A 139114-nucleotide genomic window follows, 5' to 3' on the forward strand; every position below is an offset into this window, starting at 1 on the left:
GTCTCGTGCAAGAAACCCAGCTTCCCAACTTCTAATATTGTCCAGTCTATCACAGTGTCTCTCACCTGCTCCTGCAAATTCGCGTTTTAGCTATGAGGATGTTGACCTTTAACAAATGGACAGTCAGATATTTCTCCAGCAAAATGGGTTCATTCAGGAACAATAAAGAATTGCAACTCGCCGAACCGGTTTGGCTCAGTGGATGGAGCGTCGGCCTGCGGACTGAAGGGTCCCGGGTTCGATTCTGGTCAAGGGCATGTACCTGGGTTGCGGGCACATCCCTGGTGGGGGATGTGCAGGAGGCGGCTGGTCGGTGTTTCTCTCTCATCAATGTTTCTGACTCTCTATCTCTCTCCCTTCCTCTCTGTAAAAAATCAATAAAATATATTAAAAAAAAAAAAAAGAATTGCAACTCAGGACCTGCAGTCTAATGGTAAGCCATGCTCAAATCCAGAGAAACAAAGGAGAGGGCTGCTCTTTGATGGACTTCCGAGGGGCTGTTGTAAATGAAGAGCCCATTGGAGGAAACTAAAAGTTTGAAGTATGGAGATTTTTCATTGGCGGAGTTATGGCAAGCTCCCATTGGCTGAGCTGAGGAATCTTTTCTTTCTTGTGCTCAGGTAGCTATCACTTCCTGTTGTAGATGCAAGGTATGTCTGTCCTATTGGGGTTAGTATGCATTGAGTGGCATGTGAGCAAGAGTTCTCTCTCTAGCCTCCTGACTCAATTTTAAAAGAGGTTTCTGCTTATTAATTTTCACAAGGTTAAGGAGAAATGAAGGTCACAATGTCCCATTTCATCTTCCCCAAGATGAGTTCTAAAACATCAAAGACCATTACTCTGATCATTAGAAAGTGTGTGAAGATGGGCTTGGTTTTGTTTTTTTAAGGAGTCTGTGCTTACTGTTTTGGACAATATTTTAGCCTTACCTTGCAGATTGGAATAGCTGTTTATTCAGCAATTGCCTTTGTATTTCCTTACAACTCCTAGGATGAGGAAGTGCTTGGTTCTGCCACACAGGCGCTGTCCCCTTCCGGGGTGCCAGAGAGAAGCAGCATGTGGAGAGGCACAAATTCCACCTCTGGAGACCTGGGTTCTGGTCCCACCTCTGAGCTCAACCAGCTGCATCATCTTGATCAACTTCCATCCACTCTCTGGGTCTGTTTTCTCCTCCCTCAAATGGAGAGAGTAGGAAAGGCGATTGTGTAGAGGATCCCAAATTCCCTGCTGCACTTCTCTCACTGATACATAGGGACTGGCGGTGCCACTTAGGGTCATTGTACTTTCCACACCTGATGGGTGGCCTCACCTCCTGTCTCAGCATGCACAGCAGATGCAGGTTGTAGAGGACTTGGTGACCTCCCTGCCAGACAACGTTCACACGGGTACTCCTAGGGCCTGGGACTCTTTTTATTTTATTTTATTTTTAAATTACAGTTGGCATTCAATATAATTTTATATTAGTTTCAGGAGTATGTATAGTGGTTAGACAGTTATATCATGTATGAAGTGATTCCACCCGATAATTCTAGTACCCACCTGGGACCGTACATAGTTATTACAATATTTATTACTATATTCCCTATGCTGTAGGACTCGGGGCTCTTAATGTTCTTACCCTACTACTCAAAAAACGTTCCTTTGTTGTGCTTGTATGCCCATGGGTCTCATTTTTTCAATTAGATGTTAAGCTCTTTGAATGGCTTCGGAATTCCCAAAGCAAGTATTAGATAGGCCAAATGCTCACCCCTGCTCTTCCCCTTTCAGCACCCACTGTTCTCCCTCCTCACAATGCTTCTACCAGCATTATTTTACTTCGTTATTGCTACCAGGACTGTAACAATGACCTTGCATCTGGTATTCCCGCCTCCAGGCTTGCTCTTCTGTACTACAGCTCAGAAAGTCCCTTCTGACTCCCCACGGCCAAATGCACTACACCCAGTTCTCTGTACACACCCGGCCTTCTACCACCCCACGGTTGAATCACTCCCACGACTGAACCCCGCCATGAAGTCTTCAGAAGTGTTCATTAGACCTCCCGCCGAGCGCTGTCACCGCCTCCTTGCGTCTTTCTCCCTTTAAGCGCTAGAGGGCGCAACAGGGCTGGCGGACTAAGAGGGGAAGAGACTCGGTAGTCAAGCCGCCAGGGCTGACCCGCCCCTTTTTCCTACCGAGCCAATCATTAGAGTAGGCGGGGCCTCGCGCCGCAGCTGCGCGGTGAGAGGGGATGGTGGCGGCGGAGGCGGAGAGTCGGAGTGTGGTCGTCCGAGATGAAGTCGTGGGCGGTGGGAGCCCGGCTGCCGCTGCTGCCGCGGCTGCTGCTGGTTCTCGGAGCGGCCGAGGGGGCGCTCGGGGCTCAGCGCCGCTACACCCCGGACTGGCCGAGTCTGGACTCCCGGCCCCTGCCGGACTGGTTCGACCAGGCCAAGTTCGGGGTGTTCGTGCACTGGGGCGTGTTCTCGGTGCCGGCCTGGGGCAGCGAGTGGTTCTGGTGGCACTGGAAGGGCGAGGGGTCGCCGCAGTACCAGCGCTTCATGAGCGACAACTACCCGCCCGGCTTCAGCTACGCCGACTTCGGGCCGCTGTTCACGGCGCGCTTCTTCGACCCGGAGGGCTGGGCCGACCTCTTCCAGGCCGCCGGGGCCAAGTGAGTGTGGCGGCGGGTGCGGGCGGCGCACCTCCTCCGGGGTCGGGGCAGTGGGCGGGGGCTAGGCTGGTGGGAACCGAGCGGGGAGGGAGGTTAGGCGACTCGCCCAGGGTCACACAGCCATCTGCCTGACTTAAGATACCCCGGGTCATGAGCTTTGTCCCCAGAAGGATGCAGAATTGAACGTGACATGCCTGATCATAGGGGAAGGTGCGTCCGGTTGGGAATTAGGAGGAAATACAAGTTTCAAGGAGGTGGTGGGTGGGAAAGCCCTCAGTGGATGGAGCTGCGTGATATCTCATCGTCCATTCCAGGTTGACAAGAAAATCGGGACCCCAGGATTGTAAGCCCGTGGCATGGAGTCTGGTCCTAGTTCAACAGTGAACTTGACCAAGGCATTTCACCTCCCTGCAGCCTCCAAAGTCCATACCTAGGGAAAGGGGTTGTGTTGGTTCCTTTCAGCTTTACTATCTCCGGGAGGGGGAGGGAGGGGCGTTCTGGTGTGCACTGTGTTTGGGCAACAGTACAGATTCTCATTCATCTGCCCTCCTCAGTGCTTTGCACATTAAAGTGCTCGAGAAGCGCGTGCATTGTCGTGAGAGCTGTTGGAGTTTGCGTGTGGATGGCGCGGAGAACCGAGAGTGTAGCGTGCTGGAATGGGGAAGAGAGAGGCAAGGACCCGGGCGCTGTGGAAGGCCGGGGCCAGTCCTGAAGCAGTGGTCCTCTAGGGCAGTACCTGGCCAGGTGTCCAGTCAGGGAGTGGTTGCCCTGAGGATTAGTAGGGTAGTGACTGCTGGGAGTGACGGCGGTTGGAGGAAACTAAGAATGGAGACAGGGCGGTTTCCTGGCTCCTGGCTTACAGCAGTCCTCTACCGTTGTCTCTTCGGTCATCTTCCAGGTTTTAGTTTCTCTGAGACTTTAAGATCCCTTGTCCTGCCCTGGCCAGGTGGCTCCTTTGGTGAGAGTGTCGTCTTGCTATGCCAAGGTGGGGGGTTGGATTCCCCATCAGGGCACATTCAAGAACCAACCAATGAATGCATGAATGGGTGGAACAACATCCATGTTTCTCTCTCTCTTTCAAATCAATAAAAAATAGTACCTTATACTAATAAATTACAGCTGACGTTTAGTGTTTGTCATTAAATGTATGGGAATATAAGGCTGGAATAAACAGAGGAGGTGTTCTCTGTCTTCTAGGAGCCATAGAGATCCATAAGTTAAAAATGAAAAAAAAATTTAAATCTGGGAAACATCCTTTGTCCAGACCCCTTATTTCATGGACCAGGTGACTAGCCCAGGTAGAGGAAGGGAACTGATGTCCTAGGCCAGTGGTCGGCAAACTCATTCGTCAGCAGAGCCAAATAGCAACAGTACGACGATTGAAATTTCTTTTGAGAGCCAGATTTTTTAAACTTAAACTATATAGGTAGGTACATTGTTATTAACTTAATTAGGGTACTCCTAAGGCTTAGGAAGAGCCACACTCAAGGGGCCAAAGAGCCGCATGTGGCTCGTGAGCCGCAGTTTGCCCATCACTGTCTAGACTCCAAATCTCACAACTCCAAGGTCTGCTTACCTTGGACAGAGGGATTGGTCCTCTGCCTGTTTTTGTAAGTACCATGAGATGAGAATGATTTTTACATTTTAGAAGGGTTATTGCCCTCCCAGCCTGAAATACTATCTGGCCCTTTAAATCTTGGAGCTCCCCACACCAGCCAGTGGTTAAATTATCTCGTTTTTTCCGCCATGAAAGCAAATGAAATGTTGAATGGTTTGGTGGTTATTTCAACACTTGTCTTTTCTCCCCTGCTCTTTTGGACTTTTGTCACCTCTATAAATGAGAGGCAATTCATGTGGGCTTGGTAAAACAAATAGCTTGCTTTTCTGTCATCTGTTATTTCTAGTAGAGATTTCTTTCTTCTTTAGAGCAACGGTTAAGAAAAGCTAACCATGACTTCTAATGTCTTCAAAGCCGGCGTGATGCACCAAGCAGGAGGGAGTGCTGTCCAGTAGGGAGTGGACGCTGGGCGCGGCGGTGAGAGGAGGCCTGGGCCCCGGGGGTCATGGTGATTTGGGGGGGGGGGGCACAAAGTCTTCTTTGAAGAACTTTGTACAGCTACTGCAGGATGTCAGAAGCAGTGTTGATTGATCTATTTGGCTTGACATTGAACTCTCAGAAAAACTATCAGATGTTACCGAAGACATTGGATGCTGTTAGATCCCACCATGCTGCCAAGGCCAAATTCCTCTGCATAATGTGTTGCAGTAACATCAGCGGTGAAAGGAACGGTGACCTTGATACTTATGAATTAGAAACAACCAATGGAGTATCAGCTCTCTTGAGAGAATTTGAGATTGTTAGCAACCCCAGTATGGCTGCCTCTTTGTATACCGTTAAACAAAAAATTGATGAAAAAAACCTGAGCCGCATTAAGGTAATGGTACCCATCAACCAGAAGACATTAATGAAGGTTTTTATTGATCAACTCTTCATTGATGTTTACAATTTTGAGTTTGAAGGTTTACAGGTAACGTGGAAGGGAGGTCTTTTGAAACAGTCCACTGAGATAAGCATGATCACAACTCAAGAACTAGAAGCTGTACATAATGAAATAGAAACATATTTGAGAAGTCTGCCGGCACCGAAAGGAGAATTAACTATTCTCACATCTCCTTTGATCTCAGATATTTTCATACATGGATTTACTACAAGAACAGGTGGGATATCTTACATACCAACTCTCAGCTCATTCAATCCCTTCAGTAGCTCCAAACGAAGAGATCCCCAGGTAGTTGTTCAAGAAAATCTGCGTAGGTTGGGGAGTGCTGCAGGATTGAATGTGAAGAAATTTTACAGAATAAAGACAGATCATGCCAATGACGTCTGGGTTATGGGAAGGAAGGAGCCAGAATCTTATGATGGAATCACCACAAATCAGAGAGGAGTCACCATAGCAGCTCTTGGTGTTGACTGTATACCAATAAATTTTGCAGAGCCTGTCAAAAAAGCATGTGGGGTTGCTCACACTGGTTGGAAAGGTACTTTGCTAGGTGTTGCTATGGCTACCGTGAATGCTATGATAGCAGAATACAGTTGCAGTTTGGAAGATATAGTCATACTGGGACCTTCAGTAGGACCTTGCTGTTTTACTCTTCCAAGGGAATCTGCAAATGCATTTCATAATATTGATCCTGAATGTGTGCGGCTATTTGACTCACCAAATCCCTATGTTGACATTCGTAAAGCCACCAGGATTCAAGGAGGAATTCTACCACAGAATATCCAGGACCAGATGCAAGATCTCAACCTCTGTACATCCTGCCATCCTGAGAAGTTCTTCTCCCATATCCGTGATGGCCTTATTTTGGTACACAGATTGGCTTCATATCAATTAGAGAATGAGATACTTGACTGGATTTTTAGATAACTATTTCCTGCCTCCTTCCAAACCGACGACTGCAAGAGAGAAATTTAGTTGTTTGATTTACTTAACACCAAAAGGATTACAATGGAAAATTCATGTTTAGGGTAAATGTTCACTATTATCCAAAGTCCAATGATTTTCATTTGATTGTAACAATAACTGACAAAATAATCAGTGGGATGTGCTTTATACATTTTAAATAGGTAAGGATTATTCTTAAAGTTTGTTTCTCTGTTTGTTACATAAATCAAGACTAGGTCTGTTCAGTTCAGTATTTATTGGGTACCTCTGTCAGTCATTGTGTGAAGCTTGGGTGAAATCAAAATAAGACTTTTTCCTTTTGAGTGTAATGCTGTGGAGGAGATAAAAAAACTTCTAACACTTTAATTTTAATAGTAGTAAGAAAAGTACAGAAGAAGGAAGGATTAATACTACCTTGAAGTCAGGATAGAGAAGATATTACAGAAAAAATGGATTACATGGGCCGGAAAAATGTACAGGCTTTTGACAAATGAAAACAACCATAACAGCGAAACCGGTTTGGCTCAGTGGACAGAGCGTCAGCCTGAGGACTGAAAGGTCCCAGGTTCGATTCCGGTGAAGGGCATGTACGTTGGTTGCGGGCACATCCCCAGTAGGAGATGTGCAGGAGGCAGCTGATCCATGTTTCTCTCTCATCAATGTTTCTAACTCTTTATCCCTCTCCCTTCCTCTCTGTAAAAAATCAATAAAATATATTTAAAAGAAAACAACCATAACAGATTAAGGGAACACCATGAACTAGGACATGAAACTGAAAGTTTATAACATGTTCTAGAAAGAGAAGGGTGTCGACAGAAATTACTGGCAAAACAGGATAGAAAGATTATTTAGGATCTCAAATGCCATGTCAAAGAGTTTAGAGTTTATTTCCAGGCAAAGAATAGGCATAAAATGTAAGGGAGTGTTTAAATGTCCTTAGCATTACATTGAGAAAGGTTGATAACTTTCTAATTTTTCACTAGGCATTATTTTGTTTAAAGTTTACAAATTTACAGAATATTTTACTTTATGTATGAAAATATTCAAAATCCAAATGAAAATTGTTTTGATTAAAAAAAAAAAAAGAAAAGCTAATCATTAATTCCTAGAAGGGTTGAAAAATGAGAGCTAAGGTGCACATCTTTTCCCTTTGGGCCCCTGCTTGGCAGGAGACTAAGGACTGTGGTTTCCTCAAGTTTGCTTCCATTCCTGGAGCAATACCCCTGGGGAGCTGTGGCTGCAGCAACTCACAAGTATGTTTCCTGTAGGCGAGTGGCTAATGATGTGAACAAACCGACTCCATCTTTGTAAGCCCTCCACTCTCTCTGTGCAAGCTTTAACTTTGACCAAGCTAACTGTTCCTGGCCAGCATTCACTGTCTTATAGCTAACTAGAGGCCCGGCCGATCAGGGCTGTCTTGCCCAGTCCTGATTAGGGCCAATCAGGGCTGATCGGGCCAGCCGGCTGGGTGAGGGACCAAGGGGGGTTGGCTGGCAGGGGGAGGTTGGCTGTGGGAGTGCACTGACCACCAGGGGGCAGCTCCTGTGTTGAGCATCTGCCCCCTGGTGGTCAGTGCGCATCATAGCTACTGGTCAGTTGTCCGGTTATTGCTTAGGCTCTTATATATATAGATGACTACTGTTCTGTAAGCCTATACAATGTAATCATAAAGATTCTTGTCAGTAAGTGGCCAGAATGGTACAGCAGTAGAGACCTATGTCAAACTAGGTCTTGGTGTCAATTCTAAGCAATTTTCCATCATAAGACCACTAGGAGGGAGGGTTCCTGGTTCATAAGGCACTCTTAGGCCCTGTGCCTTGTCAGTCATTAGTAGATCAGCTGTATTAAAAACAGTCACTGTAATAACTGTAAAGCAGTGGAGAATGAGCTGCACAGAACTACCAGGGTTGTCTATCCACTCCGACCCTCCATCCCTGTAACTAACTTACCCTGTCATAATAATCTGTTATATTCTGTGGAGTTGCCTGCTTTGTTTTTTGGTCTTGAGACACATTTACAGTTGGTGGTCGCTGTATCTCTGCTCCACATTCAAACAGCCAGTTCTCCCTACCATTTCCTAAGCCGTAGCCCTGCTGGGTAAGTTCATGCTCGTGGCCCACTGCCCACTTTCTTTGCTCATGTGGTTTCGATGTCCACAGGTATGTAGTCCTGACGACAAAGCATCACGAAGGCTTCACAAACTGGCCGAGTTCGGTGTCTTGGAACTGGAATGCTAAGGATGTGGGGCCGCATCGTGATTTGGTTGGTGAGTTGGGAACCGCCGTCCGGAAGAGGTGTGTGTGCACTGCAGTTAGTCCATCATTGCTTCTGACCTAACAGCCGTCCAGAGTACCAGACCTTCTGTACTCGCGTGTTTTCTAAGTTTGCATTCAGCGAGTACCTGAATTGCCAGTGTTTGATGCTTGGCTGTTTTTGTTTTTGTTTTGTTTTTTTTAAAATATATTTTATTGATTTTTTACAGAGAGGAAGGGAGAGAGATAGAGAGTTAGAAACATCGATGAGAGAGAAACATCGATCAGCTGCCTCCTGCACATCTCCTCCTGGGGATATGCCCGCAACCCAGGTACATGCCCTTGACCGGAATCGAACCTGGGACCTTTCAGTCCGCAGGCCAGTGCTCTATCCACTGAGCCAAACCGGTTACGGCGCTTGGCTGTTTTTATGTGACCAAAGGTGACACCATCAGAGACATTCATGGCTCTGTCTGGTTGGGTGAAGGATACCTAGCAAAGACCACAGCGGCCCATTTGTCCTCTGAGAAGGATTCTTTCTGGAAAGCCTTCCAACCCAGGTCCCTTTCCAGTGTCTGATGGACGCCAGGGACCAGGTCTCGCATCTTTGTGTCCCCCTTCCTTGTCAACACAGACCTTTGCCAGCATTCAGGGAAGGTTTGGGTAAATGACAGCTCAAGAGGGAACTGAAAAGGGCAGTTAAAGCAGCAAAAAGTGAAGGAGTCACTGGGTTGATTCTAACTAATGGGGGGGGCGGGTAGGGGGGGGAGAGACTGACCAAAGAACGTACATACATATATGCATAATCCATGGACACAGACAATAGTGTGGTGAAGGCCTGGTGGGGTGGAGGTGTGATACTTTGCACAATAAAGATATATTAAAACAAAAAGTAGCTTCCCAAGATCAATGAGCTAGGAAGTGGCAGAGGTAGGATTTGAACTCAGGGGTTCTGGTTTTGGACCCCACAGTTCTGGGTATATTTGCCTGTAGGGAGGAAAGTGGTATTTGTGCCAGGCCCACTCTCACCTCTGTTGTGATTTGGCAAACTTGCTACGCTATTTAAGGGGTGGGCCAGCTGCCTGTTTGTGTCAATGAAGTTTGATTGGAACATAGCTATGCCCATTCATTTACGTGTTGTGAGTTAGGAAAGAGACCCCAAGGCCTGCACAGCCTAAACTACTACCGGCCCCTTAAGAAAGAGTGTGCTGACTCTTGTCACCTATACAAGATTCAGTTTCCCTATGATGTGCTTAGATAACAGTCATGCTGTAAAACTCTGAGTGTTGATTAGATCCAGATTGTAGGATGCTTGATTTTTATCTTCTTTGAATCTGTTTAGTTCCTGAGTCATATGAAACAACTTCAGTTCTTTCTGTCTTATCTGTGCCATTACAGTGTACCTTACTTCTTACTTGCATCATAGTGTTTCTGTAACACTCGCCAGTCTTAACTCAAAACAAGCTTTCTTGTGTTTGAAAATAGGTCACTTTAACTGTATTTCCCTTTGGGTATGTTAAAAACTATCAGCCAAGCCCAGCCCGTGTGGCTCAGTGGTTGAGCATCAATCTATGAGCCAGGCGGTCACAGTTCCATTCGAAGTCAGGGCACATGCCCGGGTTGGGGGCTCAATCCCCAATAAGAGGCATGCAGGAAGCAGCCAATCGCTAATTCTCTCTCATTGATGTTTGTATCTCTCCCTCTCCCTTCCTCTCTCTGAAATCAATAAAAACTATTAGTCAGTCTTAGAAAAATAAAACAAGAAACCATTGACCCACCTCCACCCCACCCCCCAGGCCTTCATCACACTATTGCCTGTCCACGGATTACGCATATACGCATGTGCGTTCTTCGGTCAGTCTCTCCCCACCCCCACCCCCCCATTAGTTAGAATCAGCCCAGTGGCTCCTTCACGTTTTGCTGCTTTAACTGCCCTTTTCAGTTCCCTCTTGAGCTGTCATTTACCCAAACCTTCCCTGAATGCCGGCAAAGGTCTGTGTTGACAAGGAAGGGGGACACAAAGATGCGAGACCTGGTCCCTGCTGTCCATCAGACACTGGAAAGGGACCTGGGTTGGCAGGCTTTCCAAGATTTCTTCAATACGTAGTCTTATGCTTGACAGATAAAACATTTTTAAATGGACTATATGTTATTGAGATAATTGACTTAAAAGTTAGAAGATGCTCTAGCTGATTTGGCTCAGTGGATAGAGCGTCGGCCTGCGGACTGAAGGGTCCTGGGTTTGATTCTAGTCAAGGGCACATGCCCAGGTTGCGGGCTTGATCCCCAGTGTGGGGAGTGCGGGAGGCAGCCGATCAATGATTCTCATCATTGATGTTTCTGTCTCTCCCTCTCCCTCTCTAAAATCAATAAAAAAATATATTTTTTAAAAAGTTAAAAGATGGTTTAAATTTGATGTCAAGATATGTATGTGTAAAAAGTAGTTATGTGTACTATAAAAACATAGTGCACCCAATCATTATAATTGGTTGTGAATGAAGAGATCATTTTTAAGTTAATGGTTTTGGACACTCCCCCCCCAATGCCCTTAGGGGTGCATTTCACTGAGATATAAAAATGCTGCCACTGATTGTTTTTATTTTTTTTTTTAAATATATTTTTTATTGATTTTTTACAGAGAAGAAGGGAGAGAGATAGAGAGCTAGAAACATCGATGAGAGAGAAACATCGATCAGCTGCCTCCTGCACATCTCCCACCGGGGATATGCCCGCAACCCAGGTACATGCCCCTGACCGGAACCGAACCTGGGACCCCCCAGTCCGCAGGCCGACGCTCTATCCACTGAGCCAAACCGGTTTCGGCTGCCACTGATTGTTTTTAAATAAACTATTTTTTCTTTGCTTAATGACAGTTGCTGACCTGTTTTTCTGTTTAAGGAACATACGCTACGGACTGTATCACTCACTCTTCGAATGGTTCCATCCACTCTACCTACTTGATAAGAAAAATGGCTTCAAAACACAGTATTTTGTCTTTGGGAAAACAATGCCAGAGCTATACGAACTTGTGAACAGGTAAAACACAGAGTAATATGTGAACAGTATCTGTCACCCTGCCATATTACGCTTTTATTATTATAGAGTCTTAAAATGACCACTTTCATTTTGGGATTTGTCTTCATCTTGTTTCATTCCTATTTGCCCTTCTCGCACTGTATTGCTTAAGAGACAGCTATCTCTGCCTGGACACTCATTTTAGGGGGTGGGAACTCGGACCCTCCTTGCATCCAGATGATTTCTATTTTTTTCTTTTTAAAAAACTACATTTGTATTGATTTCAGAGAGGATGGGAGAGGGCGAGACATAGAAACATCAGTGATGAGAGAGAATCATTGATCGGCTGCCTCCTGCACGCCCCCTATTAGGGATCAAGCCTGCAACCCAGGCATGTGCCCTTGACCGGAATCAAACCCGGGACCCTTCAGTCTGCAGACACTCTATCCAATGAACCAAATTCGCTAGGGCAAGATGACTTCTTTAAGGAAATAGTACAGTCATAAGAGACCAGCAGAGGCTTAGAGTCAGACCTGGATCTGAAATCCAGCTCTTTTTTCTTACTGGGTGTGTGGCCTTGAGCAACTATGTAATTTTCTAGATCTGTTTATTTATCTGAGAAATGGGGATAATATACACCTTAGGATCATTGTAAGAACTAATGAGGTAATGAATATAAAATGCCTTGTACAGTTTCTCGTACACGGTAGAACACAGATTCTGCTATGTTTTGCCTCTTACACAGCAATCTTTTTCCTGGAGTCTATTTGCTGTCCTAGTTACGGAGTACAGGATAGGAGTTGGCAGCAGGCAGATTTACATTTGAGTTCCAGTTCTTGTTTGCTTACAAGCGTTTTCACCTAAAACAAATTGCCCTGCCGAGCGTCAGATTCCTGCTCTCTAAGATGGGACTAACAATGCTTATTTTATAGGTATATACTCACTCTCACACCTCAGAAGGCTCAGAGTAATGACATGCGAAAGGGGCAGCTGTGGCCAGGGGGTTCTATAAATCCTTTATGGTTGAAGCTTTGGGTAGTTGTCCAAAAAAATGGATTGGGCAGAATAGTTTAGGCTCTTAATACATCTTGTTGTTGTTGTTGTTATTCCTCACCCGAGGATATTTTTCCTGTTGATTTTTAGAGTGAATGGAAGGAAGGAAAGGAAGGGAGGGAGCGAGGGGGGAGAGAAACATTGATGTGAGACCGGCTGACTCCTGCATGCGCCCCAACTGGACTGGGGGATTGAACCTGCAAACCTAGGTACACGCCCTTGACTGGGAATCAAACCTGTGACCCTGTGGTGCACGGGCCAACACTCTAACCACTGAACACACCAGCCAGGGCTCTTAATGCATCTTAAAAGCAGAAACCTTAATCCTGTAGTTCTGAAGCACCATTCCTTTAGTTGGAATTAGTTGCTGGAAGGAGACCAAACTGTATAATACTGATTACAACTCTACTTTTTAAAAAGACATTAAAAAAAAGATTAGGGGAAAATATACCAAAATGCTGTGTATTAAACAATGGTTATGACAGCAGAGGCATTTTGTGTGATTATTTTTGTCTCTTTAGTTTCCCACATTCTCTGCACTATGGTAATTTTATGGTAATTTCAAAATTGATAAGCCCAGGCTGGTGTGGCTCAGTTCTTCGGAGCATCGTTCCGTACACCAAAAAGTTACAGGTTCGATTCCTAGTCAGGGCACATACCCAGATTGTGGATTTGATCCCCAATTGGCGTGCATCTGAAAGACAACCAAGCAATGTTTCTCTCTCTCTCTCTCTCCTCCCTTCCTCTCTCTGAAATCAATAAAAATATATCCCTGGGTGAGGATTTAAAGAAAAAAAGGTAAAAGAAGATTTATAAGTATGTGTTGCAAAAAATGATTGGTAAGACTTTTGTGAATGGATTCAGGTAATAAACTTTGTTCTAATTGCATGTCTTTCAGGTATAAACCTGACTTGATTTGGTCTGATGGAGACTGGGAAAGTCCTGACTCTTACTGGAACTCTACAGATTTTCTTTCTTGGCTCTACAGTGACAGCCCAGTTAAGGTATGTGATTATATGACTTATGTCTTATTTATCTGTTGTGAGACAAGATCTGCAGTAATAACAACATCACCATGGGGGAGCTAGGGGCCCAGAGACGTAATGGATGTTAAAGGTTTCTCCTTTAAGGTAGCCGATCGATGATTCTCTCTCATTGATGTTTCTCTCTCTCTTTCCCTCTTCCTTCCTCTCTGAAATCAATAAAAATATATTTTAAGAAAAGGAATTCTCCTTTAATTCTTTTTTCCCCTTTCTTGAAGCATAAATTTATTTTTCTTCTTTAATTCATTTTTTTTTCTAATCCTCACCCGAGGATATTTTTCCATTGATTTTTAGAGGGAGTGGGAGAGAGAGGGAAAGACAGAGAGAGATACTGATGTGAGAGAAACACATAAATGGTTTCCAAAATGATCTTTAAAACCAGCTCTTCCAGCTCTAACGTTGCAGATCGCTTGACCAGGGTTTCTCAGCCTCTGCACTGATGACTTTTAGGGCTGATATTTCTTTGTTGTGATGAGGCTGTCCTTTATATTGTAAAAAGTTTAACACCATCCCTGGCCGCCAACATCATCCTGGCCTCTAGATGGCAGTAGTACCACCCCATTTGTGACAACCCAGAATGTCTCTAGGCTTTGCCAAAATCCTCTCCGGGCAATATGGCCCCAGTTGAGAACTACTGCTCTAGGCTAAGTCTGTTCTTTGCTTCCAAATAGGTTCTTAATTTATCGCACTGTGTTATGTAAGGAAGATGAGGGGTTCACCCTTGATGACCCAGTACTGTTTCCTCCTTTAGGATGAAGTAGTGGTGAACGACCGATGGGGTTTTAACTGTTCCTGTCACCATGGAGGATACTACAACTGTGAAGATAAATTCCAGCCGTCAAGTTTGCCAAATCACAAGTGGGAGATGTGCACCTCCATAGACAAGCGGTCCTGGGGCTACCGTCGCACCATGTCAATCTCTGACGTTGCAAGTGAATCGGAAATCATTTCGGTAAGGCACCTGTGAGTTAGCTCTTTCTTTCTTTCTTTCTTTCTTTCTTTCTTTCTTTCTTTCTTTCTTTCTTTCTTTCTTTCTTCATTTCTTTCTCTCAGAGAAGAAGGGAGAGAGGGATAGATACATCAATGATGAGAGAGAATCACTTATCAGCTGCCTGCTGCACACCCCCTACTAGAGATCGAGCCCACAACCCAGGCATGTGCCCTGACCAGAAATCAAACCATGACCTGGTTCATAGGTTGACACTCAACCACTGAGCCATGCCAGCTGGGCATGAGTTAGCTATTTCTTAACTGCCATCCAAACCAGCCTTGTAACTGAGCGTGGTGGCTGCACGGTGGGTGAACGTGCAAGTGGATAGAGCCATTTGGGTTATTGGACATACTCAGAGCAGTCTCTCCTGAGGGAATCATTGTAATTACAGAAGAGAGTTTTATGTACAGACATGTTCTTCCCAGGGTTCTCTTCAGTTGGACATAAGGGTGTTTCAATTTCTTACAACCATAACAGGATAGGTAAGTAGATTTGGGAGTTGTCTTTAACCATTAAAATGTTTATCAATTTTATATGGGTTAATGCTTTATTCTCATGGATATGTTCTAAGACCCCCAGTGGATGCCTGAAACCCAGGATAGTACCGAACCCTGTTTTTCCTATACTATACATACCTATGGTAAAGTTTAATTTATAAATTAGGCACAGTAAGAGATTAACAACAACTAATGATAAAATAGAACAGTATCCTGTAATGAAAGTTATGTCCAAAGAATTTGGCTTCCCCAAATATCTGACTATATTGTAATCACTTTTCTTCTTGTGATGATGTGAAAGGACTTGATGCTTACTTGATGAGATGAAGTGAGGTATTCAGAACGGAGTGCAACTTAAACCTTATGAATTGTTTATTTCTGGAGTCTTCCCATTTAATATTTTCAGACTGCGGTTAACCATGGGTAACTGAAACCATGGAACACGAAACGGTGGATAAGGGGGGACTACTGTATCTCTAGCATGTTTTCCCGACAGGGCAGCATATACATTTATAGCCCATCACATACAGAGAGTCCTGAAATTCTTCAGATTTCTTCAATCTCCCCAAAGTCTCCACAGCATCCCCTCAAAACCTCTTCCCTCTGACTGTCATATTCTCTCTGTGTGGCTCCATGTGATCCCTTCACGGCCAAGTGCTTTGTTCTCAGCTCCTGCTCGTCCTCTGTGCTTCTGACACAGGACCCTTCCCACTGCCTGTGGCACCATGGAAGGGCAATCTCCCAGGGAAGTGCCCGTGTTCACTCCCTGGAGTTCAAGTTAATATATTTCTCCATCTTGTAGTAGAATTTTTCAGTTTTCTTATATAATCCTGTCTTGCTTTTATAGTGACAAAAATATATAGTATTTTCAAAAGGGTAAAGGACATTCACAAAGCAGGGAGAGAAGGTGCCCTAGATTCTCTTTCTTCTCTTAATATTAGTGTGTTCTAGGCATTATTCCAGGCTTGGAATTCATAAGTATGATTTCATTGTTTCCACTCTTTCCAGGAACTGGTCCAGACAGTAAGTTTGGGAGGAAACTATCTTCTCAACATTGGGCCAACTAAAGACGGACTGATTGTTCCCATCTTCCAAGAAAGGCTGCTTGCTGTTGGGAAGTGGCTGAGCATCAGTGGGGAGGCTATATATGCCTCTAAACCATGGAGGGTACAATTGGAAAAGAACGAATCTGTATGGTGAGTCCTGTCTTCTGTTGTGTGTGGGAGCGGGACTGTGCCCATCCTGACCTGGCATCTCCTTGGTCCACAAGGTTAGAAGCCCCACTGGAAGTCATCTTGAAACCTACAAGCTGTTCTTTTGCTGTTCGTTTGTAGCCCAGTTTATGGCTTAAGCCACCGGGATATCTTTGACTAGTTAGGGTGGGGATAGGCTTGGTGCAGAAAGCATCAAAAAACATCAGTCAGTTTACTTGATACATTACACGGTCTAATTAAAAGTAGTACTAGCTAATAGTTGTGTAGCAACTACAATGTGTAAGGCTCCATTCTAAATTCTTTCCACCCATTTCAAGCCCTCAACAAGCTCACCAGATGGATACTGTTATTATCTCCATATTACAAGAGAGAAAGAGGGCCCAGAGCAATACTATAACTTGCCTAGGATCACAGAGCTAGTAAATGTGGAAGTCATGATTCATACTTGGAATTGTGGATCTAGTTATTTGATCAACTGCAAAATGGGGTGATGATTCTTCCTAGAGCTACTGTGAGGATTAAATGAGATAATGTATGTAAAGCTTCCAGCAGAGTGCCAGGCATATACGATGAGTTAATAAATCTGCTAGTGTTATATCAGAGCGTAAGTCCTTGGATCAGGGTAAACGTGGCCATTCCTGTTTCAGATGAGCTTTCGGTCAGTGATTTTCATCCTCTTCTCTAAGCATGAAACCTCAGAATTACAAATTTGTCTTCATTGCACATCTTGCCCTTGTTATATCCTCTGGTGTTTTCACATGGATTTGGAGTTGAAAAACTATTTGAATGATAAGGCAGAAGGCCTCAGTGTGAAATAACTGGTATAAGAGTTTAAAAATTTTCAAGAAAACTTGTAACCCAGTAGAGCAGTGGTTCTCAACCTTCCTAATGCCGCGACCCTTTAATACAGTTCCTCATGTTGTGGTGACCTCCAACCATAAAATTATTTTTGTTGCTACTTCATAACTGTAATTTTGCTACTGTTATGAATTGTTATGTAAATATCTGATATGCAGGATGTATTTTCATTGTTAGAAATTGAACATAATTAAAGCATAGTGATTAATCACAAAAACAATATGTAATTATATATATGTGTTTTCCGATGGTCTTAGGCGACCCCGGTGAAAGGGTCATTAGACCCCCAAAGGGGTCGTGACCCACAGGTTGAGAACCGCTGCAATAGAGAGTGAAAATAGAAGATATCACCAGAAAGAGGCAGCTTTCTTCCCACAGACCTTAATTGGTATTGAGTTATTAGTGCTTCCTCGTGTCAGTGACAAGCACAGGGCTTAGGGTTCGGAGATCATAGGAAGGGGAGTGTATAAGGTTATGTATAATAACCTCAGGTGTCAGGGTAACAAGCCAGGTGTCTTTGATACTGATGCTTCTTTTTCCCAGGTATACCTCAAAAGAATCAGCTGTTTATGCCATTTTCCTGAACTGGCCAGAAAATGGAGTCTTAAGCCTTAAATCCCCCAAAACTACCTCTGCTACAAAGGTAAGGGGCCTCAGTCCTTTCAAAGATGTAACTTTTTATTTTATTATTAATTAAATCTTTATTGTTCAGATTATTACATTTGTTCCTCTTTTTTCCCCCAAAAACTCCCCTCCACCCAGTTCCCACCCCACCCTCCTCCCTCACTCCCCACCCACTGTCCTCATCCATAGGTGCACGATTTTTGTCCAGTCTCTTCCCGCATCCCCCTCACCCCTTTTCCCCCCAAGAATAGTCAGTCCACTCCCTTTCTATGCCCCTGATTCTATTATAATCACCAGTTCATTCTGTTCATCAGATTATTCATTTGATTTTCAGATTCACTTGTTGATAGATGTGTATTTGTTGTTCAAAATTTGTATCTTTACCTTTTTCTTCTTCTTCCTCTTCTTAAAGGATACCTTTCAACATTCATATAATACTGGTTTGGTGGTGATGAACTCCTTTAGCTTTTTCTTATCTGTGAAGCTCTTTATCTGGCCTTCACTTCTGAATGATAGTTTTGCTGGATAAAGTAGTCTTGGTTGTAGGTTCTTGGTATTCATCACTTTGAATATTTCTTGCCACTCCCTTCTGGCCTGCAAAGTTTCTGTTGAGAAATCAGCTGACAGTCGTATGGGTACTCCCTTGTAGGTAACTGATTTTCTTTCTCTTGCTGCTTTTAGGATTCTCTCTTTGTCTTTTGCTCTTGGCATTTTAATTATGATGTGTCTTGGTGTGGTCCTCTTTGGATTCCTTTTGTTTGGGGTTCTCTGCGCTTCCTGGACTTGTAAGTCTATTTCTTTCACCAGGTAGGGGAAGTTTTCTGTCATTATTTCTTCAAATAGGTTTTCAATATCTTGCTCTCTCTCTTCTTCTGGCACCCCTATAATTCGGATGTTGGTGCGCTTGAAGCTGTCCCAGAGGCTCCTTACACTATTTTCATATTTTTGGATTCCTTTTTCATTTTGCTTTTCGGGTTGGGTGTTTTTTGCTTCTTCGTATTTCAAATCGTTGACTTGATTCTTGCGATCCTCTAGTCTGCTGTTGGGAGTCTGTATAATATTCTTTATTTCAGTCAGTGTATGCTTAATTTCTAGTTGGTCCTTTATCACAACCTTGAGGGTCTCATTAGATTTCTTGTAGGTCTCATTAAGTTTATCGGCAGTTTCTAGAAAATTCTTGAAAAACCTTAAAAGTGTGGTCTTGAACTCTATATCCAGTAGTTTGCTTTCCTCCATTTCTGTCATTTGTGTCCTTTCTCTTTGTCTCCGCATGTTTTATGCTTCCCTGTGTTGATACAGTGGTTTTCTGTGCTAAGTGTCCTCTAGGGCCCAGTGGTTCAGCCTCCCCAATTACCTGAGGAGGACACTCTTGTGGTCTTTGTGCACAGTCTTGTTGTAGTTAAGCCTTGATTGTTGTAGGTATCACTGGGAGGAATTGACCTCCAGGCCAACTGGCTGTGAGAATCAGCTGTTTCTGCAGTGGGAGAACTTCTGTGCTGGAGACACCCATTCGGGGCAAGACTTGCTTCAATGGGGCTTTGGTGCTCACTGAGTCTGCCCCCTGAGTGTGTCCTTTATGGTTCCCCGGAGTGCAAACTGGATGGTCCCACTCTGACCTCTGGGTACACTGGCTCCTGGATCTCTAGGGAGGTGCTAATGTAGCCTCTGCCTGAGGCTATCCAGCAAAAGCCTCCCTGCAGGGCTTGGGCAGGGCGGGTCCCACGGGATCAACAGGGCGGGGCTAGCAGTTATGGCTGCTCTCTGAGGCCCAGCTTCTCAGTGTCTCAGCAATGGCTGCAAGCCCCTCCGAGAGAATGCTGCCCTCGAGTTCCGACCGATGCCAGACAGTCCTGCTTCTCCTGTATGAGTCTGGGTTCCCAGAGACTCGCCCGGAACTGGAACTCAGAGCCTGAGACTCCCTCCTGATTGAAAAAGACAACCGCGCCCTCTGCTGCCAGCCCGCTCCGCGTGTGCCTCTGTACCTTAGTGTTTTACTTCCTCACTGCGCCTCCTCTGAGTCTCGGTATGCTTTTCTCTTTCCTTCTAGTTGTAGAATTTCCACTCAGCCAGCCTTCCTGTGGTTCTGGATGCTGTCCGTTTCATCTTTTACTTGTATTTTTGAAGTGGTTGTTCAAGGCAGCAAACTCCGGTGTTTACCTATGCTGCCGCCATCTTGGTTTTTAATCCAAAGATGTAACTTTTTAAAAAGGAATTGGCAGGTCTTCTTTACTTCCTTCTTCCCCAGGTTTCTCCCATATTTATTCCCCTTTTAGACCCAACTGGTGGACCACTGGTGGTCCGTGGGGTCCGAAAGGTTGGCGACCACTGTTTTGGACAGCCTTCCCTTCCTGGGCCCAGCTTGGTTGTTTTCCACCATGTTCAGACCATATTCTGTCCTCATTAATGCATTAATGTTTTTCCCATTGCCTTTTGCTTTCTTCAGGTAATGATGCTGGGAATCCAAAAAGATCTGAAGTGGTCCACAAATCCACCCGGAGGTCTCCTCATTTATCTGCCCCAGTTACCACTCTCTGCTCTTCCAGTTGACTTTGCCTGGACCATAAAGATGATGGGCGTGGAGTGATCATTGGAGTTCAAGAGGAAAGCAACACTGCCTGCTGCTCAGTTTTGATTTTCTTCTTGCAGTTCCATCATTGAAATAACCTACTCTTCTCTACCCAGAGATGGCTTTTCCTGCATACCTTAATCAAAGGAACTGAGTCACTGCTCTATCAGTGGATCAGAGATCTGAGCCACCTTGCTGGCATACCTCTCTCATCAGCAGAAGAAGGAACTAAACAGTTAAAGCTCTCTGAGTCCATTCTTCCTGAACTTTGGACATTATCTACAGTGGAATCTCTCCTCCATTCTCTGTTTGATAACCGGCTTGCTTAATGACTTCGGGTAAAGAATAAGCCAGTTCACCTTATTGCCTATGGGAGAAGGTTTAAAGGGTTTGGCAAGCTCAACCACATGGTATTTATTTAGCATCGACTGTCACCATCTCCCCCTGAAAGAGCAGGAGAGCCTGGAGGGAAAGAAGTGCATGCTAGACTAATAGCTCTTCAGAAGTTTCCAAAGCCAACTAAGGGCTCTGATATTCAGTCTGTACAGTGATACTATGAAGAAAATGGATGTGATTCTGCACTGCTTTTTAAAATATAATCAAATAAATAAATTTTAATGTCAAATGATTTCTACCGAAAAACATGTTATAGTTTTCTTTCCTCAGTTTCTATGTGGACTGCTTATAGCTTTATGTTTCTGTGTTTTAAAAGGGCTAGTCATGCCTCTTTAATGCAGAACAAAAAATGTAATTTCTTTGGTTTTCTCTTCCTCACTTCCAGTACCATTCTTTTGAAATTGATTTTTAGGAAGAGGAAGGGAGAGAGAAACATGGATGTGAGAGCGGTTTGTAGTTTTCAGTGTACAAGTCTTGAAAGTCATTTAATTTAATACCATGCTAGTATTTTTGGGTTTCAAGCTACAGGTTAGCAAATTCTGTGGGTAGTGCTTTAACTGTTATGATGGAGGAAATTGTCAGTGCTGCGGAATCATACAGAACACTTATCATCTCTGTTCTCTCCCTCGCTAAAATCTGAGCCCCTTGAAGGCAGGGACAGTGCCTTCTCTGCCTCCCCTGAGAATGCCATTTAGTGCACTCACCCATTGCAGATCTACTCACTCAGTAGCCATAGTGACTATTTACAAAATGCAAGTTTGATTATATCTCCTGCTTAAAACCCTTCAAATGCATCGCTATTAGGATAGCTGTTATTATTCTTTTAATCCTCACCTGAGGATTTTTAAAAAATTTATTTTAGAGAGAAAGGGGGGGAGAGAAACATCCATCTGAGAGAGAAACATTGACTTGTTGCCTCCTATATGTGGAATCGAACCTGAAACCTAGGCATATGGCCTGACCAGGAATCAAACCTGCAACCTTTTGGTGTACAGGAAGATGCTCCAACCACTGAGTCACCCGGCGAGGGCAGGATAGCTGTTATTGATATAAATCTCCAAAGCCTTATGGTATGGTGCCTGCTAATCCCTCTCATTTTAGTAGGAAGTCCCCTTCCTACTCCCTCTCTGCTCTCCAATCATTCTGGCCTTATTTTCATGTTTCCAAAACAATGTTTTCAAACACTTCTAATTACTGTCTGCAGTAAGAAATTTATTTACATTGCAGCCTATTTGATATATGTAATAACAAAAGTTTTGCAAAGCAGTACTTAGTACTTAAACAATGCACAACTTTTTTTTTAAGTTGGTATCCACTACATTGATATTATGACCACAACATGTATTTTGAAAAACACTGTTCTAAGAACTCTTTACCTCAGAGTCTTTGCATATGCTCTGCTCTCTGTCTGGAAAGCTTTTCTTGTATCCTCTTTACCTGGATGTCTAACTTATTCTTCAAGGTATGAAAGGAAAGGATGTTTCTCTCTAGAGTCAACTACCAGCATTTGAATTCTGAAGATAGTGATGAATAAGTTAATACATGCAAAAACTCAAACAGTGTGTGTGTGGCAAATCGCAATGCTTCATCTTATTGTGAAAGGTAGTAATTACGCAAATATTATATATTTTTAAAAAAGGGCCACATACTAAACCTGACACCTCGGGGAGGGAGGAGGCGCATGGCAGGCCTTACAAACTGGTGACCGAAAATAACCATACAGGATGGTCTGAACATAAACATTCCTAACTAAAGTGGGTCATGGTGGTTAGTCACTTCATAGGCCTGTAGCTTACTTGGCAAAGGTCAGTTTGTACGTTGAGCCTCTATATTGATCGTCTTTGTGTGTCTAGTATAACGTAACTTTGAAATGTCAGAGGCACAACTTCTGGCACCAAAGCACAAGACCAACAGAGCAGGAGACCACAGAGCGAGCGCCTCATTGTTACTGTCCACATACCACCCCTATGTACTGTGCATGTTAATTAACTATCCTGTACCCACCAAAGTAAAGGAAGTGTCTGTTTTGTTTTTAATCCAGTCCTAGAAATTTCCTACTGTTCTGCTTTCTTGTTAGTGTTTTTGTTTTGTTTCTTGTGCCTTTTTAAAAAATATATATTCTATTGATTTTTTACAGAGAGGAAGGGAGAGGGATAGAGAGTTAGAAACATGAGAGAGAAACATCGATCAGCTGCCTCCTGCACACCCCCTACTGGAGATGTGCCCGCAACCCAGGTACATGCCCTTGACCGGAATCCGCAGGCTGACGCTCTATCCACTGAGCAAAACCGGCTAGGGCTCTAGTGCCTTCATCTACCACCAATCGATTTCATATAACTCTCCTTACGGCTCCTTCTTTGATTCTAATGTATGAAGTTCCAAAACCGCAATTCTTCAGAGCATTTACTTAATCCATTGAGATTTTGCTTCCTGGCATGTCCTCAAAATTTGGCTCAAACGATGAGTTTTCTATAGACTGACCATTCTTTCATCGACATTATTAATATGTCTTCCCACACCTTCCAGACTCTAAGCCTATGAAGACAAAAGCTTTGGCTAATTTTTGTTCATCTTTACAGTCCTAGGTGGCACTTCACCGGGCAATGACACGGAGCAGCTTAGAAACACCCGGGAACCGGTCCGGAAGAGCGGCCGGGAGGAATCGAGGCGGCGGGGCTGGGGGCGGGGCCAGCGTAGGGCGCCACGCGTCACCGCGTCGCTCGGAGGCCCGCCCCTCAGGCGGGACCACGCCCACCTGGAGGTGTGTAGTCACGTGGGCCCCCGGGCCTTCCCAGGCCTCCGCCGGGTCAGCTGAGCCAAGATGGCGACAATGAGGGGGTCGCTGCGGCAGAGGCTGGTGGGCTTGGCGTCCGTCAGGGCTGTAAGTGCCGCGCCGGGGACGGCGGCCATTCTGCACCGTGACGCTCGGGTCGGGGGCGTGGCTCGTGTCGGCTGTTCTGAGAAGTGAAGCCAGAGAGCTCGTCAGGCCAGAGTCAGGTGGACCTTGAAGTCTGAGACCCTCTGTGTACCCCAAATCCCTGAGGGTCATGAGGGAAACTGAGGCCCAGAGGGGGGCGACCTGCCGGTGCCCTAATTCCCTGCTCAAGGCGCTTTCGCGCGACCCTGGCACCTTCCGCCCTCTGATTGCGCCGCGGCCTCTCCAGCTCTGGCTGTGAAGTGTCGCCGGTCGCCCCGCTTCCGAGGGAGCAGCAGGGTCGCCCCGGCTTCGCCTCCTGCGCGCCTGCTGGGCGGTGGGGGTGCCCGGGCGCGGGAAGCTGGAGATGGGCCTGCGCGGGGAGCCTGCCTCTTGTTATTCCCGCTTCTAAGTGGAATACATAGTCCTTCTGCTCTTAATTCTAGAGCAGACCAGAGGTGAGTCAAACGGCGAGAAACGTTGGTTCCGGGGCCAGCATTCTGAAAATGGACCCATTCCTTCAGATCTGCCCCTCTGGGGGGTTCCCCTCCGTCCCCCCACTTCATGGGCTTATTTGGTGTCATTATGCAACATCCACAGTTAGTCACACAGGCAGAAAGGAGCAAGAGCAGTGTAAGTTAGGTGTTTACATCTGTTCAAGTATTACAATACTAGAGGCCCGATGCTCGAAATTCCTGCAAGAGTAGCCCTTCCCCCGGCTGCGGGCACGGCTTCCAGACCCGGCTTCCCTCGCAGCCCCAGCTTCCTCCAGAAGGTCGTCGGGAAGGACGTCTGGTCTAATTAGCATATTAAGCTTTTATTATTGTAGATGAGTTCCAAGCCCTGGCGGGGTGGCTCGGTTGGGGTTGGTTAGAGGCCTCCGATAAGCCAAGGTTGCAGGTTCTGGGCAGGTCTGGGCACGTACAGGAATCAACCAATGCGCAAATGAGTTGGAGCAACAAGTGAATGTCTTTGTCTCTTTCTAAAAGCCAGTTAAAATCTTTTTTAATAAATAAATAATGAGTTCCACAAATTTATCCAAAAAAGTATGGTAAAACACCACTCTAACATATAACATATTGCACAGCAAGCCCTGTTAGTCACCGTGGGGAAAATCATAAAGTGCTTTCATTCCTTCCCAAGGTGGGGGGGGGGGGGTGGTCACATCGCCTCTTCCTCTTGTGTGTGTGTGTGTGTGTGTGTGTGTGTGTGTGTGTGTGTGTATGTGCGCGCGCGCACGCATCCCCTGGGGAACTGCGACAATCTGCTCCTGTTTTACTTTTTGTTTATTCTTTTAAACCAAAGGCCAGCACCTCATCTGTGAGTACGTTCCCAAAGCGGGTGAAAATTGTGGAAGTTGGTCCCCGAGATGGACTACAAAATGAAAAGGTAAAGTTGGAAATCAACCACAGAAGCTGTTTCTGAGCGTTGAGAGTTCGTGTGGTAGGGTAGGTGCAGCAGGGACGGACTGACAGAGCTATCGATGCCAGACACCATCACTCTGCCCAAGCTAGGGCTTGGTGGGGAGAACGCAGGCTCCTGTGACGGCTAAACGATGGTGATGCAACCGGTGTGGTAGCCCCAGGTCCATTTCAAGGCCCAGTGGGGTGGGGTGGATGATGCGTGCTGGGGGAGTGTAGTGTGAGGGTGAGGGCATGCCTTAGATCCAGCAATTCCTTGGAGGAGGATTTATCCAAAGGAAGTCATGAAGGCCACATGCAAAGATTTAACCTGGGGGATGTTCCTTACAACCTGAAGAAAATTGGAGTAGTGCTGTCCAGTAGAACTTCCTGTAAGATAGAAATGCTCCAGACCTGAGCTGCCCCATGTGGTAGCCACTAGACAAACACATGTGGCTATTGAGCACTTGAAATGTGACTAGCATGAATTTTTATTTTCATGTCACTTAAACTTAAATTTATATAACCGTGTATGGCTAGTATCTAATATACTGCACTGCACAGATCTAGAAGGTTACATATCTGGGAGGTGTTAAGGGTGGTTTTCTTTCTTTCTTTTTTTGGCATGTGTTTTCAAAACAATCATGTATTAACTATTTTTTCATTAAGAAAGCTTTTTTTTAAAAAGTAGACCAGCCTAATTTTAATGTTGAGCATATGCTAGAAACAAAAACTGTAAGTCCCATGAGGGCAGAATCATGTCTGTCTGCTCATTGCAGTACCACCTACCACCTAGCACAATCCCTGGAATATAAAGCGCTCTCAGGATTATCTATGGAATAGATTACATTAAAGCAGTGCAAGAGAAATTGTGGGGGAGGGTATGGAGGGACCTGAACTCCTTAGGATTTTTTACCTGGTCCTGTAGTCAGTAGGGAGCCACGGAAGGCTTTTGAGTGGTAGAGTGAGACAGTAGAAAGTGTTCTAGGATGATTCCTGTGGGATGAACTGGCGGAGTGAGACCAGGCCATAATATACATGGGATGATGGACTAATGGTATTAGATTTGGAAAGAGGGACCTATAGAAGCTGCTTAGCAACTAGACATGGTGTGGGGGGAGAGAAACATAGGCTGACCGTGTGAGGATGAGATCCGGTGCCACTTGGGAGATGGAAAAGGAGCATGTAATACTTTGGGGGCCCCGTCTCGTAAGAACCAGAAGGTTAGTCATCTCTGCCCTTTCAGGCCAGGGTACCTTGCTCTCAGTTTGTTTATGATGGGGTAATTAATTAACAAACTTTCAGTTAAGAAAAAGCCTGTATGGCAGAAAAATATGGTTTCCATGTAAGTATTAACACCCTTTCAGATGATAAGCTGCCTCCACTGCAAAATGCTATCTGTAGAATTTGAAGACGCTTTGGACCTTATCTATTGGTGAGGATTATATGTGAATTCATATTAGTGTTTAAAAGTTGAGATAGTGAAGTGTTTGCTGTAGCAAAAACTTGGAACTAACAGGCACTGCTTTCTGAGGCCATTTTCTTCCCAACTTTGCTGAGCTGTCTTTTCTAGTGTTTGTCTTTCCATTACAGAATATCGTCCCTACTTCAGTGAAAATCAGGATGATAGACATGCTTTCTGAAGCAGGACTCCCCGTTATAGAAGCCACCAGCTTTGTGTCTCCCAAGTGGGTTCCTCAGGTGAGCCCCCGCCCTCAGTGAGAGATTTTCAGATGAGAGGGATGGAAAGGTTTGCAGTTGCCCTGGAAGAGGAAGTAGAAGTCAGGAACATAGATTTCCTGGCCTCTGGCTTTCAGTGGCTGTAACCTGGGAGTCAGGAGGCTTGGATTCAGTCTGGACTCTGCCCCCGAATTGCTTGGTGACCTTGCTAAGGCCATCCCCTCTACAGGTTGAAGGTGACCTCTTCTGGCCCTGGAAAGCTAGAATTTCTAGGCCAGGCCCGTGGATTCTGCCTGCTTCACAGAGACAGTCGTGGGGAGAAAGGTCCTGTCCCAGCTGAGTGGGATAACACAGAGGAGCTGAGCCCAGGGCCCGGCTTGGAGTGTGTTCTCAGTAATGGCTGCTGGTGTTGTTACTGCGGTCACTGCTCTGTAAAGCTGACAGTGTTAGCCATGTGGAGGAATTGGGGCCATTGCCCACACCCAGGGGCCTCCTGGCCCATCAGCCGTCACACAAATAATCAAGGCCTTGGGGAGACTCAGCTCTGCGGAAGGACTCATTCTCCAAGGGCCCGGAGAACAGAGATCTTGTGATAAACAGTTTTGTGTACCTGAGCTCTCGGCCTGACCCTGGTGATGACTCTGCCATGTCGCCTTTGGTTCCAGATGGCTGACCACATCGAAGTCTTGAAGGGCATCCAGAAGTTTCCTGGCATCAACTACCCAGTCCTGACCCCAAATTTCAAAGGCTTTCAGGCAGCGGTAAGCTTGTTGGTGGAGCCCCTGAAATGAGATGGATGGCACTGGTCCCTGCCTTGTCCCTGGGCCTCAGTCCCTGTCCTGGGACATCTGTCTGAGAGCCGTCTCCAGGGGTGGTGAGCACAGTCAGACAGACAAGGCAGTCCTGGCCTTGCCACTCCCAGTTCTGTGGTCTTGACAGGCCTCAGGTTCCGCCTATAAAATAGGCTTCATGATAGGGTAACATTGTGAAGATTTCAGAAGATAAAATGCACATGAATTTCCTAGCAAGAGCCTGGTGGAAGATAAGTGCTTAATCAGTGGTAGTTTTGTTGCTCTTACCCATTTCCTCTTTAGAGAAAAGTAAGCAAGCACTCCATAGAGCTTCATCAGTAGTTGCTAGAATCTGCCAACTTTCTTAAAACTTTAGATGAGAACATCATTGAGATATTGATTCCAAATTGAGGCAAAAGCTTCTTTTAGAAGTGACTGACTTCCAGAGTGGTCATGGCAGGGGCAGTGTTGGTCCCTGAGGGAAGGCCAAGGTTTCTTTCTTATTGAGGTACTAGAGGCCCGGTGCATGAAATTCATGCACTCGGGCGGGAGAGAGGACCCCATGGGTGCACTGATCGGGTGCACTGATCGGGGCCGGGGAGCGACACGGGAGGCTGACCAGCTGAGGAGGGGCTGCAGGAGGGCTCCAGGGCGAGTCTGGCCTGTCTCAGTTCTGATGGGCCGGATCCCAGCAGCAAGCTAATCTACCGGTTGGAGTGTCTGCCGCCTGTTGGTCAGTGCACATCATAGCGAGCAGTTGAGCGGCCTTAGCATATCATTAGCATATTAGGCTTTGATTGGTTGAATGGACGACCGGACATTTAGCATATTAGGCTTTTATTATATAGGATAATTCACTGTATTAATTCTCCTGGCTTGCCATAACAAAATACCAAAAACTAGGTGGCTGAAAATCACAAAAATGTATCCTCTCACAGCTCTGGAGGCTAGAAGTCTGAAGTCAAGGTGTTGGCAGGGTTGGTTTCTTCTGAGGGCTCTGGGGTGGATTGTTCCATGCTCTCTTCTAGTTTCTGGTGACTGCCAGCAGTCGTTGACATCCTTGCCTTGTAGATGCATCGCTCCAATGTCTGCCTCCATTTTCACTGGCCTTCCCCTCATGTCTCTCTGTCTTCACATGGCCACTGTCTTATAAGGACACCAGTCATATTAGAGAGGAACCAATATGGCCTCATCTTAATAAATTATTTCTACAATGACCCTGTTTCCAAATAAGAACACATGTTGAGGTACTGGGGTTTAAGACTTCAACATACCTTTTTTGGGGAGACACAATTCAATCCATAACATTCATATATCATAAAATTCACGTTAAGACAAGGGTTTTGCCATTCTAGGGTTCCTTAAAGAAGAAAATGCTAAAAGGAATTTCCCTGGCTGTTGGCAGGTGGCTGCTGGAGCGAAGGAAGTGAGCATCTTCGGAGCTGCCTCCGAGCTCTTCACCAGGAAGAACATCAACTGCTCCATAGATGAAAGTTTGCAGCGGTTTGACCAAGTCTTGAAGGCAGCTCAGGCAGCCGGTATCCCTGTGCGGGGGTGAGTCAGGCCACATCGGTGCTGCCTGTCTTTTCCTCAGTACCATTCTGGCCAGTACCAGACTCTGACCCAAGTGACCCTCCCCCACAACAACTCATCCTGTGGGCAGACAGCCTAAGCTCCACACCGTGACATCCTTTCCCAAGTAGATGTGGTCAGAAGAAATCCTAGCAAGCGCTTTCTCCAATCCTGGTCTTTGGGTCAGTTCACCAGAGGAAATCTAGTAGGACAGGACTAGACCCGTTTTGTGGAGGTCAGTTTACTCTTGGCTACACCACCGACACTTCACACGTTCCCAAAGAATCCCCTAGGCCTCTTAAGCCTCCAGACCACATCTTTAAGAGCAGCAGTGCCAGGAATCGTCATATGTAACTTCACAACTGGCCAGCAAGGAGGGGACTGGCCCCACTTACAGGTGACAGGACAGGCTCAGGAAGGACGAAGAGTCTGCTGGAGGGTCACACAGCTGTCCAAATCGCAGCCAGAGTGCTTTCAGAAGTGCACATCTGGCCGTGGTCGGGTGGCTCAGTTGGCTGGAGCTTTGTCCCATGCACCAATAAAGGTTGTGGGTTCAATTGCTAGTTGGGGGAATATGGGAGGTAACTGATCAGTGTTTCTCACATCTCTCTTTCCCCCCTTCTCCCTCTCTCTAAAAATCAATAAAAACACCCTTGATTTAAAAAAAAAAATGCACATCTGACCACATCACTTCCTGGTTAGACACCTTACAGTGACTCCCAACTCCGCTTGGCTCACAAGACCCTGTGTGAGCCAGCCTCTGCTCTCCGAGCAGCCTCCATGGTCACTGCTCCTTTCCAGCCCAACTGAAACGTCTTTTCATTGTCACCTGGACCTTTTCCTTGCCTCTGGACCTTTACACACGCTTCCCATAGTCTCAGCACTCTCTTCCTCCTGTATCCTAATTGTCAGGACTAACTCCTGTTCACCCTTCAGGGCCCCTCACAGATGCCAGTTTCTCCAAGAAGCTTTCTCTGCCCTTCAGCTGGAGTTAGTGCTCCTCCTCTGGGCGCCCAAGTCCCTTAGACATCCTCTAACATAACACGTGGCTACTTGTTAAATCATCTCCTGCCTCCCGCCCCGCTAGACTGAACCCACATTTCTCTCTGTCCAGGTGTGCCCCTCTCCCAACTCAAGGCCCAGCACACAGTAGGTGCTCAGGAACCAATGGGCAGATGGATGGATGGATGGGGAAGCAGGGGCTTGTCAGGTCTGCCTGCATCCAAGCCTGTGCTCTTTTCTCAGTATCTCTCTTTTCCCTGCTCAGCAACGATTGGAAAATAAGGGGGAGAATTTAAATGGAAAACTACACTGAGCCCTGGCCAAGTGGCCCAGTTGTTTGAAGTGTCATCCCCTACATCAAAAGATTGCGGGTTCGATTTCCACATACCCAGGTTGTGGGTTCGATCCCAGATCAGGGTGTGTAGGGGAGGCAACTGATCAATGTTTCTCTGTCACATAAATGTTTTCTTCTGTCTCCCCCCAATCAGTAAAAAAACGTATCCTCTGATGAGAATTTTAAAAAACAGAAAAGAAAAATATACTGAGATCTTTGAGGCTGAAGTTATTTAACCAGGAAATATTTGTTATGCCTCTCCGTGCCTCGGCTGTTCCTTTGTTCGGTGTCTTGAACACACCTGCTCTGCCAACTCAGGGCGTCTGCATTGGGCCCTCTCTGCCGGGAATGCTCTTCCTGTGGCCGTCCTCGTCTCCCAGCTGCAGCGTCCTGTCTTCCCAGAGGTCTTCCTGAGGCACCCAGCCACTGTTGGCCTCTTCTGTTTGCTCCTGGCGCATTCCCGGTCCTTTCCTTCGTAGCACATCACTTTCTGAGATTATCTCATTGATTGTCCTTTAATCAGCTCTCTCCCGGATTTGAAATAAGCACTGTGAGGGTGGGGTCCTTGTCAGTCTTGCTCACTGAGCTTCCCTAGCGCCTGGCCCATAGTGGGCAACTCGGTAAATATCAGTTGAATAACTGAGTGAATGAATTGTCTGGCAGCTCACCAGAGCAGGCCAGCCAGCTCCATCCCTGCCTTTGGTTTCATGGGCCCCTGGTCCCCTCCGGTGCGTATGGGCCCCAGCTCCTCTGGCCCATGCTCTGCTTTACCTCACCTCTGTACGGCTCAGGTGCCTGCTCATAATGCCCTCTCCAGCTCCTCCTTCCTGCTGGTCTCTGGCTGCCTCTCCAGAACCTCTGCCACCCCTGCTTCCTGAACTGCAGGCCTGTTAGTCCCTCCCTTCCCTGCAGTGGCTCTCCACTGCCCCCTCCGGCACTAAGCGGCACAACCTTTATTCTGGCGCCACATCCTTGAATTAGCCTTTCCAGGCACTTGGCCTCCTGCCCAGGTTCAGGTTTTGATTTCCGGCTAACCAGGAATGTGTGTCAGACAGCCCCCCTGCCTCAGCCCTGCTGACCAAAGAAGCCAGGGGCATTGACACCATTCCCCTGTCTTCCCACAGGTACGTCTCCTGTGTGCTTGGATGCCCCTATGAAGGGAAGATCTCCCCAGCCAAAGTAGCTGAGGTGTGTGAGTGTCAGGGTGGGGGGGTGTGAGGTTGGCTTCCTTGCCTGCCCCTGAGTGCATAGGCTCCCCTCACCACCCTTTCCTGATGGGTTACCGATTCCTTAACACCCCTGCCCTCCCCGCAGAGTAAAATGCCTCCAATTGAGTTTCCAGTCTGGTTAGTGGACAGGCAATAATTGAGGTGATAATCCTTTCTGGAGAGGACCCCCCGCCCCCCCGCAACCCCCGCCCCAGGGTTTTTGCTGTGCCTTGTCTTGGTCAGAGCGGCCACTTCACATCCTCTGAGCAGCAACCAAGTCAGCCCTGAGGACACAGTGTGGAAACTGAGTTTGAGCGTGAGGGACACAAGAGCTCATGGTATTTAGTCCTCAAAACCACCCTGCAAATTCGGTATTATTGTTGAGACTAACTAACTTGCCATGCAGGTTGCCAATGGTGCCACCGGGTCTCCACCCCCATCTCATTTACCTCCAAAGCCCACCTGCTCTTCCCCAAAACCAGGTAGCATCCAAAAATGAGGAATGGTAGGTGTGGCATCTGGGATTGAGAGTGACTGCTGTGCTCCACGGCTCAGCCTCCTGTGGCCACCATAGCCCTTCAGAGGCCTGCCACTGTTTTCAGAAGCAGAAACTGAAGCTCAGGAAAGTTAGTCCCTGGCCAGGATCCCACGGCTAGTGAGCAGCAGAGCTGCGGTTTTAATCCAGCGTCGTCTCTGCGGAGCCGCTCCTTCCTTCCACTGCCCGCCTGCCCCCTTCCCCCGCCCCCCCTTCCTTCCCCTTCCCCCCACCCCTTCACACACACACACACACACACACACACACACACACACACACACACCCCCGCCCTGCAGGCTGCGGGCTGCTGTCACTCCTCACCATTTCCTTTATGCCGCAGACCATTGCTGAGTGTTGGCCCCGCCACACCCTTCCTCCACCTTCTCAGCAGCACCCTGTAGGGAAGCATCTCCTTGGGCGGGGCTTACACTGCTCTGGTGTTGCAGTGATTTTAGGGCTTTGTAAACGGGCTTCTAAACATTTAAATAGTGACGTACTTCTGTCAAAAATATAAAGCGGGCACCTCTGACGCCTGATTTCACAGACCTTCCCACCAAGGATAAGACTATAAGAAAGGGGTCCGTTTTACTGCTTCCAGTGGCTGAGTCTGCCACAGTGTTTGAAGGCGGTAAGGGAAGGACTGGAGTTTGAGACCCGGGTGGGAGGAAAGCATAGGGGTTGGAGCCCAGCGCCTGCTCCTGACGTGCGGTGTGCTGACGAGAAGAATGAGGAATATCACTCCACTCAAAGTTGGAAGGAGCCTGTGACCCGGTTGGTTTAGTGCTCAGACCTGGAGGTGTTCTGGACAGGCCAAGGACCCCTGTTTCGGAGCTTTGGATCCTTGGCTGGGGAATCTGATGTCCTCCAAGTGCCTGTTTGTTTTCCCAGGTCAGCAAGAAGATGTACTCCATGGGCTGCTATGAGATCTCCTTGGGGGACACCATCGGCGTGGGCACCCCTGGGATCATGAAGGATATGCTTTCTGCTGTCATGCACGAGGTGCCCGTGGCTGCCCTGGCTGTCCATTGTCATGACACCTATGGCCAGGCCCTGGCCAACACCTTGATGGCCCTGCAGGTAATACAGGCATGTCCCAGGAGAAAGGCATGAGTCCATTCTCCCAAAAGATGTGGCGGCAGGACAGCTGTGTTTCATCTGTGCTTTCAGCAAGCCTTCACTGTGCTGAATGCTGGTACCTGTGTGACAGGCCCTGGGCTCACTCTGATGGACGTAGACATGTGATCCTGCCCCAAAAGTTCTTACGTCTGTGTGTTAGGGGCGACAGTGCAGGAGTTAGGGAATAATCCTCATGCATTATGGCAAGTGCTCGAAGGAAGCACAGGCTGAGGAAGGTCCCCACCCCAGCGGGGAGGTCAGAGAGGATTTGCCAGAAGAGGCCTAAGTGAGGCTTGAAGGACCTGACAAAGTTCAGCAGTTGAACAGGGAGCAGAGGTGGCTGGGCAGCACTGCACTGAGAGACTGAGGGAGGGTTCGGGGAGGACTACTGGGCCCTGGTCCTGGATGACATGCGGGTTTGAGTGTGCGAGCACCTCTGTGGGAGCAGCAGGCAAGGAGCCAGGCAGTAGGGAGGTAGGCAGAGGTCAGAGGGAGAGCCTTAATGCTGCTTTCCAGAGATTGGACTGGAACTTCAGGTTGGGTTTCCCTTGAGGCTTCTTGTGGGCTGGTCCTGTATGAGGAGTCCCTGGCCTGGCTGCCCATTAGAAGGAACGTTCTCAGTGTCTGACCACAGGCTGCCTTGCTGGAGCATTAGTCTCATTCCACCCTGCTGTCTTTAGGAGAGGCTCATGTCTCAGGTGATTCTATTACTTTTTGGGTCTGTTTTCTCAGAGTTGTGGTTGGCAAGGTTGTTAAGGTCTGTTAGAAGTTTAAGGAGGAGAAAGGGAACAGTCATCTAAGGGAGTAGGAGATGACTGACTGGGGAAATGGCCTGGTCCCTGGGGTTAGAGAGCAGCCTTGTGAGGGAGGGCGCATAAATGAATCACAGCAAACAGCAGGGATCTGGAATCCCTTCAGTGGGAGGCGGTGACTTGAGGTCCGTGATCAGGAAGGGCCTCTCTGAGGAAGTGACTTGTAGGCTGAGACCTTAAGGGTAAGAGGGAACCTTGAAACCATTGAAGGAACTGAGTGGGGATGTTCCTGGCAGAGGAAACAGGGTACACCAAAAAGCCTCACACTGGCCCGGGGCTAAAAAAGAGGAACACCCTCTCTTTCAGTGGGATTTCCACTTTAACAGAATCATAAACCAAAGGAAAGAATAACCTGCAGTGGAAAATCAGGCAGCAGACAGTTGGGAGGTTTAGAAGGACCCGCTTTGTCGGCTTTGGCCCCCACAGTGACAGCCTTGTCACCATCCTTTCGTCTCCAGATGGGAGTGAGTGTCGTGGACTCTTCTGTGGCAGGACTTGGAGGCTGTCCCTATGCACAGGGGGCATCGGGAAACTTGGCCACCGAGGACCTGGTCTACATGCTGGAGGGCTTGGGCATTCACACGGTAAGCTTGTCTGCCCCTGTGGCCATAGCCCTGAACTAACCAGGGGACAGGAGCTGGTGGGCTTGTTTAGTAGTTTTTTGGGGGTCAGTGGAAGAGGGAAGGAGGAGCAGTTAAGAGGGGAAAGGTGCCAGAGGATTATTGTGTACTTTTGAGATAGCAGAGTGTGGGTGATCCAGGCCTGGAGAAGGCCAGGCTCTCAGTGTGAGTTTGACAGTTTGGTTTAAGGAGGCACCAGGTACAAGGAAAGAGCCCCCAGAAGGCTCAGGTGTGGGACCTGAAATGAGTCCGTTGTCTCTAGACGTTTGTTTTGTTCTCTGTGGAATGAGGCAGTGGAACTAGCCCCCAGGGCTCTGTCAGAGTCAGTAAGGGCAGCCAGTGTGGACGGAAGCACGGCAGCTGTTCTTTGGGATCAGATGGACCTGGGTTTAAAACCTTGTCCTGCCACTCACAAGCTGTGTGACCTGACAAATGACTTCACCTCTCTGGGCCTACGAAATGGGAATAATAATAGCACCTATCTTGTAGGGCCGTTATGAAGATGAACTAAGAAAACGTAGAATGCTTAGCCCAGAACTGAGCACATAGTACACATCAGTAAATAGGAGCTATTGCTATGAACAGGTTTTCTGGAGTGGCCCTTTCAGTAGGTGTTTTTACTCTCTCTGCCTCACAGTTCATTGCTTGAATATGTACTTTTTGACCACTGTGGGCCAGGCCCTGTGCTAGGCCCTGGAGATGGAGTACTGAACAAGACCAACAGATTCCTATTCTGGTGGTGGCATGACACAGATTGAGGCATCCTATACAAGGGGAGTCAGAGGGGGGGCCGATGCCAGAAGGACATGACCTCACAGGCAGCTAGCTGGTGTCTATCATCAGAGGAACAAGAGCCTGTCTGTCTTCACCTTTACTTTTTCGTTTCATTTAAAAAAATTTTTTTTAGAGAGGAAGAGAGAGAGAGCGAGAGAGAGAGAGAGAAACATTGATCGGTTGCCTCCCACACGCGCCCCAATGGGGGATTGAACCTGTGACCCGGGCATGCACCCTGACTGGGAATGAAACCCACCACCTCTTGGTGTACGGAAGGATGCTCCAGCCAACGGAGCCACACCCGCCAGGGCCACCTTTAGTGTTTCAGTATCACAGTTGTATGTCCAATGTGATGTTTCCCTGGGTATTGAGGGCATGTCATGACTTACTGCATCTTCCAACTTGTTTCTCAAAGGGCGTGAACTTCCAGAAGCTCCTGGAAGCTGGGACCTTTATCTGTCAAGCCCTTAACAGAAAAACCAGCTCCAAAGTGGCTCAGGCTACTTGTAAACTGTGAGCCCCTTGCCCACCTGAAGCTCTGGGGACTGTGGGAATAGGGGCACGTCTGATGACTCACTGATGGACACACGGAAATGGGAGTGACAGGAACAGGAACAGGCACCTCACCACCAGGACACCTAAGTATGACTGAGAGGCCTCCCTTCACCATGGACCCGGGAGTTGAGGACACTTGGGAACCCAGGTCCCTGGCTTGGGTTGATCCCCAAGCCTTACCTCTGGGTGACATCTGCCAGGTGGCTACACAGCGCAGCCCTGCCATGGCCTTGGTGCCGTTGCTCTCTGACTTTGTAGGGCAAAAGGCATGGACGGTTTTCCCTGAGCTGGCAGAGGGCATTTGCTGAAGGGATGAGGGCTGAGCTTCTGCATTGGCCACCTGCCAACTTAGCACCTGAAAAAATCTCCACTCTGAACATGGTTTTTGAAAACAGCTATGTAATTAAAGGTTTAATGACATGGAACCATTCCAGTGCTCTGCGGATGTGTGTATATGAGAGCAGAGGAATCAAACATCTTTATTCACACTGAGGGGGAAATGCAGACTAATCTTTGGATTTTTCTCCGTTTCTCCACCTGAGCCCCAAAAGCAGCGACTGGGAATTGGTGGCTTGGGGCTTACTCTTGGCTCTGACCGGGGCTGTTGCACAAGCTCCCCCAGGCAGCAGTGGCGTGTGCTCCTCGGGGTCTGGGCTAGAGCAGGCCTGGGTCCCTTAGTTCCTTGTGCCTCACGCTCTGCCGGCCGCCGTCCTTGGCAGGCCAGAGCTTTCCAGGTTTGGGGAAACACTTGTGCATTTATTTCTTTGCTCGGGTTCCATCACTCAGTATGCCATGCCTTTATACACATCATCCCTAGCCCTACCTTTATCTGAAACAGAAACAACCATTCTTTAACGCACTGGGAGGCAGGTGCCGACGAACCATTCCCAGCAGCTGGGGGCCTACAGTTCGTGTGAAGGCGGAGCGCAGTGGGCGCGTAGCCCTCCTTCGGTTTCAGGGTCCCTCCAGGTTAGTGGGTTTTCCAACTAGACTTCCCTTCGACCAGCGCCGCCCCTTCTTGCCTTTGTTCTAGCGGCTGTGTCTCCACACAACCGAAGAAAGGGCTCGGCAGATACAAAAGGGCTGGGGCACCTGCGGAGGAGCCAGGAGACGGGTTCCCGCCGCGGTTCATCGGCCAGGCGCCCCGACAAGCCCATCTCCCGGCGCGCTGCCCTCGCCTGCTCCCAGGTCGGGACGAGCGCTCGCGCCTGGCGCGGGACCCGGGCACCCACCACGGGGCGGACCTCCGCCGCTCGGCTCCCGGGCCCCGGGTCCGATCGCACCTCCCCTCCGCCGGCCGCCCGGCACCAGCTGCGCCGCCCACCGCTGGTCTCCGTAGGAGCGCGCCGCGCAGGCGCCTTCAACCGCTGCTCCTTGGTCCTCCCCGCGCCCCGTAGTTTGGTTTTCCGATTGACACGTTCGCGGAGGGCGGGGAGGAGGCGGGGCTAGGTGGGCTGTGGGCCCTTAAAGGGACCGAGGTGTGGGAGGTGGCACCGCTGGAGGCAGCGCGGGACGCGCGGTCCTAGGCAGGTTCGCGAAGGGAGTGCGGGGCCGGACGGGCGGGCTGGCGAGGGGCCGGTGGTCCGCGGGGAGCGGGGGAGTTTCGGGGGCCGGGCTGTGCCACCAGGGCTCGCCCCCGTGGCGCCCAGCTCCCGCTGCCGTGGCTGGGGTGGCCCGGGGTCATTCATTCCCAGCCTGGGGGCTCCTGGCGCGGCCGGCTCCTACCCGGGACCCAATTCCTGCCGGGGGCCCAGCGCCCCTCCCACCCGGATGCGGGCTGGGGAGACAAGGACGCGACCGCTGAGCTGGGTCGCCCCGCCGGCCGGCTCGGGCTGACGGCTTCACCAACCTTTCTGCCTCCCAGGGCACCCTCCGCTGCCACTTTCTGGGGCTCCGCACAGTGCGCGGACCTCGGCGGAGTGAGGGCGGGGAGGGGGGGGTTCGGCATCCGGGGCAGAGTCCAGCGGGAAGCAGTGGGTAAAAGACTAAATGCTTGGGCGAGGGGCTGGTGTGAGAGCCCGGAGGTCCGGATTCTAGCTCAGCTACCACAAGCTGTGACCGCAGGCAAATTACTTCATCTCCCTGACTTCACTATCCCTGTCTGTGAAGCGCCAGTGATAATATCTGCCTCCTCAGGATGCTGGGGGAGTTCAGAAAAATAATGCAAAAATGCGCCCGGAACAGCGAGGCCGCTCAGCCAAGTTGGTTGGAGCTGGATGAGCCCAGGAGGCATTGGGGCAGCCTGGCAGGAGGCGGCTGCGGGCCAGGCCTCCCCCATGAAAGGCCTCAGTGTCTGGAGCTTCCTTCTCCCTCCATCCCCCCTGCGCTGAGTTTGCTCAGGGCGGGGTGCACACCTTGCAGTGGAATGGATGCCAAGGCCACGTCTTCACCAGCCAGCTCAGTGAGGACTACAGTTGGGCGGGATCCTTAGCTCCAAACCCGGGTGATCTGTCCGGCCTGCGGTGGGGCGGGGCCCCCCGCCAGGACAGCGGGTGCTGCAGCCCCAGAGCTGGGCTCAGCCTGCCTGGCAGAGGACCCCACCCTGAAACCACCTGGTAATTTCCTGCCTCCTCCCAGCCGACCCCTGAGGGAGTAAGTCAGGGGGGCTGAGTACAGCGAGGGCCCAGAGCCAGATCGCACATAAGTGATCTCCAAGGCCTAAGGCCAGAACATGATGGTATCCAGACTTGGACCAGGGCTGACTCCAGAGCCAGCCTATTAACTAGGACACACTACCGCTCCCCTCCGAGGCCAGGCTCCAGTCGGAAGGAGCTGAGTGCCCACCTCAGCCACCTCCGAGGCTCTGTGTTCTGGTCCAGGTGCAATGGCAGAAAAGGTGCTGGTAACCGGTGGGGCTGGCTACATCGGCAGCCACACGGTGCTGGAGCTGCTGGAGGCGGGCTACTCACCCGTGGTCATCGACAACTTCCATAATGCCATCCGCGGTGAGTGTGGGGCGGGGCGGGGCTTCTGGAGGGGACGGAAGGAGAACCCTGGGGTTCTCCAAGGGGTGTGTGTCTGGCTAGTCTCCAGGACCCCGTCTCTGATTCTGATGGCCTCTGTGTGCCCGACCAGGAGCGGGGTCCATGCCCGAGAGCCTGCGGCGGGTTCAGGAGCTGACAGGCCGCTCTTTGGAGTTTGAGGAGATGGACATCTTGGACCAGGCAGCCCTGGAGCGTCTCTTCAAGAAGGTGGGGGGCTTGGAAGGTAGGCAGGGGGCACTGCCGAGGGCCGGGCCCTTTAAAGCAAGCGCTGACCCTGCTTGTCCCCGCAGCACAGCTTTACGGCGGTCATCCACTTTGCGGGGCTCAAGGCCGTGGGCGAGTCAGTGCAGAAGCCTCTGGACTATTACAGAGTTAACTTGACAGGAACCATCCAACTTTTGGAGGTGAGACGTGGGGCAAGAACCGACACTGGGAGGGCCCCTAGCCTGGTGGGCAGTGCCAAACAGTGGATAAGGGGGGTAGAGTCAGGCAGGGCCCAAAGCTGTACCATCTTGGACACATGTCTTTACCTCTCCGCCTCCGTCTCCCCATCTGTACGTGGGAGCGCCCACACCTCAGCCCACCCACCTGTGGAGGAGTAAGGGGGCTGGGAGTAACTGATACCGCCCCCCACGGCCAGATTATGAGCGCGCACGGGGTGAAGAACCTGGTATTCAGCAGCTCGGCTACCGTGTATGGGAACCCCCAGTACCTGCCCCTGGACGAGGCCCACCCCACCGGTGGCTGTACTAACCCCTACGGCAAGTCCAAGTTCTTCATCGAGGAAATGATCCGGGACCTGTGCCAGGCAGACAAGGTGAGGGATCCCCTGGACCCCCCCTGGCTCTGCCCCCATGAGCCTACTGTGAGCCTACAGATGGGATTCTAAGCAACCCCCACGAAGGAGGGCGCTAGAGCTCAGGAAGCAGCAGTGACTGCGCAAGGTCACAGCACCTGGGAAGGGTCGATCCCCCTGCTCCTTGCCAGGGACAGGGAATAGGCACAGGGGGACATCAGAGGTAAAGGTCTCTGCGCTGAGCTGGGACACAGCCTATACCAGCCGTGGGCAAACTACGGCCCGCGGGCCGGATCTGGCCCGTTTGAAATGAATAAAACTAAAAAAAAAAAACAGACTGTACCCTTTTATGTAATGATGTTTACTTTGAATTTATATTAGTTCACACAAACACTCCATCCATGCTTTTGTTCCGGCCCTCCGGTCCAGTTTAAGAACCCATTGTGGCCCTCGAGTCAAAAAGTTTGCCCACCCCTGGCCTATACCCTCACCGCCCCCCATCTGACCTGTGTCCCGCAGACCTGGAATGCAGTGCTGCTGCGATATTTCAACCCCACAGGCGCCCACGCCTCGGGCTGCATTGGTGAAGATCCCCAGGGCATCCCCAACAACCTCATGCCCTATGTCTCCCAGGTAAGGGAGAAGGGGAGGGAGCATTTCCTCAACCCCTAGAGGTGAGGGGTACAGCTGGTGTTGCGGGAAGAGCTGACCTGATCTCCACCCCAGGTGGCCATTGGGCGACGGGAGGCACTGAATGTCTTTGGCAACGACTATGACACAGAGGATGGCACAGGTGAGCCCAGGATCAGGAGGATTCAGGAGTGGGAGCCAAGAGGGAGACTGAATGGGAAAGACTGTACTGAACCCTCCCCCCAACCACCTCCTCTGCAGGCGTCCGGGACTATATCCACGTAGTGGACCTGGCCAAGGGCCACATCGCAGCCCTGAGGAAACTGAAGGATCAGTGTGGCTGCCGGGTAGGGAGAGGACGTGGGGAGGGGAGAGGTGGCGTCCTGGGCAAATGGGGACAGGAGCGGTCGTAGTCCCGCCCCCTCCACATACCTATTCTCTCCTGGGCAGATCTACAACCTGGGAACGGGCACAGGCTACTCAGTGCTACAGATGGTCCAGGCCATGGAGAAGGCCTCCGGGAGGAAGGTAGACCTACCCTGCCCCCTCCCACCGACTCTCAGCTGCAGACCTGGCCCCTCCCACTAGCCTACCTGAGGGGCACTGCACCTACTCACCTGCTTTAGCGCTATGTGCCTCCGAGAGACCCTGCCCTGCAGCCCCGCACCTCCATTTCTTGAGGTCAGCAGCTGGCTGGGTGAGGCCAGGGCTACAACTGTCCCCTCTCTTGCAGATCCCGTACAAGGTGGTGGCACGGCGGGAAGGTGACGTGGCTGCCTGTTACGCCAACCCAAGCCTGGCGCTCCAGGAGCTGGGCTGGACAGCAGCCTTAGGGCTAGACAGGATGTGTGAGTGCTAGCCCAACCTGCGGGAGAGAGCTAGGGGCTAGGAGGGGCTGACTGGGTCTGCGTGTGCCTACACTGGGCTACCCGAGGTGGTGGGGGCCCTGCACTCCAATGTGGACCCTGACCACACACCTCGCCCTATCGCAGGTGAAGATCTATGGCGCTGGCAGAAGCAGAATCCTTCCGGCTTTGGCGCACAGGCCTGAGACCCTCCTACCGCAGACAGAAAACAGACAACTGCTCCTCTCCAGCATCTGGCAGGACACAGGGGCCTCGAGCCCGCCCTACCTCAGACCCCAGCCAGGCCCGCCCAGCCCAGCCCACAGGCCTGAGGCCAAGGGCTCCAACGATGAGGAGTCAGTGGTCTCTAACTCTTCTCTTCCCCAGGGGCTGGGAACCCATCAGGATCACCAAGAGCGAGGGGGGAGGGGGGGGCAGCGTCCTGAGCCTAGCACCCTACTCCCAGGCACTAATTTATACTGCTGTGAAGGCACTCTCCAAAGTATTTAAAATAAAAGGTTTTCTTACACTGGAGCATTTTCTCACACATGGTCTCTCCCTCCCACTTGAATACAATCAGACAGGCCTGAGAGTTGAAGCAATTTCTTTAATTTTATCGGAATCCAGGAGACAACAAGAAAAACACCTGAAACCACATGGAGACAGAAGACGAGACACAACTTCTCCCTACCTCCCCTGGCCCTAGAGTGGGGACAACATGGGGTGACACAGCTGGGGAGACCTTGAGCCTCAGTCCAGCCCTGCAGGCTCCAGGCCTGCGGGGAGGAAGGTAATGGGGAGGCAGGGCCCAGCCCCCAAACCAGAAAGGGCTGAGAAAGGCCCCTCCAAGGACCCTGCCCCTCACCATCATTGCTGCCCGGGCCAGTAGCCCACAGCAGCAGGGGCCTGGGGCCTGGACACATTCATGACTGAGAAGCAGCTGGAGTGGAGGCAGGAGAGACGCACGATTATCTGGGCAGACTCAGTTGGGAGGGGTAGATGGGGTCTGGGAGGGCCCCTTGGGCCAAACCCTGAGGTCACAGGAGGGGGCCCAAAGCGGGGCTAGTGAGTGAGGTCCTGAGTGAGTGGGTCAGCGGCTGGGCCCCTCTCCCGCCGCCTGCAGCCCCTCCAGTACTGCTGCCAGGGCCCACCTTCAGGAAACGGGAGAAAGCAGCCCAACCCCTGCTGCCGACAGCCAGGTGGCTAAAGCCAGGAAGGAAGGCCTGGCGAGACCTGGGCCTGCCTGCCTCAGAGGCCCGTGGGAAGGGGATGGGTCAGGGAGGGTGGGGACCGGGGCCGACCGGCTCAGATCCAAGATGGTGCCACACGTGCTGGGTCCCCTGTGAGCTGGGGGCCAGCCACTCTGGTTAGACAGGAGGCAGCAGCTTCTCCAGAAACTCCTTCACGGCCGCCATCTCCTGGGGGGAGGGGCTGTCAGAGGCTCCGGTTGGAGGGAGGGAGGGAGGAGGGGAGGACAGGAAGCGGCCCTTCACCACTGACCTGAGGACAGGAGCCGTGCATGACACCCGGGTAAGTCTTGAACTGGACCCTGGCAGGTGTGACAACGGACCGGAGCTTCTCAGCTGTCAGGGCCCCAAACCGTACGGGAACCATGGGGTCCAGCTCCCCATGGCACTGAAGGATGGCCAGGTCCTTGGCACTGCCATTGGCTGCCTGTGGGCCAGACAGGGCTTCAGCACAATCCCCATGCCAGCAGGAGATGCCAAGGGCAGGAGAGGGGTCATGGAGACACTCACCTGGGGGAAGGCCCGGTGCAGAGGCAGCCAACAGCTCAGCGCCACAATGCCAGCCAGAGGATGCGGGCAGGTGAGGGCCGTGTAGAGGGACAGGGCCCCACCCTGAAGGAAGGAGACAGTAAGTCATGAGGGCACAACTCACCTACCCAGTACCCACCACCCTCCCTCTCCCCTCACCTGTGAAAAGCCTCCCAGGACGATCCGATTGGCAGGGATCCCATTCTTCATCTCGTGCTCAATCAAGGCCTTTACTGGGGGGAGGGGCATGACTGGGTGAGGAAAGCGCTGGAGGGGCCCCCAGGAAAAGAACCAGACAGAGGTACTGCCCAGCGCTTTCCTGGAGGGGTGGGGGTGGGGCAGAGCCAGCATGCTGAGGGGCTGGGGCCTTACTGTTCTCTGCTGCCTTCTTGATACCAGCCTCATCCTCAGGGGCATCTGGACTCAGCCCCATCAGGTCAAACCTGGGAAAGTAGAGGCACTGCAGCTGCAGGAAGACCCCAGCCAGCCCCCTACAACCCCCTCAGCTCCCACTGCCCGTCTCCAAACTCACCAGGAGGGCATCACCATCTTCATGTTGAGTGTCACGGGGATCCGAGGCCTGGGGAGACCACAAGAAGGGCCGTCATGCTCCAGAGGGATGAGAAAGCCATAGCAGTGATCCCAGGAGGGGGCAGAGCAGCCCCTGGGGGCCCCTCCCAGCAGGCAGAGCCTGTGTTTAAGGTGTTGCCAGGCAACCTGCCACCACGTGGGGCTGGAAGCTGTGGTTAAAGCATCAGCAGTAGAGATGGAGAAGCAGAGCCCAGCACTCAGCTTGCCGGGGTTCCAGCTCGGCTGGTGAGTACTTGGGGAAGGGGAACAGGGGGTCCTGGTTCTAGGAGATCTCAGGTCTAGGAGGCCTTGGGCTGAGGGCTGGGGCTGGGCCCCATTCCTGGAGGCTCCACAGGGGTAAAGGCTGAAAATGGCATTTCCTGCCCAGGCCCCAGGATGCGGCGGGCAGGAGAGAACAGACCTAGGACCACAGGATTAACCCCCCTAGCTGATTCCCACCCTCAGCCCCTCCCTTGCAAGGGTGACACTCACGCATGGGGACAGATGTACTTGACGTGAGGGAGCCGGATGGTGGAGAGGGCGTCAGCCCAACTGTGCCTGGAGGAGGGAGGGGAGAAAAGGCACCGATGTGGAGACGGAGAAACGGAGGCCACAGGCCTCTCTGCCCTGCCAACTGGACCGGCCCCACCGCCCCGGGAACACCCACACCCCGCTCACTCACCCTGTGTCTCCAAGTCCATGTAAAAAAATAACCTGGAAAAGGATCAGAGGTGGGCAGATGGGGAGGAGGGCAGTCAGCATCTTGCTATCATTCCCTACCGTCCAACTTCTGGCCACCCCTCCCCCTCCCCCTTGGGGGAACTGAGGTAGCAGCCAAACAGGTTATCATCCAGCCCCCCACCTCCTAGCTTCTCCCTTCTCGTCACTGCCACCTCCATTTTTCCCACGCCCCTCCAACCAGTTCCCCAGCTGGCCTGGGGATGCTGTGGGTGCGCGAGGACCTTACCGCAGCCGTTTCCCGCTCAGCTCCAGACACGGTGGCAGCATCGGTGAGCAGGGGCACAGACATGGTGTTACCACACATACACCGCAGGGCTCCAGGCTGGGGCCTGTGCGAATTCAGGGGAGCGGTCAAGGGCACGCTCAGGCAGCCGACGGACTCCTGACACAGGGCAGAGCCTCACACCCAGGGCCCACTCGGGCCATTGGCCCCACACAGCACCCAAGGTCTGTCCTGGGCACAGAGAAAAGGCGGGCAAGTCCTGGGCTGGGGCAGGTAGGAAGGGTGCCTCCATTCTAGGGATGAGAAGCAGAGGTGCCCCCTCTAGTGCCCCTGGTTTTGGCCACCACACAGCCCGTGCTTGCTAGAGATGGGCAAAGGCTGAGCGTGGGGGCTGTGGGGGGAGGGGGTTCCCCTGCAGCCTCCCCCCACTCTCCGCCCTCAGCCCCTAGCTGCCTTCTCAGGGCTCTCCAATCATCCCCGCCTCTAGAGCCCGAGGCCCTTCCTCCCCAACTCCTAGCCCTACTGGGAAATGAAGGGAGGAAATGCCAGGGAAATAAGCTCCCAGCCCCTACTCCCCGGGACCCCCCATATTTTCTCCAACCTCCCTCCCATCCCGCCCCCACCCAGCCTTCACAGCATCTCCAGCGCCCCTGGGGGCTGCCCATGTCCCCCAAGGCACTCAGCCTCCAGCCCACCGCCCATCTCTCACTGGTGCCCCACACTCCGGCATGGGGCCACCTGCCGCTGCTGCCCACCGCCTCCAAAAGGGCCCCCAGCCTGACCACGCTCTGAGACTCCCGGACACACAAAAGGATGTCAGGCTGGCTGCTCAGCACCCCTAGCATCCTCCCAACTCCCCAGAAGCTTCCGCTACTGGCCCCCAAGTGCCTGCCCTTCCCCGCGGTGCCCGCCTCCCTCCTAGGTGCCCTCTGCACAGTGGGGCCCTCACCTCGTTCACCCTAAGCCGGGGGTCCCTTCCACCTCTCACCCCAGAGTCCTCCCGTCTCAGAATGGTGCCCCACCCCCGGTCTGGGGTCTCCCTCCCGCCCCTAAAAACCTCCACCCCACGCAGGGTTCCCACTCCCCACAATGAGAACCTCCGTTCTGGTCGAGGGGCGCCCCCTCCCCACAGGGGCATTTTCCACCCTGACCCCGGACCCGCTCCTGCCCACAAAGGGTGACCGTGGGGCGCCCCGCCTCACAGTGGGATCTTCCATTTCCGACCTTACGTCCTTCTCACCACGCGCGGATCCCACTTCTTACCCCTCTTTATCCCCCAAGTCCCCACGCCTGGCCGGCGCCCCTCCGCACCTCACTCCCCACCCCCACCTCCCACCGCGGCGCCTCCTCCCCACTCGCCGGGACCCCGCGTGGTCCGACTCCCCCCACAGCGCCCTTCCTGCGCCTGCGGTCCGGGCCTGGGTACCTTCACTCCCTGGGGGTTCGGAGACCTCTCGGGCGGTTCTCCTCTTTCTCCGGCACAGACACACTCTTCCCCCTCTACCGCCCCCGCCGGAACTTCCGTTGGCGTCCCGGGAACCCGGCCATCGCGGTACCGGAAGTAGCCTGGCCAGGGGTACGGAACCCGGAAGTGGGCGGCGGGCCCTCACCAGAGAGGGGCGGCCCTGCTGGGTCCCTGGGGCCACGCCCCGTCACTCAGCCCGCCGTCACCCGAAGAATGCAGACCGAGGCACGAAGCACCCGGGCGCCCCCGGAGGAGGGGAGGCGTTCGCGCCGGAGCAGGAAGTCTCCCCGCCCCGCGCCGGCCCACCGTCAGGAGGGTCTTGCGTATCCGCCACAAGCTTTCATGCCCCAGCCCAGGATCATGGGCGGCATCCTTAAAGACCCTCAGAGGCCTTCTAGTCCTCCAGTCTTGTTTGTAAAATGAGGAAACTGAGGCCCAGGGAGGGGAAGTAAACAGCAATCTCAGGATGACACTCTGCACTTGCTTTCTGGGCTATAAAATGGTGATAATAACCACCCTGCTACTTCACAGCTTCGCTGGTAGGCTCAAATGAGAAATGCTTAATACATTATAGTCAGTGGGAGGCCTTAATGACTCTACAAACGACCCTGGGAAAATAACACAGGTCACAGCAGGACAGCTGGGCAGGCCTCGGCAGCAGCGTTGCCTTAGCTCTGCCCGGGGCAAGCAATGCCCGGCAGAGTGCACAAAATACCACCATCACCGAGCTCGTTATTAAGAACAGAAAGGGCTTCATGTGGGTACCAGCGAGTCACCCTTTGCTCCTTGCCGTGCTGGTAAAGTGGAAATGGGGATCAGGGTCCACAGAAAAGCCGGAAGGGGACGCGGACTGAGTTGAAGGACCGTGTCCCTGAGAGAACATGTGGCCACCTGTAACAAGAAATGAGTGGTGCTCATCCTTCAGCAGCTTAGGACTCATTCCTTCAGCAAAACCTACACTGTTTTTTCTTTGAACTGAAAAAAACGAAAGTCAACATGGAAGCTCAACCAAGCATTTTCTCCCAGGGTAAGAGGCAGTTTGGTCTTAAGTGCTCAACAGGTCGCAGAGACAACCTAAAATACCAGGATTCCCCGAGCAGGGAAGCTTCAGGTCCAGAGGACCACAGCAAGCCATGGACCCAGGACCAGAAAGGGGATGAGTGGATGAAGACTACACAGCTACTCCCACCCTCAACAGAACCCCTACTGGATGTTATGAAAGAATGAACAATTCCTTCCGCACTCCCAATCAGACACTGTGGCACTTTGAGCAAATTCTTCAGAGTGAAGTCTCAAATTCAGAGGCCAAGTCCCAGAGGCTACCTGTGATTAGTGCTTTAATGAATGGAATTAATGAAGGGCTATTCTAAGACTTCGCATGTTTCTCCCAACTCCAAATTAAAACGGTCCTTTATCTCCAAAATGATACAACTGAGGAGTAGGACCCTTGGTGCATCAATAATTGCATTTGCTTCTGGTTGGTTTCAGGCAGTATTTTAGAAATGAGGCTCGACAAAGCTTAATGGTGGCAGGCTTTACATAGGATAGCCTGGGTCAACAGTGGGTATATCTTCCTAATCATGTGGGCCAAAGTCCTAGAGCAGGGGTGGGGAATGTCTGGCCTGTGGGCCATATAAGGCCTGAGAAATCATTTTTTCTGGCCCTTCCAAGATATTAGGGGTGAGTTGTTTGACCCAATATAGCAGAATAATTTTTAAGTTGGTAACTTTGGCCCACAATGATGTTTTCAATATCCAAATAGCCCTTGGCAGAAAAAAGGTTCTCTAACCCTGCCATAGAGGAATTCTCTCAGGAGGTTCAGATTCAATACTAATTCCCATGGTCAATTGTTTCTGTTTTCTGCAAGGGAGAGAATACCGACCATTTGAAATCCTCTTTGTAGGTAACTTCAATTCTCTCCAATTGCAAGTCTCTCCTGAGTCAAAATTTAAGTCCGAAGTCTTGGGTCCACCTTGGGACTGCAGGTGCTGCTCGCTCACTTTCCTTGCCCTCATTCTGAACTCCAGAAGCTGCTCTCACTCATTTATGCTATTTTCTTTCTTCCACGAGAAATGGAATATAGGTTTTTAACCTCACCTACCTCTTTACAAAATGTTGAGTGGGTCGGTGGGTACAGGAGTGTTTTTAGTTTACTGTACAAAATTAAGCTCGACCTTTCCTGGAAAAACTGATCTAGTCTTGATATAACTAGCATTTATATCTACCTGGTCCAAAACAATAAACTTCAAAGTTATATACAGTTCCCAATAAAGTAAAAGTTTCATCAGTACTACCAAGAACTCAGAAGAATACACAAACAAGTTTGGCAAGGATTTATTAGGAAGCTTATTTGTCACAGTGAATAAAAAGCCATGACAAGAACTGAGATCTCCAAATTCTGGCACTTGCCTTACAACACTAGCTAGAAGCTAATAAACAATGAGGATGTCCCAAGGGGAATCTTACCTAAGGCCCAATCTTACCTGGACCAGATACCCACAAACATAGAAATGCGATGCCCATGCTCTCCCCAGACTGCTTACCTAGGCAGTAGGAAAGAAGACCTTCTCCTCAAGCTATTAATTAAGCATCCTCAGGAGAGGCCTGCTCTTCCAGCTATAACCATGGCACACTAGTGCATGACAGACAACTCCAAGCTGAGCAACTTGACAAGAATGCTAAATGATGACAGGGAGAAGGAGCAAGCAGGGACAGGTATTTCTAGTTGGAGACCTTCCTGATGGCTAATACGAACACAATGCTGAGGCTTCAGAAAGTTTACTGCAACCCAGGAATAGTTGCCATTAAAAAAAAAAAAAAAGTCACACAAAAAATCCTGCCACAAAGTAAGACACTTGAAATCCCATGGCCACACTGACTGGAAAGGCAGGCATTATCCATGACTGCCAGATACTGACCAAACCAAGACCCCATTTCTATGGGACCCTAGAGAACCATGATTGTCCCCTGACGCCCACACAACCCTCCCGGTGGTGTGGTGTCTTCCACAGGCCAGGTTTCTGCAGTAAGCCCCAAGGACAAAGTTTGGCAGAGGCTGTGGCAGTCAACTCTCTCTGGAGCCCCATCTTTGTCCTTCCCAATAGGCTGTCACACATCTTCACTGACACAGGGCCTCCGTGGGAGCCTTGGCCAGCCCCTAGGAAATGAAGTGTGTCTGTGGGGTAACCTGATGGACCTTGTGGTCTGCTGGGTTGGCCGATGCTTCGTAATTGCAGATGGTTACCTCATGCCGGCGAAACTGCAAGAAAATTAAGATGCTAGGTCAGCTGGCTACTTTCCAGATGACGCACTGCAGTAGTCCTTATTCAGGTCCATTTCTAGAAGTCATCATCTAATCTCTTCCCCGTTCTGATACTTTTTATCTTGAGAAGATTGCAAAGATCATTATCAATAATTCACCCCATAACTAAGAAGCATCATTCCCCCACTATATTGGAGGCACCATGAGAAAAGGACCTTCTCTATCTTGTTTATCATCTTATCTCTGATGCCTGGAACAAGAAAGACGCTCAGAAATGTTGAATGAGTGCTTGCTTCAGCAGCACATAATATACTAAAAATGTTGAACAAAAAAAACATTGAAGGAAACAATTTTAAACTGAAAAACTGAATTGATATCAACTGTATTATTTCAACCCTCTTAAAAATACCTATCTATATAGCCTCTCAAATGACAAGGGCAGTTCAAAGCGATGAACCAAGAAAAATTATAAACAGACCGAGAGCAATCAATGTCTCAATTTGCTCTTTTTCCTTTTCTTAAAGCTCTCACTACCACATCATGAAGATATATATACATACATATACTGGAGAGGGCAACGTTTCCAATCCCATCTTACCTCAGTCCATTCTCCTCTCAGGCCAATATACAAGACCTTTGTGGTATCTGCTCCAAAGTTTTTTGAAATATGAATTGAGAGATGATAGACACTTGAAAAACGAGATATTCTAGAGGATGAAGGAGTGGGGAAAGAAGACAGGTTAGAGTTCAATTAGCATCTCACTACAATGTTAAAACAACAATTCCAGCTCCAACTTGTGGTAAAACCTAGGCAAATGTCACAGAACATTATTGGGGTCTTATGTCTCATTCTTCTCCTTTGGACAAGCAATTAATTCCGTGAACATTTACTTAGCGTTTGCCAGATCCTGTCCAAGGCGATAGGGGTAGAAAAGTGAATCAACACTGCCCCTGTCCTCAAAGGGCAGGATTAAGAAATGCTGTATGACCAAGCAGAGATTATAACTCGAGCAGCGTTGACCTCACCTTGGGAAATGAGAAATAAGGTGGTCACATGTAACTTGACCTGTTATAAGCCAACCATGCACAGAGGAATTCTGAAAACATCTTTCCTAAGGCTGTCCTAGGAGTGCATTCAGATCTGCCAATTGCTTACAAGTTAACAAATCTGTGGCTTGCATCGAATCTCTGCCAAAAATTGGCCAAGCCAAGGATCACATTTCCTCCACTGTTTTAACCTGTTTCTGATGCTAAGCGGGCAGGAGATGGGCCAAGAATAAATTGCAAGCCCAGCAAGCACTAATGCACATATGCTCATTGTAGATGAGGAAGTGCCTGCTGATCCTCAGAAGCCACAGAACACCTGAAACCTATATAATTTTATTAACCAATGTCACTCTAGTAAGTTCAATTTTAAAAATAAATAATCTTAAAATTCAAAAAGTAAAGAAGCCACAGAGAATGGAAGATAGACCCAGTGCTTACTTTGTAGCATATTCTAACTCTCCTGTAGGATCCCGGTTCAAACTAAAGGTCTGATCTGGCTCCCTGTCCGTGTCATCGAAGGACATCTGTGGAATGTTCTTATACCTGAGAAAGGAAAGGAAGGAAAATAAAGAAATGTGTATCACCATATTTTTAAGTTTTTCAAAACTTACTACTGACAACTGCCTTCAGTTCTACTACCAAAAAGAGATCAAATTTTGGAAATGGCATTTTTTCAAAAATATCTTTAATCCAACAAGAGCTGAAAATTGCAACATAAGCCAATGGCATCTTTGAGTGGGTTAGGATCACATGAGAAGCAATGCACAAAGAGATAGCTCAAACTAGGTCACATGCCTCAAAAGCATGGAGAAAATAAGCGACTCAGCACATTCAGACCATGCCCAGGATGTTTAATAAAACAGCTCACTCATGGAGGGGGAAAATACTTTGGCAGAAACATATTAAACGGTTAAAAGATAAGATCAGGCAACCCACTGCTCAAGCATTTTTTGTGTCCAAATTCCACTATAGGGCTCATTGATTGGAGCATTGTCCCACACACCAACCTGGCACACACCTAGGTTGCAGGTTCAATTCCTGGTCAGGGTGCATGAGGCACACAACTCATTCTAAGCTCTACATGTTTTATACCATTTAATTCTCTCCACAATCTTATGAGATTTATACTATTACTACTATGTTTTATATTGATCAATTTTATTTTAAAAAAATATATTTAAAAAATGTTTTTATTGAATTTCAGAGGAAGGGAGATGGATAGAGAGATATAAATATCAATGAGAGAGAAACATCAATAGGCTGCCTCCTGTCGCCCCCTACGGGGGATTGAGCCTACAACCCAGGCAAGTGCCCTGACCCGTGGTTCATGGGTCAATGCTCAACCACAAGAAGAAATTTTTTGTAAAATTCTTCTGATATTTGTTTCTTCAATATTCTAAAAGCAATTTTCTCTTCTTTTAGGCAAGTTGTTAAAAAGAGAGTACTAGTCCTGGCCGGTGTAGCTCAGTTGGTTGAGTGTTGTCCTGTGAACCAAAAAGGTCGCCGGTTGGATTCCCAGTCAGGGTTGGATTCCCTGTCAGGGTCCAATCCCTTGTTGGGATGTGTGTGGCTTATCTTGATGTTACGCTCTCACACTGACGTTTTTGTTTTTCTTTCTCTTTCTCTCTCTCTCTCTCTCTCTCTCTCTCTCTCTCTCTCTTTCTAAAAATCAAAACATATTAAGAAAAAGGGGGGGGGGGGACACACACACACAAAAACACAAAACAAAAACGAAGCAGGGGGTATTACCAGCTCTGGTGGCAGCAGATATAGTGTTCCAAGAGGTATATATAATTTTACTAACGAAAGGCCACACAAACTCAAATGGACTAACTCCATGTCAGCGAAACACACGAAAAGATTATATCAGGGGTCCTCAAACTTTTTAAACGGGGCCAGTTCACTGTCCCTCAGACAGTTGGAGGGCCGGACTATAGTTTTAAAAAAAACCTATGAACAAATTCCTATGCACACTGCACATATCTTATTTTGAAGTAAAAACACAAAACGGGAACAAATACAATATTTGTATTTGCATGTGGCCCGCAGGCCGTAGTTTGAGGACCCCTGGATTATATATAACTGTATGAAATAGCAAGGGGAAATTTTGAAGCTAAATGCCAAGAGTAGAATCATTTGAGATCTGCAGCTGGGTCATTAAGAAAACTGCAAAGTCATCAACAACTGGCGTTTAATAGGATCTCTCTGAATGAGTGGTGCCAAGGAAGCACTTTGAAAAAGAGACAAGCTGTCAGTCTTAAAGATGCTTAACTAAAACAGTCGTTAATTCAGGAAGAGATAAGTATATTCTGATGCAGAACAAGACTAACATTATTTCAAGGGTGGGGGGAGGGGATATTTTAGCCAGTAAAAAGAAAGAATTATATTATTCTGGAATAAAGTAATACCAGAGGAAAGAGAGAGAGCTAGCAGCTTCTTGGGGGCATAAGCCCTTAACACTTACAGTCTCATCTCGGAGGGGTGTGAGTCATCATCCTCTCCCATTATAATGATGCCTTTGAGCTTGACGTTGCCTGTAAATCTGCCAGAACGCAAAAGAGATGGCTGTCATCCTGGGTTTGAATCTGGGCTGACGCCAGGCCAGACCCTTCCCCTTTCTGGGCTTCCATTCAAGGGTCAACTTGTGCTAGGTCCTTTCCAGGGTCCTGTCTGCCTCTGGCATTGTGCAGCGCTAAGAAATGTGCCTTGACTTTTCAGTTATCTTTCCACAAATACATCTTTTTCGCCGGCACCAAGAAATCTGTGATGCTTTTCCTCCTCAGACCCACCACGGCCATTTACCCCATTTCTAGACACGGCTGGTTCTCGACCCGAGAAGGCAACCGGGTATTCCGCCCGCCGGAGCCAGCACCGCGGAGATACTTACGGAATATTAAACAGAAGCTCTTCATCTGCATCACTTTCAACAAACTGGAGGGGGCGGGGAGGAGGGAGGAGAGAGCAACAAACATTTGCTGAGAGCCTACAATTTCAGGTGTCTAACCCTGTTCTACAACCAGAGTGCAATGCAAAATAGCTAACCTCCTTCGGTTTTTCCGCACTTAATGATATTAATAACTTGATAGCCACAGACCATCCAACCACCGGGTTCTTAATGGGGAGCCCAGGAATGAACTTCCCGGGCCGACCAGCCCCCGAAATTGTGTGCAAAGATCTGAGCCGATGCGGCCCTCGCCTTCCCAATGGCTCCGTGGCCCACACTGGGAAACGCTCCGGAACGGGTAGCAAGCTTCCTCTCCCCCAGGCTGGCCTCCAGGTGATAGCATCCGGCGGCCCCTGGGACCAGCGGCCAAATGGTAGGGAAAGAAGCCCTCCTGGTCACCCTCCCTCACGACCCACCGAAGCCCCGGGACAGAACGTCGGCTGCGCCCCTCTCCCTCTCTGGGCCTCAGTTTCTCTAGCTGCAAAATGGGGAGACTCGACCCCGTTGGGCTCCCGCGGGGCTAAGCAGAGATGGGCACGGGAACGCGCTTCGCAATCGGGCTGTCGCTATTTCTAACTCCGGGAAGGCGGCTGGCGGCGCAGACGGGCGGCCCGCGGCCCCGGGAGGCCCACCTTGGAGCGGTCGGTCCGCTCCTCCCACGGCTTGAAGACGCCGCGGCCGCTGCCCTCGCGGCTCTCGTTGAGGCACTGCAGCCGCTCCAGGTCGATGCGCAGGTACAGGCCGTAGGCCAGGCCGCGCTGCTCCGGCGGCTCCTCGCGCTCCGCGGCGCAGCGGCAGCCGCCCCCGCCGTGGCTGTGGCCGTGCGACATGGCGACGCCGCCGCCCGCGCGTCCCCTCAGCCCCGCCGCCGCCTCCGCCGGTCGCACCGCGCTCCCTCCGCACTGGCCGCCAAGCGCACCGCGGCCGCCGCGTCGTAAAAGGCGCCCCTGTGCGGCGCATGCGTCCTGGCAGCAGGGGGCGGGCTCGGGGAGGACTGACGTTTGAGCAGCGCTTCCAGGTGCCCGGGAATCCCTGTTGCTTTTTTTTTTTTTTTTTTTTTTTTTAAATCCCGGAGACGAATGCTGTTGCGAGCCCGCTTCCCCAGACGTGAACGGAAGGGCAGAGGCGCGAGGCCGGCGTTCCGAGTGCGGGGCGGCGCTGGGTGCCGAGTCCTCCCCCCGCTTAGGCTAAGTCTGCGCCCGGCTTTTACCGCCCGCGTCCGGGAGCGCCGGCGGGCGCGTGCGCGGAGATAAGGCCCCGAGCGGGAGACGCCGCTATCGCCGCCTCGCAGGTAGGTGCACGTTGGGCGCGTGGACGTGACAGACCCTCTCGCCGCCGCTTTCTTCGCGGCGGGCTGGGCGGGCGCGAGCCTGCGCCGGACGGGCGGCCGGACCTGAAGACTCGGCCGGAGCCGGCTCCTGGCGGCGTGACACCCGGAGCAGGTCGTTTCCCCGCCCTGAGACTCGGTCCTCGGCTGTCAGGGGGAGTGAGGATATCCGTCCCGAGGATCGCAGTGAGTGAAACAGCGCACCTAGAAGAACCCGGCCGGGGGCGGGCGCGCGGGAGGCATTCGGGAGCGGAGTCGGGTCTTCCTTCACATCCCCGCGCGGCCGCTCACCCGCCGGGAGGCCCCGGGTTCAGGGTCCCACCTCACCCGGTGCAGCGCCCCGACTGGACTAGAGGACCCGGCAGTCCCCTCCCCGGGTGACAGTAAAGAGCAGTTCCTCACAGGGCTGGCTGCCACCCATGTAAAGGTTTCAAGTCCGTTGCAGTGGTTCTCAACCTTCCTAATGCCGCGACCCTTTCATACAGCTCCTCATGTTGTGGTGACCCCCAATTTCATTGTTACAAGTTGAACATAATTAAAGCATAGTGATTAATCACAAAAACAATATGTCATTCTATATGTGTTTTCCGATGGTCTTAGGCGACCCTTGTGAAAGGGTCGTCCGACCCCCAAAGGGGTCGCGACCCACAGGTTGAGAACCGCTGGTTTAGAGGCATCTGACCAGAATATCATAAGAAAGTCAGAACATATCACACGTTTTTAAGTCCCAGTTTATGGAACTTTGTTTCAGTTCTGGGTTTGTGCACCAGGTGCAGCCTAAACATGTGTTTCATATTGTGGACTGAAGTCAAAATAATTGAAAGCCACCGTTTAGAGTTGAAATGATTTGGGTTTCAGGATAGAATGTGTTCTTACCCCTTGGCGGGGGTGAAAGGACAGGGTGGAGAGAGTGATGGGCTGGGCTGGGTTTCCCCTGCGCTTCCCGTCGGCATCTGGAGCATACAGACAAGATGAGGCTGGAGCTACAGACAAAATATCCAGATGGTCGCGTTCCATTCAGAAATACTTTGATGCCCCAGTTCAGCTCCTTGTGAAATAGGCAAACGTGGCTCTGGTTCAGCGTAGCTCAGTGTCATGAATTAACCCTGCTTTCACATCACAGTTTCAGGCAACGGGGTTGGCATGTGGTGGCAGCTTAGTAAATGTCTAATTGAAGGACACACTCAGTGGCCTTTCTCTGCAAATATTGTGGCCCACTGCAGGGCTAACACAGGCCTTACTGAGGACTTCTCCCTTTGGCTTCTTTGCCATTTGCATCATTGTCATCCTTTACCCATTTATTGAGCATGATGGGCCAGGCCCTGTGCTAAGCACATTATGTAGTTCATCTCAGTTACCTGTCACGTAAATCCTAGAGATGAGTGCTAACTCTGAGAGATAGGTAGTGTTACCCACTGTTATCTCCCACTTGAAGATGAGGAAAACTGAGGCTGAAACAGGTGAATTAACTTGCTCCAAACCAGGTAAGTTGAGGAACTAACCAGGCTTTGAGCACATCCTGTGGTTCCCCGAAACGAAAGATTTCGCAGGAAGTAAATATGTTGTATCAGTTAGTTTATGCTGTGTAACAAATCACCCCAAAACTTAAAAGCTTTGAACAACAAGCATTTCTTATTTCTCGTGATTCTGTAGATTGCCTGGGAAGTTCTTTTCTGAGCCAGTTGGCTTGGGCTAGGTAGTTTGGAATGGCCTCACTCGCATAGCCAGTTGATATTGGCTGTCACCTGAGGTGATGGGCCACATGTCTCCAGCAGGCTACCTGAGCTTAGTCATATGGCAGCAGTTGTAGAGTTCCAGGAGCAAGAGAGGGAAGATCCAATTGCACAAGCACTTTTTAACTCTCGGCTACTGTAATTTTTGCTAATGTTCCTCCAGACAAAACCAGTTTCATTGGCGAAATCACCTTTTGAGTGGAAGAACTGAAAAACACTCTGGCTTCCCCACCCAGTATACCCGAGTTCTCTTAAAAAAAAAATTTATATATATATTTTTTATTTTTTTTCCCCAGACAGGAAGGGAGAGGGAGAGAGAGATAGAAACATCAATGATGAGAAAGAATCATTGATCGGCTACCTCTTGCACGTCCACGCTGGGGATCGAGCCCACAAACCGGGCATGTACCCTGGTTCATAGATTGACACTCAACCACTGAACCATGCTGGCTGTGCCCGAGTTATCTTTTGTTGTGTAACAAATTACTTCCAGATTTATTGGCTGAAAACATCTCTCTCACAATTTCTGGCTTAGTTGGGTGGTTCTGGCTCTGCTCTCTCATGAGCCTGAAGTCTTCTGAGACCTTGACCGGGGCTGGAGGATCCACTTCCAGGATGTGCACCCACATGGCTGGCGTTGGAGCAGGCTCTTGGCAAGAGGCCTCAGTTCCTTGCTAAATGAACCTCTCCTTGGGACTGCTTGCGTGTCCTCGGGACATGGCGGCTGGCTTTCAGCAGAGCAAGGGACACAAGAGAGAGCAAGGTAGAAGCCACAATGTCTTTTATGGCCTAGCCTTAGAAGTCACGTACTGGCGATTCTGCAGTATCCCATGGACCCACAGGTCAGCCATACTCAAGGTGTGAGGGAACCACCGAAGGGTGTGGACACTGGGAGGTCGAACTCACTAGAGGCCACCCTAGAGGTGGCTACCACTCTGCCATACATGTTAAGTGACTACTAAAAATGCCTTCCTTCTCATGTTTATTTGGTAATTTGACTGAGGATTCAATTCCCTACGAATTTTGAAGGGATTTCTCTGTTTTCTTCTAGCTTTGAGAAGTACGATGTTATTTTGATTCCCGGTTCTTTGTCTGGGTTTCCCCTCAGTTCCTTTCTAGAAGCTTTTAAGACCTTCTCTTGGTAACCTAGTATTCTGACATGTGAGGATGTTTGTGGCTCTTCTGTCATTTTGTGCCAGATACCTAATGGACCCTTCCAGTTTAGAAACTTTAGTTACAGAACGTGGGCATATAGGTTAGGACATCTGCTTGCATGTGCACGAGGCCCCTTGCAGGGAAATATTTAGGGATATGACGAGAAGGGGGCGGGGCAAGGGTCCTGCTCTCCCCCGTTCTCCACTGTCTTCTAGTACAGAGTTCCATGAGACTCAGAAATTTGAATGTGGCCTTCCAGCTCATTGTGAAGGTTCATTTGTCAAGGTAGCAGAATAGGCAGTATTTTATTTCACATTTTATTAGCTCCATTTATAATTGCTAAGTATGCTTCCTTTTGTACTCACTACCCAGTCCCACAAATATTAGGAATGGCCTGCTGGGCAAGTTGCTTAGCTTCTCTAAGCTTCACATTTGTTGTACATAAATGGGAATAAAATTACCTACTTTGAAGGGTTTTATTATGAGGGTAATATGAGATAATGCATGAAAAATGTTTGGGTTGATGGGAAAAGGTTCAGTAGTTGTCTATCGCTATTGCCAAGCAAGCCTTCCAATTCAGCGCCCCCGTCTGGTTGGGTGGGAAACAGCAACTACTTAGAAGGCTGAATTTGGAAAAAACTGCACTTAGCTGATTTGGGAACAGCCTTAGCCTCTGTTGTTCGGCCTGCTGCTTCGTTTGCACTCCTGTATTTGTCTGAAAACAAATGGGAGTCTCACTGACTTCTGGGACTAGTCTGGGGCAGGTGGGAAGAGCTTCCATTTTTTTTTCCCTCCTACTTCCAGGCACCATCTGCAAACATTTCCTTACTCAAGTACTGAATTTGGCCCTGGCTGGTGGCTCCACTTGTTGCCGGGGGCGGGGGGGCGGGGGGATGTGCAGGAGGCAGCTGATCAATGTTTCTCTCTCTTCCTCTCTCTCTCTCTCTCAAATCAATAAAAACTTTTTTATTTTTAAAGAACTTAATATGGCCCTAGACAGTTTGGCTCAGTGGATAGAGCGTTGGCCTGTGGACCAAAGGGTCCCAGGTTTAATTTTGGTCAAGGGCACATACCTTGGTTGCAGGCTCCTCCCAGGCTCGGGAACTGGTCGGGGCTCATGCAGGAGGCAACCAATTGATGTGTTTCTCTCACATTGATGTTTCTCTTTCCCTCTCTTCTATACTCCCTAAAAATCAATGGGAAAAATATCCTCAGATGAGGATTAACAAAAAATAAATGATTTATTTAATAAAAACACCAAAAAACTGAATTTGTATCCATTTTGCCATATTGCTTATCTCAATGAGGCTAAAACACTTTTGAGGCAAACTGAAGAATATAGTAATGATAATAGCTAGTATGCAAATGGTACTGATAATGTGTCAAGCACTGTCCAAAGGGCTTTATGTATACGTGTATTTTTTAATCTTTACAACTACAAGTGTCCTATTATCATCTCCATTTTATAGATGAGAAAACCAGGGCCCAGGAAGGCTAAGTAACTTGCCAGAGGTCACACAGCTGGTTAATAGTGGAACTAGGATTTGAACACAGGCAGTAGGCCTCCAGAGTCTGTGTTCTTACCACATTGAGCCTTCTCTAAATATTAATTAATATTGAGGCCCAGCCCAGTGTGGCTCAGTGGTTGAGCATCAGCCCATGAATCAGGTCACTGTTGAATTCCCAATCAGGGCACGTGCCTGGGTTTCAGGCTTGGCCCCCAGTAAGTGGTGTGCAGGAGGCAACTGATCAGTGATTCTCATCATTGACATTTCTTTCTCTCCCTCTCCCTGAAATCAATAAAAACAAATTTAAAAAATATATTAATTGAGTACTTACTGTGTGCCAAGTTGAGACTCTGGAGCTCAGGCTCTTAACCACCATGTTGTATTTGGGTTACCTTGGACAAGTCTTTTTCCTCAGAACTTCAGTTATAACAATCCTATATAATAAAAGGCTAATATGCAAATCGACCGAACAGTGGAACGACGGGTGGCTATGATGCGCATTGGCCACCAAGGGGCAGACACTCAATACAGTCCACAGGGGGAGCACCACTCAGCCAGAAGCCGGACTCACAGCTGGTGAGCGCAGCTGTGGTGGCGGCAGCCTCTCCTGTCTCTGGGGCAGCACTAAGGATGTCCCACTGACAGCTTAGGCCCGCTCCCCGCAGGGAATCCCCCAAGGGCTCCCAGACTGTGAGAGGGTGCAGGCTGGGCTGAGGGACTCCACCTCCCAGTGCACGAATTTCATACACCGGGCTTCTAACCCTTTAATAAATGCCCATTCCATGTTGGCTATTTCACCTAATTAATCACCAACATCCTGGCTAGCATGTCCTGAGCTCTTTTTATGTGCCAGGCACTTTTCTAAGCACTTTACGTGCTTTACTCATTAGATCATTGTATGATAGCTCTGCAAGGTTGACCCACAGAGAAGTTAAGTGACTTGCTCAAGGGCTCACATCTAGGAATTGTGGGATTCAAGATTGGGTAGCCTTGTGATTATCCAGGGCACTGTGGTTGCCTTTGGAGTCTTTGGTGGGCTCTTAGCAAATCAGTTGTGTCCAGGCACATGGATGAACTGTACTTTCCTGTCCCCTTGAATTTAGCTGCAGCCAATGATATAGGATGGAAATGATGGGTCACTTCTGGACATAGCTTAGGGGCCAACCTGAAACTCTGTTTGAGAAACACAGGTATAGCTAGCTATGTACAATTTTGATGACCTGAACTTTCCTCATACTCCTCAAAGTTTTTAAAAATAATACAGTAGGCATCACAGAAAGAGAAGTCTGTGGACCTATGAAGACAAACTGTCTATGTCACCATTTAGCCAATAACCAGGGAGAGACTCAAGTGGATGTGGAACGCTAGTGGAGAAGCCCTGTGAAGGGGGCATCTGTCAAGGTGATTAGCCAGATGCTAACAAGGATTCTTCTGGGCATCAGTTACGTGCAGCAGACAAAAAAAAACCCATTCTTAGAAATGATCAGGGCCTGGCCTGGGCATCTTCTGCATTGGAGTCAGCCTTGCCGCAGAAGCCTTTGGGTATGTATGTCTGATTATGAGATAGTTAAATGTGACTGAGAATGTGTGCTTGGGGTCAGGTCAGCACACAGCATCACTGCTCACTGATTGTGTGACCCTGGGCATGTTCCTAATTTCTCTGTGCTTCAGTTTTCTCATTTTCAAAATGGGGCCAGACCACCTACCTTGTGGGATCATTGTGATAACGGAGACAATGTATACAAGACAGAGAGCTGCTTGGCACATAGTAGGTGCATAACCAGCAGGGCCAGTTACTCTTACCTGAGTGCCAGACTTGATTGTGTCAGTCTAGTCCAGGGTCTAATACAGGTCCAACGGCTCAGCAAATGATGAATTAATAAGGGACTAAGGGCTAACTTACAAACTCTGGATAAAGTCATCAGATACCATGTTCCACAATTAACTTCAATGCATATTAATTTCTAATAGTGAGAATTAGATCCAACAAAGAATTGGAGAAAGTAAGTCTAGACTATATATATATCCAAAATGCCTTCTTTAGGAAAGAAGGGGTAGTAAAACTGTGTTGTTGTGAGATGTAGGTTTAAGGTAAGATCCAACCCACTGGATGTATGCAGGGGCTGAAACCAAGCCCTTGACTCCATTAGCAACTGCTGAAACTCCAGCAGCTCGGCCCATTCTCATGCGAACGGCAGGTTCTCATTAATTCCTTGTTGGCGTGATCTGTCCACTTTAGTGTTATGTTCTCATTAGGAAGCCAGTGTAGGACTGAGACCTACCTGTGTCTTTCACACCCACAAGAAATGACTGAAAGGTGGAGGGGCATTCTTTGCAGTCAGAGAATCTGAATTTAAAATCCTTTCCTTTGCTACTTCCTAGCTGTATGGCTTTAACTGTGCTGTTTCATGGTCTGAACCTCAGCTTCAGCTATAATGGGATTAATGGCTTAGTCTAGGGCTCCAGGTGTAACAAAGGACAGTGCCTGGTCCCCACCAGGTGTTCCCTTTTATCTGAGTCCCTCCCTTTGCCTACAGGGCTCCCCCCTTTCCCAGTCTGCTATGCTACAGACAGAAATCCAGCCACCCTTTATCCAGCCCAGGGACTAAGATCTCTGCCTCACAGCCCAGGAACCAGACCTTTTGTGACCAACTTCCATTCTTTGACACAATAAGGGAGAAAGACCAACAGTATATGGGATTTTTTGTTCGTTTTTTTATTTAGACATGGAATTTTTCTTTCATTTCATATAACTTATCTAATTAAAATATTCATCTTGGTAGTTACCACAAAAAAGTAACATAGAAAATTATATTTACATTTTGGGACCAAAATACAAATGAAGAGCAAGATGACACCTTGCTCCTTCCCCGCCCGCCTCCCAGAAAGAAAGAGAAAGCCCTAAAGAAACTGCTCATTAGATCAACGATCACAAAGGGTTAATTTGTAATTTGCTGATTTGTATGTAGTGTAGCACAGAGAAAAAAAATTGCACACGTTTTCACAAATGAGACCAAAAGTTCGATGTCATCCTATGTCTGTTTAGCAGCCATTTCAAGCACCCAGGTGAGGAGGTCGTTTAGAAATTGGGTTTCTCCTCTTCCTTCCTTCCTGGTTTCACCAAGTCACATTCCTGATGCAAACATGCTTGGAAGGGGAGGAGGAAAGTCCTGGCTCTATTCAAACAGGGGTGATCAAAAATCTTTATGGTAGTGATGTTGGGATGAAAATGTGTATGTTTTTTCCCCCTCCCTGTCTAAAGACTCCTAATAAAGGAAATTAAATCATACACAACTGAATCTGAAATGTGAAAAACTGGTCTCAATGACAAAGACTTGAACACACAGCTAAGAGACAGATTTAAGGTGGACACCTCAAGGAAGCTATTCTAGGCACCTGACCCAGATGTTCATTTGGTTTTAGGTAAGAGGCTTCCTAATATTCCTAAGATTTGGGGATAGGGATGGAATGGTAATACAATCAATCAAGAGAAATAAAATCCATTCAGAGAAATAATGTTTTACCCAGTTAAAAAACACAGCAAATTAAAACAGAGCAATACTTATGTCACATCACAACAGGCACCTGCACAGCAATGCACTGATCTTGCTCCTAAGTAAACTCAAAAGGGAGGCCCTCCCTTCCCAAACCAGCTGGATGCCCCTGTGGTTCTCTCCCATCCTGATGCTATAGCTTGGACACTTTTGCTAAGTTGACCCTTCGCTCCAAATTCTGGCTTACACACTCGGAAAGTAGAGAGAGCTTCAGCTGCAAAGTTCTCTACAAAACAGCAAATTGTTGTGCTCTTTCAGTCACATGATCTTACCTTTTAAAGAAAGCGAAAACAAAATCAATTTCCAACATAGCATTACAACTTTTAAAACCATTCACTTCTAATAGTAATTCATAGAGATTGAGATTAAAGTGCTGGCTCTTAAAATTCTGACGCTGTATCTGCGGGTGGGGGGGTCCTACCAAAAGCCCTGCCATGTATTTGTGTTTTTCTCCCATGCTAGTGGGAGAAGGAAAAACAGGGAAGGAAAAAAAAAACCTAAAGTTTTGAATCAGACACTGGAAATTGTAAAAATGCTGGGATTCTGTGCAAATCGCTCTCCCAAGGGTCTGTGTCATCTAGTGAGCCTCAAAAATGAAAAATAAAAATAATTTGGAACTGCAAAATAGGACGGGGGGAAAAGACTGTAGACCTTTACAAATAGCCTCCCTTAATAAATACTATTTAATGAATAATAAAGAGTTGTACCTGCAGAGGAACTCAAAGCAACACTGAGCAGGGTCTGAGGTGAGGGGTCTAACCTGGATGCTCCTGTCTGCTTGCTGAGGCCCCTCTAGGACAGGCAGCCCAGGACCCACTCCTCACCCTACGTGGAGCGGGCACCACAGGCTCTGGTGATGCCCAGTCCGCCCTCTGTACCAGAGTCCATTGAGGAGAGCTGAACTGGGACAGGGGAATGGCTTTCATTAGGCCTTTAACTTTAATAAAGGACCTGAACATAAAGGCTAACTATGTGGTAGAGGACAAAAACCAAAGAAAACCTGGGGGTAATATAAATACAATCTGGGGCAATATTTATTAATTAAAACTATCTTATAGTTTACAAAGAAGCTAAATAACAACAGAAGTATAATTGACCTTAAAATGCTCAGTGAGACTGAGGCTTCACATCTTCTTCAGAGCTCTGAAGTGTTCTCAGGCAGGAGGCAGTGGCGTGGCACAGGCTCACAGATGCGACTCCGGCGGACTGTGCAGGACTCGGAGACCAACGCTGCCACAAAGCAGAAGACTCAGGTCTCCTTTGGAAGTTCCATTCCCCAACCCCCACTGTCCTTGTCTTCCTCACCCCCAAATTCCATCTCCAAGGCAAGTCCTCAGTTTATCGTCGGGAGAATCTGTTCTTGAAAGCTTTAATTGTCTTAGCCATCATGGGGGCAATTTCTGTGGAAAGAGAAATAAGGCCATTGTTTCAGATCTGTGGCAGTTTAGACATACAACACCAGCGGTTTACAATCAGCCAAAGTCTTGCCACTCTTGGTTCTGCACTGCCGGGAGCTGGTCCATCCTTGCTGTTTCAAGGGACCTGGCATATATGGCATACTGTTCTTAATATGTTTGCTCACCTTCTTGGCACTATGTGTTTTAACCAAGGTCACCTCTCTGAGAAAGGTTGTTTCCCCAGGTAGGATGAACTATTATGTAGCTGTCAATAATGGTTATGAACCTGTTATTGCCTGGAGAACGTTTTACATTTAGATTTTTTAAAAAAGGGCAGAGTGTGAAAACGAACATGCATTATGATCATTATTTGAAAGATACACGTGCATTATGAACAAAGCGGGGGAAAAGAGGCCCTGACATGTAGACCAGCTATGTGCAAGGCATCATACATATGCTACATCCAGCACACAAAATGATGCAGAGTAATGACATTAAAGGGGTTCAAACACTAGTTTTGAAATATCTGAGCAGAAACCCCAAGTCACTCACTCTTCACAGTCGGTTTCCTAGGATCATAGGAAACAGTGCTGCTGACCACAGGCGCCAAGTGGGCACTGCTGGTACTGGGGCCGTCGTAGGCGGGCTCTTCCGGGCTGGCGGTAAAGCTATTGCTGCTGCCACTGTTGGAGGGAGCTTGGCTGCTTCCTATGGGATAGGGGGCTGGCTTAATCCTGCAACACAGAAAAAGCTGGTTAGTCATGAGCATGAGAAATCCACCCTCAGCACCAACACCCTGAAGCTGGCCGGCCTTTCTGAGGAAGACTCAGTTTCGGGGCGTTGACCACTGCCTCCTGCTTGAGAACACTTCAGAACTCTGAAGATGTGAAGCCTCAGTCTCACTGAGCATTTTAAGGTCAATTATACTTTTGTTGTTATTTAGCTTCTTTGTAAACTGTAAGATAGTTTTAATTAATAAATATGGCCCCAAATTGTACTTATATTACCCCCAGGTTTTCTGGAAGTGGCTCTTAGATGACAGCGTCAGCCCTTCAGAAGGAATGATAGCCTCAACTAACTTTTCACTGTTTAGGTGTAAATCTGCAGGGCAAGGGCAGAAGCAGGGTGCTCTGTGGGGAGGCTGTTACACAAATCCAGGCAAGAACTGATGGTCCCAGACACACCTAACAGCCATGGAGGTGGTGAGGGTCAGATTATGGGCATCTTTAGAAGGCAGGGCTGGTGGTATCTGTGCTGGATCAGATATGGGCTTAAGAGAAGTCAAGGACAATCTGAGTAGTGGTGTGAGCAACAGGAAGGATGGAGTTGCCATTTGCCCAGATGGGAAAACCAAGAGAGGATCAGGTTTAGAGGTAAAAATTAAAAGTTCAGCCGAAACCGGTTTGGCTCAGTGGATAGAGCGTCGGCCTGCGGACTGAAAGGTCCCAGGTTCGATTCCGGTCAAGGGCATGTACCTGGATTGCGGGCACATCCCCAGTGGGAGATGTGCAGGAGGCAGCTGATCGATGTTTCTCTCTCATCGATGTTTCTAACTTTCTATCTCTCTCCCTTCCTCTCTGTGAAAACTCAATAAAATATATTTAAAAAAAAAAAAAAAAAAAAAAAGTTCAGCCAGGCCAGTGTGGCTCAGTGGTTGAGCATCGACCTATGAACCAGGTCATGATTCATTTCCCAGTCAGGGCACATGCCCGGGTTGTGGGCTCGATCCCCAGTGGAGGGCATGCAGGAGGTAGCCAATAATTCTCTTTCATCATTGATGTTTCTATCTCTCCCTCTCCTTTCCTCTCTAAAATCTATATATATAAAAGCCTAAGCAACCGGCCGACTGTTCAACCATGTGACCAGTAGCTACGATGCGCACTGACCACCAGGGGGGCAGACGCTCAATGCAGGAGCTGCTGAGCTGTGGTGACTTGGCAGTAGCGGTTCTTGGGTGACACACCCTGGAACCAGAGAGGGCGGAGCCCGATTCCTCATGGGGCCGTGCAATTCCACCTTTGGCTATGGGTTATGTTGTTGCTGGGGCACTGTTGGCCCCAAATCTGGTTTACTGCCAAGCTGACCAGTGACCACAGACACCCTTCGAGCCACTGCAGCTTGGGCAGCCAGGGAGGGACCGCAGAAGACTGGCTCCAGGGCATATCTGGCTGTCTAGCCCAGTCCCACCCAGCCGGCCACCAGCTAATTAATTTCCTTTTAATGTGCACGAATCTGTGCACCAGGCCACTAGTATTTAATAAGTTAGTCATACAGTAAACACCATTTTTGCTTAAATGGGGGAAGGGAAAGCGTAAGTGTTTCCAGAAGCCAGATATCAGACGTTCCCTACTTAACCTCGACCTCTCTGAGAGTCAGCAATAATTATTCAGCCTGCATTGCAGTCAAGGAAGCTGGGGCTCCAGAACCCACTCTGCACTGCCATGCTTTCCCTCCAAAATGAATTGCCTGGGCTGCCTTCTCAGGGTGAGTGAAAGCTCACGGACCCTCTTCCCTGAGCTTGCAGAAAGCAGAGCAGTAGAGATGGTACCTGATTTTCTCGGGCACAGCTGCTCCTCCTGTTCCAAACTTCTCCTGCCTCCTTCGAACATCACGAGGTGGTTTGGCTACAGAGTGGACAAAGGCCATCTTTGCCTGTCGGCCTGTGGAAAAATACGAAGATTAATACCTGCCTTCTGGAACAGAGATGCTACTGTTATTTCAAGAATCTACACTATTGCCAGATAAAAGCTTATCAAGTGCCCCCTAAGCTGAGGGTTCACCAAGCCTGAAAACTGCTTTGTAGGGTAGCATAAGCAGTGGTAGAAAAACCCCCTCTGCCCCACTTGTGCAAATACAAGAGATTTAGGGGTCAGAGGCCCTACATCAGCAGGGCCTACCAAGACCCTGCTGTGGACCAGAGCACAGGGCTCACTATTTTGCCAGGCCCTGTCCTGCCGGTCCTTCCCCGCCTACCTTTGGGCTTATTGGCATGTGCAGATCGGATATTCTTTGTCAATAATTGTAGCCGCTGCTCTCGGGCATCCTGAAGCCTCAAGTACATCTCCCGCCATGACTCATACTCTTCTGGCCTTTCTTCCTTAAAGTCTCGGTGACAATGAACTTTCCATAATTGATCTGTTTCTTCAATTAATACCTAAAACCAGAACCAGGACGTCATTTATATGCAAGCACTCTTATGTATCTCTTTTCCACCTTTAATCACCTAGGTTTCCTAATGATTTTTTGGTCCACATAGAAATATATTAAAATACCCATGGTTCTAGAAAAAAATCAAATCACAAAATTAAAGTTAAATGTGATGCACCATACTAGCTGCTTTTGGGGGGTTGTGTGGCTAGGAGATAAGACAACACAACATTAGTTTAAGGTCATTCTTTTCCTTTATAAACATCAATGAAGGGTCAACCAGAATGAAGTCAAATCCAGGCATTTTCCAAGTGCTACACTGAACTGTATTGGCGAGGGGCCATCTAAGGAGGGTATGTCAGGGTTCAATCAGGTAAGTGTGTCCCAGCATTAGGAAAAGGATATCTGGATCGATCTCGATGTGCCTAGGACACACCCAGCCCCTCGTGCTCTTTAAAAAATTCACCAGACACCTGAGTGTCAACACAAAGCTCTATCCCCGGCCTGGAGCCCAGGGGTGGTGCTGCCAGAATTCTCCCTTTGCCTCTGTGACCAGGTAAGCTCAAAGGAGGTATGGGAAGTGCTTTCCTGCTTCCTTTGAATCCCACCTAAGATTCTAGCCCAAGAGGCCCACTTAAGATGCCAGAGACAGATGCTAAAAATATTTGTTTAAAGGCCCACTGGCAAAACAAACACGCCCAGAACAGTGATCCAACCTGTGGCCTACCCTTCAGCTGCAGCCAATTCAAAGACAATGCTATTTGCCGAGGCCGGTTTGGCTCAGTGGATAGAGCGTCGGCCTGCGGACTGAAGGGTCCCAGGTTCGATTCCGGTCAAGGGCATGTACCTGGGTTGCGGGCACATCCCCAGTAGGAGATGTGCAGGAGGCAGCTGATCGATGTTTCTCTCTCATCGATGTTTCTAACTCTCTATCTCTCTCCCTTCCTCTCTGTAAAAAATCAATAAAATATATTAAAAAAAAAAAAAAAAAAAGACAATGCTATTTGTGGACACACAAGCCAGAAAACTGCCCTCTTCTCACCCAAACAGGATACTCACATGATTGTATTCCTCTATGCGATACAGCTGATCAGGCGTACACCTCTCCAAAACGGGTTCAAGAACAGAATACGGGACGCCTCCCACTTCAAAGATTGCTGCAGAGAATCAAAGGTGAAAGCGCTGAGTAGTAGCCAAGCCACCCAGTGATGCTGCCCTAGCGAGCGCCACAACGTGCTTGAGAGCTAGAGAAGCATGTGACTTACAATCAATGTTGTTTTTCAGTACCCGGATGCACTGCTGGTGCAAGGTCATCATTTTGGGGAGATAAGCACACTTGGAACCAGAGTACACCTGCATCTTAGAATTCATTCTCCGTCCAGTGAATCCAACTTCCTCCTCCTCCTGGGAAGAGTGTGCTGTAACGCAAGAAACACAGAACGTAAGTTACAAAGGCTCTAAGCTACCGAGTGAAAACCCTCCTTCCCACCCCATTCCTCAGCCTCCTTTCCCTTTCTCAGAGGCAACCAATGTCACCAAATTCTTGTGTCCTTCCAGAGTCTACACAAAAGCAAGCAAATGTGAATTGTGTTCCTTTTTAACCAATTAGTAACATGCTCACTATTATCATCGTTTTTTTCATTTACCACATTTTAGAAATCATTCCATGTCAGTACATAGACTTTCCACATTTTTAAAAAGATTTTTAAATTGGCAGTTTGACTCAGTGGACACAGCGTCGGCCTGTGGACTGAAGGGTCCCAGGTTCGATTCCGGTCAAGGACACATGCCCGGATTGTGGGCTCAATCCCCAGAAAGGGTGGGGGGGGGAGTGCAGGAGACAGCTGATCAATGATTCTCTCTCATCATTGATGTTTCTATCTCCCTATCCCTTCCTCTCTGAAATCAATAAAAAAAAAAGAAAAAAACATGGTAGCTAAGAGCTTTATCAGCTTTTAATCCACTACACAGCCCTAAGAAACAGAAACCATTATTATTCTCATCTATAGAATATAAAACTGAAGTCCAAGGAAATTAAGTTACTACACAAGTTCATGTAATTTGTAGAAGGCAGAGATGGATTCAAACTCAAGACATCAAACTCCAGAGCCTGTCCAATTAAGAAACTCACCAAAATCTGATGACAGATCATGATTTTTAAAATCTTTCTTCCATTTAAAAAAAGATACAGAAAATTACCTTTCCGCTTTGGTTGGAAGGAGGATATCAATTCGAGGGAAGGAAGTGGCCGGTAATTGGCCTGTATCACAGGTAATGGGATGTCTGGCAACACTGGCAGGACATCGATGGGGACCTGCAGAGGAGAGACCAGTGATTGGAGTGCCGTTTTCTACAGGCACAGCTTCCCTTCCTCCTGTCCATACCCAACAGAGTGGGCCAGGCAGTACCAGGCAGATCCAGGCTGGAGGAGGGCAACAGGCATGTCTCACACCTATGTCAGGAAATACAGACAGATGGGCCCAGCACCCAGGACACCTCAGCAAACACTTCTTGGGTATTCTCCACCCTGGCAGGTAGAGGCCTGGAGGAAACTGAAATTCAACCAGCCATACAAAAGCCAGCCATGCAAAGAGCAGCAGGGTGGGTCCTAGGAGCTCTGCAGAGCCAGATGCTCTGAATGGGAAGCACCAAGGGGCTGAAGGGGTTACCTTTCTCGGCTTGGCTGCATCGGCTCCAGCTGCCTGATGCTTCTCTGACTTGTTTTCGTTCACCTTAGGCAATTTCTGAACTGTGTCCGAGCTTTTACTAGTGCTTTTCGAATCATTTTTTTTAAGTGCTTTTTCTCCAGTGGTCGCAGTTGAGGTTTTCACAATCTTTTTCTTTTTCTTCCGCGGCTGGTCATAGCTGAGATATGACTCAAAAGACATGGTGGGCTGCTCAAATTCATCATCCATATCCGTCTCCTCAACTCTAGGGAGGGAGCCCGCTGACTTTCTATCTGAATGAGTTTTCACTTTCCCTTCTTGAGTCTTTAGGTTGTTAGAAACCTTCTCTTTTGCTTTGGGCAGCAGGTCTCCGGCCCCCTTTCCTCTGTCTAAGCTGTCTAGATTTTGCTTGTTTTTATCTGATTTAGTTTTCTCTGAGTCTTTGTGCTTTTGCTTTTTACGGTGGTTGTCTGAAGCAGTCTCCAAGGGGGATGAAAACTTCTTGGAGTTGCCCTCTCTGTCCTTCTCTTTCTTGATACCACTAGAGGGCGCTTTCTCCTTTGTGCCATCCCCTGAGAGGGGCCTCCGGTTTTCCTCTTTGGCAATGGCCTTGTGGGATTTCTCTCTGCTCAAAGGCGACTTCTCATCTCCCCTGGCATCCACTGGACGTTTTTCTTTATGGGATGATTTGTGCTCCTTGTTCTGACTCACAACCCCTTTCCCCCGGGGCTCACCCAGGTGTCTTTCCTGGCTGGCCCCGAGTCTCTCCTGAAAGGCATTACTGTGGGCCTTTCCAGGCTTCTGGTGTGGAACAAAGGGCTCATGGTCCTCATCTGGGGACCTGTAATGGTCCACGGACATCTGATGAGGACTGCTGGATGCTGGAGGGGACTGCACATGGCCGTAATCGGAAGATTCATGATCTGAAGAGTAAACTGGTGAAACCCTGTGGCCCCTCTTTCGCTCATCTCGTCTCTCCTGACTGTGAGACCCTTTGTGAGGTCTTTCGAACTCTGAGAGTTTTCTGTGTTTTTTCTGTCTGTGATCAGGACTATATGGTTGGCTACTGGAGGCTTTCCAGTTTTCTTGATAGTCCCCCTCTATCTCCTCCTCCTCCTTCTGAAGAACGTCCCTGGGGCGCTTTCGGGAATCATTCTTCTCAAAGTCCTGTTCATCAGCGTCAGTGTTTCTAAACAGAATATACAGATAAAGCAGTTATAAATCTCAGTGTTATCCTTGTTCAGAGGACACAGTCACGGACCCTGAACTCACAAAAGAGCCAGAGAAGGCAAGCGTTAGAAAGAAGGTCTTGGGAAAAAAGTAAATGTGTTCTGCTCAGAGACACTTAACAAAGTTTTAAAACTGGGAACTTATGCCCTGGGCGGCATGCTCAGTGGTTAGAACAATGGCCCATGCACTGAAGAGTCTTGGGTTCGATTCTTGGTCAAGGGCATGTACCTGGGTTGCAGGTTCGATCCCCGACCGTAGTCGGGGCTCATGTGGGAGGCAACCAGTCGATCTCTCCCACACTGATGTCTCTGTCTCTCCCCTGCCCCACCCTCTAAAAAAAAAAAAGCAATGGGAAAAATATCCTTCTGTGAGGATTAACAAACAAACTAAAAACACAAAACCTGGGAACTCAAATATTCAATAAATGGAAAATGATGAGTTTAACTATAGGACACAAAGACCAAATATCTTATAGGCATGAAAATGCTTAATACAGGGACATATTTGTTACATAAAAACAAAGGGGCTGTTATAGTTTGTTCACAACTACATAAAAAGCCTTCTAAGAAAACATTAGAAACATCAAAATTGTTAATAATATTTATCTTTGGATGGTAGACTTAAGAAATTTTGATTTTTATTTCTATTTTTAAATACTTTTTAATACTATAATCATGGATTATTTTAATATCTGAGGCAAAATATTTTAAATAAGAAGGCAGAGAGGAATAATAGACAAACATTTCTGTCTGTAAACACGCCAAATGCCAGCTTTTTTTTAAAATATATTTTATTGATTTTTCACAGAGAGGAAGGAAGAAAGACAGAGAGTCAGAAACATCTATGAGAGAGAAACATCAATCAGCTGCCTCCTGCACATCTCCCACTGGGGATGTGCCCGCAACCCAGGCACATGCCCTTGACCGGAATCGAACCCGGGACCCTTCAGTCCGCAGGCCGACGCTCTAACCACTGAGCCAAACCGGTTTCGGCCAAATGCCAGCTTTAACCATGAAACTGAACCGACCTAGAGCTCTGTTCTTACCGCTCCACAGGAACCAGCTTCTTCCACTGGGCCACGAGGTCCCTGGCAAAGCTTCCCACGTGCTCGTGTTTTCGTAAGCTATTTACCGTCTTCCCAACGCCTGTCTCCTGCAAATTGAACACATGAATTTTTAGAGTTGTGGAAATAGGCTCACAATTTTCAAAGAAATCAGACCTCTTGCTTCTTAACAAACCAGTAACTTCCTTCTTAAAATGTATCTTGCAAGCCTCAGTACAAAATTAGTTTGTTTCTATACCCCAAACCTCTGACACACAGTAGCAAATAAAGCATACCAGATCAGAAGAGGAGATACTGAATTAAAACACTTCTACAATAACCAGTGGTTCTGGCAGGTGCCAGACACTGAGCTAACAGCTTTGCATAGAGTATCCCAGTCAGTCCTCACAGTAACAACTCTGTGAGACAGGAATCTACCCATTTTACATAGAACAGGCTAAAGTCACAGAACTTGGATTTGAACCCAGGACTAGTTGATGACAAAGCCAGCATTCTTTCAATTTTTAGAAAAATATTTTTGAGATAAAATTCATGTAACATAAAATCCACCATTTTAAAGTGTATAGTTCAGTGGTTTACAGAATATTTACAAGACTTTGCAGCCACCACCACTGTCTAATTCCAGAACATTTATCACCCTAGAAAGGAACCCTGCTGCTCCCAATCGCCCCCACCCCCTGGCAACCACTAACCTACTTTCTGCCTGTGACAGTGAGGGTGAACCTTTTGAGCTCGGTGTGTCAGCATTTTGAAAAACCCTAACTGAACTCTGGTGCCATGTCACATATAGAAATTTTTTGATATTTGCAAGCATAGTAAAACAAAGACTTATATTTTTGATATTTATTTTATATATTTAAATGCCATTTAACAAAGAAAATTCAACCAAAAAAATGAGTTCGCGTGTCACCTCTGACATGCGTGTCATAGGTTCGCCATCACTGGCCTATGACCTGCCTATTCTGGACATTTCATATACATGGAATCATACAATACATGACCTTGTGTTTCCATTCCTTCACTTCCAAAGCCCATGCTCTCTGTCTTACGGTACAATCTCTCCCATTAGGAAGGGGATAGGATATAGTTAGTTTGTGTTTTTTATTAGGGTGGATAGAGTTTTATATAATATCTAAAGTTATACAGTTCTTACCACAAGAATGTCTACTGTTATAGGCAAGGCGGAGAGCTTCTTCAAATATTTTAATAGCTATAGAGAGAATAAAATAAACATTAATTCCTATAAACATAAACATTCACTGGAACAAATAATAATATCTGACAGTTAAATACTTACTCAGTCTAAGTATTATACAGTAACAAGTATGGTTATTATCCCAATTTTACAAGTGTGAAAACAGGCTCAGAAAAGGTAAGTTACTTGCCCTAGGATGCAAGTAGGGCGAGATTCATTCAGGTCTGTGGCTTAGATTCCCGGCTTTTTTTTTTTTTTTTTAAATACATTTTATTGATTTTTTTACAGAGAGGAAGGGAGAGCAAGAGAGTTAGAAACATCGATGAGAGAAACATCGATCAACTGCCTCCTGCACACCCCCTACCGGGGATGTGCCCACAACCAACGTACATGCCCTTGGCCGGAATTGAACCCAGAACCCTTCAGTCCGCAGGCTGATGCTCTGTCCACTGAGCCAAACCGGTTAGAGCTAGATTCCCGGCTTTTAACCACTGTGCTACACCAACAGGAAATGAGACTTAAAGAGAATCAAACCTACCAACTCTAAGAAAAGTTATCAACTACCATTTTGAGAGCATTTCTAAGAAAGGTACTGATCTTAGGGAAATTACCCATGGACTTGGCACAGAGGAAAGGAAAAAGGAGCAGAAGTCTCCATAAGAAAAGGGTATCATGTTTCCAGGCAGAGTCAGCAGTGTTTAACAGAACTGTTTTTTGGAAACAATGGGAAGGCAAGACCAATTTCAAGTTGCCAGAATTAGAGCATTGCCATTAATGTTAAACACACAATGTCTGGGTATATTAGAAAAGTGATCTGGGTTTGGTCACATTTCCTGTCCCTAAAACTAGGTCAAAATCAGGACAGCACTGCTGTTAAGACAGTTCCAGAGTCAGAGACAGGCTTCAGTTTTGCCCTGTCACCTCCTTGCCAGGCGATCTTGTACAAGTCAGTAACCTCTCTGCACCTCATTTACTCCATCTGCAAAGTAGGAACTGGATCCTGTTTCTACCTCACAAGTGTGAGGATTCGCAAAAAAACAACCATGAGTAGTCCTTAGCCATCGAGTCCTATAAAGCTCAATAAATGTTTATAATTAACCATTTCATTCATCAAGGAACAGATCTTTATTTTTTTTGTTACTCCTTACCCAAGGATATTTTTTTCCATTCATTTCTAGAGAGGGGTAGAGACAGAGAAACACCAATGTGAGAGACATCAACTGGGGGCTGCAACCGAGGTACATATCCTTGACTAGAATCAAACCCATAACCCTACAGTCCGAGGGCCAACACTCTAACCACTGAGCAAACCGGCTAGGGCTCAAACAGACCTTTACATGCCTACCCTTGATCCTCAACCAGATAGTCCCCAGCCAGTTCAAAGTTCTACTTGCTCCATTTCCACCAGAAGTCATGTATGTACATGTAAACATACTACCATTCAAGAAGCTGCAAATTACAAGTAGTTCAAAATAGAGAACTGTGACTAACCTTTACATTTACATATTAGAGAACACAATCTGTTCTTTTTCCATGTATAGCCCAGGACATATAAGTACGTCACAAGCTACAGGTGGAGTAGCAAGTATGTTTTTCTGATCACTCTACTTCAGTAATTACTGAATATGGTCACTAGGCAGAGCAACTGAATCACACATAACATTGTGTGACCAGGAACAAATGAGAAGCAAGTGGTGGATCTAGGGAGTTTCACCTTCATAGTTGAGTGAAAATTATACTCCACTTCAAATCTGGCTTTGTGTTCTGAAGTGAACATTAATAAGATGAGAAGCTTCCAATATCCAACTTAGGAAAAACAATTCCTCTCCTTAAAGGAACACTGAGAATCACTGAAAAGGTTAGAAATAGGTTGTCTCCCCTAATACCATTCCCGGGAAGGCATTTATATGCCAACTACTGTGTGTCGATGACTATGTTAAGTTCTTACATGTGTCACCTCATTTCATCTTCATTAACCACCTCTATAAAGTGGATATTCTCCCCATTTTATAGATATGGAGACCGAGCTCAGTGAGGCTAGGTAACTTACCTAATGAGCTAGTAACCAAGTATACCTACCGCAGTATGTGCTACAAAGCCAGAAGCAACATCCAAAACAATATTGTCCTTAGGAAACAGCTGTAGTTTACCCCAAAGCAAAAAGCTCCTCCTTATAGCATCATATTGTCAGACAGTTTAGAGTCCACAGCGTAAAGGCCGCCCTGGGGACAAAGGATCTCAGGAGCTCTGGAAGCCAATGTTAAGGATGGGTCAGAAGTCACTGAGAGGTGTTCCATCCCAAAGCCTAGCGCTAACTGGAGGAGCAGATGCTACCTTCCTGGTTTGCTTTGGGTTCGTAAGGGCGACTGAAGAGGAGACAAAGCTAAAGCCCTGGAGATTTTCAAAACGATTTGGCCCCATAAGTGAGAGGAAAGGGACTCCAGAGCCCTCTATTTTCAATGAGGTTCAAGAAAAAACACACACAAAGCAATAACAAGGTAAAAGCACTTTGGGCCTCCTCAGGTAGGTGGAAACTTGTTATTAAGCCAAAAGACCATTGTAGAGTTTGCAAGAACTGATAACAGGTCACTGAGAAATGTCAAACATTTGCACAGTACAGTGGGGCCTTGACTTACGAGTTTAATTCCTTCGGAGACCGAGCTCGGTAAGGAGCTCGTTAACTCAAATTACTCTAACTCAATGCAAAAAATCAGCCGAGAGACAGCTGGTATCTCAAAAACTCTTAGTCGGGACACTTGTAAGTCAAGGCCCCACTGTACATGCTTAGGAATTCAGCTGTCCTCTGCACACGCCTTCGAATCCAAAGAGCAGAAGATGTTCGTAAGGTTGACTCCTTAGTCTCCACTTGCCATCAAACTGTGTTCTGGGTAGTTTCACATTCAAAATGTAACAATGGGCAGGTAACTTTACCAGCCATAAAAATTATTTCCCATAACATAGTAGCAATCAAGTGATCCTGGTCTCTGCCTGACACCTTTGCACCAAGTAAACCTTGACCATAGATGGACTTAAAAGTGAAAATATTTAAACACCAATATTAATACCAGAAAATCCACAAACATATGCATGGAATCCACCCTTTGGCTAATAATGGTTTGAAGTCAGGATTTAGTTGCAATTCGGTACTGCTATATAATCATCTTGCAATCTCAAGAACAACCTGTGGGAGCTTGTTGGGTTAACAGAAGGTTGAGGAAAAGGCCATTGTGCCAGCTTGCAGTTTCCCCCCTGCAGTTAGCTCATTTCTGCACGCTAGCTAATGCTAGCGAAAATGATCTCCCAACATTTTTCTCATCTTCTTTTAATTTTTAAAAATTGATCTTAGAGAGATGGAGGGGAAGAGGGGGAGAGGGGAAGAGAGGGAGAAGGAGACACACAGAGAGATACATCCATGTGAGAGAAACAACCTCATATCCACAGGTTGCCTCCCACATGCACCCCAACTAGGTATCAAACAGCAACCTAAGTATGTGCCCTGATCAGGAATTGAACCTGCCACCTTCTGGTGTATAGGACAACCAACTGAGCCAAACTGGCCAGGGCTTTTCTCATCTTCTTAATGTTCACTTCAGAACACAAAGCCAGAAGTTCAGGGTGATTTCCTATCTGGGAAGAGAAAGCCCAAATACTGGCAATAATCTCTAATAGTTCAAATAGGACAAGAAGTCAAACCTTTCCCTAATTTGGAATTTCGTTCACATCTACTACTAGAAAAGCTACTTCAAAATTTAAATTCTAGTGGAAGAATGACTATAGATACTACCTGGTGCATATTTTTAACCTGATAGATCAAAATTAGGGTTGGGAGATGGATTTACATAATATTGCTTTAGGTTTTAAAGATCAGTCACAAACCTACAGAGTTTAGGAAAACCAACTGGTACTAAAAAATAGTGAACATTTATTAGAAGTCCAAAAAGGGTTATTATAAAAAGAAACTTGTAAAGATGCCTGGCCACTAAGTACTGAAGCCACAATAGAAAATAACACAATAATAAGCATTTACATTTTCACAGATTTAAAACTAAAATGGCTTCCTAAATAAGTGGATCTTTGAGCTAGGTATGAATTCGAAGAGTTAAAAAGTGGCCTGATGGTGAGATGCTGTATGCAGCCTTTACAAATGGAGAAAAAAACCCTCGTCTATGACAAGCTGGGAACAAGGTGAAGAGAAAGGGCCCCTTCAAAAAAATGGTGAAGGGTGGTGATTAGTATCTACTGGCACTTCCCATGAACCTGGCACTTCTGCCTTTTAGTTTATCTTAGGAAGCAGCAGGTGAGGAAGCAGGCTGAGCAAGGATGTCCCCACCGTCCGTGGCTGGTAAACGGGCCCCTCCATCTCCCCCGCCTCCTCAACAGGCACTCTGGGGCTGAGACCCAACTCTCAGAAACTGCACACCTCGCTAGAAAGCCGACAGAGAATGTCAAACCAAGGTGTTTTCATCCGTGTGTTTAAATTTCAAAAATTCTAACACCCACCTCTCCCAGACACGGATAAGATGGATAACATAAAGTCGGAGAGGGAGAAGAATGCATTTAACTTAAGAAAAGCTTAAAAAATAAAACAGAACTAGCTGAATACAATTAAAAATGGTTGCCCATCACTCGCTGCAAAACGAGAAACGTTAGCTCTTACCTTCTATGAAGTGAGGCCAGCAGGAAATCTACCCGCAACTTCTAACCTTTTTCCTTTTCCAATCACAACCTAAGTTTTTAGGCTCTGTACAGACAGGAGACGTGAGGTTTATTTTGCTTCGTTTTTTAAGGGATTTACTCGGAAAGTGAAAAGGTCCAAGTTCTAGTATCAAAACGTCTCTTGGAGACGCAGGACCACACACCAAGCCTAGACTCCTGGTTCGCAGGCAGACTCACCTCCTCCTCCCAACAAACATCAGAGACAAGAAACCTCCGCAGGGAGGGACGGGACGGGACGGGGAGGGCAGGAGTGAACTCCGGGCGAGCGCTCCCGACAGGAAACAGCTGGCCCGGGACGCCCGGAGGCTCGGGAGCCCGCGGACACGCGGTGCCCGCACGGTGCGCGCCTCCGCCGCCGCCGGTGCCCGGACCGGCCCGGAGGTAGGGAGGTTCGGCCGCCGAGGCCCGCCGCCTGACGTGCGGGTATCTCCGCGTGGGCCGCGGCCAAGGGCCGGAACTTCCCGACTCCGGGCTGCGAGCGCGGCGGGGCCTGGCTCCGGGTCCGAGCCCCACGGCCCCGGCTGACCTGGAGGGGCCGCGCTCGGGCCCACGACCGTTACGGGGCCGCGCCCGCCCAACGCCCGCCCGCTCCGCGCCGCCCACTCGCTCACCTTCTTCGGGTCCGGGTTCGCGGCCAGCCGCGCCTGCAGCTTCTCCACAACTTGGAGCGCCGACTCCGCCGCCATCGCTGTCACTGGCGCGGCCTCCTCGCCGGAACTGGGCTCGCGTCGCGTCCTCGGGCCGCAGCTCCGCCCTCCGTGCATCCCCGGCGGAGACGGAAGCGCTACTGCCCCTTCCGGGCCTCGGCGAGCGAGGGGAGGCGCGGGGCGCTGGGCGGCCGCAGGCCCCGCCCCAGGCCCCGCGGGCCGGTCCCCAGGGCGCGCTCCGCGGCCGCGCGCACCGAGAGCTGGGCCGCCGGGGTCCGGCGCGCCGTCTCCATGTCGGCGGTTCGCGCAGCCCGCTCCAGCTCGCGGTGCAGAGCCACGGCCTGGCAGGCGTGCCCGGTGCCTAGTTACGACGGAATGAGGCCACAGCCCCGGACTCGGGCTTTATAAATCCTAATCCGGGGCGGGGGGCTGTGAGCCACGCCCCGCCGCGCGGGGATTAACGATTGCGACCACCCTAGGCTGAGTGCTACCTTAACTTCACCTTCAGTACAGCCCGATGAAACCTGTTATATCATCCCCACTTTTCCAATGAGGACACGGAGCCCTAACAGCAAAGAGGTGAAGCTGGAATTTGAATCTAAATAATCTAGGTCCACTGTGAACACATCTCTGTATAGGTCGAGGAATGGAGGTCCAGAGAGAAAGGGATTTGTGAAAAGTCAAACAGCTTAGTTAACTGAGGTAATAGCCCGTGTCTCCATTTCCTCCCAAACCCTGTCTGGTACATAGGCACCAAATAATGAATGAATGAATGAATGAATGAATGAATGAATGAATGAATGGGTTGTGAATCAGACCGACCCAAGACACTATCCTTGAGGGCACTTACTCTTATCCTAACACTAAATTTTATTGTTACTGTTATTAATACTAAAAAGAACTCAACAGCCGAAACCGGTTTGGCTCAGTGGATAGAGCGAAGGCCCGCGGACTGAAGGGTCCCAGGTTCGATTCCCGGTCAAGGGCATGTGCCTTGGTTGCAGGAACTTCCCCAGTGGGGGATGTGCAGGAGGCAGCTGATAGATGTTTCTAACTCTCTATCTCTCTCCCTTCCTCCCTGTAAAAAATCGATAAAATATATTTTAAAAATAAAATAAAAAGAACAGTTGAAAACAGACTTAAAATGCCAGCTTTGAGGGGAGGGGGAATGTGGGAGAGGGCCAAGGGGGACACATGGGGGCAGAAAGAGACTACTCTGCGCACACAGTGCAGTGTGCAGGTGTTTTACTGAGTTGCACACTTGAAACCTGTAGGGTTTTGTTAACCAATGTCATCCCAATAAATTCAACTAAAAATACCAGCAATGATCACATCTTATTTGATTAGATAAGGTTAGATCCTAGTCAGATCTCCAGCAGTAACTTGGCAATGTACCTGGCCTCACTCAATGCGGGAAAGCAGTCCTCTAGTTCCTTAATCTGGAAAAGGAAACTTAGAATGTTTCATCAAATGCACTTTCATACACTCACTATGCTGAGAAGCCCTCCCATCTGTGCTCTCACCCTCTGCTTAGTGCTTCTCCCTCTGAAATTGACCCTTTGCAAGGTGTAGATAAATTATCAACCTATTTTTCTGTCTTGTCACTGGGCTATTTGCTTATCAAATGCAGTGACTGACGTAACATTAAATCTCTGCTGCTGGCACAATCCAGTTGAGATCATCAGTCTTGGATACGTCCATACAAGATTAATGACCACTCACTGGTGCTGTAAGACTCAATCATGGGGTGTAATGGAAAAGGCATCAAATTGGGTGTGAGGGGAGCAGATTGTAGTCCCTAGAGTCTCCCTCCTCACACAAAAAATACTGTTACATTTTAAATTCCTCCCATGTTGAGAATGTAGCATTTATGCAATGGAAAATGAGCAGATTCTTGAAGCAGAATTGCTAATTGACCGGGCATATACTTGGGAAGCTGTGGAACATTTTGCGCACGGTACCCAGGGAGATCTAACAACCAAAATGGAAAGAAACAATTCATGCTGCTAGGGGCTTCTGGAGAGGGTTCACCCTACCCCTCCACTGTATCTGTCAGCCTGAGTTAGGCTTAACTGCAAAGAACTCCGACTTCTCTGATCAGTTAATATGTCTTTCTGATTAAAAAGACAATTTTAACCACTTCTTAAAATGGTACTTTTTATGTGTGCATTAGGGGATTACCCGTATAATCCTTAGTTTACACAAGGGTGTTCAATGCCTAGGTCAGAGGCTGTTTTGTCCATCTTGGATCAACACCACCTAGCACACAGATGACATTCTGTGATGGTTTGTTGAAAACTGAACTAATTATTACATTTAAGGCTAGCCCAGAGTATTATCTGAAAACCTGAGGACTCCCTAGCTCTTTTGCCGGCACTATATAGGGCCCCCTGTGAGAGGAATTAAAAGACCCATCTCATTCAGCTGGGAAGGCATGTTTGAGGCTACACTAGAGGGGAAAGATGGGCAGGAGGCTCTTACCTTCCGCTATACACACTTCTGAGTGTTTGCAACAAACATGGGCTAATTTTAATGTTGGAGAAGAGCAATCCCAGGTTGGCTGGTGCTAGTGTCATTTAAAAAACTGAGATAAATGAGAAAAACAAAGCCACCAACCATCTTGTCCTCAACAGAAAACAGAGCCCTCACCTTTCACAACACTATCAAGTGAGATTCTGTGGACTGGACAGCATGTTGAGTGAGGAATACTGGTGGGGTGGAGGGCTTCCCCGTGGGCCTCGCCTGGTCTGTCTCTGCCACTCCTCTATCTTACCAAGTAGGCTGCATCGGAGATTGGTTGGATGGTGGGTATAAAGGACACAGGGTTGGGGAATCAGTAACAACCTGAGCTCCAACACCCACTCCTATCAGTGCTAACCATGGCTCCAGGTCGTTAAATTCACTGACATTGTTTGCTCCTACTTTACAGATTTCTTGCAAGGCTTATTCATGTCATATTAATTTACTAGCATTCAGGAGGTGCTTGTGTGTGTGTGTTTAAGTAGCAGTTATTAGGGAATATTCACTGCCTTGGTAAAGGGAATCTTGTGTTCTGCTGTGAAGACCATGGAATCTCCATCTGAGCAGTTTGTTCTGCACAGCTGTAGCCACTGTTCTCTCAATGGGCTCATTTTTCTGAATCGACTGTACTCATCTTTGTTTCACATCCTTCAAACATGTTCAGTGGTTATTTACTCAGGGATGGCATCTTTCTGGGTCTGCCTTCCTTAAATATAGTTATACAATTGGAGACTGCCAGCTCCAGGGAAATGGTCTGAGGTTCAAAATCCACATCTTTCACAGACTGCCTCAAAGTTGGATGAAATCCCCACTAACAATTTAAGGATATCTATCAGGCCTAGAAATCCTCTGAGGTCCTTTATCTAAAGAGGGCAGATAGCAGCATTCTACAATGCCCATGGAGAAGCAGCCCCTGAAGAATCTCTTACCAGGAAAAATGCTATCATAAAAATCAGAGAGTAGTAACACTTTGATACTTTTGTATCATGAATTTATATAAACTGTATCCAGGTAATAACCTAAATCAGCAGTGGCATGCTGGTATGCTGCAAGCAAGACTTTTTAAGCATGCAATTTAGTCAGGGGAGCTACCTCTTTTCCCTTAGATCAGCGGTTCTCAACCTGTGGGTCACTCGACCCCCAATCGAACAACCCTTTCACAGGGGTCACCTAAGACCATCGGAAAACACATATATAATGACATATTGTTTTTGTGATTAATCACTATGCTTTAATTATGTTCAATTTGTTACAATGCAATTGGGGGTCACCACAACATGAAGAACTGTATTAAAGGGTCGCGGCATTAGGAAGTTTGAAAACCACTGCCTTAGACTGTCAAATAAAATCATGACAATAGCCATACAGTGTGAATGAATCAAAATTATACCTATTTTTTTTGTCAGATTAGCAAAAAATGTATTTTTTGGTGTGCCACATAATTTAATTTTTTTTAAATATGTTTTTATTAAATGTTAGAGACAGAGGAAGAGAGAGGGAGAAACATGGATGAAAAACATCACTATCCATTGGCTGCCTCCTGCACACCCCCTGCTGGGAAGTGAGCCTTCAACCCAGGCATATGCCCTGACCTGGAATTGAACCTGCAACCTCCTGGTGCATGGGTCAATGCTCAATCACAGTCACACTGGCCGGACACTGCAGAACTTTTAGCAATGAATTTATGTGAAACAGGAGATGCAAAAGTTTGAAAATCGCTGACCTAACTGATTTTCCTTAGCTCTGTATTTTTGTTTTTTTGAGAGAGGGAGAAACATCAATTTGTTATTCCACGTATTTATGCATTCACTGGTTGATTTTTTTAAAAAATATATCTTTATTGATTTCAGAGAGAAGGAAAAGGAAGAACGAGATAGAAACATCAATGACGAGAATCATAGATTGGCTGCCTCCTGCATCCCCCTTAGTGTGGATTGAGCCCTCAACCCAGGCATGTGCCCTTGACCAGAATCGAACCCAGGACTCTTCAGTCAGCAGGCGGACGCTCTATCCACTGAACCATACCGGTTAGAGCTGGTTGATTCTTTTTTTTTTTATATATATTTTATTGATTTTTTACAGAGAGGAAGGGAGAGAGATAGAGAGTTAGAAACATCGATGAGAGAGAAACATCGATCAGATGCCTCCTGCACATCTCCCACTGGGGATATGCCCGCAACCCAGGTACATGCCCTTGACCGGAATCGAACCTGGGACCCTTCAGTCCCGCAGGCCGATGCTCTACTATCCACTGAGCCAAACCGGTTTTGGCGAGCTGGTTGATTCTTGTATGTGCCCTCACCAGGGATTGAATCCACAACCTTGGTGTATGGGATGACACTCCAACCAACTGAACTACCCAGCCAAGGCTATTTTATTTTTATTATACCATTTATCACAATTTGAAATGACCTTATTTAGTGCTCATGTTTTTAAACTTCTCTTCATTATGTAAGCTCCATGAGGCATCACTGTGGCTAAACTGCCTACAACACAGTAGGCGCTCAACAAATACCGAGCTGAATGAAAGCTCTACCTCACAGCATCATGTGGATTAAATGAGACTATGTGTGTTGACAGCAAAGTGCTATCAACCAATGATGTTAACTTAATCCTCACTATCCATTTTATAGAGAAGGAAATTGATGCTTAGGAAGCCTAAGTGATAGCATGGCCTCAGCTCCAGAAACCTAGCCTGTAGTTGTGATCTTTGCTGAGAGTGCCCTTGGAACGAAGCAGTAAACTGAAGGCGGCTAGCTGGGAGGTGATGGGCTAGACAGGTGAGGAGGGGGAGGGAGGAGAGGACTGATCCAGTTAATCCTGGAGGAAGTGTTCATGGGTCGATGCTCATTTACCACATTTGAGTTAGTAGCTCAGCTTCTCTGAGTCTTGGGTTCTCATTCTTAAAGAGGTCTGTGAACCTCTTTAGAGTTTGGGTGTTCACATCTCCCTCCTCTCATTGGAAAAAAAAAAGATTAAAAACCACTGGGTTAAGTAGAGAAGATTAAGAGATGAGGAAAGTACCACAGCGGGTGAGAGTAACAGCCACTTGCCCAGTGCCTTCTAGAATGCTCAGCTCTGTGCCACCTTCTACAGGTCACCTCCCAACAATCTGTGGGGCCTTTTAAGAATGAGAGCCCACAGCGCAGGGAGATTGAGCTACTAGCTCAAATATGGTAAATGACAAACCAAAAATGAGGAACCTGCCCTAGCCAGTTTGGCTCAGTGGATAGCGTCGGCCTGTGAGCCAAAGGGTCCCCAGGTTTGATTCCCGTCAAGGGCATGTACCTTCATTGCAGGCTCCTCCCCGACCTGGGTCCTGGTCAGGGCGCATGCAGGAAGCAAACTATCAATGTGTTTCTCTCACATCAATGTTTCTCTCTGTCTTTCCCTCTCTCGTCCACTCTCCCTAAAAATCAATGGGAAACTTTTCAGGTGAGAATTAAAAAAAAAAAAGAGGCATCTGGTACCTCACTTGTTAACAGGAGGATTGATGAGTCAAAGTAACAATAATAACAATAACAAAGTTTCCTTTTAAAATAAATTTACTTCAGTAAAAAAAGTCTTTCTTTTGTTGTTGTTAATCCTGAGGATATTTTTTTCCCCCATTGATTTTTAGAGAATGGAGGGATGAGAGACAGACAGAAAAAGAAACATCGATGTGAGAGAAACAAATCAATCAGCTGCCTCCCGCATAGGCGGGGGGATCAAACTGGCAACAGAGGTACTGCCCTTGATCAGAATCAAACCTAAGACGCTTCAGTCTACACGCCGACACTCTAACTACTGAGCCAAACTGGGTAGGGCAAGTGAGTCTTTTAAATAAAAATAAGTGGATGCTTAGTAGGTAAACTCATTTAAGGTAAAAATCATAAAAGTGGTTCAGGAATTACAGAAGTTTGGGAAACACTATGATCCAAGAACCTTAGAGTAACATATTAGCTTGAACCAAAAGAAATGGATGATACCTGGTCATTTTTGCTTTAACATACAAAAATGACAATTTCATATGGTTCAACCTCCTAGAAAGTCCTACATTTTCTGGCCCCTGCCTACGTTCTAGCAAAACCAACTGCTTGCCTTTGTCCTGCACACACCACATTATTTCTCTCCTCTGTGCCTTTGCCAAAGCCAAACCCCCTACTCGGATACCCACACATTCTCAGAATATAAGTGTCACCACCTTCAAGAACCTTCCTTGTCATCTACCCCCCAAAACAAGTGAGGTGCTCCTCTTCACAGCTTCCCTACATAGTCAGCATGTCTGTCTGCACGCTTGGGTCTGTCCCTTCTACACGCCTATAAACTCCTTTAAGGAAAGGACACTTTTTTTAAAAAAGATTTTTTTTTTTTTAATTGAGAGAGAGAGGAAGGGAGAGGGAGAGAGAGAAACAGCAATGTAAGAGAGAAACACTGATTGGCTGCCTCCTGCACATCCCCTACTGGGGACAGAGCCTGCAAGCCAGGATGTGGCCTGACCAGGAACCAAACTGGTGACCTTTTGGTGTATGGGACTATGCTCAGCCAATTGAGCCACACCAGGCAAGGCAGGATCACTTAAAAAGAAATGTCAGTAGCCTCTGCCTGGCACAGAGTAGAACGCTCAAGCTTACCTAACCAAGTGAGCGAGAATGAAGATCTACAAAGAAGGAAGGCCTAATTCAGCCGCGAGGGTCAGAGGCAGCTTCGGAAAATGATCATTTGTCCTAGAGATCTTGAAGGGTGAAAAGGAAGGAATTAGAATTTCCCAGGTGAGAAGTGAGTGGAAAGACACTCCAGATGAGGCAGCAGGAGGTGTAAAGGAGTGGAGGTCTGAGTCTGCAGTACTGGAGGACATGGAAGCATGGCTTGAGCCCAGGGTAGATGAAGGTGAGCTGAGGGAAAAGGCAATGCTCACAGTGTACCCCCTCCCCCAATCATGTTCCAGGCACCCTGAAACATAAACACATCCACAAATATTTCAGTAAGTTGTGAAGATGGCATAGTCTTCTATTTTGAAGACAAAAAGCAGGTACTTTATCTGAACACAGATGCAAAACCAGCCATACCACTGTGTGCAAACCAGCGTGACCTTCAGCTGCACAGAACCACCATGGTTAAGCACCGTGACCTCCCTCAAGGAACTTACTCTCTAGAGAAGTTGCTGTGTAACCAAGAATCAGACAAACTGTCAATCACTGATAAAGACCAGGCTTGATCAGCAAACCCACAGGAAGACCACTCATGGGAGCACAACTGCCTAAGACAGGCAGATTGACTCATGGACTAATACGTGTTAGATCCCTCCCCACGAGGTAAGAGGCTCCTCTAACCCAGTATGAAGGCAGGGTAGTTATGGTAGCAACAACAACAAACATAAAATGGGATACTCAGTACTGTTAGCTGAAGTAGGCGCTGTAAACATTTTCTCATTTAAAGGAGAGCCTTATGAGGTGGGTATTACTGTCCCCACACTACAGAAAAAGAAACAGATTTGCTGATGTAATGGAACCACTGGGACTGGCCCCCAGGTCTCTGGCTGTAAAAACAATGCTCTTCCCACTTCACACAAGAGAGGCTTCATTTTGTGACTGACTCCTGAAGGAGGGATGACTCTGTCATGGGGAAAAAGGCACATTCAATTCCAATATTAATATGAAATGCACAGACTAGCAAGAGGGCACCCACAGCTTGGCCTTATCCTCTTCAGCCTCCTGTTAGGATAATCTCTATGTATTTGGCTATCAGAATTCCAATCTTGTCCTCTCTCAAGCTCCAATACCCCTTTCCATAGATACTCCCCTAATCACCTAAAAGAACCACTGTTCCTTACAGCCAGCCAGTTCCTCTTTTTACTTCCTGGTTCCAATGGGCAAGACACAGACAAATCTCTCTTAGTCTGTTTTCTCGTCAAAGTAGGGGAGTTGTGCTTGTTAATAGCTAAACCAATAATACTTGTGCCAAGAACTGCCTAAATAAATATCATGCTCTTGAAACAGCACTTGATTCAAAATATTTATCAAGTCCCTACTCTGTGCCAGGCACTGTGCTTGTTGCTGAGCCTCCTAAGATGTGCAGGCAAGAAGTCTAGTCCAGTGAGTATGATGTTATTCAAAAGAAAAATTCCATTAGAAAAGCCCTAAATCTATCAGCAATTAGATGACTTGGAACAAAAATTTTACTGAGGAAGAGGAAACTTCTATAGATACATAAAAAGACATTCAATCTCAGTAGTAATCAGGGAAGTGAAAATTAAAACCGCAATGAAATAGCATTTCAAACCCACCAGACTGAATTAGTACCTGACAGGAATACTGGGCCAGCAGGCCCAAGGTTGCTGAATAAACCTGACCAAGCACGGAAGGAGTACAGACAGGTGCAACAGGCACTTAGTAAATATTTTGCTAACCCAAGCATAGAAAGGCTAGAGCAGAGACAGCAAACTGGCAGCTCATGGGCTACATATGGCCTGCTGCCATATTTTGTTTGCCCTCAGTGTTTACAAAATTGAACTAATTGCCAAAAGTTTAAAATCAAGAGATTTCACAACTTCCCTTAGAAAACAGTAAAATCTGGCAGTTCTTGACCCAGTCTCCATGGGGCAACACGTGTCTGGAGCTGAGTGGCAGCTGTACCCAGCCTTTCACCGTATCTGCACCACTGGCCCACGCTCCGTGCTGGGACTTCCATTCTCTCTGTAGGCCTGGGAGCACTTAAGTGTGCTTCCCCTCTTCCCCCGCCCCTCCCCCAATTGGAGATTAATGGGATCTACTCTCAGGGATAAAATCCAGAGACTGATATTACCAACTCTGCAATGAGGCCAGGAACTACAGCCAGACACAATTTCTTCAGCAAGATATTTACATACTACTCTCCCAATCCTTACAACCCTGCAGGAGACCGAGGCTCAGAGAAGTTAAGAAATTTGCCCAATGAGTGGCAAGGTTGGAATGCAACTCACGAATCTTGGATTTAGCTAATTTTAAGCACATTCATAATAATTTCTCACTTCAACCTATGAGATGAAGAACAATTATTTCCATTTTACTTGTGAAAAAGTGAAGGCACAGAAGTTCATGGCTTGTCAAAGGTCACACAGCTAGTAAAAAGCAGAACTGGGATTTGAACCCTGTAGTTCATTTTCGAGCCTCAATCTCAGTGCAACGTTGGCAGGCCTCTGGAGCTTCTGCAGAGCATGTCCCCAACTCCTGGACTCAATAATTCTGTCGTCACCAGTTCACAATTCAGTGCCACTCTTACAAGTCATGAACATTTTGTTTGCCTGAACACCAAAGTGGGATACCACATATCACCTTGCAGTGTGTCTTCCACCCCATTTAACAACACACCATGGAGCACTTCCCATTATCAGCACGGTACTCTCGTTCTATGACATACTATAATTTACTTATCTCCTTAAAAACATTTGTCTCCAGCCCTAGCTGGTTTGGCTCACTGGATAAAGCGTCGGCCTGGGGACTGAAGAGTCCCAGGTTCGATTCCAGTCAAGGGCATGTACCTTGGTTGCAGGCACATCCCCAGGAAGGGGTGTGCAGGAGGCAGCTGATTGATGCTTCTCTCTCATCGATGTTTCTGACTCTATCCCTCTCCCTTCCTCTCTGTAAAAAATCAATAAATATATTAAAAAAATTGTCTCCAGTTTGTCTTTGTTTTATTAAAAAACTGATGGATCAAACATCTTCGTTCACCTAAATTCGTACAGTTTTATTTTTGAAGTATTTTTTTATTTCAGATTATGTCTTCCTAAATCTCTCAAAATCCACTTGCTTCTCCACTTCCTTAGCTGGGGCTCTCCTTCTCTCACCTGGATCACTAAAACCACCACCCCCTCTGCACCCAGCCCCACTTGTTTCCCACGGAGCTGCCAGTTCAGAGCATTTCTAGCATGCAGATCTGATTTTGGGTAAAACCCTCCCATGTTCTCCTGTGGCCTGCAGCCCTGGCTACAAATTAGAATCAACCTGGGAGTTTTTAAAGATGACTCCAGCCCTGACCGGCTTGGCTCAGTGGATAGAGCATCAGCCTGTGGACTGGAGGGTCCCAGGTTCAATTCCAGTCAAGGGCATGTACCCTGGTTGTGGGCACATCCCCAGTAGGAGGTGTGTAGGAGGCAACTGATTGTTGTTTCTCTCTCATCAATGTTTCTCTCTCCCTTCCTCTCTGTAAAAAATCAATAAAATATATTAAAAAAAAAAAAGACCCCAATGCACCAAGTCCCCACAGCCTGTGAGATTCAGAAGAAATTGGTTTGGGGTATGGCCCAGATTTCTAGTTTTTAAAGTTCCCCCAAGTGATTCTAATGTGCAGCCAGAGTTGAGAAGCACTGGTCTCCAGGATATAGAGTGCAGGTTCCTCTGTATGGTATTCAGGAACTCCGTATCATTCAATCTTCCAGCAAATATTTACTGAGCACCTGCTATGTACAAGACCCCTTGCTGGCATGGAGGCTGAGTGAAGAATAAATAACATTTAGACCCCTCATGAAGTGTATGGAATAATAGGGTCATAGTACTTTAAGCCTTATTTCTGCCTCCTCCCACTGTGTTGTAGTCATTATGACCCATCTGGGATTCCCCCAAACTTGCACTGCTGTAACGTCTATAAATATGCCACTCTCTCAGCCCAAAAATCTCGTCCTCAGCCTCCTGGCCTAGTTAAGGCTCAGCTTGAGAACCACTTCCTCTGCAGTCTCTAACCCAACCCGGGATCTGCCCAGATTATCCTCATACCCATCACTCTACCTATTGCGATCACTGTCCACTTCATTGTCTGGCACCTCCACTCGACTGTGAGCTCCTGAGGGCAGGAACAGTGACTGAACCATTTCTGCATGCCCATGGAGGCGTTTGGGATCATCTTTACAAACTCCCTAGTGCAGCGGTTCTCAACCTGTGGGTCGCAACCCCTTTGGGGGTCGAACAACCCTTTCACAGGGGTCACCTAAGACCATCGGAAAACACATATATAATTACATATTGTTTTTGTGATTAATCACTATGCTTTAATTATGTTCAATTTGTAACAATGAAAATACATCCTGCATATCAAATATTTACATTACGATTCATAACAGTAGCAACATTACAGTTATGAAGTAGCAACGAAAATAATTTTATGGTTGGGGGTCACCACAACATGAGGAACTATATTAAAGGATCGTGGCATTAGGAAGGTTGAGAACCACTGCCCTAGCGGATTCTTTTTTTTTCTTTTTCTAGCTGATTCTAATTTGCAGCCAGGGCTGCAGGCCACAGGAGAACATGGGAAGGTTTTACCCAAAATCAGATCTGCATGCTAGAAGCACTCTGAACTGGCAGCTCCATGGGAAACAAGTGGGGCTGGGTGCAGAGGGGGTGGTGGTTTTAGTGATCCAGGTGAGAGAAGGAGAGCCCCAGCTAAGGAAGTGGAGAAGCAAGTGGATTTTGAGAGATTTAGGAAGACACAATCAACAGGGGTGAACTTGAATGAATTTAAGTGAAACAGAGGAGGGTCTGGATAAGAAGTATTCACACAGGACAATACTTAGTACTAGAGGCCCGGTGCATGAATCTGTGCACTGGTAGGGTCCCTTGGCCTGGCCTGCGCCCTCGCAATCCAGGTCCCTTGGGGCATGTCGGAGGCCCGGTGCATGGATTTGGCCCAATTCCCACAGGCCAGGACGCGGGACCCCACCAATGCACAAATCCATGCACCAAGCCTCTAGTATGCATGTAAGATCTTTGGTTAATCTCTTCCCGCCCTCCCCTCTCCCCACCCCCTTTCCATGTTTCCATGCCTATGTGTTGAGTGTCTGCCCCCTGGTGGTCAGTGCATGTCATAGCTACCGGTCGAACGCTCACTTAGGCTTTCATATATATAGATTAGCAAGGTATGACCAGATTGGAAACTAGTTAGAGGAAAATCACAGCTTAGAAGCTTCATGAAGCCAGGTGCCTGATAGGAGGTTCAAAAACTCATACTGTAACTAACCACCAGGGAGGCAGATGGATAAATACAGCATCAAAACCTGAGTACAACAGTCAGTGGTAGCAGCCTGTTGTCTTCCTTCTCTGAAGACGTGGCCCTGTGTGGTGGAAACAGAGGATCCATGTTCTAAGTTGGGAACTGGCTTGTGGTATGTGACTTTGGGTTAGGCTTACTCCTAATATTTGCAGGGCTGGTAGGAGGAATGCAAATGGAGGCCCATGTGTCTAATTATCTAAACATTTAAAGAAAAATATAAATGAACAAACAAAACAGAAACAGACTCATAGATACAGATATTTGCCAGAGGAGAGGGCAATTGGGTGACTGTTATAAATAAATGTTAATAACAAAATGTTATTATAAATGTTAAATGTTATAAATTAAAATAAACCATTAATTATAGTTTCTATCCTATTCTCCTACCTTGACAAATATATCTTCACTAGAGGCCTGGTGCATGAAATTCATGCAGTGTGTGTGTGTGTGTGTGTGTGTGTGTGTGTGTGTATCCCAGCCTGGCCTATGCTCTCTCACAGTGCGCAAGTCCTGCGAGCAAGTCCTGCGACCGATCTTCCCAAAGAGATAGGCCCCGCCCACCCATCCGGGGCTCCTCGATGGATTGCCCCAAAGAGGTAGGCCAGAGCTGGGGGTCCCAACTCCATGCCACACAGAGCACGCAGCATCAAGTCCCCACCCACACCTCACTGCGCACACAGCCCTGCCCACTCATGTGTGCCCACTGCGCACGCAGCCTCCTGATGATTGTTACGGCATGAGGACATCATAGGCTTTTATTAGTATAGATGATGACCTGGAAGGCCACACTGAATTTAGAATTCTGAGTTCTTGGATATAGGGTGGTATAAGGAAAACTAGCTTCTGACCAACCCCCTTTTCTTCCCACCTGTGGAAGGCAGAATATCCCTTTCCGCCCAAGATGTCCACAGCCTTATCCCTAGAGCCTGTGATTATATTTTACATATGGCAAGCAGGAATTAAAACCACTGATAAAGAGGTTATCCTAGCTTACCTAGGTACGCCCAATGTAAAGCCATTTAACCCAAGATAGTGCTGCATGTGGGATCCTGGGCTCTGCACTTTAAAGGCCTTTCCCTGGACCTCCTCTAGTTGCTGTGCATCCCCCCCGCCCCAAGGTGAGGCCACCTGGCCTGGTAATTGTGCAAACCAGAGCCCATATCCCCTTTCAGACCACACCATAAGTGCTAAGCCCATTTTCTTGCTCAAATGGTCCCAGCCTCTCTCCCAGAGCAGAGCCTCTTCCCTGGTCCCTCCTGAGAACACTGCTATGTGCACCTCTAGGGGTGGCAAAGAGACAGATGTTTGTGGGAGTTCGACTCTGGATTTGTATCACAAACTTATTTTACATTTCTGAGGTTCAGACTTCCAGAATGGGTCTCAGTGGGCTTTAAATCCACGTGTCGCAGGGCTGCACTCCTTTCTGGAGGCTTTGGAGATTATCTGCCTTTTCCAGCTTCTAGGCCACCCATATTCCTTAGCTCCTGGCCCCCTTCCTCCATCTTCAAAGCCAGTAATCATCACTCCAACCTTGCATTGAGTCACAGCTCTAATGCTTCTGCCTCTCTTTCACTTATAAGGACCCTTGTGATTACGTTGGGCACACCCAGATAATCCAGGATAATCTCTATCTCGAGGTCCTACTATGTGCCAAGTGATTTACATATATACCGTTAATTCTTGTGACCTATTTTACACAAATCCAGGGAGATTGGCTGACTTTAGTAAATGGCAGTTTTGCTATCTATGCCCAATCTGAGCAACAAGCTGGTCTTGGGGGTCAGCCACCGGAACATATAGAGGCAGCCTTGTGACTGAGATTACAGGACATCAATTACAAAATGCATACAGCTCTGCCCTAGCTGGTTTGGCTCAGTGGACAGAGCCTGGGCCTGCAGACTGATGGGTCCAGGGTTCTAGCTTGTGGGCTCAATCCCAGTAGGGGGCGTGCAGGGAGCTGCGCAGATCTGCTGTCATCATTGATGTTTTCTCTCTCTCTTCCTCTGAAATCAATAAAAAAATATTTTAAAAAAATGCACACCTCTCCCATTTTGAGGTACTCTTTAATTATAATTTGGGGGCTACTTGGGTGTTTGTCCCTATAGACTTAATTATTATTTTTTCATGTTTTCTGTTTTGTTAAAAAAAAAAAAGCTCTCAGCCGAAACCGGTTTGGCTCAGTGGATAGAGCGTCGGCCTGCGGAATGAAAGGTCCCGGGTTCGATTCTGGTCAAGGGCATGTACCTGGGTTGCAGGCACATCCCCAGTAAGAGGTGTGCAGGAGGCAGCTGATCGATGTTTCTAACTCTCTATCTCTCTCCCTTCCTCTCTGTAAAAAATCAATAAAATATATTAAATAAAAATAAATAAAAACTCTCAAAAATAAGGAAATGGGGGTTTAGAAATGGTGATGCAAAAGAGGGAAGACGTGGGGTGTGGCGGAGTTGTCAGGGATAGGTGACAAATGTGTCTCCTTCACCCCCACACCTGGTGTCATCTCCTAAAGAGGGATAGTCACATTCCAGAACAGGCGGTATAGACTCAATTATTGACAAGTTAAGACCAGCTCCATTTCTATGATTGCCAGTCCTCCTTCGGGACTTGGGGAGTATCAGTTAAAATGATAAAACAGCATTTTGTAGATCAGTAACTTATTTCAAGAACAGATGTGTGGTTTAGTCTCATTACTTAAGAGCTACAAACCTAAAGAAGCCAGCAGGTCTGGAGATTCTATAATCTGACTAGCTCGGTTTGAAGACTGGCTCCACCACCACTACTATGACTTTGGGCAATTCATTTCCTTCTCTATGCCTTTCAGTGTCATCATTTTAACACGTCATAGCCATAAAAACTGTATGCCAGGAAAGAGTTCCAAACAAAACCTAGGAGAGTATACTTGTCCCCTGGGAGTAACCACCATTGTGCAACTATTTCCTAAAATCAGAGTTGGAAGAAGGGCCAGATGGCAGCTAGTGGAAGTCTTCATAAAATATAAGCCAACCCTACCTGCCAGGGACCTATAAGGGATTTGAGAAGCCTAAATTTCAAACACTGCAATCTTATCCACTATGATATACCATATGTTTGAGCAGGACCAATCTTTAAAAGCAAAAAAACAGAAATACACTATAGAAAAATACTTCTAGACTGCCAACATGGTGTTAAAAGGTTTGAAAGACTTATCAAAGCATATGTTCACCAGGTCACTGAGGGAGTCTAGAACATCATTTCTGCTTAAGTTGCTGAATGCTTTTGCCTTTCCAGCTACTTCCAGACTAGGTAAGGGACATTTATAACAGAGCAAATAAAATCAGGTGACAAATACAATTACACATCTTAAAAGCAAGTTACTTAAGTTCCTCAATTGGTACAATCACAACTCCTTTTTGTTCAAACCTGTGAAAAAGAACCATCTGTATTTGTGTCCTAAGCTTTCCCGTACCTGCATCTTGAACATAGTCAAGTTCAAGTCCTCCCGGTGCCCCCAGGTGCCTTAGGTTGGATTCCCCTTTGACAACCACAAACTGGTTTCCATAACAAGCTGCTCTCAAAGTGGTTCTGTACCCCCAGGCACCAATTAGGTCCCTAGTGGCTGGCAGCTTAAACTATTTGTGAGTAGTTTCTGGGCCCCAACCTCACCATTCACCTAGGAAGCCTGGGCCTTAACCCTTCAGGACTCAGACCTCTGGCAGCCTACACGTTGTGGTCTTTACCCATCTTTACCCACCGTTGGCTGAAGCACCTCAGCATGTGTGGAGTTTGACAGGTTGGGACCAGCAGGTGGTTAAACTGCAGGAAAAAGGGTTATATACAAAATCCAACAGTCCAGCCTGCTCTGGAGAACCAGGAAAGCTGCAATTTGCTTTGTTAACTTCCTTGTCACCATTCTAACAGAGGAAGCACAGAAGTGAGAACAATTGTGGCGGTTCCAGCTTAGCATTCTTTCAACTTACAGCTTGAAGATACTATGCAAGGATTTTACAGATATTGGACAGAGGGCCAGGACAACAGGACAAAAAGGGAGCCTTGCCCTAGCTGGTCTGGCTCCATGGATAGAGCATCAGCCTGCAGCCTGAAGGGTCCCAGGTTCGATTCCAGTCAAGGACACATGCCCGGGTTGGGGGCTCAGGTCCCCAATGGGGGGCATGCAGGAGGCAGCCAATCAGTGATTCTTTCTCATCACTCATGTTCCTATCTCTCGCTCCCTTTATGAAATCAATAAAAATGTATTTTTCAAAAATATATTTTACACACACACACACACCTCTCTCCTGGGGCAGTTCTATGGAACGGACATTCCTGACCTTCAGTGCTGGTCACATAGATAAGGCTCTATGTCCTACACATCTAGACGGCATATTACGAAGCTACTGTACCATAACATAAAAGGAAAAAAAGCAAACTAAAATTATAGCTAGTTTCCTCAATTATGTAAAAAAAAAAAAAAAAAAAAAGCCTAGAAGATAAATTAGCTGTTTGCTAACTAGTGTTTCCAATGGGGGAGAGAACCTATTGTCCTTAGTCCTATCATGTATGACTTTCGATTAAAGTTATTTGGCACCCTGGCCAGGTAGCTCAGTGGGTTAGTGTCATCTCAATACACCAAGATTGCAGGTTCAATCCTTGGTCAGGGAATATACAAGAATCTTGCAATGAATGCATAAATAAATGAAACAAAAAATAGATGTTTTTCTCTCTCCTTTCCCCTGCCTTGAAAAATCTATAAATTAAAATAATTTCCCCTTTCTAGTGTCTCGGTGCACCTACCGCAGCCTCCGTTGGTGGGTTGTTATCGGGCCCTTCACTAGGCCGCTATCATCTACTACTCTCCTCTACCCTTGCTCTGTCTAGTTATGTGGTCTCCCTTTATCTCAATCAAATTGACTGGGACCTCCTAGCATTCACACAGCAGGCTGGCGCCATCACCCATCTGCTGCTGAAGTACCAGTGATCACCTGTACCTATTTCTATAGCACTTCCTGTGTTTGTGATATTATTCCCCATGTGGCGGGCTGTTTGACTATCTGACCTCTAGGAACTAATGCAAATAGCAACTCTAACAGTGATCATCAGAAGGCCACCCCCAGGACGGGGATAGGTATTATTGCCCCAGCTTGAGAACTCTGCCCCAGAGGGTAACTACAGAGTTAGAACATTCAATCACCAAAGTAGCACCCAGTATTTCTGGGCCTAGTGCAGCACACAGGTCGATGCCCACAAGAGACACTACGTTATTCGGAAGACAACTACAATAGGACATGGGGGCAAAGGATCACCTAACATTGATCCAAGTCCTCATGGGTAGCAGCTGAAGAAATGAGAAAAATAACCACAGAGCAGGAACTTCACTAAACTAAATTTATTTAAGAACTCTCCTGAGATATTATGTCCTCCCCCTTTGTTCTGGCATTAGGATGCGGGCAGTGTTTCTATACGTTAGTGTGGGCATACAAGTCACCTGCAGATCTTGTTAAAGGCAGTTCTGAATGCAGTAGAGGTCTGAGGCAGGGCCCAAGAGTTTCAACAATTCCCCAGGTGATCCCATCCACCTTTGAGCAGCTCAACCCCAAATATCAATGCTTTAGAGCCCAGTGTTATATCTTTTTGGAACCAAGCTTCTAACCAAAACAGAGGGTAAGCTTCCTGGTACTATCTGCTCTAAACTGGACAGGGAAGTACCCCCACTTGCTCCAGTCCTCAAGATGTTCCATGACTCACTTAAAATGTAGCTAGAGCCAGCACTAAAACCCAGTTAGATCTCTGAACTCCCAAGAGTTATTATTTTTTTAGATCTCTGAACTCCCAAGAGTTATTTTTTCAATGAGCCAGGAAGTTTAATTTTAAAACAGAGAAATTAACTCAACTGAGAATACAGCAGGACCAAATGAAGGGTAGGCAGGTTTATACTGTTAAAATTAAATAGTAATACAAACATAAAAACATAGATACACAGCAAACAGCAAAGTACTATCAGTAACATGCACAAGGACAGCAATAGAGGGACTTCCACTGTCCATATTTCTGAAGTGCTTTTAGATGAAACTAGCAAATGCTCTCCATCTCCTCCGCACAACATGCAACTTCCCATAGCAGCTAGCACCCAACACCTTAGCTATTCACCAAGAAGTCTGTTCTAAAAAAATTCATTCCAGTAGTTGTTACTAGAATTACAGAAGTTAAAATGAATGAGGCTCCCCTATAAAAGTGAGGCTGAATTACAAGAATCAAGACCCCTTCATAAGTTCTTTCTGTTTACAAGGTGATAGCCCTGGCCCTACAGTAAAAGATTGAAAAGTGGTCGCACATTTATATTTTAAATGAAATAAAATGTATATGGCAACACATTTTGTGATTCTTCCCTGTAGCCAACTGGATCTGGTCTTATTGGGTAAGAAGACTTTATTATCAGGAAGACAAAATGTCACATTTTCATAAAAAACTGGACACACTAAATAATCTCTGGGTTTTAAAATACCTACGAAGACAGCTAACATTACAGCACCATGAACAGCAATAAAAGGTGGTCCAAGGACAACTGAACCTTACAGACTCTCATTTTAAAGGAAAACTGAGTCTGAACAGTTAAACCAAAATTTAATCCCAAGCATCATGCAGAAGCCTGTAATCCCTTCACCAGGCATCAGTGTTAGTAAAATCTCCAGGGAAGAGCAGAATCACTGAGTGGAACATGGAAACACTGCACCCTACCTTTAATGAAGGCTCTAACCCCAGCCCCAATCGTACCTCCCCGCTACAACCAGCCTCCTGTGACTACGGCACCACAGCTTATCAACAAGGCTGTGGCGAGCACAGGCAATGCTGTACAGCTCAGGCTCAGACCTGCCAGGAAACACTGGCATCCACTCGGGAAGACAGGGGTGTTACCAGCTATTCCCATCGAAGCTTTAATGGCTTGAGGTCCAAGGACTTGAATATGGCCAGGCTCCTTTCACAGAACACACACAGTAACGTACATTTCACTGAAAACATTTTATTGGCCTTTTGGATAGAAACGGGAATTTATTTGCCAGGAAGGATGATGCCATCATACTGAAAGAGAAGAGATTTATTTTTTTTTCAGAACAGGAGGCAACAGCAAAGATTGCAGCAATGGCTAACGTTTCATTTGAGAAGTCAAATCTGATACATGAATTTGGCTCTGAATCCCATACCCATTCTGAACTAAACAGAAACGGGCCAGTTTTAACAACTGCTACACTGTGCTCAACTGCACTACATCCCCCAAGAAAAAGGGGGCTCTTAAGAGAGCCGTTTTCCCACCCTCCGAGCTATCAGCATTCATGGAGGTGGAGAAAAGCCCCAATTCTGGGTGTTCTTTTAAACCATTAACCCTGGAAGCCCCCACTTACCAAGCTGCTCAAATATTCTATCTTCAAAGAAGCTACCCACCAATTGGTGGTAGATTTTGCATCCCCAAATCCCAACTCCACTCACCGCATTCCACCATTTCACCTGAGACAAGTCAGCGTTACCTTCTGCTGGAACCAGCGCATGGCCTCCTCTTTGCTGATTCTGTGTTTGGCCCCAATGCAGCCTGTCCTGCGCTTCTTGTCTGCGATGCTGAAACCTGGCCTACCCAGCACCTGTCCCAGGAATAACCAACAGTCACCTCGCCAGCTCAGAGTCAACAGCAGACAGACAAGACCCACATCGGAGAGATCGATCTTCAAGAGTCACCGGGTGGCCCAGCAATCCTGAACTGATGGAACTGGTACCAGCACCCGGGACAACACACCACCACACACACCACAGGCTTGCTTTGGAGGGCGGAACGTGGCTGCACCTTCCCTCTTCCCTACCTCACTTCCAGTGGCAGCTAAGGATTCGCCACCCCTGCTTCCCAATTTCCAAAGCACTTTTAATTTTTAAAAGCAGTATTAAGAACAACCTTACTACGTGTGTACTATAGAGAATTTAAAATTCTGAGAAGTTACAAAGAAGGAGTTTTATTTCTCTCCTTCCACTTCAGAGCAAAAAGTCTCTCTTAAATTAGGTTTGCTGTTTCCTGACTCCCAACGAGCACCTGATTCTCATTGCTGTTTGGATATCCAACTCCGTCCGACAAGGGTGCTGCCATCATTCAGGTTCCACACCAGTCAGGACTTCTGGTTTTGCTAATATTTAGTTTGATGGTTGGACCAAAGCAGTAACAGTAACACAAATGGTCATTCCTACGTTGAAATCCCCACCTGAGACAAACCAACCACCTCACCAAACCTGCCCTCTGGATGGAAGCCACCCTCCCGCAGGGACTAAGGGAAGGAGCTGGAAAGAGCAGCCTCAGTGCAGCCAACCCAGATGCCAAATGAGGCGCCCAACACTCGCTCTCAAACTTTCAATTCAGTGGCTGGACAACACTGTCTCTCCCTCCATCTCACAGCCACACTGGTGGTTGCCAGATCCTAGGCTTTAAGCTTCACAAGAGCAATGACCTTGTCTGCCTAGTTCAGTGCTGCATCCCTAAACAGGGCACAGATGAGGCACATCTTCCAAACGGAAAGAAGATAAAGGCAGACAACACTCAAAGTTTCAATCCAACACCTGAACATCAGAATAGCACACATGAAATGAAGGAGTAGCCGATTCCATGCTCCTCCCAGAGAAGTGGAAAAGACCAAATATTCATACCACATAGAAGTCCAGGCCGTAGATACCAATGCTTGGGTCATATTTGATCCCCAGATCGATGTGTTCCTGGATGCCAAAACCAAAGTTTCCAGTATCTGAGAAGTTATTTTTTCGTAATTCATACTCTCGCACCTGAGGAGATAAATGTAGCCAATCACACTCCCTGTCAACTCAAATCCCCCCAAAATAACGAACTTGGCTTGTAACACTCAGCACCCCAGAAATACAATTTGATCAGAAACAAAATCTGGTTTCCCCACTACACCAAATCACATCCCAACTATGGATTTCACAGAACTTTCCCAACTTTCCAAGGGCAGGGAAAACCCCCAGGAAACATCAGAGTATAGTTCAACTCTGCCAAATGCAGGAATAATCCTTTAGAAGTTCAGACATACAGATGACCCTGGCTGGGCAGCTCAGTTGGTCATAGTGTCGACCCTTACACAAAGGTTGCGGGTTCGATCCTCAGGACACATACAAGAATCAATGAGTGTGTGAATAGGTCGAACAACAAATTGTTTTTTTCTCTCTCTCTCCCTTCCTCTCTTTAGGGAAAAGCAAATCAAAACCACAATGGAATAACATCTCACACCAGGCAGAATGGCTATTATAAAAAAGATATGTGTTGTCAGGATGTAGAGAAAAGGGAACTCTTGTGCACTGTTGGTGGGAATGTAAATTGGTGCAGCCACTATGAAAATCAGTATGGTGGCCCTAGCTGGTTTGGCTCAGTGGATGGAGCGTCGTCCTGCGGACTGAAAGGTCCCAGGTTCAATTCCAGCCAAGGGCATGTGCCTTGGTTGCGGGCACATCCCCAGTAGGAGGTGTGCAGGAGGCAGCTGATCGATGTTCCTCTTTCATAGATGTTTCTAACTCTCTATCCCTCTCCCTTCCTCTCTGTGAGAAATCAATAAAATATATTAAAAAAAAAAAAAAGAAAATCAGTATGGTGGTTTCCCAAAAAATTAAGACACACCCAACCCTATGTTCACTATAGCATTATCTACAATAGCCAAGACATGAAAACAACCTAAGTTGCTCAATAGGGGATGAATGGATAAATATGTGGTATATATACACATACAATGGACTACTACTCAGCCATAAAAAAAAAAATCTTGACATCTGCAATAATGCCAAGGACCTTGAGAGTATTATGCTAATGAAATAAATCAGACAGAGAAAGAAACACCATCATTTCACTTACAGATGGGATCTAAAAAACAAAACTCCTAGATGCCAAAAAAAGATTGGTGTGTGTGTGTGTGTGTGAGAGAGAGAGAGAGAGAGAGAGAGAGAGAGAGAGAGAGAGAAAGGGAGAAATGTGTTAAGAGGGTCAAGAGGGACAAACTTCCAGTTATAAAAAAGTCACGGGGATGTAACATACAGCATGGTGACTATAGTTAATAATACTGTGTTGCATTTTTGAAAGTTGCTAACAGTAAATCTTAAAAGTTCTCTTCACAAGAAAAAATTATTTTTTAATGTTGTACAGTGACAATCAGGTTTACTGTGATAATTTCAATAAATAGCATACTGTACACATGAAACTAATACAAAGTTATATGTTAATGACACTTAAAAAAAGGTACGTGTGTTAAACTGGTGCTTGTTAGCATCACCCGTGCTAGGATGGGCCTCACCTTTAGACCTTTCTCCAAGATTTCTTCTGCCTTGGCCCCACGGACTGTGCAGTGGACAGCAATCTTTTCATTTCTCCTGATGCCAAAGGACCTGACGGTGTATCTGGCTGCAGGGCGGGGGGGAACAGGGAGTCAGGGATTGTCATACTCCCACTGCCTGTTCCCCAGAACATCGCCTCCCCGACTCCAAAGAGATATTAAGGATCTATCCACACACCGAGTGGCGGTCTTCTAAGCAGTGCCACCTACATCTTTTCATTGGTTTCATGGAAACACAGGACTTTTCCCGCCCCAAGTCACTCAGCCACACTTAAGCAATTAAGAGCGTAGTCGTAAAGTCAAGGTCTCAGGGAGGTTAAGTTCACAACCAGAACAGGCCCCTAGAAAGGAAGGTGACCATTGTGTTCTACAAAAAACAAAACATTTGGACAACAATAGCTAATGTTTGCCAAAACCTTATTGGACTGTCATCCCCATTTCACAGATGAGGTTCTGAGAGACTACTTGTCTAAGATCGCAGTTGGCAATAAGCGGCGGGATGCGAGCCCAAGGACTTGCCATATTCCCCTATCTGAAAGCAACACAACCTGACGCTGTTCAGTGTCGCCTACATAACCCTACCGCTGACCAGGCCTAGCGCCGCTCACTGCTTCCCCAGCACTCCCCTCCGCCCGCTCCCTTTCTTGGAAAACCTTTGCTTGGGCCAGACCTAATCTCCGCTCACAGTAAAACCTTGTGGCCCAAACGCCACAACCAACCCTAAAAGGAAGGTATGTCTCGGGTTAGGCCAAAAAGTTAATGCTTTTAAGGGATGTCATCCGTCACTTCCAAAATGGGGCGCTCAAAAGACTTGGCGGAGACCGGCCTCCAGCCGCCCGCGAGCCGCCACTCACCTTTGGAGAAGACCGGGGTCTGGCCCGTGAGCTGCTCCAGGACCTTGGCTGCCCGCGTCAGTCGGTCCCCGCTCTCCCCGACGCAGATGTTGAGGCAGAGCTTGCGGATGCGCAGCTCCCGCATGGGGTTCTCCTTTTCCCCTTGGTCCTGCTGTGAACAGCGGGCGCGGCCGTCACCACACGCGCGGCCCGCCCCGGCTGCGAGCGCTCTTCCCGTACACAGCACGTTTCTCTCTGCTCAGCCCACCTCCCACCGGAAGCCCTAAGGCCTGAGCAACTGTCGGGGCAGACAGCTCGGGGCCTTGTTCCTTCCTCCACGCGCGGAAGAGGGGAACGGAAACGTCGGGCAGGTCCCGAGGTTACAGACACCGAGGAGGAACCCCCAGGGGCTCAACATGCAGGGTGACGGGGAGCGCCCCATTATAAGGCCGATGAGGGGAAAGGAAATACAGAATTTAACTGCTGAGGAAACGGGAAGCACGTGCTAGCGCCGCGTCCCCCATCCCACTCGGAAGCAGCGCCGAGACCGTGGCAAAAGGCCGGCGGCCCTTCCCGTGTGGAGGTCCCGGCCGAGGTTCCCCAGCACCGGCCAAGCCCCAGGTCCCCGGGACCGGAAACAGGTGCGGACCCCTTCGTTCGAGCCGCTCGCTCTCGCTGCAGCCCACGGCCCGTGCTTCGGGGCCTCCGGGCGGCTGCCCCAGCTCGCTCTGAGGACGTGAGGGAGGCGCCGGGGGCCGGCTCCGCGCTCTCTGCCCGCGGGGCTCCGAAGTTTCGGGACAGCCAGAAGCGACGGCTCCGTCCTCCTCGGGCTGCGGGCGAGGCAGCCCTCGGGGGTTCGGCCGGCCGTGGATGGAGGCGGATGAAGGGAAGCTAACCCGGGCCTGGGATACTCACCGCCATGATGAGAGACAGGAAGAGAGAGTGAAGTTTCCGGCGCAGGGCCTTATGGGACAGGAGGCGGGCTCTTTCCCACGCTAACCAGAGAGAAGAGGGGGAGAGAGAGGCGAGGCGTAGCGCCGGCTGCCCCCTCGTGGGCACTGCTAGCAACTGCAGGCAACGCTGGCGGACCACCAGATTCCGGACTGGGTTTTACTTGGGCTTCCCGGCCCTCCTCCTCCCCTGGTCCAATCTCAGGACCTGGTGGGTCTTGCGTGAAGAGACAGCCAGAACTGCATTAAATCAATCACACAATTTTAAAGCCGATAAGTTATTCTGCAAAAAATGACATTTACACAGTTAGAACAGAGTGGCTTGAGTCCTGAGCTGTGAAGACAGGCAGATGTGGTCCTGTCTTGGCTAGCCAATAGCTACATGCTCTTGGACAGCTTATAATTAGACCTCCTGCAACCTCAGTTTTCCTTATCTTTAAGATGGGCACATGATAGTGTGAACATTAAATGAGGTGACTGTGTAGAGCACATAGTAAGTCCACAATACGTGGTTACTCTTGTTATTAATATAACCCTACTGTATACCCAACAACCCCCCAAAAAGTATTAGACATGGTATACAACTAAGGGAGGGTCACCTGCAGACACCAAGACTGCTTATAGGTCAGTCTCTGACAGACGAGCTCTCCAGTCCTGACTGTAAGAGGCTCCCTGACTTACACTAAACCTGACTTACAGCAGGACCCAAGAGGTTACCAGGATCGATATCCCAGGCAGGAGCTGACCTGGAGTCAGCCAGTTCCTTTAACAGGAACCAGTGGGGAAAGAAGAACTCAGAAGACTTCGGTGGGAAAGGAGCCAAGCCGCTTTCTTATGCGGCCACAATCCCCTTCTCTCCTCGCTAGCGGGGAGACAGAGGCCCCGAGATGTCTCTGTTCCATCCGTTGGGACCAAAGGGCACTCTGGGAAGCTGGTCTGAGGGCGGAGGGAGAAGGCCTCCCTTTGAGCCTCCTCCTTCAAGCAGCCAATGGCTCACCCAGAGCCGGGGGGCCTCAGCCAGACCTCCAGGAGAGGGCAGAGCCAAAGGAGGGGCTGCTTCAAACCTTGGAATCAGCCCTAACCTGTTTGGCTCAGTGGATAGAGCGTCAGCCTGCAGAATCTAGGGTCCCAGGTTCGATTCCAGTCAAGGGCATGTACCTTGGTTGCGGGCACATCCCCAGTAGGGGGTGTGCAGGAGGCAGCTGGTCAATGTTTCTAACTCTATCCCTCTCCCTTCCTCTCTGTAAAAAAATCAATAAAATATTTCTTTAAAAAAAACAACACAAAAAACCTTGGAATCAAGAGACCACTGAACGCAACACATGATCCTGGTTTTCTTTTGCTGTGAAGCATATTTTTGGGGTAACTGACAAAATCTGAATGACGTCTGTAGACTTCACAATGTGTCCATGTTAATTTAAAGCCCTCGTTCTGATTACTTAACCTTGGTTCCATAGGAGAATGTCCTTGGGTTTAAAAAAATACACATTCCATTTTGGGGTAAAGGAGCATCGTAACTGTGGCTTACTCTCAGATGGTTCCGAAAAAAATATTGTACTTAGAGAGAAAAGGGTAAAGCAAATGTGGTCGATTTAAGACTTAGGGGATCTAAGTGAAGTAAGTATACATGGGAGTTGGTGCAAACTTCTCTGTGACTCTCAAATTGTCAAAGTGAAGTTAAGAAAATAATTTGCGGAAAAAAAAAGGACACATATGTAATACCCTTTGTAATACTTTTAGCAATAAAAAATAAATAAATAAAATTAAATTTAAAAAAAAAAGAAAATAATTTGAGGGAAACATGTCCCCCAGGAAGATATAAGAGAGTTCATCCTCCAAAGTTCAGTCTTATTCTCTCTGCGCCCCCCCCCCGCAACTTTTTCCACTGAACTTCCCCCAAATAGCTCTCACTTGACCCAGTACCCACACTGTGTTGATGAGAATAGCTAATTAATTGCTGGTTTACCATGGCCAGCAGGTACTTGACCTTTAACATCCCTGGGAGTCAGATACTATTGTTTTCCCATTTTACAGATGAACAAACAAGGCACAAGAAGTTTAGTAAGTTTTATAGACGGTATTTAAGTCTATAGCCTAATGCCAGAGTCCAATCTGGTTCTAAGAGCGGATGAACCAGGTCAGGGCCAAAAGCCACCCCAGGGTGCCCCCTTTGCACCTTTTCCTCCCCAGGAGCCCAGCTCTGCAGTTCTTGTACCAGTCAGGTCCCCGAAAGGAAGCAGAGGGGGCAGAATTCGCCCAGCATCTCCCACCCCTTACTTGCTTGAGAGACATCCAGGTCAGGAGAGGCAGAGGCAAAAAGACTTGCCGTGCTTTACTCTCAGGACACAAACTCATCAGCAAAAAGAAAAACGCATTATTAAGGGCAGGTTTAGGACACTCAGGCGACACAAGAGCAACTCCCAGGCTTCTCCTGGAGCCGTGGGGGCTACTAACAACTTCCTCAAGGCAGCGTGGCCCTGTCTTGGCTCGCTAATGGCCATATGCCCTTGGACAAGCAGACTTGTAAACAAGGGCAGCATTGTTGAGTATAAGACCTTCTAGGGCAGTGCTTCTCAACCTTCTGGCCCTTTAAATACAGTTCCTCATGTTGTGACCCAACCATAAAATTATTTTCGTGGCTACTTCATAACTGTAATGTTGCTGCTGTTATGAATCGTCATGTCAATATCTGATACGCAGGATGGTCTTAGGCGACCCCTGTGAAAGGATCGTTCGACCGCCAAAGGGGTCACGACCCATAGGTTGAGAGCCGCTGCTGTGGGAGGTGCTGCCAGGGTTGACTTAAGCCAGATGAACAAGAGGAAGGCCATGTCAGGCACGTTTATACGTTTAAATAATTCAAACTCATAAGAAAAAAAGAGAGTATTTCCTCTTTTTACAGAGGGGATAATTGAGGGTCAGAAGGCACAAGGCCCAAGCCAGAAGTTGATGATGAGGCCAATTGCCCATTCAAACACCGACCTCATCAGCGAGGATGAGCTCTTCCATGAGTTTGAGGAACTCAGCATTTCTTGAGAGCTGAGTCTAGACCAGTGGTTGGCAAACTCATTCGTCAACAGAGCCAAATATCAACAGGACAACAATTGAAATTTCTTTTGAGAGCCAAATTTTTTAAACTTAAACAATATAGGTAAGTACATTGTTATTAACTTAATTGGGGTACTCCTAAGGCTTAGGAAGAGCCACACTCAAGGGGCCAAAGAGCCGCATGTGGCTTGCGAGCCGCAGTTTGCCGACCACGGGGCTAGACCCTAACTCGATCTAGTCCGCTGACTGAATGCTTTCTTTTCTTTCCAGCATCCAGACTATAGTGGGTGCTTAATAAATTCTCAAAAGGACATGACCATAAGACCCTTCATCTCTAAACTGAATTATGGGATGATACTTAGGGTTGGGGAACTGGGCATCAACACTTCAGGGTTCTGTTTTAATGTCATTATAGGAGAGGCCCCCTTGACCACCCGCTATAAAGCAACTCTTTCATGTCATGGCTTCACCCTTCGTTAGCGTTTTCTTTGGCCCCTTGAGTGTGGCTCTGCCACCATCCACTCTATTAGACCCTGCCCTCCCCCAGCCAGACTGAGTGCCACGAGCAGAGCTGCCGAACCCTCAGCACCAAGGACAGTGCACAGCGCGCGAATGTTCAAACACCATCCAAGGGCAGCTCTAACCTTCCTCAGGGGCAATTGGGCAGTATGTGTCAGAAGATTCCAAAATAATGCCCACCCTTTGTTTCATTAGGAACCTATTCTAATTAAATTATTGAGAACACATGCAAAGATTTATTTACCAAGAGGCTTATGGCAACTTTAAAAAAATATATTTTTTATTACCTGGCCAGAGTGGCTCAGTGGTTGAGCATCAATCTATGAACCAGAAGGTCATGGTTTGATTCCCTGTCAGGGCACATGCCTGGGTTTTGGCCTCGATTCTCAGTAAAACTAGAAAAATATATTTAAAATTTATATATATGTATGTATTTTTTTTTATTATTGATTTCAGAGAGGAAAGGAGAGAGAGAGATGGGAAAATCAATGATGAAAGAGAATCATTGAGCAGCTGCCTCCTGCATGTCCCCCACTGGGGATCGAGCCCAAAACCTGGGCATGTGCCCTGACCAGGAATTGAACCCTGACCTCCTGGTTCGTAGGTCGACACTCAACCACTGAGCCACACCAGCCAGGCTCTATTCCTTTTCCAAGAAAACCAACGGTTTCCAGCTCTAGAGCTGCCCTAATATGGTAGCTACTAACCGCATGTGGCTATTTAACATTTTTTAATCCTCACCCGAGGATATTTTTCCATTGATTTTTAGAAAGAGTGGAAGAGAGAGGGAAAGACAGAGAGAGAGAAACATGGCTGTGAGAGACACACATGGATTGGTTGCCTCCTGCATGCGCCCCGACCAAGGCTGGGAGCCCACAACCGAGGTTGGTGCCCTTGACTGGAATCGAACCCAGGGCCCCTCAGTCTGCAGGCGGACACTCTATCCACTGAGCCAAACTGCCTAGGGCTATTTAAATTTAAATTAAGTAAAATTTAAAATTCAGTTCCTCACCCACAATAGCTACATTTCAGGTGCTTACGAGCCCCATGTGGCTGGTAACCACCATGCTGAACAGGGTGGATTAGGACACTACCATCAACAGGAAGTTCTCTGGGACAACACTGCTCTCGGAGGAGTCGGGTCTGGCCTCCTGAAACCTTGAGGCTGAGCCGTGGTGCCAGGAGGCCTGAGTTCTGGGCCCAGCTCGGCCACTGATTGGCTGGGCAGCCTCGGACAAACCACGAACCTCTGGACTGTGTTTCTCCTTTATAAAATGTGGGCAGCGATTAGACAAGGTAAGGTCACACTCTGACCATCTGGGGTCGATTCCGGGAGCTCTGAATTCCATTTCCAGTCACCTCCACCCCCACCTCTCAGAAAACTCAGGCTTCTCAACTCTTTCAGTTTTCCCTGCTTACGAGAGGAGCCTTGATTAGCTCATTGACCCTCCAGCGAGTGGTGACCTACTGAGCCAAACTGGCTAGGGCAGTGGTCGGCAAACTGCGGCTCGAGAGGCTAGGCAGCTCTTTGGCCCCTTGAGTGTGGCTCTTCCACAAAATACCACGTGCGGGCGCGCATGTACAGTGCGATTGAAACTTCGTGGCCCATGGGCAGAATTCGGTACTGGACTCTAGGGCTTACTGTATATTGAAGGGACAAACATCTGATTGGACCCGGCAGCTCACAATCTCTCTGACAGGAACCTGGTTTGGGGTTTAGGATCCGTGATGGTGCGTCCCTGCACGTGGCTGAGACTGACTGGGAGAAGCAGGAGTTGATGGTGGCCACCCGGGGAAGAGAAAGCCAGTCTAGAGGGAGGGAGAGAGCGAGAAGGAGGGGAGGAGAGAGAGGGGGACACAGCAAGCCTCCGGGAAGAAGCAGAGAGGGGAACCCCAGTCTAAGCCCTGGGAGCCTGGGAGTCTTTGTAATGAATTCTCCCATTTCCTTCTTTTCTATTCACTTGTGTTCCTTGTCCTCCACACAGGTTACAGTGCAGAGGTTTGGTGTATTATTTTTCTGAAAGTCAAATATGTTTCCAGCCCTGGCTGGTTTGGCTCGATGGATAGAGTGTCGGCCTGTGGACTCAAGGGTTCGATTCCGGTCAAAGGCACATACCCAAGTTGTGGGCTTGCTCCCCAGTAGGGGGCGTGCAGGAGGCAGCCAAGCAATGATTCTCTCTCATCACCGATGTTTCTCTCTCTCCCTCTCCCTTCCTCTCGGAAATCAATAAAAAAATATATTTAAAAGAATCTATGGGGCCTCCTGGTACTCACCACAGGTTGTGTTCATACACTGACTGTACAGAAATAGGAGGCAAAGTAAACTTACCCCATATACACCTCAGCTCAGGCTCTTTGCCTGGTCTGTACTGTGAATGGGGAGACATTGAGTAAAAAATAAATAAATAAAATAAAATAAATTTTAAAAAAGCAAAAAAAAAAAGTAAAATAAAAATAAAAATAAATAATAATAAAAAAGAATATATGTTTTCAGTTAAAAAAAAAACAACCAGAAAACTAAACAAAGGCAGGCGGACACACACACACACACACACACACACACACACGCCACAGCAAGAACAAACTGAAAGAAAAACAGCCACCAGCTATTGACACGTGTTTCTTGTGCACCTACTCGGTGCCAGGCACTATGCCCAGTGGATTATACACATGACCGACCTCGTCTGATCTTCACAACAATTGGGTGGCGGGGAATGGCTTCCGCATCTCAGAGGTGAGAGAACTGAGGCACAGAGAAGTGGAAGGCCTCGTGCAAGGAAGGGCACACAGCCGGTGAGCAGCAGAGACGATGTGAACCAGGGCTGGCGAGATGGCAGTGAGCTGGTCTGACCTGTGTCCGTGCAGCTCGAGCGAGGAGGTTTCCTGGGTGGGGACCCACTTGGCCCAGAGCGTGTAGCAAGCCAGAAAGATCAGACCGTGTCACGAGGCGTCACTCAGTGATTCTGGCGACAAAGGGACACTGGACCTTTCCACAGCAGAGTCAGGGACCGGCTGCCTCCTGCACGCCCCCTACTGGGAATCGAGCCCAGACTCACCTGGGAGTTTCCCCATCTGTGAGTCAGAAAGGGAGGGCGTTGGCCTAGATGCCCCTAAAATGCCCGTGGGGGACCCTCAGGGGCCGGAGTCCACACTGGGGACCGGTGGGATGTGGCAAACATTCTGCTTCTCTGAATCGTCTTGGAGAAATCTTCTCCTCTCTGAGCCTTGTCTCCTCATTAGTAAATTGAGGCCAGACAACAATCCCTGCCTGCTAGCCTCCCAGGGCTGTTGGGAGGGAACAGGATTGAGGAAAGAGGCAGAAAAAGGGGCTTGTGTGCGCCAAGCTGGGGAGTGAGCATCTTTCTATTCTTGGCCAGCAGATGGCGCTACTGTGGCGCCAGTGTCTCAACCCCAGGTCTCCCTACAGTGGGCTCCCAGGTCCCCACCCGCCGCTGCCTGCCGGTGCTTGGATGGGGACATTTGTTGCATGTGACAAAGTTCATGGGGTGTTAATTAGGAGCCCAACTTCGGAGTCCATCCACCCAACTGGACTGATTCTATCCCTTTGACAAGGCAATGTGACTGTAGGTAACTTCTTAACCTCTCTGAACTTCAGTTTCCCCGTCTGTAAAATGAGGGTGGCATCTCCCCTCTGGAGTTAGGCAGGCTTGATTTGATCTGGGATACAAAGCTCCCTGCAACCCCTGCAGGGGGTCAGTGCTCAGTAACGTGAATAGTACAACTGGCCTGGGAGAGCGAGGCAACCTCTCCGTCCGATCCCTCCCAAGCTGCCCAAATTGAACCACGTCCACTCCTGTCACCAGGCTTTCGCTCCTGCCCTCTCTCTTCTGTCTGGAATATTCTTCTCCTCCCTGTTTCATGACTTCCTAGAAAATTTGGGACCTGTTGGGTTTTTTTTTTTTTTTCCTAATTGCATTTTTAGCCTTAATGAGGTATAATCTATATATTATAAAAATGTACTCATTTTGAGTGTACTATTCAATGCTTTTCAATAAGCCTACCAAGTTGTGCTCAAGTCTTGACTTTTTAAATCCTGTGTCTTAAATTTGACCTCTCTCCAGAGTCCAGACCCTCTATCCAATGCCCCTTGGACACTGTTCACTTGGCTATCCCCTGGCCCCTCTAACTCGATACACCCCCAGCCAAATGCATCCTTCTCTTGCCCTCCTTTCTCTTCCAGCAATGCCCACCTCCCTTCTTGGCTTCTCCAGGCTGGCAATTCTATCTTTCTTCCCTGTGTTCTCAGCACTTCGCCCAGGACATGGCATTTAGTAGATGCTCAATAAAAATATGCTCTATGCGTGAATGAAATAAACAGCAGCACGCCGTTACCCAAGTGTGATTGCTCACCCCTCACTTCCCGCCTGCCAACCACCGATGACTCTATCTTAGAACTGCCTGCCTGGAGTCTGACCCTGCCCGGAGCCCTGCTGCTCCAGCCTCACACTCCTGCCCTCTGCGGTGGCAGTGCCTCTTCCCTGCCCTCCCCCATGCCCTGCCTCAGTCTCCCCACTCTGGCTTTTCTCCCTCCATCTGGTCCCAGAGTGGCTTCTCAAACAAGCACACCCGATCTCATCACCCCCACCCTAAGAAAGTGCTACCCGCTCTGCTGTAGTGAAGTCCAGATCCCCATCCCCACAGGGCAGCCCTGCAGGGCTTGGTCCCGGCCCATCTGTCCCGCCTGGCCTCACCCCTCTCCCCTCTCCAACTCTTCCAGACTCTAGTCACCCAACCACCAGAGCGGTATGACACCATGGCTACAGGGCCCGTCCGGAGGCAGCCTGGCTGTCGTTCACATCCCCACGGCAGCACCCACCCCACTGAGCCTCAGTCCCTTCATCCACAGCATGGGAGTGACGACAGCACCGACCTCGTAGGGTAGTTGTGGGGGTCACGTGAGATGATGAAGTAAAACACTCGGAACAGACGTGGTACACGTCCAGGACTCAACAAACGTTAGTTTCATTTCACTGCGGGCTCCCCAAGCACACACAGTCGTGCGCCTCCGGGTTCAGCTATAGCGACTGTCTTCCTCCTTTCTGTCCACCAGGGGGGGCTGCAACCCACTCCACAGCCCAGGGGAGATTTGCTCCATGGGAGGGCCTGCCCGAGGCCCCTCAAGTCAGCTTTTATCAGACCCTCCGCATTCACAGAGCTGGTCACGCTAGGACCCCTCTTGCCTCCTCCCCCGGGGCAAATCCAACACTAGTCATTTATCTCCCCTACAGCTCTCAACTCCGTCCCCTTGCCTGCATCCCCACCGCCACCTCCCGTACACCAGCCACCACTCTGCCAACCTGCTTCCACTCTGCCCCTTCAGTGCTCTTCCCAGAATGACACCCACTCTGACCGCCCCTCCCCTGCAACCCTTCACTGGCTCCCAGCCGGGCCCACCAGACCCTGCGGGCTCCGCCCCCGCCCCAGCCACAGAGGAGACCCATCCCTTCCACCCACGGGGTCTCAGCCACACTGGCCTCAGGAGTGCTCTTCCCTTCCCACCTCAGGGCCTTTGCACATACTGTGTCTTCCACCTGGACTCTCTTTCCCCACCCCTTCACCTCTGATGAAACTCCTTCAGATCTTTCTCTGACCCTCCCATCGCCACTAAATCAAGGTCCCCCATGATAAGCTTTCATAGCACCCTGTGCTTCCTCCTCTTACTCTCATCACAGTTGGTAATTATATATTTGAGGGGCTATTTGATGAAGATCTGCTCCACCTACTGCCTTTGGAAGCTTCCTGAGCACAGAGGCTGTCTTGTTCCATTGTGTCCCCGGTGGCCTGGCAGCCGTCGGTGGAATGGCTGAATGAAGTTTGGCTATTTTCTTACGCGTCCCCTCTGCTCCCTTATCCGGCCCCCAAGGGAAGGGGCATAATCCATGTCTGTACTTCCAGACAGACCCTCTCCCCTACCTCGCCTTGGCCGGGAACATGGTAGGGGATCCACAAACGCACGTGGATGAATGATAACTTTCCCGGGTCCTTCTAAAGTTGATCTTTTAACGATGCTTCAAGAAACGATGGTGTGTTATGATTACTGTTAAGCTGATGTCTGTGGTGGGCGTTGGAACTGGCTGTCACTCCGTTATTCTCCCAGAAGAGCACGTCCGCGGACCCCGAACGTCTCTGCAGACTTTCCCAGCCCTGATCCACCCTGTGGGATGGGCAGGCAGTGACACTACTTTCTCCCTTTTACGGAAGAGAAACTAGAGGATTAGGGAGACGGGTGAAAGCCCAGGGGAGCGTGAGCTGGAGCTCAGACGCAGGCCTTCTCTGTCCAAGCCTGTGACTCTCCACCCCACACCTCCCCAGCCCGGACCCTGAGCTCCACCTGGCAGGCAGCCCACGCTGTCGCCCAAGGTACCAGGTGGCTAGTGCGGTCCCTGTCAGGGGAAGGGCTCACAGGGCTGCTGAACAAACGCATGACGGAATGAAGGCCCCAGGCCACCCCCTCCTTCCAGAAACCACCCCGAGATGCTTTCTTCTAGTCAGAGCTCTATCTCAGAGCCCAGGATGGAGGAGGAAAAAGGGCCAGGGCAAGAGGAAGAACAGTACACACAGCAGCACCTCCTGACTATAGCATTTTACAGTTTTGTGTTGTTGTTTTGTAAGAATTTACTGAGCCCTAGCCGGCTTGGCTCAGTGGCTAGACTCGGCCTGCGGACTGAAGGGTCCCGGGTTTGATTCCGGTCAAGGGCACATGCCTGGGTTTTGGGCTGGATCCCCAGTAGGGGGTGTGCAGGAGGCAGCTGATCAATGATTCTCTCTCATCATTGATGTTTCCATCTCTCTCTCCCTCTTCCTTCCTCCCTGAAATCAATAAAAATATATTTTTTTTAAAAAGAATTTTCTTGAGCCAAACTGATGACATATGCCAGGGAGCAAGATCATAAATGCTCTCCAGCACTTGACAGTTTGCAAAGCCCTCGCACTCACTGGCTCCACCTGAGATCCCAAAGGAGCGCTGCACGCAGCAGCGCACAACACACGGACAAACAAGAGAAAAAGAATGACAAGCTTTTTCCCTCTTTGCAAAGCAATGTGTATTCTTTATGAACAACTTAGAATTGTGCTGCCCCATGCAGTTGCCACTTATTGCCGTGGCTTTTTATTTTATTTTATTTCAAATGTACTTTTTATTGATTTTAGAGAGGAAGGGAGAGGGAGAGAGAGATAGAAACATCAATGATGATAGAGAATCACTGATTGGTTGCCTCCTGCACACCCCACACTGGGGATCCAGCCCACAACCCGGGTATGTGCCCAGACCAGGAACCGAACCATGACCTCCTGGTTCATAGGTCACGCTGGCTGGGCCTGCACGTGGCTTTTAAAAATAAAATTAATTAAAATTAAATGGAATATAAAAGTCAATTCCTCAGTCTCACTAGCCACTTCTAAAGTGCTCAGTAGCACCCGGCTGATATGGCTCAGTGGTTGAGCGTTGACTCATGAACCAAGAGGTCACTGGTTCGATTCCCGGTCAGGGCACATGCCTGGGTTGTGAGCTCAATCCTCCGTGGGGGGCGTGCAGGAGGAAGCCGATCAATGATGTTTCTATCTCTCTATCCCTCTCCCTCTCTCTCTAAAAAATCAATAAAAACGTATTTAAACAAAAGTACAGTGCTCGGTAGCCACACGTGGCTCGCGGCCACCGTACTGGACAGTGCGGCCGGAGAACGTTCCCATGCGGCAGAAAGTTCTGTGGGACACTCTGATTTATGACACAAGCAAGCAAAGGGAAGGGGAAAAACACCTGCAATTCCATTTCCCAACGAAAACGACTGCTAACGTTTTGGCGTGGATATTTCCAGTGTTTCCTATGGGCGGGCATTATATATTGTTATTTCCTCTCTTTCCCTTTTTTCAAAAATGGCTTAATCCTGTACAAACTATTTTACAGCCTGTTTTTTCACTTATCAAAGGACTATAACATCTTTTCTATAACACTTATTTTTTAAAAAACAATAGCCCAGTATTTGTCTGACTACCACAATTCATGTATCCAATTCTCTATTCATAGGTATTTGTGTCATCTTCCCTTTTTTAAAAAAATACTATCTGGGTACTTTTTAAAAATTTATTTAGCCCTCGCCGGTGTGGATCAGTGGATAGAGCGTCGGCCTGGGGACCAAAGGGTCCCAGGTTTGATTCCGGTCCAGGGGCGTGTGCAGGAGGCAACGTATCAATGTGTTTCTCTCACATCGATGTTTCTCTCTGTCTTTCCCTCTCTTTTCCACTCTCTCTCAAAATCAACGGGAAAATATCCATGGGTAAGGATTAAATAAATAAATAATTTAAACATTTTGTGTGACAAGAGCTGTATTTTATTTTGAAATCTACGTCATTATTTTTGTTAAAGCAGTAGATGCTCATTGGAGAAAATTAAAGAAAATACATAAAGTGTAAAGAAGAAAAAGTCCTCAAATCATTCTACCCCCCAAATAACCACGTTTTCTTTCAACGTTTTAATTGTAAGGTATTTTTCCCAAACACATGGGAAGGTTAAAGACTAGCACGATAAACACTCATACACCCACCACCTCGAGTCAACAACGGAAACCACCACATTTTAAACATGTTGGCATCCTCTTTCTAAACATCTTCCTGGATCTAAACACATACAGATATGTAAATATAAGAACGACATCACGCTTTACTTGTTGTTCGGAAATTTAAAAACTTTTTCATTTTTAATAATACATCACAAATATCTTCTCACGTTTCACTATACGTGTTTCCACAGCGTCACGTTCAATGGTCACTTAGGTTCCATTTATGGAGCTATGACAATTTTCATAACCAACGCCCTGTGTTTGGGCACTGATGTTTCCAACTTTTCACTATCCTATATAATAAAAGCCCAGCAGCCATAATGGCGTAACGACCAGGACAACTGCTCGACCAGAAGCTATGAGGTGCATTGACCATCTCTCGGTCTCTCCCTCCCCACCCCTCCACACCCCTCACTGGGCCTGCAGGCTCCAATCTCCAGATGGTATACGGGGAACTGGGGTGGGTGGCAGTGGGGTGGAACTGGGGACTGGTGAGGGGAACCGGGTGGGTGGTGGCAGTGGGGTGGGACTGGGGACTGGCGAGCGGGCGGAAGATGGTCCTGATCGCAGACTAGGCCTAGGGACCCTATCTGTGCACAATTTCGTGCGCTGGGCCTCTAGTAATGAAAATAAAAGTTCAATGAACGTCCCTGTGTCCTGTTGCCTTTGGGTGACAAACTCCTTAGACTGGAGGGAGATTCAGGGGCAGGAGGACACACCTTCCATGATGGTTGTGACGAAAATGCAGGAGACGCTCCAGTCCCACATCCTCACCAAAGCTTTTAGGCTCTGAGCAATGGTGTATTTACATTACATTATATATTTCCATCCCTTCCTTTCTCTCCAGAGATGATCTTATTTTGATTGCTCTTTTTGGGATTTCAGAACCTAGCACAACAGCTGGCACATGAGACACTCAGTAAATGTATGTTGAATGTGTGGTTGCTCCATCTCACAGGCGGAGCCCCGAGAGGGGCGTGACCCAGAGAGGGAAGTGGAAGTTCATCTTCCGGGGATTCGGTTTTAAAGTTGGCACATAAATAAAATGCCCCATAAACTATGTGTTGAATGAGCAAATGTTTGAAAACTCTGTAGGAAGATGCCACCGTCGATACCAACAAACAGCTTCCCAATTGTTCACACACTTTCGTTCATTTAATACGTATTTCTTCAGCATCACCTAGCAGCCAGGCACCGTTCTGGATAACACAGCAGAGGGTGTCACAGAGCCTGTGCCTCTGTGCGGCTGACATATTAAGGGGAGACATACGATAGACAAGTCAGCGAGAAAATGCTTAGCATGTCCATTCGATGATGATGGGTGCTATGAGGAAACGTAAAGCGGGAGAGGGGCAACAGTGGCAGAGGGGAAGGTATGCTGTTTTATGGGGGGTGGCCAGGAAAGCAGAGGTGGGCCCTGTGGATGATGAATGGGTCAGAGTTGTCCTCTCTAGGCAGCAGCAACAGCAAGTGCAAAGGCCCTGAGGTGCAATTGTGTTTGCTCCAGGAGCAGCAGGGATGCCAGTGTAGTGGAGCTGAGGGGAGGGACAGCAAGAGGAGCTGAAGTAAGGAGGGTGTGCACAGCTCACGGAGGACCTTCAGGAAATGGAAGGGTGTTAGGACTTTCTTTGAGGAAAGGTGTTAGAATTTTCTTTATTTCTTTTTTCAAACACTGAGGGGTTTGAAAAAAGAAATAAAGTCATTTGACTCATGTTATTAAAAGGCATTGCTGGCTATGAGATGGAGACCAGAGCATGGAGGGCAGGGCAAGGGCAGAAGCAGGGTGCTCTGTGGGGAGGCTGTTACACAAATCCAGGCAAGAACTGATGGTCCCAGACACAGGTAACAGCCATGGAGGTGCTGAGGGTCAGATTACGGGCATCTTTAGAAGGCAGGGCTGGTGGTATTTGTGCTGGATCAGACATGGGCATAAGAGAAGTCAAGGACAATTTGAGTAATGGTGTGAGCAACAGGAAGGATGGAATTGCCATTTGCCCAGATGGGAAAACCAAGAGAGGATCAGGTTTAGAGGTAAAAATTAAGAGTTCAGCCAGGCCAGTGTGGCTCAGTGGTTGAGCATCGACCTATGAACCAGGTCATGATTCAATTCCCAGTCAGGGCACATGCTGGAGTTGTGGGCTCGATCCCCAGTGGAGGGCATGCAGGAGGTAGCCAATGATTCTCTCTCATCATTGATGCTTCTATCTCTCCCTCTCCCTTCCTCTCTAAAATCTATATATATAAAAGCCTAAGCGACCGGCCAACCATTCAACCATCTGACCGGTAGTTATGACACACACTGACCACCAGGGAGCAGATGCTCAATGCAGGAGCTGCTGAGCTGCAGTGATTTGTCAGCTGTGGTTCTCAGGTGACACACCCAGAACCAGAGAGGATGGAGCTCGATTCTGGAGTGTGTCACCCGAGAACCACCCTCTCACAATCCAGGACCCCCTGGGGGATGCCGGAGAGCCGGTTTCAGCCTGATGATCCCCACAGGCCAGGCCAAGGGACCCCACCTATCCTATATATGAGTTCAGTTTGGCTGCATTAAGTGGGAAGGTCTGGGCTGAAGAGGCAAATCTCGAGTCATCAGTGTACTAGACATATGAAAAGCCTTGGGACCAATGGGAGCTCAATGGGAAAGGGAGCGAGGGAAGTGGAGAGGTCCAAGGGCCAACTTGCAGGGAATGCCAGCATGTGGACACCAGGAAGATGGGGGAGAAGGAGCCCTCCTGTGAGGTGAGAGGGGAACTGAGAGAGTGGGGTCCGGGAAGATACAGGAAGGATGCGTACCTGTAGGAGGGCTCAATCACCTGGCCAGATGCCGATGGTGAGGACCGAAAAGTTACCGTTACATTGGGCAGCACAAGGTCATCGATGACCTTGACAAGAGCAGTCTCAGTGGAGTGGTGCGGGTGAAAGCCCAACTAGCGTGAGTTGAAGAGAGAAAGGGAAAGGAACAATTAAGATTGTCCATCTGGCCTGGCCAGCATGGCTCAGTGGTTGAGCATTAACTTATGAGCCAGGAGGCCATGGTTCGATTCCTGGTCAAGGGCACATGTCCAGGTTGCGGGCTTGATCCCCAGTGTGGGGTGTGCAGGAGGCAACCGATCAATGATTCTCTATCATCATTGATGTTTCTATCTCTCTCTCCCTCTCCCTTCCTCTCTGAAATCAATAAAAACATATTTTAAAAAAAGATGGTTGATCAGGAAAGCTCTTGGACAAGTTTTAGTGTAAAGGGAAGCAAAGAAAAGTGTCCTTGACCGCATGCGTGTGTGGTATGTCTAAGGCGGGATGGGTTGCGCATGACTGTGTGCCGACGGGAATGAACCAGAAGGGGAGGAAACCCAAGGCTGCCGGGCGGAGAGGGGCTGCTGGAGGGTGGCCGGAGTCAGCAAGGGGACCCAGTGCAGTGCCAGGTGGAGGGCGTGGTCTTAGCAGTAAACCGGGGAGGGGGGCGGGCAGAGAACCCGCACAGAAGTGGCAGGCGAGTGGAGGCTGAAGAGGGAGAGTGGGGAAGCTTCCTCCCGTCGCCCCTGTTTTCCCAGCGAAACAGGAAGCAGGGTTAGCCATCAGCTGGCCGTGACTACGGCAGGTCCTGTCTCTGGTGTTGTTACAGACAGCTGGGCTTCCACTGACACCAGATGGAACGGTTGGCTTGTATTTAGAGGCCCACGGCATATAAAACCTTGGAATCCCTGAATCACTCAGCATGGAAAGAGCCCACACTCTACTGGGCGTGGGGCAACTGGGGACCAATGGGTTGGGGGGGAAGGGACTGTGGTAGGTCACATGACAAGGTGTGAGAGCTCACGGGGTAGGTGGGAGTGTGACTCGGCAGCAGTGACTCACGCGTCTCGCTCTCTTCTCTCCTTCTGCGCTTGAGTGTGTTCGTTCAATGCCCTGGGACGAGGACCCCGCTGTAAACGTCCCAGCCGGAACCTCAGGCCTCCTGGTTTTCACTCTTCCTTGCTCCTCCATCTCTCATCATGTGTCATCAGGGAACAACAAAATTTCAGGAAAGCGAGGAACCTGGATGGGTCGAAAGGAGGAAGAGAGAGTCTAAATCAGAGAATCCCAGGACGTCAGAGCTGGGCTGGTCCCACAGGTCATCTGGTCCAACAATCTTATTTCACAGGTTTATTTGACATCTTTATTTTATTTCTCAGCTCAGGCTGGAGAGGTTCAGTGACTCGCCCAAGATCACGCAGCACAATCCCCGTCATCCCCACCATCATCATCACTGTCATCACCATCATCACCATCACTATGGCAGCTGGCCTGTGTGGGCCACTCCCTGATGTCAGGCTTCATCTCCTTTCATCCTCACGGCCTCTCTGAGGTGGCTACTCCGGTCATTTTAATTTTACAGGTGGCAAAACATCACAGAGCAGGTAAGGCACAACCTGGGGGACCCTCCTCTCACCCTCTGTAAAAACACTGACCAGAGCCCTAACCGGTTTGGCTCAGTGGATAGAGCGTCGGCCTGAGGACTGAAGGGTCCCAGGTTCGATTCCGGTCAAGGGCATGTACCTTGGTTGCGGGCACATCCCCAGTAGGAGGTGTGCAGGAGGCGGCTGATCGATGTTTCTCTCTCATCAGTGTTTCTAACTCTCTATCCCTCTCCCTTCCTCTCTGTAAAAAATCAATAAAATATATTTAAAAAAAATAATGACCAGAGTCCTCACATGGGGCTGATAACCCTCAGGTCTGAGGCGGAAGGGAGCTCCCCTTGAAACTCAAAAGCAGTAAATTTAAGATCAATAAAGGGAAGTTTTGCTTTGCACAGAAGGGTTACTGACTAAAATTACTAGTAGTAATGAGAAGTATTTAGATGAATTCATAGATAGTTGAGCCTCACAGGGCAGTTGAAGTGATCTTTTAAAAACATAAACCAGGTCACAGCACTCCACGGTCCAAAGCCTCTCACTCACTGCCCTCAGAATCAACCTCAGACCTTTCCCCCGTGGCTTCCGCACCATCCTCTCCTGCCTCCACCTCCTTGCGCACTTGGCTCCAGCCAGGCTGCTTTCCTTGCAGCCTCTTGGATTCGCCATGCTCTTCCGGCCCCAGGGCCTTTGCACATGTCCTTTACTCTAATGGGCTACTCTCCCCTGCTCTTTGCCTGAGTGGCTCTTTCTCAACCTCCACACCTCAGCCTAAATGTCACCTCCTTCAGAGGGCTTTCCCTGCATGACCACCAGCTGAGCCAGTGCCCGGTCAGTCTGTCGTGTCACCGTTTGGTTTTCTTCCTTGCCATTATTTTATGTAGGTATGTATGTATGTATGTATGTATGTATGTATTGTTTTGTGTCCACTTCTTCCACTGGGCAGTGAGCTCCATGCGGGCAATGTCCTTGTCTTCTTTTCACCCCCATGTCCCCAGGACAAGTCCCCTGCTGGCACAGTGCCCGGCATGTACTAGTGGTTCAGCACTGACTGTGTTGGATACAGTCCTACATGCTTTTCTATGAATTAACTCATTCGGTCCCTACACATTAACCCTGTAAGAGAGGTAAGGAAACTAACGTACAATTTGCTAGAAATTTACCCACAGTTATAGCTAGTGAGTGGCAGAGAAGAGCTTAAAACCCAGGCAGGGGGGCTCCAGAGTCTACACTCTTTTGTTGTTGCTGTTGTTAATCCTCACCCGAGGATATTTTTCCATTGATTTTTGGAAGAGAGAGGGAACGACAAAGAGAAACATCGATGTGAGAGAAATATATTGATTGGTCACCTCCTTCATGCGCCCTGACCAGGGCCTGGGATGGGGAGGAGCCTGCAACCAAGGTACATGCCCTTGACCAGAATCAAACCAGGGATCCTTTGGTCCCCAGGCCAACACTCTATCCACTGAGACAAACTGGCAAGGGCCAGAGTCTACACACTTTTTTATTCTTAATATATATTTTATTGATTTTAGAGAGGAAGGGAGAAGGAGAGAGAAATAGAAACATCAGTGATGAGAGAGAATCATCAATTGGCTGCCTCCTGCACAACCCATCCTGGGGATGGAGCCCACAACCTGGGCATGTGCCCTGACCGGGGGTCGAACCGTGAACTCCTGGTTCATAGGTTGATGCTCAACCACTGAGCCATGCAGGCCAGGCCAGAGTCTACACCAGCCGTGGGCAAACTACGGCCCGCGGGCCGAATCCGGCCCGTTTGAAATGAATAAAACTAAAAAAAAAAAAAAAAAAAAAGACCGTACCCTTTTATGTAATGATGTTTACTTTGAATTTCTATTAGTTCACACAAACACTCCATCCATGCTTTTGTTCCGGCTCTCCGGTCCAGTTTAAGAACCCATTGTGGCCCTCGAGTCAAAAAGTTTGCCCACCCCTGCTCTACACTCTTAACCATAACTCTCTACTCCCTCTCCAATACATTTGAGGAATGAATGAATGAATGAATGAATGAATGAATGAGAGGCAAAGGGATTGGTGTAAAGGACCCTAGAATCAAATAGATGTGGGTTTGGGACCCAGCTTTGTCTCCTGCGAACTTCCCTGAGAATACTTCAAAGCAATAAGAAATAAGTAAAAACCTTTTTTTAAAAAAAAGTGGGCAAAAGGCTTGAACAGGAAATTCACTGAAAAAGAAACCAGAATGCAAAATAAACAAATGAAAAGATGCTCCATCTCATCAGGGAAATGCAAATGAAGCCTGAGGAAGAAGTCTGATCACACTGAATGCTGGTGAGGGTGTGGAGCAGCCGGAACTCTCATGCCCTGTGGCAGAGGAAGGGAGGGTGTGCAGGGGTACAAGCACGCAGGAAAGCAATCGGCGCACTCCTAAAGCTAACCGTGAGCAGACTTGATGACCCACATTTTCAATCTTAGGCATGTAGCTTAGAGAAAGTCCCCATGTGTGTGTAAGTGTGTGTGTGCACCAAGAGACATGGTAGAAGAACGATCATGGCAAAACACTAGAAACAACCTCATACCCACTGACTGGAGAAAGGATAAAGTAGCCGTCTATTTAGACAATGGAGTACTAGACAGCTGAAAAAAATGAGTGACAGCTAAAATGCAAAATTGTGGCCCTAACCGGTTAGGCTCAGTGGATAGAGCATCAGCCTGCAGACTGAAGGGTCCCAGGTTCGATTCTGGTCAAGGGCATGTACCTTGGTTGCAGGCACATCCCCAGTAGGGGGTGTGCAAGAAGCAGCTGATTGATGTTTCTCTCTCATCGATGTTTCTAACTCTCTATCCCTCTCCCTTCCTCTCTGTAAAAAATAAAAATATATTTAAAATGCAAAATTGTGTATGTATTTAAACACATAGCAGCCCTAACTAGTTTGGCTCAGTGGATAGAGCGTCGGCCTGAGGACTGAAAGGTCCCAGGTTAGATTCTGGTCAAGGGCATGTATCTGGGTTGCGTGCACATCCCCAGTGGGAGGTGTGCAGGAGGCAGCTGGTCGATGTTTCTCTCTCATCGATGTTTCTAACTCTCTATCCCTCTCCCTTCCTCTCTGTAAAAAATCAATAAAATATATTTAAAAAAAAAACACATAGCAATGCTTAAAAAAATCAATCCAATGAGGAATGCATGTGCATTATACTATTTATATGAAGGTCAAAAAGCAAACGAAATAATATGTTGTATAGGATTCATTCCCATGTGGTGACAGTACAAATTCAGGATTGTGTGGGCCTTTGGAGTGCGGCAAGGAACAGAAGTGGAAGGCTCACAGGTGGCTCCAACAGGGCTGGTGAAGTTCAAATTCCTAAGTTGGGGCAGTGGATTCGTGGATGTTTATCTTCATAAACAAGACATTCATTCTACATTTTTTGTATTCGTCAAATATTACATAATAAGCACTAGCCGGTTTGGCTCAGTGGATAGAGCATTGACCTGCGGACTGAAGGGTCCCAGGTTCGATTCCGGTCAAGGGCACATGCCAGGGTTGCGGGCTTGATCCCCAGTAGGGGAGTGCAGGAGGCAGCAGATCAATGATTCTCTCTCTTCATTGATGTTTCTACCTCTCTCTCCCTCTCCCTTCCTCTCTGAAATCAATAAACATATATTTTAAAAATATATTACATAATACAAAATTAAACTTCTGTAGTTCCCAGGGTTGTTGTAAGAACGAAATGGGAGTGTGAGTAGAGTTGATTGTTTATTCAACAAGCACCCACCGTCTGACGGGCACCCTGTTAGACACCAGGGAAGACACAAGAATTGAGAACACGATCCACTTGGGAGGAGGTGGCTCCAGGTCAGAGCAGTGAAGGGCACCAGCTTTGGAGCTAGGGAGACCTGGGTACGAATCCCGACTCTGCTACTTACTAGCTGTGTGACCTTGGGCGAGTTACCCAACCCCCCGCTTCCTCATGAGGCTGAGATGAAGCTGCAAAGACAAGTGACTTGCCATGATATTGAGCACTTAGTGTGAGCTCAGTGAATGTCCCTGCTGGTGCTCCATGCTGAGGAGGTAGTGGGGAGAGGAAGGTGCCACTCTGTCCAGGTGAGTATTACATGGGAAGAGAAGGGTTGGATGCTGAAGTTCGAATTGTAAACTGAAGGCTCCAAGGCAGTGGTTCTCAACCTTCTGGCCCTTTAAATACAGTTCTTCATGTTCTGACCCAACCATAAAATTATCTTCGTTGCTACTTCATAACTGTAATGTTGCTACTGTTATGAATCATAATGAAAATATCTGATATGTAGGATGGTCTTAGGCGACCCCTGTGAAAGGGTCGTTTGACCGCCAAAGGGGTCGCGACCCACAGGTTGAGAACCACTGGTTTAGAGCAAGACAGGGATAGGATTGGTGTCTCAGAAAGATCCCCTGGCTGAAGTGACTGGAGCCAGGAAGGCTGTTTAAGAAGCTGTTAGCCCTAGCCTGTTTGGCTCAGTGGATAGAGCGTCAGCCTGTGGACTCAAGGGTCCCAGGTTCGAGTCCGGTCAAGGGCATGTACCAAGGGCATGTACCCAGTGGGGAGATGTGCAGGAGGCAGCTGATCGGCGTTTCTCTCTCATCGATGTTTCTAACTCTCTATCCCTCTCCCTTCCTCTCTGTAAAAAAAAATCAATTAAAAAAAATATATAAAGAAGCTGTTAGCCCTAGCCTGTTTGGCTCAGTGGATAGAGCGTCAGCCTGCAGACTGGAGGGTCCCAGGTTCGATTCCGGCCAAGGGCACATACCTGGGTTGTGGGCTCAATCCCCAGTAGGGGGCGTGCAGGAGGCAGCTGATCAATAATTCTTTCTCATCATTGATGTTTCTATCTCTCTCTCCCTCTTCCTTCCTCTCTGAAGTCAACAAAGAAATATAATTTTTTAAAAAGAAAAAGCTGTTAAAATAATCTAGGCGAGCGAGCCCTAGCTGGTTTGGCTCAGTGGATAGAGTGTCGGCCTGGGGACTGAAGGGTCCCGGGTTCAATTCCGGTCAAGGACACATGCCCGGATTGCAGGCTCGATCCCCAGTGGGGGGTGTGTAGGAGGCAGCTGATCAATGGTTCTCTCCCATCATTGATGTTTTTCTCTCTCCCCCTCCCTTCCTTTCTGAAATCAATAAAAATATATTTAAAAAAATATAATAACCTAGGTGAGAGATTATGCAGTCCTGAACTAGGGATCTAGAGTCCGAGGGACAGGAGGACTGGAGAGAAGGGGGCAGATTCTAGAGATAAAATCGATTGGAGTGGGAGTCTGCATGTGGGGGCAAAGGAGCAGAAATCACCTGGGACAATATCCAGGTGTGATGCCCAGAGACAGGGAACCCAGAAGGAGATGCAGGTTGGAGGAGAGATCAAGATGATGGGTTCAGAGCTGGGCAAGCTGAGTTGGGGTGCTTGGGGTTAGTAAGTGGAGATGTCTGCAAGGTGCTCCGTTTGCACATTGGGAGCTCAGGGCAAAGCTCAGCTGGGAGACGGTAGCTGGGAGTGGGTGAGGTTGCCCAGGGGGGTGAGGAGGGTGTGCAGCAGGCCACAATGCCTGTGATCCCAGGGGCAGGAGGAGGAGGAGGAGGGGCTGGGGTGGCGAAAAGGAGCTGTTGGGGGGCGGGGGGGCGTGAAATATGAGGTCTCCCTGAAGCAGATGGAGGGGGGAGCTTGGAGCAGGAGGGTGTGGCCTGTCCCAGAGTCACATGTCACAGAGAGGCTGGGAAGAGCCCTCAGACCTGGCCTTTAGGGGTTGCCCATGCTCTGGGCAGGGGCATTTTCCTGGTGTGTTGGGGACTGAACTTTGGTGAAGCTGCCTGGTGAAGGGCTTGTCTCAATGTCCCCAGAGTAATTTAGGCCCCTCCGCTGCCCCCCCGCGGCCCCCTCCATTCTGCCTACCTCGTAGGTCTTACTATCATATTTGTCAATGTCTATTCTTGGTTGGTCTGTAAACTCCAGGAGCAACCGGCAGGAATCGTGCTAAACTTGTTATATCATCTGAGCCTCGTGTAAGTCCCAAGAAATATTCATCCCCTCTAAACGGGTGAGCAAGCTGAGGCCCTGGGGTCAGGGACTTACTTGGCCGATATGGGGGATAGGTTCCATCTCTAGCTGCAGGCGGCAGTCAGGAAAAACAAACATCGCTTGACCCTCCAACACCCGAACTTCATGGCCCTCAGCTTTAGCCTGCGTACCAAGCCCCAGAGGCTGGTATGAGCTCAGGCCTGAGGCCCCGACCTGCAGATTCTGACTCAGCGGGTGCCGAGCAGAGCCTGGGGACCTATTGTGTCAGCCAGCGCCGCAGGTGATTCCCATGCAGGTGACGGAGGGCCGCCCGAGGCAGCTCTCACCCGGGGCTGCGCTGTGCTCTTGGTGGAGTCGCAGGACGAGCAGTGGTCCTGGCCCCCCGAAGCCACTGGTTTGGGGCAATCAGTTAGGGCTCCGGCTGCAGCTGGGAGCGCCCGGGGCTGGGGAGCAGAGGGTGGTAATAAAGTAACAACAGGAAGCTCAGCTTTTATTAGCCCTGCGTACCCGCAGCTGCAGGTGAGTAATCTGATTTCTGCGGCGTCCTGTTTTCTCCGCGGCCTGGCGGTTCCTCGACACCCACTCACCTGCCACCAGCCACGGGAGAAAGGGCGGGTGCGGGGGGGGGGGGGGATGGGCGTGGGGCTCCGCCTGTCTGGGTCCCTCGCCCACGCTCGCGGGGCGCACTCGCAGCGCCAGGGCCACCGGCGCCGCGCACCTGGCGCGCTCGCTGCGGGGAGCAGGGCTGCGCCTGCCTGCGGGGTGCGGGGTGCGGGGTGCGGGGTGGGGGGGATGGCGCAGACGCCCGCTCGCCCGCTCGTGGCCCTGCGAGGCCCCTCGTCCCCACCCAAGCTGCGCCCCCTGGCTCCCAGCTCGCTTCCCCTGATCAGATGACCTAGTGCCCATCTCCCGGCTCCGCCACTGATTCCCCGGCCTCAGTCGCCGCCTCCGTGGAATGGGCGAGTGTCAGGCTGGTGATGCGGGAGGAGGCGTCAGGGAGACCCTGCGGAGAGAGGCAGGGCTCCTCACTGCTTTGCGCCTCGGTTCGCGCGTGTGTGAGATGGGAATGATGAGCTCTTCCCGGGACGCGTCCACAGTCAGGCAGTGGCTTCACTGTGGTTACCGTTATGGTCGCCCTTGGGCCGCCCAGAAGCCCGCTTCTCGCTCTTCTCGGGTTCTCAGCTTTTCCTGGGTTCTCCCCTCCATCTGGGATAGGGGAGGTTGGGGAAGGCTTGGATCAGAACAGTCTGAGGGTCTGAGAGTCGGGGGCTTGCCCACGGCTGGGGGTTTGTTCAGAGAGATTGTCTCTAAGGTCCTTTCCGTTTTCCTTCTGTAAAACGGGGTTGATAACAAGTCCTCTGACAATCCACTGAGACTGTAAAGACCACATGAGAAAAAACCCGGAAACGTCCTGTCATCTTCAAGTGCTGTCTGCATGCAAAGGACTGTCCGAGTGCAAAGGACTGTGGTTACGATTTCTTTCAGGTGCCTCTTTGTCCTAAGGCAGTGGTTCTCAACCTTCTGGCCCTTTAAATACAGTTCTTCATGTTCTGACCCAACCATAAAATTATTTTCGTTGCTACTTCATAACTGTAATGTTGCTACTGTTGTGAATCGTCATGTAAATATCTGATATGCAGGATGGTCTTAGGCGACCCCTGTGAAAGGGTCGTTCGACCGCCAAAGGGGTCGTGACCCACAGGTTGAGAACCTAAGGGATCGAGGCTTCGTCAAGAACTGAACTAGAGTTAGCCGCTGAGATTCAGAGGATCCTGTAGATAAGACCCAACACCATCCAGAGAGACGCGAGAGAGAGGAGAATATTGTATGAGTTGGGAATCTTTGGTTGTAATGACAGAAACTCAATTCCTACTAGGTTGGAAACAAAAATTAAAAGGGAAGAGAGACATTAAGAATGGAGTGGCTCCTTTATCTTGGTTTCAAGGGTGAGTCAACTTCAGGCATTGCTGGATCCAGGGTCCCCAGTATGGTCTCTGGGTATCTCCCCACTACCCCCACCAGTCAGTACTATTTGCTTCTGCCTTGCTTTAAGAATGAACCTCCTTCTCTCCCGTGGCAGGCAGGCCCTCTCCAGTCCCAGGAAACATACTCACATATTTACGTTCTATCAGCTAACACTCCAGAAGGAGGAAGCCAATGGTCCCCACTGGCTCCATCGCAGTCCCTGGGGCGGGGGCGGGGGGAGGGCCTGAATGACCCAGCCTTCCTCCACATGCCCAGGCCTAACAAGGTCATTGTATCAAGGAGAATGGGGCACTGTGGTTGGCCTACTTGCCCTTCCCAGAGGGTGGGGCCTCCTGATGCACACCCACCATAGACAAGAAATGGAAGAGGATAGAAGCATATGTCAGACAGACACAATTAAATCCATCACTCACTCGCTTCATTGCGAGGTTTGAGGGCAGACCCCTGGGAACACCAACAGTTAAGGGTTGGACAGAACTTGGGAAGGAGACTGAGGAGTGTGAGCGAGGTTCTGGGAGAAACAAGGTCTTCAAGGGAGGAGAGAAGTTCTACAAGGAAAGACTTATCGAAGGCAAATTCTGGAACGAGTGACGGGCTTCTACTGCTCTAGGTCCAACCACCCACCCTCACCTGGGGTGGAAAGGCTATGAGCCCTGGTTGGGCCAGGACAGATTCTATCATCTACCCCGGAAGAGCTTGTTTCCTTCTCTGTGAAATGAGGACACTAACAGAACCACCACCCCAAAGGATGACAGAGAGATGTGAAGAAGATGTAACTAAGAAATGCTTACTCCAACGCCTGGCACATAGTAAATGCTCAATAAATGGGAGCTACTTGTAGTGCTGGTGGAAGAAATAGTAGCAGTGGTAGCAGTAATAGCACCCAGAATCCTGAGGCCTGACAGGGCAGACAGTATAGCTAATAAATTCAGCACTACTAAAGCAACATTCATGCATGCATTCATTCATTCATTCATTGAACAATCTTTGAGCACCTGCTGTATACCAGTCTCCATGCCAGACACAACAGATGTGAAGACTAGAAACACACGAGTTTGCAATGTGTGGGATACAGATAAGATGGCAGATAGTTATAATACAAGCAGTACACGCCATGGGACTGGGCTGTGGGAGCCCACAGAAACTTGGTCTCTATGGAGGGAACAGGGCAACCCCCTGTGAAGGCAACATTTGAGGTGAGACAACTGACGCAGGCCCAGAAAGCTGACATTTTGTGCATGCTCACCGTGGTGCAGGTGCTGGGTGGACTGCGCATTTCCCCATGTCGTCCCCATTACATGGATGAAGGAATGGGGGTCCAGAGAGGATAGGGGGCCTCCTCAGAGTCACCACACTTGTAAGTGGGGGCACCAGGGCTGGCCCAGCGACCTGACGCCACTGGATGAGTTGACCAGGTGGAGAAGAGAGGAGAAACAGGGTGCAAGGCAGAGAGAAAAGAACAGGGTGACCCTGCCCTCTGGGATGGGGAGGAGGAGCCAGGGTTTCCAGAGTGTGAAGCCTGTGGGAGGCTGCGACAGGAACAGCAGGATAAGGACAAGAGGGGAGCTATGACCTCCAGCAAGTCCTGCGCCTCCTGGAATCTCAGTGTCTTATCTGTTCTGTGGGAGAAGGAAGTCCGTTATCTCCATCCCATTTTACAGACGAGGAAGCAGAGATTAGATCCAGGCCCTCTGGCTCTGCTGGAGCAGATGAGATGTGAGAGTTCCCTGCAAACCCTCCTTGCTGTCTCTAGGGCAGTAGCCACGAAGAGCACCCCAAGAGAAGGGGAGCCTCCGCAGAGCAGCCCTGGGAGGGTCCCAGAAGACACTCCTGTGCTCCTGTACGAAAATCCAGTATCCTAAGGACCTCAGAGACAATGACATCCACTGTCGGGACAATGCGTGCAACTTGCAAATAGAGAAACTGAGCCCAGAAAAGGTGCGTGACTAGTTCAAGGTCACACTGCAAGCTGGCCCTAGACCTCCGTCGGGAATGCGGCGGTCGGACACCTGGGCCTGGGCTTTTTCTCCATTCCCAAATCCACTCCTCACCAATGACCTCTCACTGCACCTCCACGATAGCAGCCTTACCGGTCCTTGCAGCTAGGATGGGCCAGGCACTTCGCCTTTCTTTTTCTCTGGTCCTCCACATCACCCGGGGAGGTGTTATCCGGGGCAGCCATAAGGTCTGGCAACAGAGACACATCTACATACATAACCAATGGCTTATGGGTGGCGCATTCATTGCAAAACATGTAAAATAATAAGCAATGCCTCCAGACGCGAGGATCACCCTGTACATTATACAATCCTATTGTACAGATGAGAAAACCGAGCCTCAGAGATGTGAAAAGTCTGCCTCGGGGGGGTGGGGGGGGGAGGGGACTCCAACAAGGAAGCAACAGGGTGAGGATTAGCATCCAGGCACCTCTGACTCCAGAGCCAGGGTGTCTTGTCCCCACCCCAAGCTGCTGTCAGATAAGAGAGGAGAGGACCTGCCCAGGGAGGTGAGGGGTGATGGAAGAGGCACTGAGCCCTGGTGATGAGGCAGGTCCCAGTTAGTGTAGTGGTTAAACATTTAGCTGCTGAAGTCCAGGGTTGCCAGGGTTTGAATCCTGCTCTGTCACTTCTTAGCCCTGTGTCCTCAGGCAAGGCACTGCTCCTCTCTGAGCCTCAATGTCCTCATCTGTGAAATGTGAATGGTGATAGTGTTATTGGGTTGTTGGGGGCCTTAAGTTAGAAGAGTGTGGCACATGGTAAGCTCAATGGAAGTGCGGCCTCTTACTGGCACCCTGTACGGCATTTTGCAGTGACTGCCTCATTGCCCGTCAGTTCTGCTTTTATAACACTGTGGGTTCTGTAGCTGGCCACCTGGGCTCTGCCACTTGCTAGGAAGGTGACCTTGAGCTTAGAGAGAGAGTGAAGGTTAAGCCTTGGGTCCCTCACTGCATGGCCGTGTAGCTGATTTTGTATTTATAATTTTATATTATTTTTCTTTTTTTCTTTTTAAAATATATTTTATTCATTTTTCACAGAGAGGAAGGGAGAGAGATAGAGAGCCAGAAACATCGATGAGAGAGAAACATCGATCAGCTGCCTCCTGCACACCCCCCACTGGGGATGTGCCCGCAACCAAGGCACATGCCCTTGACTGGAATCGAACCTGGGACCCTTCGGTCCGCAGGCCAACGCTCTATCCACTGAGCCAAACCGGTCAGGGCTATTTTTCTTAAAGGGGTCTCCCAATATTGTCTAAGCTCTGCTGACGTTGCACAAGACCTGGGCCCACCCTTGTCTGAGCGATGCACTGGCCTCACTTTTCTCATCTGTGGAAGAGGGGAGAGTGTTGTACTGATTAAATGCATGCACTTGTGTAGAATGCTTTAAAAGTGCCTGGCATAGAGTAAGTGCCCAATAAATGTTGGCTCCTTAAGTAAATCTCCAGCTAGTATCGATGCTAAGCGTTGTAAATGTGCTACATGCCTCACGTGCATCGTGCTATGTATTTATGTTTAATCTTCACAACCACCGGTCCCATTTTAAAGGTGAGAAAACAGGCTCAGAGAGGGGAGGTCACAGAGCTTGGAAGTCACATAGGTCCGACTCCAGAGCCCTGTCCCTAACCACTGCCTCCCCCTTAAGCCCCTGGCAGCTGAACCAGGAGGACTCAGGCCCCACCTCAGGCAGGCACTGTCTGCCAGGCCCTGGTCACCTGAACGTGGCTCATGAGGCCCTTGCCAAAGAAGAGGCCCCCCCCCCCCAAGTCCAGCTGGGCCTGGGGACCTGCCACACCTAGAACCCTTATCCCTCTGCTCCCTAGCGCTTCCTCTTGAGCCCCTGTCATCAGACGCCCTGGCCCAGGTGGGGCGGGGGCCAACGGGTGACAATGACCGATTTAGAAAGTAAAGTTGCTTCTCAAACAAATAAGAAAGAAGAGGAAAGAAAGAAATGGCCTGCCCGCTTCCTGCCCCACTCTCTCTCCCAGCACCTGGGGCCCAGCTGCGAGGTTTTCACTGCTTGTTTGTTCATCCTGTCTCGAGGAGCCTCTTCTGAAAGCCCAGCCCCCGCCCCATGGGCAGCGGGCAGATTGTGGAGCCAATGGAAATAAGCCCCCTTCGTGATTGTTGTATTGTGACTGTCTCAAGTATTGTTTTGGACAACAATACCAATAATCCTAACAATCTGCTGTTTCCTGTGGCTGGGAGAGAGGGAATTAGCAGCTTCAACTTGGCAGTGGCCGTCCTGGCTCTGCGTCTCAGGTGTGAAGTCCTGGCCAGGTCCTTACTTCTCTCTGGACCTCAGCCTCCTTGTCTGTGAAATGGGGGGATGGTGATGGGGGGATGAGGTCAGCATGAGCAGCAGGTAAACACAGTGCAGGGCCGGGGCAGCTCTCAGCCAGTGACTAGGAAAGTTGGGATCGTGCGGGAGTACAGTTCTAAGAGCCTTCATGGCTGTGGTTGGAAGGCTCAGAGGTAGAACAACCCTTAGCATGTCCTAGCGCTTTGTGTATAATAACTCATTTTATCCTCACCACAACCAAATGAAGTAGATGCTACTGCCATCCTGACTTTACAATGCGGAAGCTAAGACAGAAAAGTGACTTGCCCAAGGTGAACATGTCTGGTTGGCGCAGAGCCAGGCGAACCCAGCCTGTCTGGGTCCAGAGGCAGTGCTCTTAGCTGCATGCCCTGCCCCGGGGCAGGCCTGGCTGTGTGGGGGCTGGTTTGCTGAGACCCTTCTCAGCCTCAGTTCTTTAGTTCTTCGTTTATTTGTTTGTTATTTGTTTTGTTAATCCTCACCTGAGGATATTTTTCCATTGATCTTTTAGAGAGAGTGGAAGGGAGAGGGAGAGACAGAGAGAAACATCGATGTGAGAGAGACACGTCGACTGGTTGCCTCCTGCATGCACCCCGACCAGGGCCAAGGAACCTGCAACCGGGGTATGTGCCCTTGACCGGAATCAAACCCAGGACCCTTCAGTCGATCCACTGAGCCAAACCAGCCAGAGCTCAGCCTGGGCTCTTGGTCTGCAAAGTGAGCAGCCCAGCGTGCCTGCCTATAGATGCCATAGAACCCTGCGGGAGAGCTGTGGTCAGAGCTAGTGACGATGAGGAGACAGACAGTGAATGGCTACAGCAGATGCTCAGGAAGCCACGGCTGTCACTGCTGTAATTATTATTAGTTTTAGAGTCACAGGCGAGCGCCAGCCTAGAGGATGCTGAGGGCCCTGCCCAGCTCCGAAAATCTAACTCGTGGTTGCAGCTGGGTAGTGACTCTGGGAGGCACCTGGTGAGAGGTGACTCCACCCATTGGGGCTAAAAAAATCCCTGAGGCGGCCACTGTGCACTCTGCCAGATACCTGCCCCATTTAATGGCAAACTCTCCCACTCTGCCCCCCTTCCCCCAGCCCCTCCTCCTATGAGCTGTGTGGTTCTGGAGAAATTACTTGACCTCTCTGAGATAGGAAAAGGATACCAATTTGCAGAGTTTTGTTGGATTAGAGATAATGTAGATCAAGTGCTTAGCAAAGTACCTGGCATGCAGCCTCAAAGAGGCGACCAGAACCTGAGTTTTGGGGCTGACCTATGTTCCAGTCCTGGCTATGCCATTTCCTGTTGTGTGATCGTGGGCAAGTTGCTTATACTCTATGAAGCTGGAAGACGGATTAGCATGGCACCCAACAGGCAGTAGTTGCTTAATGAATGATTGTAGTTGTCTGTGACCATTTCTTGCACTTTATCAGGATGGCTAGAGTCCCTCAAAGATCCTAGGGGGATGGTGCTTTCTCTAGTGATGATTTATGTCTCTGTTTGCCCCTCCAGAACGCCCCATCTGCCCTTCTGCATCCTGTTCTGTGCCCTGGTAGGTGACCTTTATGAGTGGGATCAGGGGTCTCCTTTGCCCTTTGGCTTCGGGCTGGCGGGGCAGGGGAGCAGGAGCACAGAGGGCAGGTGGGGAACGAGGCCTGGGTACTTATTTCCCAAGCCCCTTCCTGCAGGGTTGTCACAGGTTGGCTGTGTCCTTCACCCACAGCTACAGCTCCTGTAGGCAGCGCTATGCATGTAGCTCTGGGCCTGGGTCCCGGTGACCTCTTCCTCCCCACCCTTCATGCTTTGCATGGTAACCGCTCCCCACGCCGGCTCCGGGACCCAGCACCATCCCTCCCAGTTTCTCTAAATCCTGCCCATGTCTTTGTTAACAGTCCCTTGCTGAAACTCTCTTCACATCACTCAACTCGAGTGCACCATCTGTTTCCTGCCAGAGCCCCGACCATACTGTATTGTGTTGTCCTCATCCAGGCCCTCAGGTAGGTAGAATCATAGAAGTCACACTGCTCCTACAGGCACGGATTTACCCATTCGAATACCTTTTGCTGAGTGTCTGCTGTGTGCCAGGGAGCGGGGAGCAGAGATGACCAAGAGAGAGTCCCTGACTTCAAGGAGCTCATGGGCTAGTTGGGGAGACAAACGCCTAAAGGGACCACCAGAGTGCTTGTCAAAGCCATAGCAGAGGCGTGTGCAGAGCCTGTGGCAGGGCCGATGGCAACCGTCACACTCAGGAGAGGCTGGGAAGGCTGCAGAGGAGGACGACTGTGGGTCAGCATCCCAAAATATTATCCACATATAATACTATCAATGAAAATGGACATAAAAGTTCTTAAGATTTGCTATATATCTTTCTAAGTCTTCTGATTCTGGTGTATGTTTCATACTTAAGGCCCATCTCAGTTCAGCCCAGCTGCATTTCAGGGCTCAGGAGCCACCTACGGTTAGGGGCTGAGCAAGCATCTCGTTCGATCCTCACACCAGCCCTGGGAGGCAACCGGTGCAGTTTCTCCCAATTTGCAGATGAGGAGGCAGAGACCCTGAGGAGTTAAGTCGCTTGCCCGAGGCTGCAGTGGCTCTCTGGTGGGGCAGGATTTGAACCTGCATCTCTGTAGCTCCAGGGCCTGTCTCTTCCTGCTGCCCTGCTCTGTCTTGGGCGACCCTTCCTCCCCAGAGAGAAGCAGCTAAACAGGGCTGAAGAGTCAAAACTTCAGCTGAGGCCTTCTGACCCCCAATCCTGTAATGTTTCTGCCTCAGCTGAGTCTATGGGGCAAGATCGGGGAAGGCTAACAGCCCGCCAAAATGGGACCTGACCCCCACCCAGATGGCGTGGGGGTGTGGTGGCAGAACAGGACTGGGGCTGGCTGGCCGGTAAGGTGGGGCTTGTTAATGGCGGAAGGCACGGTCCTGATGGCGAGGGGGAGTGTGGCAACTAGCCTAGGCACCCTGAGAAGCCAGCTGGGCATCTTTGCCAAGGCCATAGTCAGCAATTGCTTCCTAGCCCAAGCACTGCATTATCCCCAAATACCCCCCTCCCCCCCACCCGCCTAGTGGGGTTTGTAGAGGTCACACTGATGCTTGGGGAATTAACATGGGATGACAAAGGTAAGACATTCTGCTGGGAGCTTACCCCCAGCTCTCATGCGGAGAGAGTCATAGGAGAGAGAGTTCTCAGACTCACATCCATGTTTTGGAGGAGAAACCGAGCCGTGGAGTAATGGAAGCAAGGGGAGTGAGTTCCCTGGCCTGATGCCCAGGCGTGTGTGTGGTGACTCCAGGGAGGTTGTGTGAGGCTGAAAATAATGATCGGTAGCTGAGTATTCCTGACCTATTTACTATTCATCAAGTATCCGCCCACTCACAGAATCATCCATCCCACCGTCCATGGCATACCCATCCGTGTATCCATCTCTCCTTCTCTCCTCCTTCAGCCAGGGACTCATTTTCTCCACGTCCTTTCGTCTACCCATCTGTGACCTTCCACTAATCCTGGGCTGGATGCTCTACGTGCAACAGTGAGTAAGATTCAGATCTTCCCCCAAACCTGGGGGTCGATGGACACTTAGCCACAGCAAGGGCGGTAAGAGTGGTGATGGAGGGTCCCAGGAGGCGCCGTGGGAGCTCCAAGGAGCAGACGCCCAGCTGCGCCCTAGAGTGTCAGGGAAGGAAGGCTGCTCGAGGAAGGAACACCTGAGCTGGTTTTGAAAGAGGAACAGGGGCCTGTGAAGCCAGAAGGAGGAAGCCTGGCTGATGAGATGGGCAGTGATGCGGGCTGGGCAGCGCCACACGAGGACCAGCAACAGAAGCCGGTGGGAGGAAATGAAGGACTGGCCTCGAGCCAAGATTTCACCCCGGTTCTCAGGAGGGGCTTAAAAATGGTGACAACTCGGAAGTGTGCACCAGCCTTACCGGTCTTGCCTTCCCTCGGCACAGCATGGGGTCTGGGATGTCGGAGCTCACAGACCTAGAGCATCTGAGTCAGTTCTCTTATTGTAAGTTGGGGAAACAGAAATCTAGAGAGGAGAGAGGACATGCCAAAGTCACAAGAGAGTTAGGGGGTCCCCAGCCCAGATCCCTGACCCCAATGCATTCTGGTCTTCTTTCCACTAGAGTCTAGGTCCCAACCCCCCAAATCCCTCCCATCACACACACACACAGACACACACACACACAGACACACACACACACACTCAACAACATTGTAGTCTAAGCACTTGCGACCCCTCAAAGCCTGGCCCAGTGCTGGGCCTGGAGGAGGGACCATCTCTACTAGGCTTCTGCCCTGTCCTCGGAAATAATCAGATCGGTAGAACCTATTCATGCTCTCTCCATCGTCCCTTTTAATTCCCACGACAATCCCAGGGGACTGGGATCACTGCTTCTTCTGACAGATGGGGGAAAAGAGGCTCAGAGAGGGGAAGGGACTTGCTCAGAGTCACACAGCTCTAATGCAGCAGAGCCAGCAGCCTGACTTCCCACCCTGTACCTGACCTGAGACACCAAGTGACACCTCACCTCACGTCGCCTGGAGAATTCTGGCCCCTGACGCACCCTGTGCCATTGAAGTCAGGGGCTGTGGACCGATAGACTCAGCGGGGGCAGGAACCAAATCGGGGAGGGGGCTGGGAGATGGGGGAAGGACCCTGGGAAGGAAACCTCGGAGATTGTTTTCACCTGTAACCTGCCCTGCCCTGCCCCACCCAGCGATGGAAAATGTGTGTCAGAGGAAGCTGCTGGCTGGGACGGGCGAGGGGTGCGTGGGTGACAGCCTGTAGAGGGGGACCATGGGGGGCAGGATGTGCTGGGGTTGGGGGGCAAGGTCAAGGGTGCTGGAGCAGGGTTCAGGCTTTGCCTTTTCTCTCTGGTTCTCACTTTCTTTCATCTGCTCTCAGAACTAGCGGTAAGACTTTCACTTCCAGAAGGATGGGCAGCCCGTCCTACGAAAGCTGTCCCCAGGCGCTGCCTCTCAGACCGCCTTGGCCCTGCCAATGCTCTGCTCAATCGTTTGTTCAGTGAGCACTTATTGAGCACCTGCTGTGTGCCCAGATGCAGGGATGCTGGATGGCCTCCTCCCTACCCGGAGAGGAGACAGAGACGTGATGAGGCAGATGGGAGACGAGACGGGAGGCTTCCCGCAGGACAGCACGCCGAGCACCAGGGAGGTGACAGTAGCCGCTCTGCCCTCTGCGTACCACAGCTTTGCCCTTTCATGCCTTCCTCTTTTTCTAAAAAACTATTTTTTATTGATTTTAGAGAGGAAGGGAGAAGGAGAGAGAGAGAGAGAAACATCAATGATGAGAGAGAATCATTGATCGGCTGCCTCCTGAATGCCCCAAACTGTGCACCCAGCCAGCAAGCCAGGCATGTGCCCTGACCAAGAATCGAACCGTGAGCTCCTGGTTCATAGGTCGACCCTTAAACACTGAGCCCCGCCGGCCGGGCAGGCTTTCATTCACCCCTTTCCACTCTGACAGGTAGCAACTGCTAGTACTCCCACCTTCCAGGTGAGGAGGCTGAGGCATTGAGGTGAGACCTCGCCCAAGGTCTCACTGCTGGATGCCAGGAAACGGCAGAGGCAGGACTGGAAACCAGGCGGCTGCTCTTAACCGCTCCACCGAGGAAAGGGAAGAGGGAACAGGTGTTGGGGGCAGGATGTGGAGTGAGCAACAGAGGAAAGGCCCGAAGACAGGGTGCGTTGGCGCTGAGAGGGGCGGGGAAGGTGCTGAGTGGGAGGCCGGGGAGCAGCCAGAGCCCAGGCAGGAAACCCTTCAAAGAATTGCCCTGGGCACCAGGCAGCTCTGGACGAATTCTGAGCAAGGGAGTGACAGGGACATGTTTGTCCTAGAAAGGTGGCCTCCTTTAAAGTGGTGACGAGCGGGGACCTCAATGGACAAAAGTTAAACGTGATTTATTTCAGCGTTTTACTTTCCTAGGCCGACTGCATGCTCAAACCAGGTGGCTTAAGAGAGCAGAAATGTGTTCTGTCGCTTTCGGAGAGTAGGGGAATGAAGTCAAGGTGTCATCAGAGCCATGTGGCCGGAGACTCTCGGTAGGAACCGCTCTTGCCTCCTCCCAGTGTCTGTCAACCCTTGGCGAGCCTTGGTTTCCAGCCGCATCACGCTAGCCTCCCGGTGATCTCGCGGTGGGTCTCTCTCTCTCTTCTTGTAAGGACTGCAGTCATGTCTGCTGAAGGTCCCATCCTACTCCAGTATGACCTCCTCTTAATTCAGTCTATTTGCAACCACCTCCAAAGAAGGCCACATTCTAAGTACTAGGGGTTAGGACTTCAACATATTTTTGGGGGGACACAATTCAACCCATACCATGTCATTAAAGTGTTTGTCATATAGATAAATCTGGAATCTGAAAAAAAATCCTATACCGTTTGAGATTCAGAAAATATGGCCCCAGCATATCTGTCCCCCACGCTAAAACTCTGCCCTAGTGAGTACGAAATAAATGTTTGAGAAACCCTTGACTTGTGGTCCCCTAAGGCCCTCAGGCCTTTCCTTCACAAGTTAGAGAAACAGAATAAAAGTCCCCAGAGAACAAAGTCAAGCTGCCCTCTGTCCTGGATTGCTGGCAGGCAGCTGCTCCACTGACCTGGGCACCTCCTCCCCTCCTGCCTGGGCACCAGCTTGGGGCCCAGCCCCACATGAGAAGGAGAGAGGAGAGAGGCCTCGGCTCCCTTCCTCCCTGGAGTGAGCAGGACCCACTGCTCGCAGCCTTCTCCCTTGCTTCCCCATCCAAACAGCCTCAGACTGCTCCATCCAGAAAAATGTCCCAGCTCTACGCCCGCCTCCTCCACCTGCTTCAGGCCTTTATCTTTACCACTGGGACTATTGCCCTCACCTCCAAACTGATCTGCCCGCCACTGGCAGCTAATTGGGTCATCGTAAACATGAGGACGACTTCTCTTCCTGCCATAAAACCTTCAATGGCTCCCTATCGCTCTCAGAATAAAGTCCAGATTCCTTAGCCTGCCTTTTCAGGCCTTGCACAAGCTGGTCTCCAGGTAGCTACCCAGACTTGTTCTTCACTATTTCCCTACATGTGCTCTATCCTACGGGC

General features: G+C 48.7%; 8 protein-coding genes across 15 annotated transcripts; 4 read left to right on the forward strand and 4 right to left on the reverse strand.

Moving 5' to 3' along the window:
• Positions 1–2220: 2220 nt before the first annotated feature.
• FUCA1 (alpha-L-fucosidase 1) lies at positions 2221–20843 on the forward strand. Of its 2 annotated transcripts, XM_081088384.1 has the most exons (9): positions 2245–2647; positions 4620–4682; positions 8253–8387; positions 11244–11381; positions 13312–13417; positions 14208–14408; positions 15953–16140; positions 17560–17659; positions 20084–20843. In XM_081088384.1, the coding sequence occupies exons 1-9, from the start codon at positions 2271–2273 to the stop codon at positions 20222–20224; spliced, it is 1449 nt and encodes a 482-aa protein (XP_080944510.1). In that variant the 5' UTR covers positions 2245–2270; the 3' UTR covers positions 20225–20843. The 2 variants fall into 2 exon arrangements, with proteins under 2 accessions (XP_080944511.1, XP_080944510.1); XM_081088385.1 differs by lacking the exon at positions 4620–4682 and having other exon boundaries at positions 2221–2647.
• Positions 4774–6050, forward strand: LOC308516088 (purine nucleoside phosphorylase LACC1-like; the record flags this gene model as incomplete). Its single annotated transcript, XM_081086863.1, is given in 2 exon segments — positions 4774–6007; positions 6010–6050. Coding segments are annotated over 2 exon segments (1275 nt in total).
• Positions 20844–23382: 2539 nt separating the features above from the next.
• Positions 23383–36345, forward strand: HMGCL (3-hydroxy-3-methylglutaryl-CoA lyase). 3 transcript variants are annotated; one of them, XM_081086534.1, is made up of 9 exons: positions 23383–23483; positions 24822–24905; positions 26510–26617; positions 27262–27357; positions 28793–28941; positions 31420–31483; positions 32927–33115; positions 34425–34550; positions 35776–36345. In XM_081086534.1, the coding sequence occupies exons 1-9, from the start codon at positions 23424–23426 to the stop codon at positions 35875–35877; spliced, it is 978 nt and encodes a 325-aa protein (XP_080942660.1). In that variant the 5' UTR covers positions 23383–23423; the 3' UTR covers positions 35878–36345. The 3 variants fall into 3 exon arrangements, with proteins under 3 accessions (XP_080942660.1, XP_080942662.1, XP_080942661.1); XM_081086536.1 differs by having other exon boundaries at positions 23400–23599; XM_081086535.1 differs by having other exon boundaries at positions 23416–23974.
• Positions 36346–37373: 1028 nt separating this feature from the next.
• GALE (UDP-galactose-4-epimerase) lies at positions 37374–41717 on the forward strand. 4 transcript variants are annotated; one of them, XM_081087658.1, is made up of 11 exons: positions 37374–37445; positions 38671–38860; positions 38991–39106; positions 39190–39303; positions 39540–39716; positions 40215–40328; positions 40422–40488; positions 40587–40672; positions 40776–40853; positions 41059–41173; positions 41318–41717. In XM_081087658.1, exons 2-11 carry the CDS (start codon positions 38740–38742, stop codon positions 41374–41376), a joined length of 1047 nt encoding a protein of 348 aa, XP_080943784.1. In that variant the 5' UTR covers positions 37374–37445; positions 38671–38739; the 3' UTR covers positions 41377–41717. The 4 variants fall into 4 exon arrangements, with proteins under 4 accessions (XP_080943784.1, XP_080943783.1, XP_080943785.1 ...); XM_081087657.1 differs by having other exon boundaries at positions 37386–37445; positions 38735–38860; XM_081087656.1 differs by having other exon boundaries at positions 37405–37445; positions 38052–38860.
• A 40-nt stretch (positions 41718–41757) lies between these two features.
• Positions 41758–46152, reverse strand: LYPLA2 (lysophospholipase 2). The gene is made up of 10 exons (XM_081086248.1): positions 45906–46152; positions 44483–44585; positions 44198–44229; positions 44008–44073; positions 43478–43525; positions 43318–43388; positions 43105–43178; positions 42928–43029; positions 42671–42844; positions 41758–42588 (listed from the first exon to the last, which is right to left on the reverse strand). Exons 2-10 carry the CDS (start codon positions 44558–44560, stop codon positions 42538–42540), a joined length of 696 nt encoding a protein of 231 aa, XP_080942374.1. The 5' UTR covers positions 44561–44585; positions 45906–46152; the 3' UTR covers positions 41758–42537.
• A 2110-nt stretch (positions 46153–48262) lies between these two features.
• Positions 48263–54366, reverse strand: PITHD1 (PITH domain containing 1). Its single transcript, XM_081086249.1, has 6 exons — positions 53830–54366; positions 53141–53184; positions 52718–52795; positions 50692–50796; positions 49805–49913; positions 48263–49203 (listed from the first exon to the last, which is right to left on the reverse strand). Exons 1-6 carry the CDS (start codon positions 54025–54027, stop codon positions 49102–49104), a joined length of 636 nt encoding a protein of 211 aa, XP_080942375.1. The 5' UTR covers positions 54028–54366; the 3' UTR covers positions 48263–49101.
• A 7276-nt stretch (positions 54367–61642) lies between these two features.
• Positions 61643–78653, reverse strand: ELOA (elongin A). The gene is made up of 11 exons (XM_081086247.1): positions 78500–78653; positions 73131–73187; positions 71960–72066; positions 69688–70873; positions 69218–69332; positions 68284–68436; positions 68078–68175; positions 66845–67025; positions 66420–66531; positions 64424–64605; positions 61643–63874 (listed from the first exon to the last, which is right to left on the reverse strand). Exons 1-11 carry the CDS (start codon positions 78650–78652, stop codon positions 63813–63815), a joined length of 2406 nt encoding a protein of 801 aa, XP_080942373.1. The 5' UTR covers position 78653; the 3' UTR covers positions 61643–63812.
• Positions 78654–98028: 19375 nt separating this feature from the next.
• Positions 98029–103172, reverse strand: RPL11 (ribosomal protein L11). 2 transcript variants are annotated; one of them, XM_081086250.1, is made up of 6 exons: positions 103140–103172; positions 102246–102396; positions 101353–101459; positions 99707–99838; positions 98551–98661; positions 98029–98107 (listed from the first exon to the last, which is right to left on the reverse strand). In XM_081086250.1, exons 1-6 carry the CDS (start codon positions 103143–103145, stop codon positions 98078–98080), a joined length of 537 nt encoding a protein of 178 aa, XP_080942376.1. In that variant the 5' UTR covers positions 103146–103172; the 3' UTR covers positions 98029–98077. The 2 variants fall into 2 exon arrangements, with proteins under 2 accessions (XP_080942376.1, XP_080942377.1); XM_081086251.1 differs by having other exon boundaries at positions 102874–103144.
• Positions 103173–139114: the final 35942 nt, after the last annotated feature.

The sequence above is a fragment of the Myotis nattereri genome, assembly GCF_964212035.1.
Source record: "Myotis nattereri genome assembly, chromosome: 3".
NCBI lineage: Eukaryota > Metazoa > Chordata > Mammalia > Chiroptera > Vespertilionidae > Myotis > Myotis nattereri.

Excerpts from the sequence above, each read along its gene's own strand:
- GALE (XM_081087658.1), top strand. The coding sequence starts at position 38,740 with ATGGCAGAAAAGGTGCTGGTAACCGGTGGGGCTGGCTACATCGGCAGC. Across the intron at positions 39,107-39,189 it reads TGGAGCGTCTCTTCAAGAAG|CACAGCTTTACGGCGGTCAT; the intron begins GTGGGGGGCTTG and ends TTGTCCCCGCAG. Across the intron at positions 39,717-40,214 it reads ACCTGTGCCAGGCAGACAAG|ACCTGGAATGCAGTGCTGCT; the intron begins GTGAGGGATCCC and ends TGTGTCCCGCAG.
- FUCA1 (XM_081088384.1), top strand. The coding sequence starts at position 2,271 with ATGAAGTCGTGGGCGGTGGGAGCCCGGCTGCCGCTGCTGCCGCGGCTG. Across the intron at positions 4,683-8,252 it reads AGTGGACGCTGGGCGCGGCG|GTATGTAGTCCTGACGACAA; the intron begins GTGAGAGGAGGC and ends CGATGTCCACAG. Across the intron at positions 8,388-11,243 it reads GGAACCGCCGTCCGGAAGAG|GAACATACGCTACGGACTGT; the intron begins GTGTGTGTGCAC and ends TTTCTGTTTAAG.
- HMGCL (XM_081086534.1), top strand. The coding sequence starts at position 23,424 with ATGGCGACAATGAGGGGGTCGCTGCGGCAGAGGCTGGTGGGCTTGGCG. Across the intron at positions 28,942-31,419 it reads GCCGGTATCCCTGTGCGGGG|GTACGTCTCCTGTGTGCTTG; the intron begins GTGAGTCAGGCC and ends GTCTTCCCACAG. Across the intron at positions 31,484-32,926 it reads CCCCAGCCAAAGTAGCTGAG|GTCAGCAAGAAGATGTACTC; the intron begins GTGTGTGAGTGT and ends TTGTTTTCCCAG.
- ELOA (XM_081086247.1), bottom strand. The coding sequence starts at position 78,652 with ATGCACGGAGGGCGGAGCTGCGGCCCGAGGACGCGACGCGAGCCCAGT. Across the intron at positions 72,067-73,130 it reads TAACAGTAGACATTCTTGTG|GAGACAGGCGTTGGGAAGAC; the intron begins GTAAGAACTGTA and ends TTCAATTTGCAG. Across the intron at positions 68,437-69,217 it reads CTTCCAACCAAAGCGGAAAG|CACACTCTTCCCAGGAGGAG; the intron begins GTAATTTTCTGT and ends CTTGCGTTACAG.
- LYPLA2 (XM_081086248.1), bottom strand. The coding sequence starts at position 44,560 with ATGTGTGGTAACACCATGTCTGTGCCCCTGCTCACCGATGCTGCCACC. Across the intron at positions 43,179-43,317 it reads CAAGAAGGCAGCAGAGAACA|TAAAGGCCTTGATTGAGCAC; the intron begins GTAAGGCCCCAG and ends CCCTCCCCCCAG. Across the intron at positions 43,030-43,104 it reads TCCTGGGAGGCTTTTCACAG|GGTGGGGCCCTGTCCCTCTA; the intron begins GTGAGGGGAGAG and ends TCCTTCCTTCAG.
- PITHD1 (XM_081086249.1), bottom strand. The coding sequence starts at position 54,027 with ATGTCGCACGGCCACAGCCACGGCGGGGGCGGCTGCCGCTGCGCCGCG. Across the intron at positions 49,914-50,691 it reads GAGTTAGAATATGCTACAAA|AATATCTCGTTTTTCAAGTG; the intron begins GTAAGCACTGGG and ends TTCATCCTCTAG. Across the intron at positions 49,204-49,804 it reads TGAGAGGAGAATGGACTGAG|TTTCGCCGGCATGAGGTAAC; the intron begins GTAAGATGGGAT and ends ATTTTCTTGCAG.
- RPL11 (XM_081086250.1), bottom strand. Across the intron at positions 101,460-102,245 it reads GACCCCGGTCTTCTCCAAAG|CCAGATACACCGTCAGGTCC; the intron begins GTGAGTGGCGGC and ends CCCGCCCTGCAG. Across the intron at positions 98,662-99,706 it reads ACGGCCTGGACTTCTATGTG|GTGCTGGGTAGGCCAGGTTT; the intron begins GTATGAATATTT and ends TTCCTGGGACAG.